Source organism: Mytilus galloprovincialis, chromosome 1, assembly GCF_965363235.1.
Source record: "Mytilus galloprovincialis chromosome 1, xbMytGall1.hap1.1, whole genome shotgun sequence".
Classification (NCBI taxonomy): Eukaryota; Metazoa; Mollusca; class Bivalvia; order Mytilida; family Mytilidae; genus Mytilus; species Mytilus galloprovincialis.
Genome location: NC_134838.1, coordinates 115,162,174 through 115,295,255, shown reverse-complemented (window position 1 = coordinate 115,295,255; position 133,082 = coordinate 115,162,174). Strand labels below are relative to the sequence as shown.

Below are 133,082 nucleotides of genomic sequence, written 5' to 3'. Positions count from 1 at the left end.
ATTTTGAGTATATATCACCATAGATAAAACTGATAGCATGGATTGTGATATATATTTTAATTATAATATAGCCAATGTAACACCAGAAACTTAATGACAACACCGCTGCGCAAAATAGGTGTGACTTTAACCCCTTAGTTGCTAGATGGGATATTTCATAGTTGGTGGTATCAGGGGCGGATGCAGGAATTTTCGAAAGGGGGGGGGGGTGCTAACCCAGGGCAAAGGGGGGTGCAGGGGGTGCAAAACATATGTCCCGATACAAATGCATTGATCGGCAAAAATAAAGGAGGGGTGCGCACCCCCGGAACCCCCCCCCCCCCCCCTGGATCCGCCACTGGGTATTTAGTTTTTTGACACTTTATAAGATACAATAGTTAAGGGATCTTTTGTTATTTTCATACTTACGGTGAACAATAGGTAAATGTGTCTGTATTCGATAACTAAGATACATCAGTTTATTGCAACTTTAGCATAGATCTATTTTAAAGAACATTGTCAAGTGAGAGCAATATCACATGGGATTTCAAATAAGAGAATTAAAACACACCGTGTAGAACGCCACATGCGGGGTGTCGGCTATGTTTGACACGGGGTGGCAATTTCGAAGCGGAGAAAAACTAACAGAGTAAGTTCAAGTATCAAAATTTCTTTTTTTAGAATTCTTAGTACCATGTAATGAATTGCACGGAATGACCTGAAACATAATCTATTTCCTGCAAGCATTAGCAGTCGTTTTCGGCTCTCTGTTTCCTCATAAACCTCTCCCTAGTTTTCCGTGTTGCAGATTTTGAGGCTTCATATGCAAATTTCTGGATAAACAACTACTTTAGACGACTCCTTCCCGTATCATTGATTTAATAATTGAATGCTTCTTTTCATGCCAAGAATTGCCTCCGTTGAAATTCTGCAAACAACCCATAGAGCAAATTACATGGATGATTAATATTGACCATTTGGTATTTGTGCGTGTTCTAAGCGACACGTACATGAAGGTCATAAATTAATTTCTTGAATGAAATCAAATCTTTAGCTACTAATAACTGCCGTAGGAGGTCGACCGGAATTTTTAGCGAGGATTTCTTGGCATGTTTCAGAAGAGATGTAAGAACAATAATATAAGTCAATTGCTTTTAAAAATCAATTGTAAACGGTCTTTCTCCCTTTAAAACATGATTGATTGATAGATATGTGTGTGTGTTTGTTTGTTTGTTTGTTTGTTTCTGTAAGGGGTCTATAGTATTGTTTTATGAACTTTAAGTACATGTATGCCCTGATGAATGCAAATTTTGAGGTCAATTGGACTTGTAGTTTCAGAGTATAGCTGATAACAAAGATGTGGATTTTTTTCGGAGTAACAGATAGAAAACTCAGGGTTAGAATTCATATAACAGAAAAGGGGCATTGGCAAATATTTCATGTATATTTTGAACAGAGAGAATTTACCGGCACCCTTTGCCAAAAAAAAACCCTTTCTTTTTCTTATTTGTGCCTTTGGACTTTATGTTTTGAATTTTAGTTTCACTTTCCATATTCGGTATTTATTCAAATGTAAGTTCCAAGTGGTAAAAATCACGTGATGCAGGAATATAGTATCTTGGAGTTTGGGCTATTTCTTTCTTTTCGGACGGGGACTGCAAGCAAACAACATGCATGTCATGAAGTTGTGTATAACGGCACTGTAGATTTTCGTATTAAATAAATAAAGTTGCCGGTCTGGTTCGGTCCGGTACATGAATAGATTGGTTAGAAAGCAAGGTTTTAATTTTAATTAGATTCGAAAGCTTAATTCGAGGAAATAAATGGGGGGGGGGGGGGTCCACAGGGAATATTTGTGTCTTATGAACTCTATATTTCACAAGGTTTATTTTTTTTAATTTAATTAAAAAAGAGAAAAAACAAATGTAAGACAAATTGTGAACGGTCTTTCTTCCTTTCTCACGGTAACTTCATTGGGGGTGTAAAAGCGTTGACCGAAGTACATTTTGGAAGCGCTTCATACTAAAAATGTGCACACGGTCAACTTTTTTACACCCCTATGAAGTTACAAAAAGAAGCATTCAATACTTATAATTACATTTTTTTTAGCAATGATCATGAAAACACGAATTTTATTATTGTTTTATTTAATTCACCTGTGCACTTTATTGTGGGACAACGTGTTACCATGAATGAAAAGTTTTCTTGAGCAATGCAATTGCTTACGGAATAACACGCGATGAGCAGTTAGCCAATCAGAACAAAGTATCATAATGAAACATACATTTAATGTAATTATATAGAATTGAATTCCTATCATGGAATTTAACCAAATGCCAGCTTCTTACTTAAAATTAATTGGTTTTAAAACTAGTTTTTCATCAAAATATGAAGTGTCGCTAGGGGTGTCAGATTTTGTAGTTTTTATCCAGAAATTTGCATATGAAGCCTCAAAATCTGCAACACGGAAAACTAGGGAGAGGTGTTTGAGGAAACAGAGCACGGAAAACGACTGCTTATAATTGCAGGAAATAGATTATGTTTCAGGTCATTCCGTGCAATTTATTATATATGGTACTAAGAATTCTAAAAAAAGAAATTTTTATACTTGAACTTACTTTGTTAGTTTTTCTCCGCTTCGAAATTGCCACCCCGTGTCAAGCAAGCATAGCCGACACCCCGCATGTGGCGTTCTACACGGTGATTAACATTTGGTCACATGAAAATAGACAATATGACTGTTTATAGATTATCTTCTTAGTTGTCAACTTTCTCTTTTCACGCAAAAAAAGAAAAGAGAACCAAAATCACAAACATTGTTTTACAGAGTACAACGCCTACTATCCTACCTTTGTAGTTTTATTTAACGGCTATTCTCCATATTTATATTTAATACATCAAATATTAAAAAAGACAACATATTTCTATATATATCTTTCTTCCTCGAATTATATTCTGTTTTATTATTTAAATAAGTTTGTTTGAAACTCTCTACAGATGCAAGCCACAACTCTGGTGGTAGAATTTATCTTAGAAGCGTTGGATTACAATGCCAAAATGATTTTTTTCTTGATCCTGTCACATATGGGTGTGGTATTGATATTAATGATGGGGAAGTTTGTATTGTACTTTATGCTGATGCCTTTGTTATTCTGGTAAATTTATGATGAAAAAGAATTAAAATACGCATTAGATTCATAGCCTGTAGATATTAGTATGAAAAATAATAATACCGACAAAAGTAATATTGGTAAATGTGAAAATAATTATATAATATCATTAAATATTCTACTACTTATACCAAGGATTTACTATACAATTGTGTTATAGCTAATTGCAGACTGTAAGGTGGTTATTCATATGTTCATTGTGTTTTTTCAAATTGTATGAAAGTTTGGTGCTGCCAATTGCTAAATATAATGCAGGTATTTGGGGTTGCATACATTGTTCTCTAATCAATGCTATGCATTATAGAGCTTGCAGAACATTTCTTGGAGTTGATAAAAACACTCCAAATGCCGCAGTTGCACATGTGTATAAAAAATTGAAGTTTTTATAGAAGAAAAAACGTTTTCTGCGTACACTGTAGAACATTTGTGTAAAGAAAACATTGACAGTACCTCAATTGTTAATGATTTTATGTCTTAATTACTAAAAATGTAGATCAGTGATAAAAAAGGAGATTTTTAACCGCTGTCAATCACCCAAAGACCACTTCTTGATAACCTCTCATCAGATAAAATTTACTTAAAAGATAATTGTCAACACTAAGCTTATTTTATCTTTCCGAGTTATAATTTTAACCCTGTATTTTAACAACTTTTGTTTCCTAGTAACATTCATAGGTATATGTCAAAGATCGCCAACAGGATTATTTATGGATTCTTTTAAAATAAGTTTAAAAAAATTATTAAGTACCGACTTCATTTCCTTGGCGTGATGAAAACCTGTTACTGTGCACGAGTAGTTAAAACAGAAGGCCAGCTTTTCTAATAATGCATATTCGGTTCTGGTGAGATATAAGTGGATTTTAAAACATATCAGGACATGCGTCTTATCATACTATTCTGTTGGTAAAAATAAACCGTTATTAAACTCCAAGGTACACATAAAATATATTTACTGTTAAATATGTGTTGTCATGGTACCTACCATACTGTATTATTTGCCATCTTTTACGGAAACTAAAACTTGCAACTATTCTTGTTTATTCAAATTCTCCCCATCTTGTATAGTATAGTGTCTTTCTTTGTTTTGATGTTAGACTATTGTTTCGGGTAAAGGTGAAGGTTGGTACCTATTAAAATGTTTGAACCCGCTGCATTCGTTTGTACCTGTCCTTAGTTAGGATACTGATGTTCAGTAGTTGTCGATTGTTGATGTTTATAAATGTTTCTCGTTTCTCGTTTTCTATATAGATTAGACCGTTGTTTTTTCCGTTTGAATGGTTAAACACTAGTCATTTTTGGGGCCTTTTATGGCTTGCTGTACGGTGTGAGCCAAGGCTCTTTGTTGAAGACCGTACTTTGACCTATAATGATTTTTCTTTTACAAATTGTGAATGATGGAGAGTTGTCTCATTGACACTCATATATCGTATCTTCTTATATTTACAAGCAAGAAGTTTATCTAATATATTCTGAAGAGCATCGGGCATCTTACAATCATCACTGAATTACCTGCGAATAGCATGAAGCATATATAAAATAGATTTATTATTCATTTCAATTTATTGACTGACTATATAATCATGCACACATAGGTTTTCAGCAACGGTTATGAAAATATGTGAAAAGCAGAGTAGATATTCGCCTGGTTAAACACCAAACAAATATAAACTGTTGCATATTATGATTGCACCAAGGAAACAACTTGCTACTATTTCCTCTAATTTTAAACTTCAACCTGAGAATACTCCGATCAGTACTGTTACATGCCTTACCACGAAAGTCCCCCAATGTTGAATGTAGTTTTTGAGTAAAGATAGCATGACATGCAACTAAAACCCTATGGTGCTGACTTCTTGATATCTAAATCTTCCGAGGTTTATCACCGTTTTTGAGATACAGAAAATATAATGCAATTATCATAACAATCTAAAATCCTATCCATGAAACGGAAATTTATCAATGAATTATATACTCAGATATTCAAGTTACAAAATTATGTTGTACTTGTCAAAAAATTACATAACTTGTGCAAAGTGCAGGAATCCAAGAATTGTTCTAAAATCTCAATGAATTCACTACTTTAAAACTGTAGTTATCTTCCTTTGTCCATAATTGTATTTTAATTAACTACCACCAATGCTGTACGATGTAATGTCGGTGTTGACATGCATATCAATGATGTGGTCATCTTTATAAATTTCCTGTTTATAAAACTTTGAATTTTTCGAAAAACTAAGGATTTTCTTATCCCAGGCATAGATTACCTTAGCCGTATTTGGCACAACTTTTTGGAATTTTGGATCCTCAATGCTCTTCAACTTTGTACTTGTTTGGCTTTATAGATATTTTGATATGAGCGTCACGGATGAGTCTTATGAAGACGAAACGCGCGTCTGACGTACTAAATTATAATCCTGGTACCTTTGATAACTACTATGATGAATGATGACAGAATTCAAACTAGTCAGCTAACCTAACCTTATTATCTTCCGACTAATTTAATAACTTATAATTTAGATCTACAGTTATTAGTGGTTCATTGGTACAGGTATAACAATTATTTGTTTCCAGTTCCCGTAATATATTTTATATTCAAAAAGTTAATAAGTATTATACAAATTTAAAAACATGTCGTAATATCACTCTATTCCTTTCTTTCCCACACACTTCAGGTTTTGAATTGCAGATTCAATTTTTCATTCAGTAGAATCGATGTCCAATTCGTCTTTGTGAACATTTTCAATTTAAATTGTTAAATATACTTTACTGAAGTTTAAATGAAGAGTGAAAAACACTGGCAACTCTGAGTTCATGCGAATATAGTGCGACCCATATGTCAAAACTGGAATTCAGAATGTTAAATATCTGTCAACCTTGGCGACAAAGTTGCTCACCAGATAATCTTAAACTTCAATTCTATAGAAATGTTGACTATCCAGAAGGCAACACGAACTTGATATGTACGCATATGTTATCTTTATAGATACACATACCAAAAATATCTCCAGATATTCCAAAAATGTCTTGGCAAGTGCAATTTCAAGTAATGATTTTTTTTTTCAATTGCAAGAGATGTAAATTTCACAACAGTCGTTGTTATACGTTCTTCACGGGGACGGTTCATTTTACTTGAGAATTGCTGGTAACGCTGATTACTTGTATTTGTCAATGCTGCATTTGTTTAAACTATCAAAAAGTTGTAAGACCGAGGACATTTAAAATTGGTGTTGCGTTGTTAAATTAATTTCACTTGCTGAAGATTAATTAATGGCCTGGACGATCAGATGGGAAGGATGATCAGCCCGCTCAACATGTAGATCAAACAGGTAGAATGAGTCGACGACTACAAGAAACTTGAAAAAAATTGTACAAAATTTCGGATACTTAATTTGGTCGTTTTTACTTTTTAATTCGAGCGTCACGTATGTGTCTTTTGTGAACATAACGCGCAACTGGCGTTCAGAAGTTATAATCCTGGTTTTTATTATGATTTACTTAAACCAAAATAGCTACAAAGGGTTACATGTGCATGCTGAGGCGGATAAACAAATTTGGCAATAGAGATCTAGAACCAAATTCGGAGCGACTGTTGAGCGTTGAATTCTAGCCGTAGTAATGCTTACCACAAGTACGTCAAACACTACTAGCGAACCAACTAATCAAGTTTTATCTTATGACCTTCAGATAAACATGAACGGAAATTGCACAAACGTTCATGTATAATGATTAAATAGTGGAGGAGTGACTGGTATAAATAATGGTCTTAACGAAAAAGAAATTGCATCTGACGACCAGGTCACACCATTCTCGAAGAAGATGTAATATTTCCATATCTATTGTGCAACGTTATAAATATTTTGTTTGTCATTTTGAATTGGTTTTATATTCATACATATTTTATTTCTACTACTAGTTAATACTGAAGTTACCTGTACTATGTTCTTCTAAGTCATTTAAAAGAAATGTATTAATATGACCATCCTCAAATGATATGATAAATGTAAACTAATTTATATTTACTAAAATATATATAATCGACAACATGATACACGTTACACGGATGTGTGCAAGATAATCTGCATAATGGGATCGTCAACAATACATCCTTACCATCATGATAATTAGTATTATTATTCAATGTTAATAATAACAACAATACTGATAATTATAAAACCTACACACGTAGACCCCATCTGTCGTTAGCTAGCAGAAAGAGTTATTCTTCAGACTCAAGTCACAATTTTTGAAAAAGGTCGGGATTTGGAGAGTTTTGAATAAAGGCAACAGTAGTATACCGCTGTTCTAAGGTCAGAAATCAATCGAGAGAAAACTATGTCCGTTATGTTCGCGGAAATTAAAGAAACGCGAAAATTCGACAACGCGTTTGTAGTACTCGTATTTATCTGTAATCTGTCAGCAAAAAAGTGAATGTTGTTTACATCTTCAACATTACAATACAGTATTGTTTTCCATGTATTTTTCCATCCAACGAAAATATTACACAGTAAAAATTTGACTTGCACATTATGTAAAATAAATCGCGAAAAAAGGCGAAGCGTAAACACCAGATGTATGGTTTCACGAACAATAGACCAAACAGCCCATATTTTTGCAACCAGCCATGTTGCTACAGAACTTATATGAAGATAATCTCACCTTGGCATTTAGATGAAAATCACTTATACATAAGATTCAGCCTTATTGAACTACAAGTTGTTCATCAAAACCCTGCCCCTAGAACCCAAAAGTATCCATACTCATTGCAGGCTATATAATTAATCTGTAAGATGAAATAAACGGGCTGTTGCATTGTAAATGATAAAGCATGGTATCATGCAAGTTTATGAAGAAGAACACGCGGATAAACCCTGCACCAACAAAAACAGAAGCATCATGCATATGTTATTCATGCGATTTACTCAATTTTATTTTTAATTTTTATCTTAGCTCAACGAATCTCCAAAGAAACGGTTTGACTAGCTATCAGACAATTTTTCATCAAAGAGCAAAACACCACCACAGCCAGTGAACAACTCTTATAGCAGTATTTTAAAAGTAATTAAGTGCTAGAAACTTCCAGGGTATACAAGTCACAAAAGACGTGTTCTGGGATCTTTTTGAGACCTGAAACCATACAATATGGAAAAATTTGAATCAGGTCAAATATCACATCATTAGAGGTTATGACAAGTGGTTCATAACATACGAAAAAAGAGTAATACTATGCTTCATTTCTACAATAGATGTCTCTTCAGTGATGCTCGGGGCAGACATATTTGAAAATTAAAAGCCTATTATAAACGTTGAAGAGCTGACAAAACTGTCAAAAAAGACTTAAGTTGGGCGAAATCCGGACTAATATTCAGAATATTGAACTAGGGAGATTCATTCTTTATATATCTGTCTTGCAATTTGGCTAGCCAGGGTCCCTTCTTGCTTACTATACAGTATGTGTTTGACGCAACGTTGAAGGTCGTACAATAATCTTTTGGCTAGTTGTTTACATTCTTGTGTTCTTGTGTGCAAAGTTGTCTCATTATCAATAATACCACATCTTCTTATCTATATTACAAAGTTGATCTGCAGACAAATTCCTTATATATCAACCTCTATCCATTTTATATTGTCTCTATGAAATTGAATATAACAAGATTTAATTTTGATGAATGCGAAGCTCTTTTCTGGATTTACAATCACATGGAAGACTGAAAAATCTAAGAGCTTAGGAATGTAACAAGTGTCAAAAACTAAAGGATCTATATAACCAAACAGACCAAAAAATACCAACAAATGCCAGTACCGATGCATATATAGAGCTAGTGATACTCTCGAGCACTAACAGTCCATTCCTTTGGTAGATACTCATTAATATTTTGAACAATGAAGTTTGTGTAAACAGATTATTTATAATTTTGACAATATTAATTAAAATTTATGTGAAGACAGAAAGATGACCTTCTTGGTTTACAGAGAAATCTGTGTGATTAACACAACTTTGATTGTGTCCCTTGATATATTTTCAACATTCCTTTTTAACTTCACTCATTTTAAAACAATTTAAGGTGGTTTGGGAGTCCAAAATAAAAATGATAGAATTTGTGCATACTTTGCTAAAATGTAGTATTTTTCAAAATTACTATATGTTCAAAAATATGATAAAATGATAGGTCACACCGCATTTCCTCAAGCTACAGGTTGTGACCAAATGACACATTTTGTATGGATTAGTAAGTAAAAAAAAGCATAATGTGATTAGAAACTAAACGAAATGATAGAATTGTAAGATGATAAGAAAAGATAGCTGTTCGAAAATACTTTGAGAATATAAAAAAAAAGATTGGGTACCCGTACATTTGTCCCGCCTAAATTACACTGATGAGTCTTATGTAAAAGAAACGCGCGTCTGGCGTACTAAACTATAATCCTGGTACCTTTGATAACTATTTACATATAGGAAAATTTCATGTAGATTCCGTCAGAAAATGCACTGTTACTGAGTTACCTCCCCTTAAAATGCCATTAGCATTAGAAATCAACCAAATGTAATCTACACTTGTAAAAATATTAAAAAATATATTAAAAATAGTCATAATCTTATAATAAGCTATCAAAGATACCAGTATTATAATGCAGCACGCCAGACACACGTTTCATCTCTATAAAGCCTCGGTCACACCTTACAGGATAGGACGAACGGACGCCTAACGGATGAAAATAAAAGTTGTCCGTTGACAAAATGTTTATCCGTTGGGAATCCGTTGATGTACTGACCTAATAAAACGGACGCTTAACGAATGCATAACGGACATGCAACGTACGAGAAACGGAAACGTATCGGACGGAACGGATGTCGAACGTTCATCCAACGTACGAGTACCGCATAAAACGGACACCTAACGGAAGTGTACCAGACAAAACGGATGAACAAGATATATGGAAAAATTTAACGCGACAATAATAATACCTGTAAATCGCATAAATATTCAAAATGTTTCTGTTTAACTCGTTTCAGTTTGTTCTTCAAAATTCCAGTGTCTGACCTGAATAAAAGATGCTTGGTTATGAGGACGTGCCCTTACTCTAAGATTGATTATGAATAATAAGAATGCATGAACCTTAAGAAATTTATTTGGCATTTCTGACGCGAAATTTTCAATTGACATATATCCGTTACAGATCCTTTCATCACCTATTTATCCGTTATACGTCCGGTAGAAGTCCGTTTCTCATTCGTTCAACATCCATTTTATCCGTTAGACGTCCGTTAAAAGTCCTTTGGTGAATTTATCTGCCAGACCTCCAACGGATGTATAACGGACACGTAACGGACACAGAACGGAAACGAAACGGACGAGTACCGTACAAAACGGACGCCGTTCATCCGTTCGACGACCGTTCAAAGTTTTGAACATGCTCAAAATTTGTCACCGGACAAAACGGACGTCGAAGGATAAAACGTACGCTTAACGGACATGCAATGGATATGGACGGACGTCTAACGGATAAGAACGGACGTCTAACGGACATGAACAGATTGAAAAAAAGTTATCCGCTAGGCATCCGTTCGAGCTATCCGTTAAAGTATGACCGAGGCTTAAGAATCATCAGTGACGCTCATATCAAAATAGTTGTAAAGCCAAACAAGTAAAATGTTAAAGAGCATTGAGGATCAAACATTCCAAAACGTTCTGCCAAATACGGCTAAGATAATCTATGCCTGGGATAATAAAATCCTTAGTTTTTAAAAAATTCAAAGTTTTGTAAAAGGAACTTCTTAGGAAGAAAGATAAAAAGTAAGCAATATCCTTTAACTCTGCTTTCCGCTATATAATTTCACTTAATAATTCAAAATTTGGTGACTATGTGGAACGCATCTATTCGATCGAACTAGAGATAAAGGATACTACAGATACAGTTAAGTCGACCTTATATCTTGACTTACATCTAGAAATTGACAATGAGGGTCGGTTGAAAACAAAACTTTATGACAAAAGGGATGATTTGAGCTTTCCAATTGTGAACTTTCCATTTCTAAGTAACAACATTCCAGCATCACCTGCATACGGGGCATATATCTCCCAATTGATACGATATTTCCGTGCTTGCATTTCCTATCATGATTTGCTTGATAGAGGGTTTCTACTCACAAGGAAGCTATTAAACCAAGAGTTTCAAATGGTGAAGTTGAAATCATCCCTTCGTAAATTTTACGGACGCCATCACGAGTTTGTTGACCGTTATGGAATAACCGTTTCACAAAGGATATCGGATATGTTCCTTACGTCGTAACTACAATCCCCTCCCCTTTCATGAATTTGACCTACCGAATTAAACTATTTACCGAATTTGTTATCACATAAGCAACACGATGGGTGCCACTTGTGGAGCAGGATCTGCTTACCCTTCCAGAACACCTGAGATCACCCCTAGTTTTTGGTGGGGTTCGTGTTGTTTATTCTTTAGTTTTCTATGTTGTGTTATGTGTACTATTGTTTGTCTGTTTGTCTTTTTCATTTTTAGCCATGGCGTTGTAAGTTTATTTTGGATTTATGAGTTTGACTGTTCCTTTGGTATCTTTCGTCCCTCTTTTATAAAAAATGACCACATAATTGATATTCATATCAACACCAAACAGCTGACTACTAGGCTGGTAATACTCTCGGGGACGATACTTCTACTAGCAGTGACATCAAACTAGTAGTGTAAATAGTTATCAAAGGTACCAGGATTACAATGTAGTACGCCAGACGCGCGTTTCATCTACACCAGATTCATTAGTAACGCTCATATCAAAAAAGATGTAAAGCCAAACAAGTACAAAGTTGAAGAGCATTGAGGTTACATTGGGTGCCTTTTAACAATCCAAGATGTCGAAAGACATCCATACCCCCTAAAGTGTTCTTTTTCAAAACACATGATAAAATGAACATATTTGTATAAAACGTGCAAAATTTCGATATAAAAGAAGTTGAAAGTTGACAGAACAGATTTTGTTGTTATAATATTAATCATTCCTCTTATATAAGCAAAAAGTAAATTCACAAAAATAGTGAAAAAAAAATTTCAAGGAAAATAAAAAAAAAAGGAAATTTGCTAATCATGTAGCAAAATCAAAAGTTCAAACACATCAAGTGTCATTTTCTGTCCCGGTACAGACATTTTCTAAAATGTGGAATAAACCGGGTTTCAAAGCCAGATAAAGCTCTCAATTGTTTTACAGATGTATCAAATTCCATTATATTGACAACGACTTGTGAACAAAACAAACAGAATTTGCCTAAATATCAGAAACAGAGGTACAGTAGTCAATCTTGTATTGTAGTATGAATCTATATAAAAACATACAAATATACAACAGACAAAGCACAACATGGCATATATATCAAAATTATAAGCAACAATTAAGACAAGAATACACAAATCTACATAGTACAATAACACATTGACGGGATGTATAAGTACAGAGCCACGTTTTATATGTATCAAAGAAACATAAAAAGGTAATTGACAAAGAACATTTGCAAAAATGAAAAACAATAATACAAAATTGTTTTACAAAAGCACAATAACGGGATGTATAAGTACCTAGCCAATTCATATGTATCAAAGAAACAGCAAAAGGCATATCGACAAAGCACATTATCAAAAATTAAAGACAAAAATACGTGAATTATCATGGAATAATAACACAATGACGGGATGTAGGGACTTAACAATAAAAGTAATATGCATAAAGACAAATAAAAGAATAGTATAACCCGTTATTAAGACGACAGACAATGTCAGTAACCAGAATATCTGCTTCAAGAACATGTATTTACCATCATGTATTATTTGTAAAGTTGATACGGAATATTTATCAACAAGGTCTTGATACCTTCCGATGAACTTTGAAGAAAAATGACGAGAGGTTTTTTAACATATCACTGGTTCGTCAACTATCTGCTCAGACACTTTTGATGCAGCTATTAAAGATTTTGAAACTCTACCAAACTTATTATATTCATAGACTGACTAAGTAAATCCAAAATTATGAAAACCAAACTTGACAAAGACTGCTGGCGAATTTCATGACAACTAGCATAAAGTAACTTGTATCAATAATTATTATACATTTATAATAATTTTCTTGAACACGCTATATTAGATTATATGAAAATAACAATATACGAAATTCTTCTGTCATAACTTAATGACGGTGCAGGGTTGTGTTAAAGTTTGAAATGTTCTCAACTTTGCGGAAACATCACTATTCGGCTGTTCACTAATCTTTATATACATTAATGCCAGTACAATTTGGCGAATATTACCCGTATGCTGCACCAGCATTATATCTGACAACTTAAGACCCTGTCTGTTGATTTTCGCGGCTATTAAATCTTGTTGCTAACCCAAAATTCAGCGATCCATTCGGAATCTCCTTGGCTGACTTTTTAGATTGGCCTGAGTAGAAAGTCCAATTTTCAAAATTCCTGACTCGAATTATTCCTTCTGTCTTGTCATTAGATCTGGCAATATATGTTAACATTTAAACATAATTCATATTTATTAAAACGATCCTTCGTCATAGCAAGACAGTAAACACATTTACGCTTATATTTCAAAGTATCATGGTGAAAAGATCAATCAATTATCGTTAAAAAAGCAACGTTTATTCAGAATGATTTATCGATGCAAACGCAATATTGTAATTCACATATCTATGAATATCAATAATTTGGTCATTTTTATAAATTTCCTGTTTACAAAACTTTGAATTTTTCGAAAAAACTAAGGATTCTCTTAACCCAGGCATAGATTACCTTAGCCTTATTTGGCACAACTTTTTGGAATTTTGAATCCTCAATGCTCTTCAACTTTGTACTTGTTTAGAATTATAAATATTTCGATATGAGCGTCACTGATGAGTCTTATGTAGACGAAACGCGCGAGTCAGGCGTACTTAATTATAATCCTGGTACCTTTGATAGCTATATGACGAGAAGAACGACTTTTACTTGTTATGTATTAATCAGTTCTACTACTAAAACTTAAAATTACCTTGCTTTTGAAAGTGTTATCTTGCAACAGAGCAACACAATACCAATCAGGATGAGGAAGGCAGCAATGGAACTGCCTACTATTCCTCCATAGTATTTTATTTTGTCGTTTTCTGTAAAAAATATAAAATTGTGTTTGCCTAGTTTGACAATGTCATGTATGATCTTGTGGAATAGTAGTAATAATATTTCTGCATTGAAACATGCATCCTAAAACCTATATATGTCTTGTTTCAAACAAAACGTTTTTATTAGAATGACAGAGCAAAACTTGAACTCCGAGTCTATCGATCAAAACTGTCACATAGCAGCAATTATAATTGCCAAATCATAAAACAATCGGGAAATCGTTGATAGATCAATTTTAGCTTATGAATCTGTTCTAATAAATAGTCTCACACATTTGAAAGTTTAATGGTCATCGAATCTGTAGAAAAATTAATAATTCATTAACTTAACGTGGGAAAATTTGATTGACTACACAATCGTTTGCACAATTACTCCACATTCACATAAAAAGAGACAGTTGACATTAATCTTTCAGAGAAAGTGTATTCTTTTTTAAAAATAGGACAGTCTACTCTGATTACTCGGAGCTTTACCATTCTAATGAAAAGCAACAAGCCATGTACGGAATTATCAATGAACGTTTCTAGGTGTGTTTCATTTCTTTATTGTCTGTATTCTATTCACTTTTGGCCATAGTTTTTTCGTAATGAATTTAAGAAATTAGCAAGTTTGACAATACAATGATATTTTTATTTGAACTACTGAAAAAAAATTCAACGTGGCCAACCTGCATCATTTGTTCATTTGTTAAAATGCCTTGCTTGCCAAATTTGTTTGGTTGTTTGCTAAGACATTGTAATTAAGATTGACACCTAAATTCAATTGGTAGGTGAAGTATAACAGTCTGTTTAAAGCACTTTTTGATATGTGACTTGACATGTTAAACAAATTTGACAAGTGTAAAAGAAAAAACGACACTTCAAAGAGCATCGTATCCTCTCCTGGTGTTGATAAAGGGGATATACTTTGTTTATCTTCCATTGTCGTCGCTTCAGGAACGGTAGTTGTTTCGTCTCCTGTTGTCGTTTGTATAGGGACAGTGGTTGTTTTCTTTTCAGTTGTAGTTTTCTCTTCAGTTGTAGTTTTCTCTTCAGTTGTAGTTTTCTCTTCAGTTGTAGTTTTCCCTACATTTGAAGTTTTCTCTGTAGTTTTCTCACCATTTGCCGTAATAGGGACTGTGATTGTTTTCTCTCCATTAGTTGTTGAAGTTACTGTGGATGTTTTCTCTTCGTCTGATATAAGGACAGTGGTTATTTTTTCATCAGTAGTTGTTATTTGTTTAGTACTTGTCTTTTCTTCAGTTGTTGTTATTTGTTCTGTGCTTGTTTTTTTTTCAGTTGTCATAAAGGCTGTGGTTATTCTCTCGTTATTTGTTGTTGTTATAGGAACTGTAGTTGTTTTCTCTACAGTTGTTGTTACAGGTGTTGTAGTTGTTTCATCTTCAGTTGTTGTAGTTGTTTCATCTTCAGTTGTTGTAGTTATTTGGGTTGTGGTTGTTTTCTCTTCAGTTGTTGTTATAGGGGCTGTAGATGTTCTCTTTTCCGTTGTCGTCGCTTCGGGAACTGTAGATGTTCTCTCTTCCGTTGTCGTCGCTGCAGGAGTTGTAGTTATTTTCTCTTCAGTTGTTGTAGTTATTGGAACTGTCGTCTCTTCAGTTGTTGTTATAGGGACTGTTGTTGTTCCGTCTTCAATCGTTGTTGGTTCAGACACTGTAGTAGTTTTGTCGGCTGTAGATATTTGTTCAGTTGTTGTTTCCTGTTCTGTAGTAGTTTTGTCGGCTGTAGATATTTGTTCAGTTGTTGTTTCCTGTTCTGTTGAAGATCGGTCAGTAGTAGCAACGGTAACTTGTGTTGTCATATCTGGACATGATTCCTTAATGTATAAAATGTTGTCATAGAAAGTTATTCATCGTATTAATGAAAGTAGTTATACATACATCCAAAATTGTTATAATATCGAGACTAACAGTGTATTATCAAATGAAATCTATTATTATACCTTACATATATGATAAGCAATTATATTGTGTAACACGATAATAACTTACATCGACCGAAGAGTAACCCTATTTTTCACCGTTGAATAAATTTTTGCGCTTTTTGATTTAGATATGAGCTATCTGCAATCAACATGACGTTACAGACAAATTTATGCAAAAATGTCAACAGTCATGTTAGAAGCCAATTTAGTGACGTGGAAACATGACTTATAAATTCATCCAGTGCATATATCTCTCATCAACAGTCCTTTTCAGTACCATCATTTGTTTACAGAAAGAGTCTACCTTTGTTATACATACGAGATATTCTTCGACACATACTAATTACCTAACGTAAGTGTTTGACAATCTGAAACTACATTAAGGTAAATGAGTCTTCAAGGCCCTTCAACAAGTATAATTAAACAATTGTGACCCATTAAAAGCGATAAATATCCAGCCCTAAAATATTTACGGAGATGTTATTTACCGAGCCCGGAAATTCAGAAACAATCCGGATAAATAAAGGCAACAGTTGTATACCGGTGTTCAAAGGTCATTAATCGATTGAGATAAAACAAATCCAGGTTACAAACTAAAGCCGGGGAAAACCAATCAACTGTAAGATGAAAACAAATGAACAACAGGGACACTGAAGTGCAACAAAAACAAACGCCCACATACATAAACACGAACTATTCAATAACAGCTGCTATATTGATGACTTGGTTCAGGACATGGAGGTAAACTTATCGATCCTTTAAATAAGCTTTTTCTAAAAGTTAACACTTCAATACTGTAATAAGAACTTAAATATTGTTTTTATTGTTATTGATATTGATTTTGTTATCAGTAATTTAAAATCAAACTAAATACTGTTTTATACACATATACAGATTCATGGTTCAAAATTTGTCGATATCTGTATCTGTATCTTGGCATTGCACAAGGTCATGTTTTCTTTGACATCTTTACACTAAATCCATTAAATGTTGGATATGTACTGATTGATAATTTAGTCTTTGATGCATGATTTTTATTATTTGTTATTAGTTTGCTTTAGACTAGTTGTCAGTAACTGCATGTACTAACAAATCTGCACTTTTAAAACCTTTTTCAACTGCTTTTATAGTTTGTTTTTAGTTTGTACTGTAACATTACTCTCCAATGTTAGAGGAACGGTTGGTACCGTCAACGGGTTGAACCCCATCCTATTATGTATGTGCCTGTCCCAAGTCAACAGCCTGTTATGTAGTTATCGTTTGTTGCTGTGTGACATATCTGTTTTGCAATTTTTGGGCATTTGATAGCTGGTTATGCGGTAAAGCCTTTGTTCTGTGTTAAAGCTGTTCTGTGACCTATAGTTGTTGATTTCTATGTCATTTGGTCTCTTATGAAGAGTTATTTCAATGCAAGTTGTACCACATCTTATTTTTATATTTGTACTAAAAGTTTATTTCACTAAGGGCACCCCCAAGTTTTATGGGAAATTATCTTTTCGGGTTGACGATTTTGGATATTCATCTTTTGTACGGGGCATCATTGTATATTGAATGTCAGTTGTTCAAAATTAATACTTGTTTTAATCTGAATTTTATATTCATGATACTATTGTCATTTTACCCATTGTTTAAATACATAGCTAAACCAAGAATCAATTGATAGTTTGAAGTTATATTCTATTGGTCAAACTTGCAGTTACTTGGTAGACTTTAGTAAGATTTTTCGCATTTATCTGTAGAGTGTAAAACATTTCAATATCACAAAAATAAAAGCACTGTAGATATGAATTATCTAAAAAAAACGATTATCAGGTGAAACATTTCTAAAAGTCGACTTCATGTAAAATAATGAAACCGTATTTTTATCAAATATTTTTAAACCATCAATTTCGTTTATTCGAGATGACATTTTTTACTAGGCGATTTTCAATTGTGGAATTTGACAGTGTTATAACAGGAATTGTAACCTTGGAGATTCAAGTTCAATTTATTTATATATTTTGGTAACCACTAGGAACTTTCCATCAATTGCTAGGTTATTCTAGAGAAATATTCTTCTGCAAAAGATATTCAACTGCAAAATATATGCTACTGTAAAACGCGGAAAACTGTATTGCACCAATGACACGCATATAACCGGAAAGTTACGAATGTAATGAATTGAATGATCCTGCACAGAATCAGATGTCTGATTTACAATGGGAAACGTTGAGGTTAATGTGACGGTCAAGATTATACAGTGCAATCACATTTAAAAGTAGGAAAGAAGTGTCTTTCTGGAAACAATTTTGGTTCAGCGAAGTTAAAACGTCATCTCAAATGAACGTGATTGATAGATTGATATTATTTGTTTATTAAAAGACCGGGTCCAATTAGTTAACATGCTGTCGATTATAGTACATATTTATCTTATAGCATTATAATCCATATAAGTATATTTACCAAAACTACACAAATCATAGTTGTTGTATTACAAGAACTACATTCCTCATCATATATTATGATATTGACAGATTCTCCAAAATGAATGCCATCATTGGAAAGACTTAGTTCATATCCTTCCGCCGCCAAAACATCTGGTAATGACCGTTTTCTTCTGGATGATTGTAAATTGACGGATACCATGAAAGCATTTCTATATTCAGCCTTTATAACATCTGCGCTAGATGTATAAACCATCGAGTCGTTCATTATCTATAAACAAAAAATAGAGAGGTTGTTAATTCCGATTTGGACAACAAAAGTAAAAGTAAATATTGGGATTTTCTTTGTGATCAAATTGATAATTAGTTGAGTCTCATTTGTACAATTTCTTAAATCTCCCTGAGGAAAACTTGATCGCTAGTATTGGTTAATATTTTTGTCCCTTTTTGATTATGTAACTCTTCACATGTTTCGGTACTTAAAATATTCTTGCTCTGCAATTGTTGGCTTTGTGATCGTTCCTGATGAAGATGACTCTAGAAAACCGTTATTGAAGATTAAGTTTTTATAACAATAAAACTAAGTAGATATTGTATAACAAGAATACTATTAAAAGATTATTTGTTTCTAGATACTAGACAATGCTGCTAGAGGATTGTTTGCCCTGATGGAATCTTCACACCAGAAGTAAGTGATTCATGCACTGATCTGCTCTACAACGTTTGTGTATATAAAACATCGTCGATAAGTTTAAATATTCTTAAAAAACAAAGGCTCAAGACTGTCCCTTTGGTATCTTTCGTCCCTCTTTTTTTCTTTCAAGCAATTCTATTAAGATCCCTTTTGTCATATATCTCTTTAAATATATTTACATTCTCGGCTTTTAAGCTTTCCCGATGAAGGCAAATATAGAAAGGCAATTCGGACGTCTGAAGCAGCTAGTTTGAAAAGAACATCATTTAGAATCTTTAAACAACTCAGTTTTGACAGGTATAACGCATCATTGTAAATATAAAGGAATTTGCAGAGACTGTCATCAAAGTGAGAGGGTTAGCGCTATAAAACCAGGTTTAATCCACCATTTTCTACATTTGAAAATGCCTGTAACAAGTCAGGAATATGACAGTTCTTGTCCATTCGTTTTTGATGTGTTTTGTCATTTAATTTTGCCATGTAATTATGGACTTTCCGAAAGGATTTTCCTCTGAGTTCAGTATTTTTGTGATTTTACTTTTTATAATACATGATCATAGTTTTTCGTCATACATTTTGGTTCTTATAAGAATGAATGCAATTTATATTTTTAACTGCGTTTATTGTTTACTTATAAAAAAGGAAATGTTTTATTTTATCAAGGATAGGACGAAAAAATAGATGTAAAATAATCTGCTAGCCGGATATTCTACTTAAAAAAATCAGATATATATATTGATGTACAACCTGAAAATGTCTTCGCTTGCACCATACATCTGAAGAAGGAAACGTGCCAATTATGTTTGTCTTAGCACAAGCTCTAGTACGTGTTCCACATAAACCATTTAAGGGTAAACTGATATTGGAAGGAGCTACTGAAGTTGATATTGAACAGTCATCTCCAATGTAACCGTCGTAACACGAACATACGCCTACACGTAGAAAAAAACATAAACAGTAATTTTACTTTATTTTTATAAATAAAATATTTTAAAAGACAACATAAAGATGACTTTTAAAAAAATGAAATGAACAGAACACGAAAAGAAAGATTAAATATACTCAGTATAATCAAATACAATTACGATCGATAACGAAATCACATGGATTTCATTATGAAATTAGAGTAACCATTAGAATTAAATCTTTTACTTAAAAAAAAAATGTTTATAACGTCAAGAAGTATAGTTTTTTACTGTAGTCGAGGTCAGCAGGTATTTTGATTAACACAAGGAATGAACTGTTGCCCGGAACAATCGTCTGGAACTAACGATAATAAACTAACAGAACAAATGTTTACAAGTATAAAAATGTGTGCACCGATACTGATAAAAGACATAAATGAATAAAATGAAAAGAAAAATAGTTCTATTAAATCAAAGAACAATACTTGATGTGCAATTTCCATTTTCACTGCAGTTGTTAGCACATAGTAAACTGGTTACATATTCCAAAATGCTTTGAGACCCATTGTTTATATCTGTTAAAGCCAATGTTTCATTTCTTGAAACTTCCATTAAAGTGTAAGTCTGCATTGCTCCGACTGTGTCCTGTACAAATGTGGTGTCTGCAGTAAGCTAAAATCAGCAAAATGAAACACTGTATTTTATGAATCACAAATCTTTTTAATTTTTCTTCTGCTTTTTTAACAAAATAAAATTACATAGAAAATGTATTGCCTGTGTGTACTCATAGGTCACTACGGTCGTATGCTCTGCAATATTAACAATAAGTATTGAACATAATTGCTATGTACTCGGAGATTGTGAAGTATCTTGTCATAAACAAAATCAATGTTCAATATATTTTTACAACATGTATGTCCACTAAAAACTGTTTCTTACTTTAATATCCTCAATACAGGACTTAATATAGTCCTCATTACTCAGCCCATTTACATTGTCAAGTAATTCAGTTGGTATTGCATTCTGAATTTTTGCAGTACAGGTTTTATTTGCTTCCTCCTGAGTCCAACCATTCTGGAATTCTCGTTCCTTTCGAAATATGAAGGATAGGCATGATAAAATAGTAATTAAAGCTTGAATTATAATATCTTTATAGTAATTATCTTATTTATAATTACATACGGAACAACCAAGTACTGTGTGTTTTTCTGGCATTCAAATTAAAGCTTGATATTTTTGATGAGTTTTCTTTAAAGCTTGCGTCGGTATTCTACCTATATTATTAAACTGCATTTTTATTTTACATATCTTGCACTTAGCAGAAATAATTTAATTACAGCTCAATTGCATTCGATATTGATTTTTAGAAAAAAAAACATCTACTTTTTTGACAACCTGAACGATCGATGTAACAGTGTAGTTGTTGTAGATCTAATATAGAAAACCAAGAGATTACGGATTTCTCACAGAAGGACTCCTATTTGGTAACTGGAAATCATGGCATCGAAAAAGATAAAAGATCCTTGAACTGTTTCTGTCAAACAATGTCGGAGTCAGGCTAATAATTGTGTCAAGTTCTGAGACTAGAAAGATTACATATTGTCACAGTGTATGTTGCATAAAACAAGGACGAACATTTTTTAGTGTTCTTGTTTGAATAAATTTTATATTTACCGTAGAATTCAATGAAATATTCAGTGCATCTTCATCGTATTCAAGAGACGGAACGTCGATGACATCATCAGAATCGGTCACGCTTCGTCGATGTATACTATGAGTTAAAGACCGCTTCTTCCTTGAAGTAGTATAACAAGATGTGACAAATGATGGTATAGAATTGTCTTTATTGCTTGTAGATTGTTCATCCGATGAACAATATTGTGTACTGTCCGTCAAATTACACTGAACTGTATAAAACTGATCCAAATCATCAGTTGGTTTGGCCTCTTGGTCGCAGACACAATATTGCACAGTGCCATTGATTTGAGATATATTCTCCTCAGTATCGACGATGACAATAACTTGTTTTTTGAAAGAAGGTTCATTTACAAAAAGCTGTTCGTCTTGCATCACTTTAGGATCAATTCTGCAATAATAAACAAAATTAGACACCGACAGTTCATATTTGAAGAAAGCATTTTTAGAAAGTAGAAAGAGAAGGGTATTTTAATTGTAGAGGCATTAAGGCCCGGTTTTGGCCAAAGAATATAAAATGCTGGAAACTCTTTCAAATTTGCACATTATGTTTTGAGATGAATAGAAATATAAATGACAATCATTAAGATTTTTTATCTGATGACGTCACAATTACGTCATTGTATGTACCGTTTTCACAAAAAACCGATGAAAAATACAGAATTTATGCAGTTTTTCATCGTTATTTTCACAGTTGAAACATCGTATCAATGACAAAAATAATATAATAACAGCTTTTTTAAAATTGTAGAAATATCCTCGCTTAATATAAAGTCGATTTCGGGTGCGCACATACTTTTCCAATCTAGATTATACTTAAAATTTGATGAAAAACAATAAAATCAAGAATTTTGACAAAATATGCAAACTTTGTCATGTTTCTTGTTCAAAGTGAACTTGTTTTGATTTTCTGATTACCTTGTACCCTTGTCTAGTTAGGACAAATTTGAGAATATGTATGATAACCTTATTGCCCTATTTCTTTCTTATGTATCAGAGGATATTGAAAACAAAATTATTTCTTTCGAAAATTAGTAAAATGAAAGCAACATAAATTAAAAAAAGTTGTTCCTGTATGTTACTGAAAACCATTTTTTTTTTTAATTTGCAATTAATGTTTGTCCCAAGTAAGAGAAAAAATGTCCACCATAAAAGATGCACAGCCAATGCCTTAAGCCTTAATTACATGTTTTTTGTTTTAAACCTCTTTTACATTTGGAACGCGATGATTGTAGCGCGAATCTAGAAATAAAATTGGGAATGGAAATAGTGAATGTGTCATAGAGACAACAACCCGACCAAAGAGAAGAAAAAGCACAATTCCACCAATGGGTTTTTAACACAGTGAAAATTTCCCACACCCACAGACAGACTTCAGCTGAGTCCTTAACAAACAAGTGCACTAGTTAAGGTAGCACAATACAAAGATTTTTTTACTTCCAATCTCCAACCTTTAAAATCCTGTTACTTTCTTAAGACTGCATATAAATTTATAAAAGTGGTATATATAGATAGATAAAAGACTAATCTTTTAAATGAATGCAGTATTTTTGTTATACAATCATTATGTAATCAATTATTATGCAATTAATGGCAAAATATTGGTCAGTTCACTTGAATAAATTTAGCTCTATCATCTCTATAACTATACAGGAAATTTTAACGAAATCGTGATCAACACAGCAGGAGCTACAAAAGGGTGTATCCAATTATCGCTATTGTATTCCATTCTTTCATAAATCTGTAATTTGTGTAAACATCCTTACCACATGAAAGTAGATAATGTTTGATAGGGTGTCAAATTTGATATATACATTCTATCAAAAATCTGAGACAACCTTTTCTAGATAATGGCTCTAGAAACAACATAAAATAAGATCAACCCACTCGGGGAATCCATGAAGAAGATAATTTCAATTGAAAGTGGAAATTTCTTGTAAAATTTTGTAGACACAGTTTACATTATAATTGATTACATAATTGTTGTATAATACTAAAATTGCATTAATTTGAAAGAGTAATCTGTTAGCTATCCATAAATACCACTTTAATGAATTTTCAAGCATTATAAAGAAAGTAACAGCATTTTAAAACTGGGGAATATGAGGTATAAAACCTTTGTATTGTCCTACCTTAAGGGAAAATTGATGTCACACTTAACACCGAAACATTTAAATGAATTAGAATTAAAAAAATATTATAGGACTAATGTCCATGTTAATGTTGTGAAATGTAAGGTTAGCGTGTTTTCCTTTTTGTTTGTACATGCATATAATTTTGATCTCAAATTTAATATTTATCTGAAATTAATTTATTTTCCTTCCTTCTATACTTCTGCTTTACATCTTATTTTTCCACAATATACGGAACATGTCCATTATTTATTAAAAAAAACCCAGAACATTGATAGTTCAATTAATTGTAGCTTTTACCATAGATTGAAATTTTCTTATTTAAAAAGAACACGAGACAGAAAGACTACCTGCTACTTTATACAAAATTAAAAATTGTAAAAATTATTCAACAGTGTTCTATCGTAATAAAATCTCTATTAAGATTTTTAAATGAAACATACCGCCAAGAATCTCCAAAACTTTTAATGTTGTTGACTGGTCCCAATTCACGATGTGTTAGATCGTCGGAGTTATCTTTCGTTACACTTAGAACTCCACATAGTCCTCTTGATTCATTGATGTCGTAAATTGAAGGTTTTATGGAAATTCGAGTTATGAATTTGTAGCTGGAAACGGTAAATTGTATTTCAGTTCCAATTGGCAATGTAATCTATAACATACAAGAGAAAAACGTTTTGTACGAATTTATTATTGAAAATGTATCATACCATTTTCCGAGCTATATACACTTAATATGGTATAATTGACATAATTCATCATAAGATACGCTCGTCATTAAAAGATAACCAAAATAATTTTAAGCATTGGAAGTTACATGACAAAAAGCCATGCTTAACACATCGAAATCATCTAGACCAGCTTAAGTCGGAGTACAAATAATATCAATTTTAAATTGTAAATTTGCAGACTTATTGATTCATTAATCGGCTGATTGTAGTTACAAATATGAGACCTATTTCCGTAAAATTTAAATGCGTTTTTAAATACCTTCATCAGATACAATACATACAAATAGGTTGCAAAACTAGAGGCTCTAAAGAGCCCGTATCCCTCTCTTGTATCTTCCACAATGCCAACGTTTTAGAAAATCACAATTACAAAGAGTTAACTCACAATTTCAGTTATGTTCATGTGTTTGTAAATCTTATCTTGCTGTTAAATTTTTTCCTTTTTTTAAAATATATATTTATTTATTTTAGTTTTCAAGATACTGTTCAACAGATGCATACAATTTATCAGAGTCTAATAAATAATTGTCTGGCGATATTTGCCATGTTTACTTATTCGATGATATCATTTTTGCCTTTTAAAGTTAACCATCATTTACAAAAGAAATCTATATTTCTTTGCAAAACAATTCATAAGCTTTCAATGTTTTAACCTAGCATGTAAAGTATTTATGGAAATACTTCATATATAAAAAAAGTGGCGTGATTGCCAATGTGATTTGTTTTTTTACATTTGTCTCTTCAGGGCCTTTTATATCTGACTATGCGGTATATGCTCTACGCACTGTTGAAGGTTGTATGGTGACTTGTAGTAGTTAATTACCCTGACATTTGGTCTATTGTGGAGAGTTGTCTCATTGGCAATCATACTACATTTTCTTTTCATATCAGTAGTCGAAAAAACACTGACAACGTTATTGCTAAAAAAGAAAAAAAAAGAAAAAGTACACAAAACACAACATAGAAAACCGAGCAACAAGAACCACACCAAATAAAAGAAAAGGATTTCAAGAATATATATCTTATATATCATATAATGACGTTTTATTTCTAATATCAACTTACCTTGTACATATGTTTAATTACTCTAATCACTATATATAACAACACATTAACGAGGATAAGCATGGTCATACTTGAAAAAAAAAACACTTTAGGAAAAGGTGACACTATATCTACTGTAGTGTTCTAAAAATGTATGGCTCACCTTGTAATTACTACCCTTATGATCTATTGACAGATCATTCTCATCACATGTTTGGATTTCAATGTGAGGCTGCTGAAGTAAATACACATTGTCTCGAGATATTCTTGCACATGTCCTTAGAACAAACAATGAATTCCTGCTTCTAACTGCTACACCACAATGACAGGAAGCACCGGGCCAACCAGAGACACAATTCGTAAATAAAGCATGAACCTTTAAGAAATGAAATTAAAGATTATTATAATCATAGATTTACTTCATTATTAAATTGGGTCACATAAACTTCAAATAATATAAACATAGTGAATGATTTTGTATCGAAAACTCCAAAAACCACTTACACCCAAAATATATATCTTTTTTAATTAATGCAGAAGAATCAATTCTTCAATTTCTTTAAATTCTAGTCATCCATTGTTCAGGGAGTTATAGCTTTGTACTACAATCAAACTATGAGGGTGTTGAATAAGGGCCGAAGTTTTGCCTTGTATCAGGTAATCTACTGACGGACAGATACTTGTTTCGTGGGATCTTAAGAATGCAGATAATTACACGACCGTTCGTTTCTCTGTATTTATAAATACCGCAACGCCAAACAGACGACAACATTAGGAAAGGTTTTACAGACGGATTGGAGGTCCCATTACCTTATTTCTTTGCTTCTCTCCTATATAGTGGGGCTGTGGTTTAGATGCCAACATATTTAAATCACGTTAGTTGAAAACATAATTGATATTTAATCATTACTATTATTATTTATAAATCAAAATCAATGACATATGTTTTAGTTATTGTATTTTTGCTATTTTATCTTTTCGATTTATTATTGTATTAAAGAATCGTCAGAAAAACAGTTGAATTCTTCAAGTTGTTCTGATAAATCATGCAGTCCTCCGCAAATTTTATGCAATATAGGATTTAAGTGACAAAAACACCTTTATCAAAACAAAAATGTTGAGACAAAACAAATCAAGGTTAATCTTCTTATATTCGATAAGAGTGCTAATATTTCGGTAGCATATGATTATATATAAATACTGTAAATGACAGCACAACAATGTTAATAAGACCACTCGAACACATAGCCTGAACAAAACATATAATCTAAGGTGGTCTAGTGTAACCTTTCCTCGTCAGCATGGTCAGTATAATCTAAAATTGTAGCACTACATACATATATAAGTTTCAAACTCAGCTAGCTAGTTAAAGGAGAATGATACCTGCTGTTGTTTACTTTCCGAATTGATTTTCCTCTAAGTTCAATATTTTTTTGTGATTTTACTTTTTACCAAATCAAAACTTCTTAAACATACCCAATATGGTCCTCTACTGTTTCTGTACATAACGTATTCCCCAACATCCATGTAGTCATAATATTTTCCATCAAATGTTGTTATGTGTGGATCGTTGTATGATTGGCACAACCTACTAGTAAGGGTTGAATCTTTATCTACAACAGTTACCTATAGAAAAAATGACAATTTTAAGACATGAAAATTTATGTTTTACGAGTGTTATAACATAAAATTTAAGTTACCACTCGATTAAATCATGAGGTAAACAGGGACCTCAGTGTAAATTGAATGAGGTAAGCAGATGCTATTTCATTTAGTGTTTAATGCTAAAATTTACAAAACTTCATTTCTTCCACCGTTCGTTTAAATCTTTTATATACACCTAGCTAAAATATGTCATAACGTAAATATTAGATACGGATTTCATGATGAATAAAACAAGGTTTTTTAATAGCCTTTCTCTGTTCAACTTTCAACCAAAAGGTAGGATTCCAAATATTGAAATAACGTAATACCATTCGAAAAACAGAACAGTAGAATTCAACTTTCATTAAAAAATTTGCAACCTTATTTCTTGTGTTGCAAAATTCCAGATTGATTACATTCATTATTTGTTAAATACAACTATTTTGTTATACATATATTCTTTGTTAATTCAAAAATGTGTCCTCTAGTTTTCTGCTTTTTTACACAATTGAGTTATTTTACTCAGGCCTTTGTTTGTATAGTATGATTTCTTTAGGGCAGCTGTAGCACGCCTCCGGGTGCGGGAATTTCTCACTGCATTGAATACCCATTGATGCTTCGGCTTTTATCTGATTTTTAGCCGGGTTGTTGTCTCTTTGACATATCCCCCATTTCTATTCTCAATTTTATTTATAAAAACTCATCAAAGATTTAGACTTATGATTTAGTACGCCAGGCGGCGCTCGTTTCACCATTGACCCTTTAAAATATTAATATTCTATCTATTTTTATTAATAACCACATTCCGAGGCAAAATGGAAGAATAAAGATAAATAATTGCTTTTCTAATTACCTTTATATCTGGTATCTTAATGTTGTTCCAGAATTCATTAAAAACGGATACGGATTTTGTTGAGACTCTTATATATGTTGACCTGTCTTCGAAGTTATATAGACTGTCACTGAATCCGAAGACTTTAAGGTACTTTGTCTGATTCCAATCAAGATTTCCTATTTTGATTCCACAAAACTGTGCTTCAAATACTAGATCCCTTCTGGCAATATTATTCATACATACTGCTGTATTATGTTGATACTTAGGTTGAAAAATGTAGAAATTCTGGTTGCAATTTTTTTGAATATCTGGATGAGAAGCAATGCATGCAACAGGAACAGCAGAGGTAAATGGTATTTCAATGTGTTCACCCTCAATCACAGTATATTCATATTTTTCTGGCTATAAAGCAAAACGAAAAATATATAAAAACAATAATCAAACAAACAAAGCATAAATTCAAAGTGTTTCTACAAACAGAGTATAAGCGAAGAATGCAGTTGGTGCCTCATTCCATTATAACCCAATTCCCTTTTCAATGATACAATTAATGAATAATACAAGATTTGTATTGTGCAGCAAACTGTAATGTTATTTGCTGTGAGGTATCAATGTTGTTGATCACTAAACATTTTTTTATTCACGCGAACCTTGAATGCAGTCCAACGTTATAAACATAATTTTCTTAGTCATAATTTTCATCATGTTGTGTTTGAATATCAGAATGTCACTTATCCAGTGATTGCAGTTATACTCAACCAATTAACTGTTTCGATTCGAGCGCCTAAAATGAGTGTTAAACATTATCAACGAATAAATTTAATCAAATCAATGTTAGATTTCAGAAATTTTACCTATACATTTTAATATTTGATTGAGTCAAACATACATAAAAACCTGCATTGAACACGTTGCTTTTATAAAATGGACTGGGCACTGCACCAACAGTATTTCGAACCCGTATTGAGCATGTCACCTGCAAAAAATATAAAGATCGTATTCCTTGAATTATATTACCTGTTACATACAATAATGCCCAGAATAATACCAAAATTCAAAGAAAATTCTTTGAATAATGGATCAGTTCATGAAGATTAATGTTTTGATAATTCTACTACATACAATAACATTAACGGAACAAATTTTCAAAATTTTGTACCTACAAATTACAACAACGCACTACATGTATCTTTATTTTCATGCGCAGATGATGCCCTCGGGAACTTGTAGTTCAAATTGTATTTTGTGTGTTTTTTTACGCAATAGCGATGGCTGACTCTATCTATTCTTGCGATATTTTTTAACCATCTATGAATAAATATGCATTCACAATAGACATATCAATACAACAGTTTTTTTTTCCCAAGACATACAAATTTATATTTGAAAACTAGTTTATTCAAATATGAAATGTGTCTTATCTTCTATTTCTTAATAGTTACGTATCATTATATTAATTATAAATTTTATCTTTTCACATTTCACTTGTTAATTTTTTTTTAAAATCAATGGGATGTACCAATCTTATTTGATAAAGAATTCTGCATAAGTATTTTAAATTAAAATACATTGTAGCAACAATATATAACTTTTGAGCTAAAGCGAAGTGACGTACTCAATCATCAGCCAATTACTTAAACTAGATTCGTTGGCTAGTGTTGAACAATAACAATAAATGACTGTTGTATTCCCACGACTCTCGAAAGTATAAACTAATCTTACGACAACAGTAATATATAACGAACTGGCATACCGTCCAAGTATTTAAGGCACATGATAGTTTGATACTGTCCATAAGGCAATTGAAAATTAATGAAGTGAAATGAATTATGTAAAGTATCAAACACTAACGGAAAATGAACGAAAGCACAATAAATGTTACCTGCATATTCATTTGATATTTCCCACGCCAATCTGAACTCGTTAAGTAAGTACTGGTTATGTTATCAAATTCTATATTTTTGTACATCGTTACATTGTGTCCATTTATATACCAATTCACATCGTAAACATAAGTTTTATTAGAAATATCTCCGAATTTACATCTGAAAACTGGTATAAGGCTTGGTGTAGGAGGGTAATTTGGTATGTTGAACGTTGGTCCATCTATCAGTATGGATTCCACTTCAGGTAAAATGGTCTCATTTGGAAATGATGCTATGCAAAGAAAGCAGCATACAAAATATATAACAATTGCATACGACTATTCTGTAAGATATAATACCTTGGAAAAATATAATAACTCCTATGAGTTGAGGCTCAATCACATCTTATCGGTTAACATATCTGGTAAAGGTCAAATTCATTTTGTTCACGCATAACGATGCTACAGTATAGTTTCTTCGTTACGAAACAAACTTTCGTGCAAGCTTTTCAATTCAGATATGAAAACACAATACCATGGAATAGTGGGTATTTACTTGCAACTGAGTAAAGGTAAGTTGAAAATAGGAAAACTAAAATCGTTAACTATTAAAGTCTTTTATAATTGTCTATATCTTAAAATCAGAGTTTAAGTCATGGTAGAATCTACTGCTAAAAATTCAATCTAAGAAAATAGAAAAAGAAAACCAACATAATTGCAGGAATAATGTTGAATAATGCTGATTAATAAATCAAGACACAATTTATAATATACCTTCACAAAAAGACTATCGTTTTAATTTTAGAAAAGAAATAATTCAACAAACCCTGCGACTAAATAGACAAAACTGCATGCATAGGAGAGTTTATTGAGGTTTGTTGCATAAACACATTTGACGAAAGAGGAAAGTACATAGAACAAATGAAAAACTTGACTGCAAGTAAATATGGCTAGGGTTGAACCATAACAGTTCAGGTCTCGGAGGTAATCATTAATGTATAAACCTTTGCGATAACATTATCTGATTTTGACCTTACCAAATGAAGATGAACAATTCAAAAACGATATGGATGCATAAATTTTTGTACATGTATTAAACAACCCATTCATAATTACGTTAAATAATTTTTGTACTAAATTTTATGTTGATGTGAAAAAAAAATGGAACTACAATTCATTCTAAATCAAAAATGTAATATACACATGAAATTGAACTAAAAAGTTAACCTTACACAGATTGAATAGACTGACAAACGTACAGACCGGAAATCATAACACCCCTCTACTAATCTAGGTGGGGTATAGTATATTATACATCAATTAAACAGAGAATATGATGGGTTTTTCACATCAGATAAGCAAGCATTTTTAAAAGAAATAAAGGATCTGCAAAACCTGTGAAACTTAACCTAATGTATTAAAGACAAACGATAGGATCATGGCGGAATCTTGATACACGTTAGCGTATAAGGGCAATAGTAGTGTACCGATATTCAAGTCTCTGTAATCCACTAAATATAAAAAAAGCATCCTATGATTTTCAAACGAAAAAAAAGGGTTATTTTTGTTACCATGTTTTTGTTAAGTAAATAATAATGAATGTGAAACTCAATAGCTAGAATATAGAATAAAACACGTTATTCTGATGTAATAAAAATAAAGGATTGAAACTGACAATGTCATCGTAAACATCATAAAACACAAAAAGAAATATATTTTTTCTTACTAATTTGGCATGATCATTTCTTTAATAAATCTTAATGTCCATATGCTTCACTGTTGTCATGCAATCCTATTTCATATTCGGGGACAAACATATGGACCAATACTTTCTGTTGGTTGTCAAATTATTAAATTGCGCGCAGTTTATTTATGGAAAACCCCAAACATTTATACATACATGTACATCCTGGGTAATATCCAGATTCAGATGACAGACCATTGTCACAGAGAACTGGACCATCTCCTACAAAAAAAATGCAAGTCCTTTTTTAGTCAATTGGTGCGCAATATAAGATATAATGGTTAACATTTTTTTTTATAATTTATTACCATTCTTATATAATATTAGTTCTAAAATCTGAGGATTGAATTAACTATAATTTCAGTGTTCTAACTTTAGCAGTCCGGTGCTAGTTTTAGAATTTGACGACAAATATCCTCTAAGTTTCATATTTAGGTTTATCTCTGATAATTCAATTAACCAAGTAATAATAACTAAGAATACAAGTAATGTTTCCTCTAATATTTTCTGTAATCACACGTTTACCTGTTATTATCATTGCTTGTGTACTATATGTATATTTATTTTGTAGGATGACCACAAACGTGACTTTAAAGTAGAATTCGATAACCAAGATAAGAAAAAAATAACTTCATAGTGGAAACAAAATAAAATCGTTAAATAGATTCATTTTTTTATAAAGATTTATTTGTTAAGACTTTTCTGAGACGTCTTATGATCATCTTTTCTCAATGGCACCAGAACTACCCTCAAAAGATTCAATTGTTGCAGTACTTTGAGATCAAATGATTTTCGAACAAATCATTTAAAATTCTGTAGGATTGTAAGGTGTTTTATTTTTTTTAAAGGAACTTACAACATGGGAGATTGGAATTTCTGACAATATTATCATACACATGCGTTACAGTAGTCCCTCTTAGTATATATTAAATACGATTAATGATGGCGTGTTTGTTCATATGATATTTTGTATATAGATTTGGAATGTAAGCTATATAATGATATACAGTTAATTTAATAGAAAAGTCTAAGGAACGGAAGAAAACAACTAGTAACAATAGTTATCAAAAGTACCAGGATTATAATCTAATACGCCAAAAATCGTCTGAAACTGTTGTATTAAAGAACAGTGATATTTATGTCGGATTTGTTCCCATATGCATTATTGTACACCAAAGGAATTAATCTGCCATCGACACTAACTGCCATCGACACTAACTGAACATATTTGATGCCTTTGATGAACATTTCTGAACTTACTCTTATTAAAAACACTGAATGGAGTAACTTGAAAGAGTCAAATATATGATATATATGAATCAATAGAAATTTTCGTTTGTAAATTTACAAACATTTTTGTTAAATTTCACGGTCTAGTAGTAATTAATGGATAATAGCTACGAATTCGACTAAAAAATAAAGTATGTTTTTTTTTGTTGAAAAAAATTTAAAAAAGCCAAAAAACGAAATAAATATTTCTCTTCTATAGTTTGGTTCAAAATATATCGTCATAATAAGCTTAAACCCCATTGCTAGGTATTTTAGACTTGTACTCATACAACCTTTTGATTTGACCTTTTGAGAAGATGGTTACGCATGAGTTTTACTAATCTTGCATACGAAAAATTCCATCCTATACAGGTAAAAAAACCAACCTGCTTAAATCCATATACTGAACTAAAACAGATCTTGAATCGTGTTCACTAATTTGTTTTTGTGCTTATGTCGGATTATATGACCGTCTGCAGTCTTCGAATTTCATCTCGATGGATAATTAGATTACGACTGGTACAAAAAAGTACAAAAAACTTATTTATTACATCGAGCCCATGCACTGTTATGTTTTTCTTTTATACTTTTTGTCATTTAGATATTCGATTTAGTATTTTCTATCTAAAATATGAGTATTTGGGTCAAATCGGTGAACATGAATAACAAATTACAGCCTTTCACTTAGACTACATCAAATACTTCCATTGGGTCTTACATTGTTTGCCTTTCTTTGAGTAACACTTTTTGATCTGAAGTATAATACGCTACCATATAGATATACATTTGAAACTAAAGTCATTACATTAACGGATCGACATCAAACAATTAAAGAAGATTTTTTAAATGTTGGTGTAGAAGCTCCATGCATGTAATCTTCTTCTGTATTTTTCAAAAAGATTTAAAGATTGTATTGACCTTTATATATAAAAATATAGAATGCAACCCGATATGTTTCTGTTTCTATTATTCTTGCAAAATAAATTCTTCATTCAAAATGTCAAAATAGGAAGGATATACATAGCATTATATCTTCGTGGGGTTTGATCATTTCTTTATAAAATAGAATTCATTAAACCTAAGTTCGTTTAAACTTTTAATTCGAATATTTGAAACAAGGTATATATTTATATTACCAGTTATTATCTGTTGTTTGTTGGATTTAAAGAAATTATTTTCCACAAGGAATAAGTCATAATTTCGTATTAATTACCAAAGCAGTAAGCCGAGTTTGTCGTCGTATTAGGTAAATAGTAAACATAAAATCCCCCAGAGCAGTTCATTATTTTCATGTCGATTTCTTCCTCACAAACGTCGTTTTGTGTCTGCCTACAAGCTACTAGTGTCACGTTTTCTTCACCTACATTTGGCAACGAGTCTGAAAAGGTCATAATATTGCATGTGTTTAAGAAAAAGTGTGTTAAATGTGGAAAAATGTTCAGACATACGTCATAACTTATCACAAGCTCAAAAATTCTTTCATGGATTTGAAAATACTAATATTAGTAAAGATTTGAAGCCATTTATGTAAAAAACAATTTAATTATAAACATCATCTTTTTTAACATCTTTCAATATGTGAAAGTCCCATATACAATCAAAATCAACAGAAAGAGAACAAAATAATGCCAGTTTTACAATTGAAGGTATATCTCAACACCAACTTAAAAACAAAATCCTTTTGCATTGAAGCGTCTTACTCAAGAGCATTTAATTCAGTGGTTGGCGTTTGTTGAAGCGTAACATATTTGTTTTTTGTTCATTATCATGTACATAATTTAGGCCGATAATTTTTCTCATTTAAATTGTTTTACATTTGACATTACGGGACTTTTTGAGCTGACTATGTGGCGAAGGCTTTGTTCATTGTCGAAAGCCGCACGGTGACCTATAGTTGTTAAATTCTATGTCATTATAGAGAGCTGTGTCATTGGCAATCATAACACATTTTTATATTTATTATATTAAGGGCTCAAACATGTTATAAAGTGCCATTTTTTTCATTAAACAACAATTTCAATTCTGAAAAAGTGAGCAAATATCCTGTGCATTCACAAGCGTTTGTGCTATATGGAGTGTTGTCTTTCGAAAGCAGCTATGTTGGATAATTCCAGAGAAACTGAGTTGATCCAAGTTTTTTTGGTTGATTATTTTCCCGTCTTTTCCCCCAGAAACAAGATAAAGCTTTTTCTTTCGCATTTCTAGTACCATTAGACTACGGAACAACACAACACTCACCATTTAGCCAGATTGGATTAATTGTACCACAATGTAATATACCAGGAGGATACGTAGGCATTTTTTCTCCATTGTCACTTATTACTCTGTACCATGTTTCATTTAACATTTCATCACTGATGGGCATATCATTTGAAATATGTGTAATATATCCCGCAGACCTCTTTTCTTCGTTTTCAATTAGGCTGTACTGGTTACACGGTCCTGTAAAATTGAGGAAAAAAACCTACTAAAATCCAGAATTGTTAAAACAAAACTATCTCAATGGAACTTCTTTGTTTAATATATTCACACCGAGACCGAATAATGATATCTTACTATGAAACAATCAATTTTATAACTTGAGGTGTCACATAATCAACCTTGGGAATAATAGAAAATATTGAGCGAGCCGGGTTACATTATTTTCTCTATTTGACCTGCATTGAGATTGGTAAAACAAATAGTTAGGAACAAAATATATGTACATGTATATGTGTGTGCATGTTATCAGTTTCGGTTATCCTTCAAATATTTTTCTTGTAGTAAAAAGGAGACAAAAAAATTTTAGTCGACAGTGAAAAAAATAAATGAAAAGAACAAGTCAGAGCATTGTCGTATTATGATGTTTTTTTAAATTTTTTTTTATTAAGAAATGTGTGCAGTAAAGTTATTTTCAAGCAACTAAGTTTGTTAAACGACATTGATGTATTTCAAGTTGGCTAAAAAACTTGTTGGTAGATGTTATGCTGTGGATTAATTCGTTGATACCAATTTCTGTGGATTAAGAAAAACTTTTCTTGATATTCAATTCGTAGTTTTGTCGAAATCTGTATTTAAGCCTTTATAAAATTAATTATTGCGTCTGGTGTCTATTTTGTTTTGGTAGTTTAGAGTTTATCTGCTTTTAGCTTTGTACAACTAAATAAGGCTCGTGTAAAAACTACTTCAGACTCATGTATAGAAAAAGATAGAAACTCACAAATAGTTCATCTGGTTAAGAGAGTTCTCTACAGTTACCATGTATTGAATAGATTGACTAAATAGTTATCAAAGGTACCAGGATTATAATTTAGTACGCCAGACGCGCGTTTCGTCTACATAAGACTCATCAGTGACGCTCATATCAAAATATTTATAAAGCCAAACAAGTAAAAAGTTGAAGAGCATTGATGATCCAAAAGTCCAAAAAGTTGTGCCAAATACGGTTAAGGTAATCTATGCCTTGGATAAGAAAATCCTTAGTTTTTTGTAAAATTCAAAGTTTTGTAAACAGGAAGTTTGTTTATTCACAATATAGAATCACAAAGATGAAGTAGAAATAACAATCTTCACAAAAGGATACTTTGATGTTAAATATGACATGATTAGCATATAAATAGCAATTTGTGTTCATGTAATACAATATTTATTTTATTATGTTTTTCAAATTCAGCAGAAGGAACGATTTAGACATGTAAAATATAATGTTTAATAATTTGTAATTATCAAAATCTTTGCTTTGTCCGTTTTTGCCTTTCGTGTCTCCATAAAGGACGTCTAAGTTGTCTTCATATACAGTCAGAGTTGTCTTATAAGTCGGTTCGATTGAGCTCGGTCCGAATTGTCTTCAGGCCGAGTCTTCTAACATTCGTGCACTCAAAAGCCGACTAACGATTGAGTTCAGTTAAATAAGATTAATTCCTTAAATTCGCCAAACATGTGTTAATCCATGCTTTATTTAAATGTATAGATGATACATTAAATTTACCAAATATATAAGAAACATGTGATATGTTTGTTGCTTCTTTATGTTGAACATTGCTTACCTGCCTGACAAGTACTTATGTAATCAGGACAACAGTCTCCAAACCCGACACAGGCTTCATCACAACAACATGAATCAAAATCTGGAGGACAACAATTGTTACCAGGACAACATTGAGGTTCTTGTCTTGTTGCACAGAAGGCTTGTTGTGATCTTTTATACCTGTGGATATTTGAGGTGACATTTCTAAAAAACCCTGAAAAGATATTTATTGTAAAGAGTGGTAATGAATTACAACATTAATATGATATGACTGCAGAACAAGTGTATCAATTGAAGTTTCTGCGTTAAAAATCACTTATTAAAACGAAAATATAGAAACAAGGCATATCGAGGTCACACAAATGGTTGTATATTAGTAAAAAAAAAATTCACACTCAACGTCTTTAACAGAAGAGCCACTTTGTTATTCAAAAAATGTAATTATATAGACCGTGCGATCTCCGTAACGAATCATTCCTGATCGTCTGTTCTTAAAAAACAAAGGATTTAGTCTGTGGTGGATATTTGTCTTATTTGAAATCAATGAAGATTTCCTAATTTTTATAAAAAGCGAGATTACGTAAACAAATAGGATGAGTCTAATTTTAACGCCATCATTTTGCAGATTGGGTAGGATATGATATCATTTTAAGAAAATCACGTAAAGACATTTATTTAAGAACTTTTTAATACAAGTTTTTACATAGAATGATTGTAACAAAAACTGCCTTGTATAAAATTAAACTTAAACAGTTAAAGATTCAAATCTTTCTACTTTTCCTGAAGGTTTCTGATAAAAAAAACATGGAGCAATAATTCTATGAATGTCCAATGAAACATGTTATATGGCAATCTTTTTCTCAAAAAAATGAAAAGATATTTTCTCAAATGAATAGCGGTACTCATCCAAAGCACTTTACACAAACGAAATATGGAAGTCGGTCTAAAAATAGAACATATCAGGCTTTTCCAAAATGATCCCGTGGTTTTACCTCGTAGTAATAATGGGATAACCACATCAACGAATGACATGACCACATCACATACTGATAAAACACATCATGTAGTGTAAAATCCTCAAATTTTGAAACATCATTACGTAATGTTAAAGCCATATAAAGAATTGGCAAATCATCATTACGAAATAACAAAACCGCATCATGTAATAAAACACCTTACGTTATGTCACATACACACCAAGTAATGTTAAAACCACATTGTCTAATGACATAACCACATTAAATAATGGTGAAGAAACCACATCGAGTAATTACAGAACCATATTAAGTAATGAAAAAACTATATCAAGTCAATACGAAACTATATCATGTAATATCGAAATATTATTATGTAATGACTATTCCATATTGAGTTATATTAAAACATCATTACGTAATGTCAAAACCATATTATGTAAAGACAAACTATCATCAAGTAATAATAGAACAACATAACGTAGTATCAGAGTTCCACATACGACAGCTGTGGCGTTCCATACCATAGTCAGTCGGTAATGTTAAGTGATTGTAAAAGCCTACTACTAAAAAAATGATAATAAAAGAAATGTGTCTTAAATGAACTTAAATGCATTGTCTCTTTGACACATTCTCCATTTCCATTCTCAATTTTATTTATTAAAGGACAAGGAAGTTGCAGGACATAATTCGCTATATAACATTTTCAATGCTTTTTCAAAATTAGTTCAAATTACAATTATGAATACCACTTAAATTTTTCAATGGGTGTTTTTTTTTTTTTTATTATAGATCACATTTGGTAATCTAAGTATGCTCTTGATATTTCTATTACATATATTTGTGAAAGATTTCGACGAAAATGTAAATTGATTTCTAAAATAAGTTGAATAGTTTAGACCATGAATAGCTTTTAAATTTTTTAATGGGTGGTTTTATTATAGATCACATTTGGTAATCTAAGTATGCTCTTGATATATCTGTAACAAATATTTGTGAAAGATTTCGAAGAAAATGTACATTGGGAAACATGCCAATACCAGTAATGTTCTAATGAATTTATTTCTCCGGCCCTCCTTAAGATCATTTGAATGGTAAAGGACCACTGGAGGGTATGTCTGACGGATAAACGTAAAACGTTAAATGTAATTAAAAAAATCTGTCATATTGCCTATCTAGAAAGCTTCTGATAAAACACAACAGGTCATATCACTTGAGTTGTATCTATTTCTGTAAGAACAACAATTCGGGAATCAGTCAGAAAAATCATACACGAATTCACTATATTTCAAGTAAGAAATTGTATCTATGCATGCTGGAATTTTCAAAATATAACACTCAAAGCTTTAAAACCATCGGCATGTGTTTTTGTCATATTGCAAGGCCCCGCTGTCCGCTGACACCAGATATATTCATGGTAAAGGAAATGTTCATATACGGGTGTGATTACCGTTGCAGAACCTTTTATAAGGAGAGGGAACTGACTGCCATAATAGAAGGCCTACTACGGTCATGCTTTAGTGATTTCCTATACAATCATCTAAATTTATTAAATTTGAAAATAAAGCTTTATTTAAAAAAAAAATGGATTAAAAGCGATCTTATTTATGTAAATGATATCATAGATGAAAAAGGCTGTACTTCAAGACATAATTTTAAATAAACTAAAAAATAAATCAAACTGGATAGCTGAAATTAATTTAGTGAAGAGATCAATACCAAAAGATTAGACAGCAATTTGAATAATTTTGTTTAAAATTTAAGTATACGTTTTAATGGTTTTGTGGTTGATGATATATTTGTCTATAAGAAAATCATAAATTGTAAACGAACAAACCTGCATGTGTAATGCTGAATTGTAAGCAATGCAAAACCATCAGAAATACTGGCAATGAATTAAGCGCGACCATTTCACAATTATTTCAAATGTATTTAAACCAGGAAGGTACTTCAATTTGTGATTGTGCATATAAATACCTAAGATATATTCACTGTATGTACGTAATTGTCAAAAGAAGAAGTCAGGTGATTAATTTTTCAAATACAATGTAGTATAATTCAACCATGTTACAAATAAGGATCGCTTTTCAATCAAAATGTAACGAGAAAAATAAATTGTTATTAAGATGTTAAGCTATGTTTTTCAGTATCATGACATCTTTTACTCAATAAATCATTCTGTACATTTTACAGATTTTGCAATACTAACAAGAACACAAGTGTGGATTAACAATTAATTTTCATTTTATTCAACATCATAATTGCACATGCCGTAAACTGATGTATTCACTGGTAAATCTATTGGAATCTAAAGACCAGGCTATCTTTATGTATATATTTATAATTTGTAATATAAACTTCATTTATCATTAATACATCTTTATTATCTTACTAGTATAACCATTTATAGGAACTATATATCAAACAGTAGCTCTTGATATATCAAAGTTGATAGTTAATTACTTTCACTAAGTTTTTCTATGCCAAACATACATGTATTATCCACAGAAGGTATGCACATGTATAATTTAAGTACCAGACAGTAAAATTGATTTGTATTTCCTCAATATAGTTTTGAATTGAAGTATGTTAATATGTGAGACAAAAAAAAACCAGAACTACTTTCAAAACTCATTGAAATTGTAAAATGAATTCATCATCGATCAAACAAGAAAAATACATAGAGCTCTGTAAAATATATGTATCATAACAATTTAAAAAAGATATTATAATTTTTGTAGTTCAAAAAAAAAGAATATATCTTTTCCTTCAAAACTAATATATTCTATTCTGTGATGATAATACATTTTTTTTAATTCTGATTTAAATCAGTAGCAACTATCAGACTACAACGCCTCTTATTAACATTTCACCAAAAATAGGAACTTGTATACGGACACTTATATCTATAATGATATGGAGATAACAACTTGTGTTACTTGCAATATTAAGTTCTCAACAGTTCTTTTTTACCATAAAGTTTAAAAAAGAAGATGTAGTATGATTGCCAATGAGACAACTATCCACAAAAGATCAAAATGACACAGACATAAACAACTATAGGTCACCGTATGGCCTTCAACAATGAGCAAAGCCCATAACCACATAGTCAGCTATAAAAGGCCCCTATCGTAGAGTGGTTGTTTCGGACACAAATTAAGGCTTAGTAAATAAGAACGTCTGCTTGCAATGATACTTGTATTGAACTCTGAAAAGCTAACGTCACCACAACGGTGACGTCGTGTACATAGAGAGCGGTAGCGGGAACACCTCATGTGCAATTCTTAACAGCCCCGATAAGACAATGTAGAACAATTCAAACGAGAAAACTAACGGCCTTATTGAAAAATTAAAAAAAAAAAAAAAAAAAAAATTAAAGAAAAAAACAAATATGTAACACATAAACAAACGACAACCACTGAAATACTGGCTCCTGACTTGGGACAGGCACATACATAAATAATGTTCGACTACTATCTTGGAAGCAGTAACGAATGCAGTTCTAAGTTTTCCTCTCATATTTGATGTTTTCCCTCGGTTTTAGTTTGTCCTGGTACTTTTGATAACTATTTACACCACTGGGTCGATGCCACTGCTGGTGAACGATTCGTCCCCGAGGGTATCACCAGCCCAGTAGTCAGCACTTCGGTTTTGACATAAATATCAATTATGTGGTCATTTTTATAAATTTCCTGTTTACAAAACTTTGAATTTTTCAAAAAAACTAAGGATTTTCTTGTCCCAGGAATAGACTACCTTAACCGTATTTGGCACAACTTTTTGGAATTTTGGATCCTCAATGATCTTCAATTTTGTACTTGTTTGGCTCTATAACTATTTTGATATGAGCGTCACTGATGAGTCTTCTGTAGACGAAACGCGCGTCTGGCGTACTAAATTATAATCCTGGTACTTTTGATAACTATTAGTTTGTACCCAGATTTCTTTTCTTTTAATCAATGTATGGTTTTTGATCAGCGGTATAATACTGTTGCCTTTACTCATACATCGTATAACTTTTGCTCATTATTTCTAAATTCACTTTCAAATTACTTTTGTATTAAACCAGATGCCCAATTGATAAGATTTGTAAACTTTCATAATTTGTGTTTAAAACTTTAAATCTGTAAGTCATTGAATATAGACGGAAAATTATCTGATTTTAGCTAACATACCTAGATTCCAAGATTGCCTTAAAGTAATTCGTTTTTGTTTGTGATCCGGATTCATTTCAGCATTAGTGATTCATGATCAAATGAACAGCGGTATACTACATTTGCCTTCATGTTTGTATATGTGTCTGTTTAGGGGATCAAAAAGGTTAAGATATATATATAAAGAAAGCTAGTGTAAAAAAATAATATTTCAATGGTTTTAAATATGAGAGCAGTAAATGATACAGACCCGGGTTGTTAGTAAGTAAAAAAGTCAATAAGAATCTCGATCTTTGTTTAAGATAAGTTTATTGATTGTTGATCGTGCTGTTTTATCATACTATATTGCTCCTTATATATGTGCTGCTGGTATCCTGCTCGAAAAAAATAGAAATTTCACCATTGGGAAGCTAAAATCATTTATTTTTTCAGTAAATTTCATTTTTTTACCCGAACAGTGTTGTCCATTTATATACATAAGTAAAATATTAGTCCGACTTAATAAATGATTGTATACTTTATCTATCATTGTCTCCGAATAGAGAGAGACCGTTACAAACGAAAAATTGATGAACATGGAAAAAATACTACACTGCCAAGATCAGAGAAAACACGTCAGTTTTGTTCAATGAACTCGCGATCGGTTGAAGACGAAGATTTTTTTTTATTTAAATGTACCCTTTATAATAAGGAAAGATTTTTTTTTCTGGATGAACTCTTTACAAAATACCCATATTTATCCCAAATATTCGATATTAATCTGCTTATTTGGTTTATGTCAAACGATAGCCTTCATTTTAACTCTAAATTATGTGAATTGCTATCCTCATTTTACATTAAGAAACTAAATATTTGCTTAACAGAAACTTATAAAACTTATTTATAGTCTTCACCAGTTCATTGTCACATTATACTTGAATTGTTCTTTTCTGGGCAGTAAGAGTTATCCTTCGTTCCATATATACAATGTAGGTAACTGACTCTCCTCATAAAAAAATTAAAAAAACATTTGTATCTGTATTTAATTTTTTCAATTACATGTTGTACTGTTAAATCAATCATCCTTAATCAGAACGATAGCTGTATGTGTGAGTGTATGCGACTGGGAGAGAAAGGCTTTTTATTTTATTTTTACTTTATGTGATTACATGCTTGTTATGAGCCCTATGATTAGGAAATAAAATATCTTATCTTCTTATACTTTATCTCAAGTTCAATGGGATATTTTAGTTCAACATAGTCACTAAACTTTGATTTTTGTTTAGTGAAAGGACATCAAGTTTTTAGCGGAAAGTGACGTTGAAGCGTAAGACAAGCTTCTTTTCCTGTATGGAGTCTGCATCATATGAATATAGGAACAATGTGGCAAGAACAGGAACACAGTTGGTTCCCATTGGAATGCTGATTCACATATGCTAACACATATGTTATCAATATAGCAATTGAGAATCTATAAATATGTCAGTTTCAGTATCGTCCCAACAGATGAAAAGTAAAATCAGAGAAATACTGAACTCCGAGGAAAATTCAAAACGGAAAGTTCCTAATCAAATGACAAAACACATCAAACAAATGGATCACAACTGTCATATTCTTGACTTGGTACAGGCATTTTCAAATGTAGAAAATAGTGGATATAACCTGGTTTAGTAGCGCTTAACCTCTCACTTGTTTGACAGTCGCATCAAACTCCACCACATTTACAACGATGCTTGAACAATACAGAAATAACAGGTAAAATTTTCAAAACAGCACAAAAAGCATCTATCCACATTCATTGCAAAGAGTCGCGTGTTCGGCGTCAGAATGTAAATGTCAATATAAAATAATTTGGCGTTCAAAGTATTTGCAAAATTATAATTTCACATGAGGAATGGTGGTACACTGGGTTTATAGACCTCATGTTTTCAGTAAATCACATTACTTAAACCCCTACAAAATGTTCTCTTACTATATAATTCTAAAGTTTGGTGACTTTGTTGAACCCATCTATCACAACTAACAGGCACTTCAACATATACCGTTAATCTGCCTCATATCTTGACACTGAAGGTATGTTGAGAACAAAACTTTACGACAGCAGAGATGATTTCATCTTCCAACTAATAATTTTCATTTCTATGAGCAAATTTCAGTCGCACCGTCATATTGAGTTTATATCGCCCAGTTGATTAACTATTCCAGGGTTTACGGTTCCTATCATGAGTTCCTTGATAGTGGGTTGCTGCTCACAAAAAAGCTTCTAAACATTGTGTTTTCAGAGGTGAAATTGGAATCATTTTTAAAGCAAAGTCGATAAATATTTGATATATAACTTGAGCGATAGGCTTATATTACGTGAAAACAAACGTTTCTGAATTTCTATTGACATAGCTACTGTAAAGTTGATTAAACATCGACAATGAATTATCAAAATCAGGCAGGTGTTTCCTCATTTTATTATATGTAACTTAACAAATAATAAAGACATTAGACATTTATTCAACAAGAAAATGAAAAGCACGTAAATTTGTAAGAACTTAGGTAAACAAAATAATGAATGATACAAAGTATACTTATAAGTAATATTATACAATACCGGTAATTAGTTTTTTTGAAAGTCTTTTCCATTACAATTATATGCAGATAAAGAAAACTGAACGAGTGCAATACATAGAAATCTACTCAATATTAGTACAAAATATTTTTTTTTTAAAATTATTCATGTGCAGTTTTTCTTGTTTCCCTCTCCCTTTGTATACATTCCACATTTCAACTTTAGGTGTCGATGCAAACTTTTCTATGCCTTTCTTGTTCCTGAAATTTATACAGTTATCTAATTTTATTATATACTTAGTAGTAAATACAGATAAATTGTATGTGTAATACAATCATTGGAAAGCGTGCTGTATCAGCAATCCGTGATGATATCGATATCAGCACGGTTGCAAAAGCTTTATCACACCTTTAATCTGTATGACGTCACGTCATCGATTGCAGTCACTGTTGCAAAGGCTTTCAAATCCCTAATCTGTATGACGTCATGTCAAACCTATAATCTGTATGACGTCATCTTACATAAAAACATCTACTTGAGATATATGTATATAATAAAGTGTATATGATATGGCTTTTTCAATATCACACACCATATCAACACTCATATTGGTGTCTCGGGTTGATACGGATGCGATATTGAAAAAGCCATATGATATTCTTTATGTACAACTAATGTATCAAAACACTTTATATAACAGAAATATCGCTGAGACGTCCAATATGCAAGAATACAAACCTTGTCGTGCATCTAGTTTACCCTAATTCATAATGCAAAGCAATCGGTTTAGCAGTTTTTGAGAAAGATATGACACAATTTTTGAAGTAAAATCAATAAATGAAAAAGTTTCGAAAAACAGAAAGTAGGTACATGTATCTGAAAAAAGTCCAAGACGTTACAGTGCATCATTGTCAAACTGCTGACAAAATACTCAGTCATGTTGTTCAGAAGAATCTGACTAAAGTCTGAGAAGACATGACAGACGAGGTGATTTCAATATTGTAACCCTCCAAAGTCGAGTATGATACCACAGTGTACAAATACAACTGTTGTCTAAATTCTCCGTTGTTTCAATTTCCTCTCCAATTACAAAAAAACTGTTGCTCACGACAATTGAAAATTTTTGAAATACTTTCTATTATTAATTGCTATTTATTGTTGTTGACATAGTTGTTTGTTTTTATAGTCATTGTGAAGGAGTAGGTCCGGTAAGGACCGATTTTGGCCTCAAATTTCATGTTCATCTGACGAAAGATTTTGACCACTTTTTAAACACTTAAGTGTCTATTTCATTTGAATCAATTAATTTATGTGAAATATTTTAACGTATTTAGTCATTTAAAACGATCCAATTCTAACATTTCAATATTAAGGATGAACACGAATGCGGCCACTTTCGTTTTACACGAAAACCGTCTATTTTTAACTAAAATGCTAGAAAAGTAGATATTTCAGTAATTTAGCATGACTAAATGGTGCTAGTACACGATATATGTGCATTGTATTGTCAAAAACTGGCCATATTTATGTAGCAGAAGCATTCTACTGTCCACAAAATAACCAAAAGTTTATATTTTAGCAATTTTGTAAAACTGCTATATTTTGGGGCCAAAAAAGGTCTTACTGGACCTACTCCTTCTAAAAAAAATGACTGCTGTAACCCTTTTTTTTATATTTTTAAGATCGCGAACAAATATTTGTAATTTCTGAATACAGACCCACAGTAAACGATACCCAAAATATTGGCTGGGCATTGGGCACAGACGGACACACAAAGCTAAGTATAACTCTCTGTAGGCGGGGTATAATAAGAAATTATCTTATAGGATTTTAATATCAGCTATTGTAGTAAAGACTGTAAAACTTTAATTATTGGTTTGCTGCATGATAGAATAAACTGTATACCGCTCTTTTAATCACAGATTTTGACAATAATGAACTAAAATAGCTATATTGATGGAGTTTGATGATAAGTTTTATGAATCAGTGGTGCCAAATTTGGTCGAGCTATATTCTGGAATTTTGTCTGACATATTGGCATAAAACCTTTATATTGTGGTACAAAATGCATTTTACAAAGATTTTTAGTGTTAACTATCCTTTTTGGTAGAGATGTTGCTCATATATTTCGTGTAGCCATTCAGCTAAAATGCATAATGTTAACAGGTTTAGGAAGTCATAGTGAATTTACAAGTAACATTTCTGCATTAATGCCAATATTGTACAATATTGAAAATAAACATAATTTTGAAATGTTTTAATAAACTATTTTTGTAATTTCAATTATCATGAAAATAAAAATAATTTTGTAACGTTTAAATAAACTATTTTTGTAATTTAAGCTGCCATATAATGGTTCTGATCATACCTCCTGATTTAAACAAAAAATTGACGATCAATGATATTACATGGTTATATAGAAATACTGAGCGCGTTACACGTGAAGAAGAAATTCGTAATACCACCAACAAAGGGACTGCTAAAAGTCATCAAATATTTTAGGATTATAATTAGGTACGATAGACACGAGTCTATTTGATACTCATCAGTGGTGCTCGAATCAGAACATTTGTTGTGCCCAATCATATACGAAGTTTTATAGCATTTCAATATTACAAAAGTTTTGTAAAAACAGCTTAGTTTATCCATTCAATGGGTATTATAAAGCTGTTTTAAATAATGAAACATTAAAATAAACAGTAAATTTACAGAAAAATGAACGATTAATGAGATTTCATGGCAGTACTGACTACTACTATTGCACAAACAAAATACGATTTTTAAGAACACTGAAAACTAAGATCAGGGAAAGATTTGCCAATTAGGGTTTAGGTCATCTGAACATGGTAGAACAGAACTACTTTGGTGCTTCATATTAAATCAATGTTAAAAAAATGATTAAAATTTAGAAAATGAACATATTTATTCGTTTATTGACTTTTGACTTTATTTAACAGTTATAGATTGTTGGTACCCAGGCAATAAATAAAGACAACAGTAGTTTACCGCTGTTCGAAATAAAAAAAAAACCAACTTTTTCTTCATACAAATGAATTTTCATTTGATCGGCAGATGATAAGAGACAAGATTTTAAAATAAAAGATAGTGGGATACATGCTAAAAGACAGTTACCAGCAACATAAAGAAAGACAACGACAGATCAGTACAAAGAATTACCACAAAGACAAGTGTCTATACCACTAGTTAAGATTAAACATCAACCAATTTCTGTCAGTTCCAAAAAGATTTCAGACAGACGGTAAAAAATTTGCCGTCAGCGCCTATCTCAATTCACTGAAAGCACAAACACATTTTCAAACAAAACCGAAGATGAGGTACATTTATATGTTCAGGCAGAAGCATATGGAGAGGGTATGTGAGTACCAAACTCACCTCATTTTATTTGTTTTATATATTGTTAATTAGTGATGTAACAAATAATAAAAGTCATTATGGGTCAAATACTGATCTCATTCCCTCACTTGATCACGTATTTTGGTTTCAATTGTCTGTTTGTTCTTGTGTACCTTTTTTGTAGGGAGAGGAGGCTCAACTTTTATTCATTTTCTTTCATTTTTTTTAGTGAAATTTTTATTCCAGTGATTATTTTTTGCAATCTGCTTATAATGATGTTTTGTTTGCATTTCCAATTTTTCTTATATCATCTACATTTAATGTTTACCAATACTAACCTTGAATTGAATTTCCTTACTTTCAAAAACAAAAGTATGCATATGACTGTGATGATTAATATTACTCCAGATATTCCAATAATGAGGTACTTAGTATATGGAGAGTGTTTCACACTTTCTGAAACATTTGAAAAAGTCTTTACTATAAGTTGATATGAACGAAACGTAACTGTTAAAAGAATAAGGATTGGTAGAGTATATAAACTTTTTCTTGTTGGTCTTTTTGACGTTTGTTTGCCTTGTCATTGTCGTCTGATTGTTTCCAACTTATTAGTTTGAATGTCCCTATGATATCTTTCGCCTATCCTTAACTACTAGATATGACTTTGGAATGGTGTCACCGTGACTTATTGTATCAGGGGATATCCCCTTTCTACGCATTCAGTCTATCTCCACTTGGATTTCTAGCGTTCCCAATGAACTTTACTGCACTGTTCGTATTTTTCATTTATTTACTTAGGACACATTTTTTTGAACGCAAGTATAGTACCAAAGTCCTAACATCATATTATTAAAACGTACGATTTATTGTATTCACTTTATGATCCAGAGAAGCAAATTACATAAATTCTGATAAAAGTTGAATTATTCATGTAAATATGTGGTTATTTTTTAAAGAATAAAACATACAAAACTTAAGTTTCACCTTACCAGTGACAGTTTCTGGAGGGTCAGTACTTGTAACAGGACATGATTCCTGTAAGTAAGAACATGTATATGTTTATTTCACCAATTAACTATCTAATACTAAAATAAACTATGTTTTCAATAAAATGGCATAAACAGAAATCTTTTTAATGTGTTTTAGAGAAGAATATTTTGTTTTGAGAAAACAAACAGATATATAGGACACGTTTCTGAAATTAAAATTGAAAACTCCGCTATATGATGCTTTTTTGGCAATTCTGTTTCCGTTACTTTATTGATATAACGCTTTGATTGGATATAAGAATAATAAGACAATTCTCCATCCAAGTCACTATCTTTAAGAAGTATTTATACATTTCTGGCATTGAAAACTATTATTACTATTCGCATAAAAACGTGAATGTAGTTTTTAATTATTTGACTATGAAGATAAAGAATATGTTTTCTTATTGAGTAGGCATATTTAAGTCACCACAAAACGTTTAAAATAATCCACATCATTACAAATAATCTTTTTTGCATTATATCGTATTGCAAAGTGAACGTTGTATTACATTGGGAGTATGTATTACAAATAATTGGTACAAATTGTTCACGCGAGAAGAATTTATACCTTCATGTGTCTATAAATGATTGGTGTGGATTATTATTTTTTAATACGTCTCTGTTTAATTCGTAAACATTTTATAGGCATTCTTCTCTTGATTAAGACTGTGTTATGAATTCCAGAAATTTTGTTTTTATGTGCATTGTTATTCTGCAGTTTCATCGACAAATACCCTGCGCTAGTATGATTAGTAAACTATAAATATGTGCATGGTGTGCAAAAAACTTAATCAAAATATGTCTTTTAAATCACGTCATTTGCTCAACTGTATCATCACAAAAGGCCGTTTTAGAAGTTTTTATGTTCGTACATTTTTATATGAACTTACCAATAAATAACATTTCTTAGTGTTTGACTCGCATGTAAAGCATTGTTCATCAAACATAATAATGTTGACGATATTTCCGAACTGTTTTCCATCATTAGACAAACTCAATTCAAACCCATCTGCCATCACCTCATCATCTGTAGACCGTTTACGTCTTGATGACTCTAGATTGACAGATATCATGAAAAGATTCCTGTAATCTGCCTGTATTATCTCGTAGCCTGATGTGTATTCGTGTGATCCATTCAGTATCTAAACATATAAATAAATTTCTATTGCTTATTCTGTATCATATTTTTATCTCAAAGAACAGTGTCTAATTAGCAGAAAGGGTCCAAATCAATATTTATATACATATACAAAAATCACAATTATATATAAAATTATCAAATAAAAAAAATATTATATTTCTGAGTCTTTTTCTCAATCATATATACCCTAAAACAACAAAACTTGAATGAAAATCATTGCTTTATTGCCAACATAATGTTCTGATTGAATACCATGTTCTTCAACAGACAATTCGCATCAAATACAATCTTTTTGTGCTCCTCTTTTTGCTTAATTTAATTCTAAAAAATATTTCATTAAAATGATGTCACTACGGTGAATATGATATATTGCACTTGAATGTATTTATAGCTCAAAAATGATTTATTTATCAATTCTATCACAATGTCACAGTCAATAATTAGATAACAGATCAGTCCATTCTAATATCTACAAATCTAAGACTGAGGAAAATATTGTTATTGAGTTGATGCAAAGACACATTGTATCGAACAACTTACTGGTGACAGTAAAACTTATGTATACACGATTTGAGTCATTCTTCTTTAGAGCAGCTTTTAGGTATAGTGAGCATATCCCTGTTACTTAAGTCTGACTTGACAATTGGAAGTTAAAGTCATCACGTTTCTCATATATTCGTCTAACTGTGTCAATATTTATAAATAATCTGTTTATAGATCTTTGCACTTTTTGAATTACAAAGGATGTTTTCCCGCAGGAAAAGAGTACTTTATCTGCATTTGGAAAAAAAAACTTTTTGGAATTTTGGGTGTCACTGTAAGACAGTCTTCATCTGCATGGAGTGCATCATATAATCTTTGATATTTTTATATTAAAATATTGTACAAAAATGTAGTTACCTACCATTAAAAGAATGATTATCCGACTTTGAGAAATTGACTGAAGTAATTACCTGAAAGTGCCTACGTCTGCACCAAACGATTTTGGATTTAAACGTTCCATATACATTAGTCCTTTTACAAGCCCTTGATCTTGTTCCACACAAACCCATTGATGGAAGTGTTATATTAAATGGTGGCTTTGAAATTGCTTCTGAACAATCATCACTAATGTAACCATCATAACACGAGCAAACACCTAAAATAAAGATGTGAGTTGAACCCGCTTTATATCTGTATATCACATGACATCAAAGTTATATAAGATGAATAAAGTTGTGGTTCATATTATTACAGAACACTAGAAACCGTTATTGTAACAAATCACTAATTTACAATAGATTAACTAAAAGTCCATGTTAGTTCTAAAGTGTTGACTGCGAAAGCGATTTCTTCAAGTTATCATCACTATCAAATTAACAATATGTACCAGTCACACCTTAAAACTATTTGGAATTGACGGGAAACAGTGCACAAAACAATTCTACTAAAGCAATACAGGGTTTTTTTATATACTGAGTAAATAACAATTATATTTGGGAAAAAAATAACACAGACATAATATAATAAAAATCTGGTTGTCAGTACCATTTTGCAGAAACGAAATAATGAAAAATGAAGATTTACAGCCTTATTTATAGTTTTAATGCTACTTCTATTGAGAGCTCGAAAACTTTGAACAGTAGTATTTACTTTCAAGAACAATGTTCCTTCATACAAGCAGTAATCAAGCCAATGATACAAAAATACAGCATCGTATGAACATCCGAAAGATGATGGATGATTCAGGTGTAACGAAATATAAAATGGTGAACTGTAGCATATTGTGAATTATTGAGCATTTCTAATATGCATTTTGTATGTAAAAAAAACCCAAAAGCACTATTGACCACGACTTTTATAAAACAAGCGATATAGAATAACGAGGAGCTCCACAATCTTTTCAAATACAAGGTTCAGAGGCGTTACTTGCAACTTTAAACCAAGTTCTTGTCAGAACATTGTTAATGTACAAACTATAGTTAAATTCTCAATCCAAGGATTTTCCTATGGACAAAAAAAAAACGACAAACGTCTGGTGACATATCCGATAGTACGTTTATTACAACAGTGCAGCAACATTGTCAAAATACATTCGTACATGAACCACGACCTCCTGTTACGATATTGTATGCAACCTCTACAAACTAACTTCAATGTAAATTTTCAACACATGTTTACCTGATGTGCAATTTCCGTTTTCAGTACAATTATTAGGACAAAGTAAACTTGTGACATAGTCTAAAATAGATTGTGATCCATCATCTGTTTCTGTAAGTGACAATGTTTCATTTCTAGATAATTCCATAATAGTTTTTGTCTGCGCAGCTCCAACTGTATCTTGTACAAAGGTGGTACCTGCAGTATACTGAAATACAGGAGCTAAATGTTTAGTCATATACTTAAATTTTAAACGTTTCCAAATATGATTATTTTCTTCATTTAAGAACAACAAAACTGAGACATTACACTTTTTATTTTTATACCTTTATACAGATTTATCTAAAACTGAGTTCACCACAGATTCAAAATGTTTTTTTTTTCCACTTTTCAGAAAACACGAACTTAAAAACGGCAGTTGAATAATGATAGTCACCATTGGATGAAAAAAGACAAAAGGAAGATAATTATGAGGTACAATGATTACCAGCTAATTATCTTCTTTAATAAGGTTATAAGTTTATATTTTGATAAAAAAAAAAGAACACATAAAATCTTGTCATGATAAAGAAAACCTGAAGATGTAATTTTTCATATTTTCGTGAGTGTATGAGCTAATTTACTTAGTTTTAAAACATTATTTTAATACATGAACGTCTTATATTTAGAATTTCAAGCAAACGTAGTTTATGTGTCTTAATGTCATTAATTGAAGTTTATGTGTTTATTTCCTTGCAAATGCCATTTGTTTACTTTTATCACTTCATCTTGACTTATTTTTGGAAGTCTTGGAATTGTCTGACCGCACTGTTAATTGTCTATCTTGTTTGATACAAGGCATGTCAATCTTAAGTAACTCCCTCATTATTTTGTCTAGAGTAAATCAGAAATCTTGTTAAGTTCCAGTTGTAATTTTATATATGAATTAGATACACATGTTTATTCTATGTAATAATTTTATTTGTATTTATTGGCCCTCATTCCGCCCCTACCACCTCCGAGCTTTGGCAACACATGGATTTGGCTATTCTCTTTTGTCCCTTTATGGTAAAAATCCTTAGCGAATTCAAGTGTTTATGCATGATGGGTTTCGATTTTTTCTATGGAAACTTTCCTGATGATGGAAATCCAGAGCATCCCTTCGAATGAACACAATTTATGACATGTTATTTTCATTCGGATTACTATTTTCGTTACTTTGAATCATACTTTATTAAATATAGAATTGTATGATAAAAAAAGACCACTAGTATATTTACGACGAAAGCAGAAGAAAGGAGTAAAAATTAATAAACAGATAATAAAATGAAAAATCAAAGCAAAAAAAAAAAAAACATAATTTGTATTTTTGGCAACAATAATTAATGTCATTCAAAACATCAAAATCATAAAATAAAACAATCATGCCTTTTCAGTACATGAAAAGTTCAAAAGATTTAAAAACACCATTAATGACACCCTTTTCTCAGCAAATGAAAACATGTTGAATTGGTAGTTTTCGTGTACGTGAAAAGTAACATACAATCAGCTTTCGTCGATTTTAAGTTAAGACTAATATAGATTTGACCTTTATATCCAAGATGCAAGACTGAATATATTCATAATCTGATAATCCTGGTATGTCTGGTAGTTCAGAAGGAAGGGATTTCTTAATGCGTTCGGTGCATGTCAGATTGGCCTTTTCTTCTGTCCATCCATCTCTAAATTGCAATTCCTATCAAAGAAGAAAAAATACATACAGCCTGTAATATGGGAACTTTAGAATTGTAATTTTCTCGTCATAATTGATCTAAATGCAAGTGTACATACTAGTATTTTAATTCGAATATTTAGTTAGATGATTTGCCTTCAAACTTGGTGTGCTAAATTTGTAATTGTTATGAAGATGTATAATTTTATAACAACCCCTAAACTCCAAATGAAAGGGAATCACTAAGGATCATGTGAAAAAATTAAAAAGACTCCAATCAATTTTCCATAATATTGATATTTTGCAAGATTTTGTAAATAAGTTAAGATTGTTGAAAAATCACATAATAAAACAAAGTTTGGATAAATTAATAAATACATAATTTTATTTCAAGATCATAAGGTTATCAAAACAATCTATATACACAAGATATGCAACATAATATATAATTTTTAGGTCGTCATCATTATCACAGTCGCAATTATTTCCCTTACATACATCAACCCCCACCTTAACTTTTAGTCTTACGATCTAATTGTCTTACAGTGACAGTATCGTTAAGGTCATCATCGTAATCTAAAGAGTCATTGTCCAAAACAACATCATCCGTATTCGTAACGCTACGTCGAATTCTATGCGACAACGATCTTCTCTGCTTGCTTGATGTACAAACTGTTACAACAGGATTATTTGGTTTTTCATTTCCAGGTATCAACTGTTCATCAGAAGGACAATACTGTGTGCTGTCTGACAGACTGCACTGAGCAGTATAAAACTCTTCGCCTACTGCTCCCGCTTGTTTCTCACAAATACAATATGTTCCTGCGGTCACGTTTACATTTGAGTTGTCGTTTTCAATTTCAATTTCAATACTTGGTTCTTCTGATAAAAAATGGGGGTTTCGTATAAAGAGCTGTTCTTTCGGAGTAGAAGTATGATGAATCCTGCAAACAATCGCACTCTACATAATACATGTATACATTTATATCATAAGAAGAATATGTAGCATTTTTTTTTAAAGTTATATTTTCTATAGTAGTAACTTTCACATTTTAACTATAATATCAGCCTCAATTGTTTTAGTTTTTTTGGTCAGTCACCGAAAGCAATATAAGCCGTGACGTCAGTATGCATGTTTTTTTACGATACAGTTAGGAGGGGTGGTAATGATATAGCTAACAAAAATTAAAACATTTTGTTTTTAAGGTAGCACAATACAAAGATTTTTTCACTCCCAATCAGACAACTTTAAACTGATGTAATTCATTTCATCCTTCTTTATAATTTATAAATGAGGTACCAAAAGAAAGAAGAAAGATTAATCTTTCAAATTGTGATAATTTCATTATGACATAATTATTACATAATCAATTGTAATGTAATTAGTTGCTATACTGTGATGTCCACACTTGAATGAATTTAGCGTCTTTGTTCTTCATAGCATCCCAAAATATTGTATAGATTCTTGTACAACACAGCTTGACCTCTAAAACTGTGTCTCAGATTTCCAAAAACATCAATAGAACAAATGTTATACCCAATTGAATTTAGTGATCTCTTATGAATTGATGTTGCAAACTTCATTGAAGATTTATGAGAGAATGAAATACAATAGGAAAAATCTGAGACACGGTTTTGGAGGTCAAACTGTGCTGTGCAAGAATCTATAAAATATTTTGGAATGCTATGAATAACAAAGAAGCTAAATTCGTTCAAGTCTGGACATCACAATATAGCAACTAATTACATAACAATTAATTATGTAATAATTATGTCATAATGAAATTATCACAATTTGAAAGATTAATCATTCTTCTTTCTTTTGGTACCTCATTTATAAAATTTAAAGAAGGATGAGTGGAATTACATCAGTTTAAAGATGTCTGATTGGGGATGAAAAATCTTTGTATTGTGCTACCTTAACTCGTGGCAATGGTATAAAAAAAATTAATAATTTCATAGAGTTGTATTATATTAAGAAGATGTTCAAATGTGTTTGACAAAAAATAGCTTCTGTATATATCTTCTGTCACAAAATAGTATGATCTGTTTTTCATTGAATAGAAATATAAAAAATTAACGAGTAAGTATCTAAAATTCCGATGAAAATTATCTTTTAAAGTAGCCCATGAAGGTATATTTTCATAACGTAATTGAGGTGCAAAAAGGATTTTGTACGTCAAGAAATAACCTTGGGATCAAAACTGTCCGCATAAGAAAACAATTTGAATATACAATCGATTTTCAACAGAAAAAGACAAATTTAATAATGTAATGCTATTTTATGAATGCTTTTTGAAAGGCTTTTCATTCTGCGATTTGAAATAAATCATTTTTCATAGAAATTGAAATTTATTTCTATAATTATCGAAATGTTAAACAAGAGTGTACATACTGAACTGTCTCGCCTGCATTACTGTCCATTAATTTTATGTTTTATATATAAAGCTTTAACACAGATGTCACATACACCGGGAAAACTTAACATTGACCGATAAACCACGAAAATGAGGTCAATGTCAGATGATACCTGCCAGACAGACTTATGCACCTTACAATCATTTCATACTCAAGAACTATTTACCTATTGTAAATAGTATTAGAAAAAAATACAAAAAACTCAACTAAAATCAACGAGCCATGAAACTTAGGTCACGGACAGATAACAGCTGCAAGTATGACATGCGCACCTTACAATCATTCTATACACCAAATTCAGTTGACATATTGCTTATAGTATCTTATTTATGGACTTGGCCACGAAACTTAACCTTGTTTACTGATCAATTAAATGAGGTCGAGGTCAGATGAAAACTGTCTGTAGTTACGAATACCTTGCAAGGTACGCATACCCCGGTATACTAAATATAACTATCATATTACTTATTATAAGAGAGAAATTAACATTACACTAAATCTGAACTTTTTTTCCAAAGTAGTCATGTAACCATGAAAATGAGGCTAAGGACCATGGACAAATGACAGACAGAAACTTCTTAACATAAGACATCAAATACAAAAAAAAAAGCATTCAGGTATTCCACCTTCTAGAATATAAAGCTTTAAAGAAGTGCGGATACGCCGCAGCCGCCGCAACCAGGTCACTGTCCATATGTCAGGCGTTCCTGTAATCACTTTTAGTTATTCCGAATTGTATAACAACATGTCCCATCAACTCGACGTGCAATTCAAATTTGGGTAACAACTTTTTCATAGAAATACAGTTCAACATGTGTTTTGTAATGTGACTTTTAATTGCATGCTTATTTGTAGGATGTTTTATCTTAATTTTTGTTCCATAGATTGGATTCAGTCAGAACAGCCCCCCAACTGAGGTTGACATCGAACATGGACCGTTCATCATCGTGTCAATAGTTATTTTCATTGAAAATATCTGGACTCCCTGACTTTTTACAGAACAAATTTGGTTGAAGACATATGTTTTACATACTAGTAGATCAATATCTGACTTGTCATTAAAACACCTACTTCCACGAACGGGCAAACTCCTGATCGTTGTTTAAAGATCCTTGTTCACGATGATAAAAATCATCAGATGGGTCTTTAATGGCACTTGGAACTCCACATAGACCTCTTGCTTCATTTATGTCATAAATGGAGGGCTTTACAGATACCATTGTGATGAAACGTGAATAAGTAGACACGGTAAATTTGATTTCCGTTCCTATGGGTAACGTGACCTAAATTAAATACAATTTAAGAAATAAAACATTTATACTATTGAATTTAATTGAAAGTATTGAAAATTGCATTCTTGGAACCATCTTTTGTTACACAACTTCCTTCTCTATTGGCTGAATAAATGTCGTATTACTCTATGCGCCAAGGTTGACGTTTTTCGGAGGTTCAACAGTTGTGTCTGTTCTCTTTAAATTATTTTGGTTTTAATTGGTTCAAAATATTTTGTATATTTGACATTACAAGATATATCAGACTAAATAAACTGTAAGAATAGTTCATTTCTGAAAATACGACAGTCGTTTTTAGAGTTTATATAGCATTATTGTATATCACAAGTCTTATCTTGAGTTCACTCTAGTATCATTTATTACATACATGGTGTTATCATATAAGGTCATTCACCCACTAAACACAAGAAGTTTAGCAAATATACAAAGAGACTTCTGAACATATCAAATGAATGAGACAATTTATCCATCTATAAAAATGTGTAAAGAGTTAAAAATGTTTCCCAATGTCACTTCAATACAAAATTTAATCCTGGTATCTATGATTAGTTTATTTTTGTCTTTTTTTCTCTGCGATAATCTATATATCTTAAAAAAGAAATGGAAAATTACCGTGTAACTATTACCGCTACTGACAACTGACAAATCACTATCAACACATGTTCGGATCTCAGTTATAGGCTGGTCTAGTAGGTATTTTTCTGCTCGTGAAATCTTTTTGCAAGTCCTCAGTACAAATAAAGATTGTCTGCTCCTGATTGCTATTCCACAGTGGCATGCAGATCCAGCCCAACCAAATCCACAGTTTGTGAACAAAGCATGTACCTACATATATTACAATTATTTAATTCTTGAAAAATGTAGGATCTTCGTCATTAATAAATGGTTTAAACATAGATATAAGAAGATGTGGTATGAGTGCCATAATACATGTACGTTTTATGCATATGAATTTTATGAATGTCAGTTAAGGCGGAAATGGAAAATATCAATTGATTACAACTTAATTTGTTTCTTACTGGAAATGAATTACAACAAGACAAAGGAAGATTTAAAACAAAGTGCAACAGTATATTGTTTTAAATTCAGGGAGAGCGAATAAAGCATTAAATTTTTAGTACTATACCATGGTTCTAATTAAAATATTTAAACACACGAATCCAAAATGAGTAAAACATGTGGTATAAATTCTCATTCTTAATCCGTCTCTGACAATGATATAAAGCATTATTCAAATGATTGTAACTTTTGTTTTATTGTTAATTTTCAAGATATTCTACAATCACTTTTATTCCACAGTTAGTTTATTTTATTAAATAAAAGTGCTTTTAATTACCATTTAGCTTTTCGTATTTACTGCTTTTTTAGGGTTTATTAATGTTTCTTATTCAAAATCATATGTATATGTTCCAGACCGTATGAGTACTTGGACTGTACGCTTAAGGTCTGGACCGTATGCGCACTTTTTCAAAATACTCATACGGTCGGACCGTACGCGTACGGTCTGACTGATATTTAGAAGTTGATCAAGTTTATTAGATACAAATGCATATTACAGATCAACATAACTTTACTCTCTGAAGTAAACATAATATGGGAGGACAGTTGTTTTTGAATGTTTAGCAACTTTACAAAAAAATGAAAATGCAAAGGAACATGCATGAACTGCAGACATGTACATTTTTAAATGTAAAAAATATTCCGTTACTTGTTGTAGCAAGTGTCACATTGGGCGAGTGTACCAAAATAGGATTCAGATATACAATTAAAAAAAATTTTAATTTCAATTGTTCCTTTGTTCAGTTTATCCATCTAATTGTAAAAATAACAATTTGTAAAACTAAAAATAAAAATTGTGACCGTACGCGTACGGTCAAATACTCACTCATATAGTCTGGAACATATACAAATCCTCGAAAAGCGGCAAAACACACTGATACGGAAGATTTAAAAGTAAAGACAAGAAATATATTACAAAAGTTGTTTTCTCTCTATAGATAGTTCCTTGATAGTTGAGAAGCGCATATATTTTAGAAAATGGGGTGGAGCTTCAGCCATAGAATAACATCTAAATGAACATGTTATACCACAACTATAAACTCCGTCTTTTCCCTCTTAGATTCTGGTTACGTTTTATGTTTAGTTATTAAATTATGGTACAACATCAAATTACGGTTATTAGACCATGGTTTTCCCTAAACACACTTTTTAAGCAAATTTATATTTCATTTAAACATCAAAAGAAAAAGTGCAATTTATATCACAACGCGTAGTCTATACAATTTTTTTCTTTCAAAGCATATCTGAAAATCTTGGAAAATAATATGACGTCAAACAAACGTAAGCGTGAATTTGATAGTATATGTTAAAGCCTCGGTCACACCTTAACGGATAGCTCGAACGGATGACTAACGGATAACTTGTTTTCAATCCGTTAATGTCCGTAAGACGTTCGTTCCTATCCGATAGACGTCAGTATTTATCCGTTGCATGTCCATTTAGCGTACGTTTTATCCGTCGACGTCCGTTCAAAATATTGAACGGACGTCCAACGGATGAAATGTCCGTTGAAAGTCCGGTAGGCGTCCGTTTTGTACGGTACTCGTTGGTTTCGTTTCCGTTTTGTATCCGTTACGTGTCCGGTATACATCCGTTGGAGGTCTGGAAGATAAATTCACCAACGGACTTCTACCGGACGTTTAACGGATACAACGGATATTGAACGAATGAGAAACGGAATTCTGCCAAATGTATAACGGATAAAACGGATGATGAACGGATCTGGAACGGATTCATACCAATTGAAAATTTCGCGTCAGAAATTGGTATGTCAGATTTCTTAAGGTTCGTGAATTCTTAATCGATCACTGAGTCAGGGCACGTCTTCACAGTCAAGTAGCTGTTATCCAGGCCAGACACTACCCTTTGGTGGCATTTTGAAGAACAAACCAAAACCAGTTACACAATAACATTTTGAATATTTATGCGATTTACATGTATTATTATTGTCGCCTTTAATTTTTCCATATATCTTGTTCATCCGTTTAATCCGGTACGCTTCCGTAAGTTGTCCGTTTTATGCGGTACTCGTCCGTTGGATGTATGTTCGACATCCGTTCTGTCAGGTACGTTGCATATCCGGTGTGTGTCCGTTATGCGTTCGCTACACGTTCGTTTTATTCGGTCAGTACATCAACGAACTCCAAACGGATAACAATTTTGTCAACGGACAACTTTTATTTTTATCCGTTAGGCGTCCGTTCGTGCTATCCGGTAAGGTGTGACCGATGCTTAAGGAAATCGGTCATTCTTTTTACGACATCCTATAAAACGCACTGTTGGATACAAGACTGGTTACCTTTGTATTACTTAAAACATGGAAAGTTTCTGGGCGTAATGTACATTGGGAATACCAGCACCACAACTTTACGTCATTATTTTTCACAAAAAGAACGTTTTTACTCTTAGTTACAATATCATATGTAGTACATAAAAATCCCTTTTCTCGAAGAAAAACAAACGTAGGATCTATTTGTTGTCGTATGTTAATATTTTGGCGAAATTTTCCCTTTTTCGTTTACAATAATAAAACCATTTCAATGATTTCAATAATGTGGTCATTTTTATAAATTTCCTGTATACAAAACTTTTTTAAAAACTAAGGATTTTCTTATCCCAGGCATAGATTACCTTAGCCGTATTTGGCACAACTTTTTGGAATTTTGGATCCTCAAATGCTCTTCAACCTTGTACTTGTTTGGGTTTATTAATATCTTTGATTTGAGCGTCACTGATGAGTCTTGTGTAGACGAAACGCGCGTCTGGCGTACTGAATTATAATCCTGGTACCTTTGATAACTATCATAATTAACAGTTGATCAATTCAATTCTTCACAAAAACAATAAAGGTTGTAGAGAAATAAACTTTTATAATAAAACGAAAAAGATCTTTCGTAAAGCGAATAAAAAGTCTTACCCAATAAGGTCCTCTATCATTTCTATAGATTACATGCTCTCCAACATCCATGTAATGGTATGCTCTACCATCAAATGTTGTAATATGAGGATCATTGTAAGACTGGCACAGTCTGCTCGTTAAAGCAGAATCCTTATCTACAACAGTTAACTGTGAGAAAGAAGAAACACATAAGTCAGACACTAAAAGAACTACATCCTTCAAATTGGCAGTATTGCTCACTTACTACAAGAAACTCTGACAGAAATTGATTAGTTAAAGGCACTTATTTTTACTATATAATGAAGGTAACTCGATAAAAAAGTACGAAAGTTAGGAATTTTAGTTCAAATTATCGTTTCATCTGCTATTGGACTCCTTCGTTAGTTCACAGATTTCGATGAGTAACAATGTTTCAGCCTATATTCTGTCGTTGAAAAGCAATTCATTTGGCCCAGAAATACATAAATTGTTTAGTCGACGATACGTGTGTCTGGCGTAAATACAAAATATAATCCTGGTATCATACATGAACCACATCTTCTTTTTTATATTTGAAAGAATATGTTTTGATTAGTATTTGTTCTTCTAAATATGCAAATATACTCATTTATCATTAGAATGAATAATACATTAATACCGGTTTATATAATTTATTATTTTACATTTGATTTCAATTATATATATATTGTTTTTTTATGTTTATTCTTACAAACCAAATAACAAAGGTAATTATACATATTTCAATACAATTACCTCAATAATTTGTGTACAAAAGTGAAAGAGCCATTCACCCAGAAAAGTTCACTTTGTTATTGATCTCCTTGATAAGTTTACATAGCTAATTAAGTTCTTTGGATTTTATTTTTTTTCATTAAGTCATAAAACTTTAACTTGTTTATTTCTATAATGAAATGCAATGCAGTTTTTTACAGTTATCAAAAGCTGAACAATTAAAAATGTAATGATATTCATCACCAATGGCATTTAGATTACACAATATAACCTTTCTGTTTTCTCTTTCTATGTTTTGCCATCTTCCAGTTTCTATTGGAAATTTCATGTTTACATTTCAAAAATTTGGAAATAACAATATCTGCCTGTCATCCAAAATACTTAGATAATTCTAAAACTCCAAATTAAATAAGCGATAATTTAACGCTTTTGGTGATTCCTGTAGGCTTGCTAGCCAATTTTATTTGAACTGATCAATTGAGTTCTGTTTAATGGTTATATCAGTCATGTTTTTTTTTAACAAAAAAGATTAACACATACATATGACCAGCCATACGTGTCTTAAATTGATGTGACATTTTTTAAAGGCTAAATTACATAAAAAATAAAAGGCAATTTGTTAGGTTTTCCAGTTAAAAAATTGAACCAATAATTTATCATTCGTAACTTGATTGAAATCTCTAATGGATATCTTCCCAATTCACCATATATCATAAACAATTTGTTTTTGTATCGCAAGTAATAATTTACAAAATTTACTTACTATGAACCCTTTCAATTATTGAATTATTTCTAAAACCCCAAACTTCACACCTATACAGAAGTATTGACAATATTTTCAAATAGATCAAGGTGGCATTCAATTGATAGAATGTGTACTCTTCCTTTTCGGAAAATATCGTACATAGCATGTGTTGCTGGTTTTTTTTAAATTTACATTTCACATGTTAGCACAAATCCTGTAAATAGTCTAATTCGGTAGGTCACAAAAAAAAGTCATTCTGGGAAAAGGGAATGGTATTGTAATTACGAAATTTGAAACGTATCCGCTATATAACGGATATTCCATAACGGTCAACCATCTAATGATTGCGTCCGTAAAATTAAGGAAGGGATGATTTCAACTTTACCACTTTCAACACTTGATTTAATAGCTTGTAAGTAGCAACTCTCTATCAAGGAAATCATGAAAGAAAATTCAAACCCTGAGGTAACTTAAAGATATATTCTCCGATTGCAGAAGCTGCTGGAATGATGAAAGTTAGTTTACAAATTAAAACTCCATAGATATATCCTCTTCTATATTTCGAATTCCGTATTCAGGGGATATGTCGACTTTGATGAGAAAGAAAATATTGTTGTAATGTTTATTGACATGCATATTCTAAATTTCGTCTGTTTCTGTGCATTACTAAAAATTGCTCTTTTCGGCTTATATCATATATTTATTACAGCCAAATCATTTAGATGTTTACAGTTATAACTAAAATAGATATAATACTTTATCATATACGTATAGAAAACATTTCGATGTCATTAGGCAAATTCTAGAAATAAACCTCAATAGTACGTTTTTTTTTTATGTAAAACATAACAAAGTTGGATAAAAAAAAATAGGAATCAGGAAAATATATAATTATTCTAAAACAAAATCCAATATAACAAATATGACAACAAACGCATTGTTTTAAAGTTTAAAAGAAATTTTTAGTCTGTATGTCTTCTGCCGAAGTATATGATAAAAAGAACATAGCAAATCATGACCAAGGGACTGGTAAGAGGTCTGATATGAAAACTGCCATGTTATAATCTATATTTATCAAATATTTAGTTCATGTATATTGAATAATTGATATATAGCCTGCTGTTTAATCCGTGTCGCTCAACTTTGTTCAGATCCTTTATCACACCCCTTTATCACATGTCTACCCTTTATCACACCCTACTCGGAAATATGAAACAAATCAGAAAAAACTACGGGCAGCAAAAGGGTTAAACTTGTTAAAACAAGACAGAAATAAACATGAAGATAACACAGGTGCTTTTGAGCAGTAGGCATTTTCTATATATACTTTCCTATTTAAACATATGATAAATCGTTTAAAACATGGCAAAATCCGTATCACATTCCGTATCACCCTCGACCAATATCATCCCTCGGGCATAAAGTACGCACCTCGGGCTGATATTGGTATCTCCGGTTGATACTGCATGTGATACGAATTTTGCCATAATTATTCTGTTTATACTGTAAATAGTAATGACATTGCATACCTTGATATCGGGAATCTTGATATTTTGCCAAATATAATTAACATCTGATACAGCTGTAGCAGAGAATCTGATGACAGTTGATCGGTCTTGGTGATTGTAGAGACCATCGCTGAAACCATAGACTTGTAAATGTTTTTTCTCCTTCCAATCAAGATTTCCTACTTTGATTCCGCAGAATTTTGTTCTGAAGACAACATCTCTATTGACGATATTATTTTTACAATGAACAGGTTCCTCGTTGTCATACTGGGGTTGGTATATATAAAAATTCTGATAACAAGTAGGTAGTATGTCCGGATGTGATGCTATACATCCAATAGGTACTGTTGATGTGAAAGCTATGTTGACGTGTTCACCTTCTATTACAGTATACTCATATTTCTCAGGCTAAAAAGGGAGAAAAATGCAAAACGAAAACAAATTATATTCAGTACTACGATATTTTTTCCCTCCTTTTGTAATTTATAAATACAATTGTTTTACGCATGAAACAACTGGTTCATAAATTCTGCAGCATTATTTGAAATGTATCAGATCAACAGATTAGGTTCGCGCTGAGAGTTAGTTCCATCTGATGTTTTTTGATTGGTAATGCTCTCCGTCTTTCAATTAATTTTTCATTCTTTTTCTTTTGATTCTAGTGCAACTGCCGAAAATTTTTCCGACGAAACGCTTTTCTTGAGTTCTAATTTTCTATTGCTTTTATCTATGAGAAACCTTTACACCTACTGTTTCGATACCATTGGTGTTTCGAGATTTTGCACAACTTTTTGAATACTTGGATTGTATAGCTCATTAAGTTTGTTGATGATTTGTCCTTTCTGTAGTTGTAATTCGAGAGCCACTGTTTGATGAGTATTAGGAAGACGAAATATGCTTAAGATGCACTAATTTATATGACTTGTATATTTATGCTTTTAAAAACAATAGCTCGATACAACGGCAGATGGGTGTTTCGTCCATCCGCAAATATTTCATCAAAGCTCGTGTGGGAAAATGAAATGTCAATGATCGAAGGCATTTCCTATTAATGGATTTAGCAATCCTACTGTTTTGATTCGTACATCTTTCAGAGTCTTGAGTAGACAGAACACAAGTTTGACATACAAAATCATAACCGATCATAACCCTGGTATAATTGATGAATGTTGTTAAAAATCGTCAGGTCCTGAAAATTTTACATATTTTTTATGTTTTCATTTTAACTGAAAAAAAATACAATAAGAAGCGTAAATCGTCTTTATAATTCAACTTACATAAAACCCTGCCTTGTATACTGTACTTTTGTGAAATGGACTTGGTAAAGATCCTACACTGTATCTTATTCGCACAGAGCATGTTACCTACAAGAAACAGGCAATTATGATTGTCCATTCAATGCAATTACAAAATTTACCAGTATTTCCTGCTAAGAGTTTAATAAATTTTATAAACCTTTTTTTTCTCTCTCTCAGAATGACTATTAGTCTTAATGCTAGAAAGTGCAGTGTAGATTGACCGTTATGAAATAACCTTTACACAGATGCTATCTGATATGTCCCTTATGTCATAGCTACAATCCCGTTCCCGTTTCACGAATGTGGCCTACCGAATTAGACTATTTACTAGGTTTGTAATAACATGAGCAACACGATGGGTCCCACATGTGGAGCAGGATCTACTTGTCCTTCCGGAGCACATGAGATCATCCCCAGTGATTCGTGTTGTTTAGTCTTTATTTTTCTATGTGCTATTATTTTTCTGTTTTTCTGTTTGTCTTTTTCTTTTTTACCCATGGCGTTATCAATTTTATTTTTCTCTCTCAGATTGACTCTTAGTCTTAGTGCTAGAAAGTGCAGTGTAGATTGACCGGTATGAAATAACCGTTAAACAGATGCTATTGGATATGTCCCTTATGTCATAACTACAATTGTTATTATCAAAACTGAATAAAACCAGATTGTGTCCATAGTACACGGATGCCCCACTCGCACTTAAGTCGACCGAGAAATTGGAGTCAAAACTCTTAATTTGGCATTAAAATTAGGAAGGTCATAAAAAAATAGTATAGGGAAAATGTGTACTAAGCTGATTGGACTTCAACTTCATCAAAAACTACCTTGACCAAAAACTTTAACATGAAGCGCGACAGACAAACGGACAAGCGAACAAACAGACGAACGAATTGACGGACGAACAGACGCATATACCAGAAAACATAATGCCCATAAATAGGGCATTAAAATTTAACTGCTGGAAATTGAATTTTTACAATTTACACAATGTATATATGAGAGAGATTCGTAATATCTTCAACATAGTGTTTAATTTTTATGGTGATAACGTACATCCATATTCATCTGATATTTTTCTTTCCAGTCATCGTTCTTCAAGATTGTACCACTTATGTCACTATTTGGAATATTTTTATAGACCGTCACACTATTCCCATTAATATACCAGTAAATGTCATAGATGAAAGAGTCTAGAGGTTCAACCTCGAAGCTACATTGAAACGCTGACGACAAACTCGGTGCCGATTCGTAATTTGGAACATTGTAAACGGGTCCCTCTACCAGTATGGCTTCTACGACAGGATAGACTGTTGTATTTGGAAACGAAGCTGAAAAATATATGATAAAAAATGTATACATAAAAGGCTAGATACTCAAAAAAATGTTGGACTTTCTATGTTGTGCCCATCACATGTTTCTGTAAATTAGATGTAACGCATATTAAACACTTGAGATGTATGATATCATATATTGTAATAAAGATAAATTATTAAAATCTGGAAAAGTTTGATTTATTTTTAGTACAAATTTGGTCTCTCAGTTACTGCGCGCAACTTAAAGTTTGTTTGTTTTGTTTGTTATTTTTCATTTTTGGACTTTCATTTATAAAGTTTTTTAATATTTTTACTTTCAGTTATTTTTGCAGTTTGTTCTTATGTTGTGTTGTTACACTACAGTCCCAGGATTTAGGAGGAAAAGACACTTATTTTTTTTTAAACCTTGCCACTTTCTTTATGTATAGTATCTGTTCAATGCTACGAGTACGTGTTTGTCACTATTTGTCAATTGACGTTAAACACCAATCAATCATCGATGATATCCGGTGCAAAATATAATCCCTCTGAACTTCTTAAATCAAAGATCTTTTTTAAAATTATAATTATTTATATTATACGTTTATAGAATGATTCAAGATATCAACTTTATGTACTTGTCTCGATTTTGCTGATGTACTATGGACTTACTTAATATATGTAGTTTTTTTGCCAATAAACACATAACAAAAAAAAAAAAAAAAAAAAGAAAGATTGACCACTGCACAATCTCAATGATTGCTTATCCGAAACAAAACAATTAACCAATATTACAGATTATGTCCTAAATTTGTAATTTGAGGAAAGGTGAAGACAGTAATAGCGTATAATTTTATATGGATATGTGCATCTTTATCAATATTTGTTACCTATCATATAATTTTATATGGATATGTGTATCTTTATCAATATTTGTTACCTATCATATAATTTTATATGGATATGTGCATCTTTATCAATACTTGTTACCTATCATATAATTTTATATGGATATGTGCACCTTTATCAATATTTGTTACCTATCATATAATTATATATGGATATGTGCATCTTTATCAATATTTGTTACCTATCATATAATTTTATATGGATATATGTATCTTTATCAATATTTGTTACCTAGCATATAATCTAAATCAGTATATGTTAATTATTTGAAAACAATAGAAAATGGAAATGGGGAATGTGCCAAAGAGACAACAGCCAACCCAAAGAGCACCGATGGGTCTTAAACACATCGAGAAAATCCCGCAACCGGAGTCGTGCTTTAAATTAGCTTGTCCCCTTTTTTAGGAATACATGATTGTTTAAACTAAGTGTTGTCAAAACATCGATACTCAACTTATCTGTAACAACTATATACTTACAAGAACATCCGGGATAATAGCCGGATTCTGAAGACAAACCATCAGTACAAAGCACAGGTCCACTTCCTTGAATATTATTATTAATATAAAAAGTAGAATATATTCACGAATTTAAACTATATAATCAGTAAATTTAAAAAAAAACCAATCATATTTATAATTTTACATTCCAACAGTGTCCGCAACTGAATACCGAAAACGGTAAATGGTTGAAAATGAGACATTTCAAAGGATGTGGTGTAATTGTTATGCCCCATTTATGGACATTATGTTTTCTAGTCTGTGCGTCCGTCCGTTCGTTCGTTCGACTGTTCACCCGTCGGTCTGTCCTGCTTCGGTTAAAGTTTTTGGTCGAGGTAGTTTTTGATGAAGTTAAGGTCCAATCAACTTAATGAACATGTTCCCTATGATATGATCTTTTTAATTTTAATGCTAAATTAGAGATTTTACCCATTTTCACGGTTCAATCAACTTAATTAACATGTTCCCTATGATATGATCTTTTTTTATTTTAATGCCAAATTAGAGATTTTACCCCATTTTCACGGTCCACTGAACATAGAAAATGATAGAAAATGATAGTGCGGATGGGGCATCCGTGTACTGGAGACACATTCTTGTTAGTCATTTTTTCTAAAAGACAAAAGAAAATGCACCTTGCGAAATTCTCAAATTTTTGACTTTCAGATATTTTGATGATGTCCTATCACTGAATAACCCATATTTCAGCCAATACTTGCAACTCATATATCCCAGTGAACTTGAAATTAAGGATAGTTACTACTGATACAAGGAGAACTGCTTCATACCTTCATTTTTTTCTCAACATGGACTCAGAAGAACGACTTCACACTTCAATTTATGACAAACGGAACGATTTCAACTTCCTAATTATCAATTTCCCATTTCTCAGCAGTAGCATACCCTCTGCCCCAACGTATGGTGTTTACGTAATGCTCGAGCATGTTCACGCTATACGGACTTCATATACAAGTGTACTTCTTACGTAGAAACTGCTCCAACAAAGTTATAAGGAGGAAAGATTAAAAATGATACTCCGTATTTTATGGACACCATCACGAATTGGTTGATGCATACGATGTGTCTTCGTCTAAACTGACTAAGGACACTTCTACCACGTCTTAGATTTATGGTTTACCATTTACTTCGTCTTGTCTTTTAAGTACCGAACATGAACCTATTCCCGAATATGACTGTTCTATTGAGTGTAAATTCGCATTACTATAAGACGTGTCATTGTATTTGATTATTCCACATTCTTATATTTAGTTATGATGTGGTATTTGCAATTCTGATCAGATATTGTTAAATGTCTTATCGTTTGTAGTTGTAATTCTTTCTTTTTTTATTTGTATTCGTATGTACATTTGTAAGATTTATTTATTTTACAGTTTGTTTCAGAAGAAATACCGACATAGCTAGATAATGCATCTAATTGTCTAATTACTAACACAATTCTATATCAATAGTCTTGCAATTGTTATAAAATACATCAAATACCATTATTTCGAAACTTGGTATAAGCACATACATACAGAATGTGGTGGGGTTAAACATGTTAGCGGCATTAGCATGTCAAAATATAGTATTGTCCTGTACCAAGTCAGGAAAATTGCAGTTGTTATTTATAGTTCGTTTCTGTGTATGTTACACTGTTGTTTTATTTTTTGTTTTACTTTAGTGTTTCTGTTGTTTCGTTGTTTGCCTCTTAGATGTGATATATTTCCCTCAGCTATAGTTTGTAACCCGGATTTGTTTTCTTTCAATCGATTTATGCCTTTTCAACAATGGTATACTCCTGTTGCCTTTATCTAGACTTAGATGTGATTTGAAATACAGGTAATTTCAACAAACTGAAATTATCGGATGTTTTCCCGAGGTATGGCATACAATTCTTTATTTTGTTCTTTTAATTTTCTGTTTTGTCAGGAATATTAAAATAGATAAAGAATAACAATTCTGTTCATTAAGTTACCGAAGCAGTAAGCAGAATTTGCTATGGTATTTGGTAAGCGATAAACATAAAATCCTTCTGAGCAGTTCACAATTTCTATAGCAATCTTCTCCTCACAGATACCATCGACAGTTTGTAGACATGCCTCTCGGGTCATATTTACTTCATCTATGTCAGGTAAAGAACCTATAAAGATAAACAGGGAAATAATTGCTCTTCTCTATTTTATTTTGTATTAAAGTACGGCTACCTCCGAAAGACCACAGTCATATTGACATTGATTTTTTGAAAGTAAATAACTTACGCTTAGGCCGCACCAAATTAATTTCTTGTGAATCGGACTTTTTCCTTAGATTATAAATCACTATAGGATAAATTAAAAATGTCAATATAATCGTTAAAGTATTCCCTTTGAAATCCAGCCTTTAACATAACAATAAACATTTATAAAAACGAATAAAAGAAACCATAAAAGTGCATTGCAATATGTTGAACCTTATTAAAAGATAATACTATATTTAGACTTTTCTTAAGATACATATTCACACAAACTTGACAGACTTTCAAACTTTCATACAAATAAATTAATTTAGACATAAACTTGCAAAAACTCATTAAGAGCTTGAATGACTGATGTCTGATAATTTTTGCCCATTTCATTAACTTTTTTTTACGAAATCATCGAACCAAAACAATTATGTCGCCGATAATAAATTGTCGTGCTAGTGTCACATAAAATGAACGGTAATCACCGAGGGTTCGCTTTTCTAGGACTTCGGACTTCAGCTTATTACAAGCATCTATACAAAAAACGTATTAAATGTTTTTATATTAACGTTTCCATGTATAAAATGGTGTAGTCCAGTGGATTGGAATATGCCGTTGATATGATTTAATAATTCATTTTCGCTTACTTAAGTTCGATAAAAATCATTTTGCAATTTCTTGTACCATATAAAGAATCTAACCTTTCAAAATATGTGATCCTTTGACAGTCCATATAATTTGTTAAATATTCCAACTATTCTAATTCCGATAACACAGAGCCTTTCGGAAACATCGTTTTAGATAGATATAAGATAGGCATGAGTGCCAATGAGACAACTATCCATCCAAGTCTCAATTTGTAAAAGTAATTCATTATAGGTCAAAGTTCGCGGTCTTCATCACGGAGAATTGGATCACACCGAACAGCAAACTATAAAGGGCTCCACAAATGGCAAGTGTAAAACCATTCCAACGGGAAACCAACGATATAATCTATATCATCAAACGACAACTCCTGACTTAGGACAAGTGCAAAACACATGCAGCAGGTTTAAACTAACCCATTTACTAAAACTTTGACCGTTAGCATATCAGGCCATTTGTCTTTTCTTTAAGTAATATAGGGTATTTACCTACCATTTAGCCAGATTGGATTCAGTGTACCACAGTGTAGGGCTCCAGGAGGATATGTCACCAGTTCGTTACCATTTTTACTGATAACTTGGTACCATGTATTATTTAATATTTCATCGCTTATGATGTCATCCGTTGATTGGTCAGTAGTGTACCCTGTAGATCTTTTCTCTTGGTCTTGAATTGTAGAATACTGATTACAAGGACCTAGGATTGTTAAAATCCACATGGTAAAATAACATACTTATTAATGTAACTAACAACTTTGATATATATTCTCAAGTAATTATACATTATGAAAGTTCCTTGTCTTTATTTTGTGCAACACCTGTACAATAAGCCACATCGAAGAGGTTTTTTTTGGGGAAAAATCCGTTTTCGCCAAAAATGCACCCTTTTACGCAACAACTTTTTTTCTCTCCGATGCTACGTTTGCACCACATGTTTTAAAATTACATGGTATAATTTGCGCTAAAAATAAAATAAACGATTGCGTCAATTAAAAGAAAAATGACTTGCCTCCTCCTTTATCCGGGCCTGGGACCTCGGAGTTAAAGTCATTTTTAAGTCAAACTTATAGAATACTTTAAAACATACAACTATGTGAGTTGGACATGATAAATAATATATAAAGGCTGGAATTTGTAACTCATAACACACACACAGTCTCTGCGACTGAGTTCTCCTTCTGTATATTTCGCATGTACTCTTTAACGACAAATGTTTTCTTTTCTGAAACATGTCTACTTATTACTGCTGCTGCATAGGTATTTCGCAATTTAATGTATATAGTCGTTTGTAGCTTTACTATGATATTGTCAAAAACACAAACTTTTAAGGATGTGATTCATAAAATACTTTATTGTAGTTCTTGTGGAATGCTTTGTTTTATTATTGGAATGTCTTGCAATAGATGGGATTTAGCCCATACGGATGAAGTGACCAAATCACTATCATCAAATATATATATTAATCATTTTTTTTAAAATATATATGATAAAAATGTGTACAGGAAAGTTGGCAGAAATGGACTGCTATTTCATTGACATATACACACATAGAACACATTTCCTTTCATTTATCCCAAAGCACTGACTGATGTACATTAATATGGTTATCTAGATTCATTCTATTCAGCAGTTGTCGAAGACATAAAGATAATGTTTGTTTCTTATATTTTTTAAATTATATTTAACTTACCTGCCTGACAAGTTCTTATATAATCAGGACAGCAATCATTTTCAATTAAACAATGCTCGTCACAGCAGCATGACACATCTTTTTTTTTTACACTACAACACGGATTTCCAAGACAACATTTTTCTCCTGGTCTCGTTGCACAAAAAGATCGGTCAGATCTTTTATATCTGTACACATAGTGATTGCTATACGTCTCCCGGTCTGTAAACATTATGAATTATAGGTTATTGCAATACAACTACAGTACAATTATAAAATTTATGGAAACTACATCCTGTCAATTTTTCAGACGACCACTTTTTATAACAGCAAAGTTTTTAAATGTGTAATGGACATTATTATTGAGTGTCTTATTTATGCAAAAATATACCAATAATCTTCGTTTTAGGCTTATTTGTGGAGCTCTATTGCGGTACATGTAAAAAGCGTTGACTAAAGCACATTTCATTTTTAAGTGACTCTTTTAATACTACAAATGTGAGCCGATCAACGCTTTAACTACTCTTTGGTACCCGTATTGTTGGCCATGGCACAAATGTTAATAGCCATATTTTTGAAATATAACAACGTCTGTTTATTTGTGTGGGAAGAACACATACGTCCGTTTGATTGGGGCATTAAATTCAATCCCGCGTATTGTGTGAGCCTACACATAAAATACTCTTTGCAACAACTCTCTGCGGACTCCGTAGGTTGCGGCCGGTTTGCAAGAATTTCAATTTTGATTGACTATACCCAATTTATAGGTACAGTTCAAATTAATCGTAACAGTAGTTACCGATGTTTAAATCTTGCTAATCCACTTTGAAAATACAAACCATGATCAATATTATCATCTACATAGAAGATGGACGCGTCGACAGGGAGGACGCTTTCTGATGTTTTTGCATTATCGGCAATCCGAACAGACATATTTGTTTCTTCGTTTGAATTGTTTTATTTGTCATTATGGAGCCTTTTATAGCTGACTAAGCGGTATTGACTTTGCTCATTGTTGAAGACCGTACGGTGACCTATAATTGTTAATTCTGTGTCATTTGGTCTCTTTGTGAAGAGTTGTCTCATTGGCAATCATACCACATCTTCTTTTTTTTTTATATTTCATTAAAATGCCACAATAAGGAATATGTCATGTTTTATTCTTGTATTAAAATTATGAATGTAATGTTGTTTTAATTTTTCAATAATGCATGTAGTAGCTCCGAACTTATTTTGAAAAACAGGCTAATTGAAACTAAATCCATGACATAATGGACAAAATTTATCATTGCAATGCTAAGTTGACGTTTCAAATTTTGAACTCCAGATGCTACATTCGCTGTCTTGTATCATTGAAATACAAATGATTGATAGGCTCTGTTAATTTTGGGTACGGAATAAACATTATGAATTATGTTGACATAATAGAAATTTGACAAATAAAATGCGTTATACCATAAATGATACTCAGTACGTAGGAGAAAATGGACGCTATTTATCGAAACGCACGCAGGCACATCTTTATTGTATTCAAAGGCCCTATATTTTCAAAAGTATTATTCATCAACATCTTTTAAGAAGCAAAATATTACTATTAAAAAATGTACAGTTCAACCTTAAGATGTAGTTAATAAGCAGCCTGGTAAATCTCATTCAAAGTTTGCACGATCATGGAAAATATTTGAATTAAATTGATTTAAAAAAGTACAGACAGTCTATCCTATCGGTCTTAATGACACTATCATAGGACTTGGTAATACACCAAGAACTGATTCTGTTAACATTTTGGATTAAGTTTCTAAAAATTTTCGTAAAAAACGTTCTCATTGGTGTAGAATTAATCGCAGTTAAAGAAAATTTCGTACCAACAGTTCAAATATTTCGGACCTAATTTCTATTCCATATTGCAGTCTTAAGTATAAAATCGTTCAAATTATAATTGCATATTGTTATTCTAAACTGTATTCCAAAATTGATCGCCCTTAAGATCATAAAAAAAAATTGACTTTCTTTTAAATACTGCCGGTATTTTTAATGATCATTTTGTAAAAGAACAAATTCATGGCTCTTTTGATAAAAAACTGAACTCCCTCTTATTTGTTATGTTTAAAAAAAATCAACCCGGAAATATGTGTTTAATTATAGACAAGCATGTAAAGATGTAAATAACCGAATTTATGTAAGGTTCCAGTTCCAATGTTATTACAGGATACCTTAACATTGTTAGTGGCCGAGAGTTGAAATCATTCCTCAGTAAAGGACCTAAATATCGGCCCTCGTCAATTGAGAATTGGAATGGGTGTCGTAACATCATTAACGACTTACTCCGTATTTACTGCTCGACATGGATGAAACAAGACAAAACTGACAAGAAGTCCTTTGATTCTTATTTTAATTCAGTAATGAACATATCTGATAAACGTACACAACATTTTGAAAAACATTTTACCCATAAAAACAACCATAATAACCCTATTTCTCGTATCAAACATAAGCTAAAAGAACTCTCCTAGGAATTTGTTTTTGTCTCGGCTGATAAAGTCATTATTGTTTGACGTAAATTTTACATTAAGGTTCTTCAAACGTGAATCACGAATTCACCAACATTCCAACTGATTCCATTTTCGGAAAATGACAACTGTAACAAACTGTTAGCTACTTCTTTACGAGCAGAACCAAATACAATGAAAGTTTCAACTATGCATTGGCTTCCGAAGCTGCACAAAACACCTTACAAGTATAGATTTATTCGTCTTCAAACAATTGTTCCACTACTAAACTGTCTATTCTACTTACTAGTACACTTGGTACAATCTGGTAATAAATTGTTCAAATAAGGCCTTTGAAAATAGGGAATTAATTATTTTTTGAGTGTCAAAACTTCGTTGGAAGTATTTGATAAATTATATGCTTGTATTGGGGATTTCGAATATGTTCAAAGTTTTGATTTTTCTGTCCTATATACTACTTTGCCTCACGATAATTCAGAAATGAACTTTTCCCCGTTGATCAATTGCAACCTATCAGAAACTAAATAGTTCTACAGTTCGATAATTAAATAGCCCCGTAAGATAGTTTCTAAAAGGGAAAACAAATATCTGTTGAAAAGAAAAGACAGAAAAGCCTACTTACAGCAATATTACATTACCAATATAAAATATAACACGTTTTTAAGTTACGGGTATGTTAAACTGGGAGCAACTTCACATATAAAACTGGAAAATGAACTGGTTCTTATAATTTATCTACAAACACACTATATAAATAACACATAGCTGAGAGGGCGATAGAGCAGATTGTTACGCCGGTAAAACATTGTCAACCGGGGGAAGCCTAGGTTGACAACGTTTTTTCGAGGGGTACCAATCTGCTCTATCACCATTTCAGCTATGTCTTATTTAATCTATTATACTAAATGTCCTTTCATTCTTGTCTTTATCAGTTGAATTTTAAATTCAAAGTACTTTATTTTGACGTCTCGTACATAACAACGTTACGGGTGTTGGAAAATCAACAGAATTGAAGCAATATGTTTTTTTTTATTTAACAGTCAACGAAAGAGTTCTTTGCAAAATAGTAGAACTTAATCATTGATTTTAATAACTCGCTGTAAATTAAATTCATTGTCATTTAGTTTATCATTTTTTTTGTTGGTTTTCACCAGAGGGTGACATTAAAAGAAACTGTCTCGCGCTCAGCCATTGGATAAATTAAATTGTCTCCCTCGAATTAGTCAATCAAAATCTGGCATTTTAACGCGAAGAATAATAATATAAATTAGTATCATTGTTGACTTTTTAACTAATGGTCATGTAAAACAATCCAAACCATAAAGTCAGAGCTGTATTGTAAATTGCAATAAAGTACATGTAACTAAATAATTGCAACCGTAGTATACCGCTGGTCAAAAGTCATAAATCGATTGAGAGAAAACAAATCCACGAACAAACTTAAACCGAGGAAAAACATCAAACAAAACAACAGCAACACTGAAGTGCAACAAAAACAAATGACAATGAAACATACATAGAAACGAACTCTTAGATAACAACTGCCATTTTCCTGACTAAAAACTTAGGTAAGTTTCAAAGTTTTGATTTTCTACCCTATATATCACTTTGCCTCATAATATCATTACGAAAAATACCAAATTAAAAGGGCATTTAGAAAGTCAAAATGAGAATATATATGTTCAAACTCTTTTAGGTCTTTTTTAGTAATGTAACAAGAAACAAAAGAACTATGTCAATTATACCTGCTTTGATACGATACAGCACTTGAAATTTTAATAGATGAAAGTTTTTACGCTATATCGTCAAATTATCGGAATTTCAATGGGAACTAACTGTGCACCACCTATTGCGGACATGTTTCTGTGTTGTTATGAGTTTCAATTTATGACGTAAATCAACAATGATCCATCAATAGATGATATAAAAAATAAACAACACGTTTAGATATTTCGATAAGGTATTGGCTCTCAATATAGGTTCACTAACGAGATTTATCCTGCTGAACAGACGTTAGATAAAGCTAAAGATAACAATGAATACTACCCTTTCCTGAATCCTGATGTCTATTTCTTAAACGGGAAGCTTAATACCAAAATTTACAATAAAAGAGAAGATTCTGTATTTCCTAGGCCTATTATTAAAATATCCATTTTTAGATTTTAGCCTTTTTCCGTTTTCTGCTCTATGGTCGGACTGTTGTCTCTTGACACGTTCCCTATTTTCATTTTCAATTTCAATTTTATAAATATCACATAAACTTAACATCATCAATGACTGATCTATATAATATAAAAGAGGGCAAGGTTCGAGAAACCAAGCCTGACACACACACACACATGTTCACCTTACAATCATGCAATTCACCAAATATAGTGAGCCTATTACTTGTAGCATACATGTAAGCTACATAAACCTAATTAAGACAACTACACCTTACCAATGTACCATAGAAACGAGGTCCAAATCAGATGAACTCTACCAGCCAACATTCACAGCATTCAATCATTCCTTACATTCAATATAGTGTACCTATAATTGCTGATAGTTTTTAATAAACTACGGAAAAAATGAAAACTTAACATTGACCAAATACAATTTACCTATCTTAAAGTGTCTAAGATACCGACTTAACCACAAAAAAAAATACCTTGATCATCGATCAATGGAATAAGATCTTAAGAACGGTGTCTGACAAACATGTAGACATTCAAAGGATCCCATACCTATACTAAATAAAGTTATCATATTACTAGTAGTAAGTGAGTATTTCACATCTGACAAAAAAAAACTCCGAAAACATTTTGCAGCAGTAAATGAACAGTGAAAATGAGGTCAAGAACATGTACATATATCAGACGGAAGCATTGTTACTTTATGTATCTGCATAGAATGTAAAATGCATCCAGGTTTTTAAAATCTATAAAAAAAAGAAGCTTCATATGGCAGTTATTATCTTATAGTTCGTTTCTGTGTGTGTTGCATTGTTTTTTGTTTTTGTTACACCTCAGTGTTTCTGTTGTTTCGTTGTTTTCCTCTTATAGTTGATGTGTTTCCCTTGGTATAGTTTGTAAACACAATTGATTTATGAATTTCGAACAGCGGTATAGCACTGTTACCTTTATTTATATAATTCATGCCCCCTGATTGTAATCCCTATTTCTGTCATTATGTGGGACTAAACAGCCTGTGACACACACCTAGATATTGCACATTCAACAATGGCAAATAAATGGCCACTCTCCAATATTGTAGTCTAAAATATAATTCATGACTGAAAACAAAATCTTCAATTGTATGGCTGATAATTTTGCTGTTTGTATTTTTGTCTATTCATCAAATTTGTCCCCAAAATGCAAAACTGGGAAAAATCTCCATTAAACTACATGAAAATAACTCCTATAAAGAGTTGACTGCTAATATTGGAATCTTTATTTTTTTTAATCTTTAGCTGCGCATCATTTTTCTTTATTTAAGTTTCTATCTATCTACATGTATGATAAATATCATGATAATAGGCAACAATAGTCAAATTGACTGCAGTTTCTGAATCTTGAAACGCGTTTTCAGGCTTTTTGGCCTGCAACATTCCGTGCCTATTTTAAAATCTATCAGAGACTATAACTCCCGAAACGGCAAAAATAAAAATGCAGCACCATTATGTAAGCAATGATCATGGTAACAGCAAATAAAAAGTTAAAGAGCATTGGATTAACAGTTCATTAGTAATTGCTTGGAAACAACATATTGTACAAATTTCCAATATATCAGGGACCAATTGTCAATCTATCAATATCCATCACTCCTAAATTGGCAAAAGTTTAAATCATTAAGATCATACTTTATAGCAGTTTTGTTCATCACTATTAACACATTATAATTTTAAGAGCATGGGTCAAATGGTTCATAAGTAATTGCACAAAACATCACGAAGTACAATTTTCCAATAAATCAAGGACCAAGTAGCAATGAGATCCATCGTTTAACATGTTCAATATGTGTAATGCTTAATTATTACATTTTTAACTTTGCTATTGTTTATTTCTAGGAGTGAAAGCACCAAGTTTTATCCTGTCCAGTACTACAGACATAATTTCTCATAACATTTCATCGAATATAGATAATAACCATCAATGGAAGTAAGGCAACCAAATTTCAACCCTTTTTTCATGTTTACAATCATGAATAACCATGATACCTCAAGCTTCATAAAACATTTTATATAAAAACTTTTTAAAAAAAATGGTGCTTAACAAAACTAGCTCCCAATATATATGTTTATGACACAAAACCTTCTGCAATGAAATGTAGGGTTATCTTCCTCCAACTGGCAAAATTAATTCTTTATTATGAAACGTTATGTCACGTACTATGCTTTGGTAGTATCACACATAACAATTGTTTTGTAGTAAACTGAATGTGATTATTTTTCTGTGAAATACTGATTTCAACCATTAGTGTCAAGTTTTATTATTTAACCAGTTTAAAAGTTTTATAAAAATATAGTCCAATGTATGACGAATATCTACAGCTATTTGATCAAAATTTCTTCGAAAAATTCAAATCACACCGCATCATGATAAAATATATAGTGTGGACAAATAAATTCACCAATATATAATCAAATATTCATTTCAGCTGCATAAAAAGTTGAAAACGATACAACAGTTGACTCTAAGATGATAAACACCAACGATGTTTCTCTTTGTTTTCATTATAAGTTTCCTTTTTGTAAAAACAAAATGTGATTATGAATGAGTAATTGAAGTGTTCAAGCTAAATGAATTATCCATAGGCAGTTTACTTACGTTAAACTTAAATTTAAGCCGCGCTCCAGAAAGGGACATGCAATTATTTTCTTTTAGTGAATAATTTGTTGTTTTTGCTTCAAAAATAATATCCTTTAATTATAACTGTATATTTGATAAAGGATTACTTATCAAACAGTTTTCCATTATATACAGTAAAATATCAGAAATAGGGAGAAAAAGTAAGAAATAGCTAAAAAAAAAAACCCACTGAGTATGGCTTGCTTTGTCTTCTTATTATGAGAGTACATGTATGGTCAACGGTGCATGTGCAGCTTCCTATAATAGGACTTATGCCATCATTGTTCCCTCTATAAGTTTTTGTAAAGTTGAAACCTTAAAAAAATGTGCAGAATTTCTCATGTTTATCTTTAATTTAAAAAGAGAAATACTTGGCACAAGCCATGTTTTATTCGGTCCATGGTCATAACTGAACATTCTATAAACATTTATCGAAGGTTAACTTAAATTAAATATTCTGTCAAATGAAATGCAAGAAATAATTGATTACAGATTAAAAATAAATTTCCACGTGACAAGGCGAACTTTTATATTAAGCCTTATAGATACTAGCAAAAAAATAAAGAAAAAGAAAAGCAATATATTGTCCCTTTGAATTCCCCCTGCAACACCCCATACATTCACATGATTCTCTTAGGTATCTCTTTCACTTTGTATTTTAAATTAAGTCTAATTTTTAATCTATTTTTTTATTTTCTTTATACAAGTTTTTATAAATTTGAGTACAAAAATATCTATATTAACTAGGTGAACAGGGAATATGTCTCACATTTTTATAAGTTAGTACACGGACACTTGAATGGATCTGAGACGAGGAATATTTTGGGGAAAAACTTAAAAGGACTCCTCTTTTAAGAAAACTCACAGTCGACAAGAGACATGATCACCCATGTAATAAAATTTGATTAATTTTGGTTGGTATTTGCTGTTTGGGACTTTAAAAAAAATGGAACATAACATATAGTTCCAATTAAAATGAATCATAATCCTTCCCTAGCGAAGCTCCATTCAACGTTGGTGATTTAAATTTGGATTTCGACCTAATGTATCAGCCCTTGTCTCCGAAAATATTATATCCACATAAGCTGTCATCATCCGTTTTCAACGGGTCACATTGTTCTTCATAATTTCGCTGGAAATCATTGACTGCTATAAGAGGGGACTGTATCGTTAGCCAAGATGCATTGGGTGAAAATATTGAATGTAATATATGAATAGGAAATGGTGATACATAAGATTTCATATTTTAAAAATGTTACACTTCATTTTTGCCTTTCAAATCATTTCTTAAAAGCACACTTATTTGAAATTTATAAGCTGAATATAAGCGTGTACCTTTTATGTTTTGTAGCAAATAGTTAAAGCATCAAAGAATGTCATAACATACTAATGCAACATTACAGCATGGATTGCCAAAGACACCTTCGAATTGTACTTACTCCCCATTTTGAAATCTTCATGATTTATATATGTTTTCCCATTACATTGCCATGTTTCGTAATGATGGTACTTGGGTCAATTAAGGACATTTATTTTCTGTAGATTTTTTTTTTTTTTGTTTTTGTTCAAGCTTATTACTCATAATTGTTTCTCAATTGCTAAATTATGTACGATGATGAAACAAACTGAAGCAACTGGATCAAATTGTTTACCTTTAAGTTCTATTGGCAACAAAACACGTGAATTAAAGTTCATATTTTTAAATTTTGACTACTTCATTTATATACAAGTGAGTCTTCTGGTCAAGACTTGTTCCTTTTTGTCTAAATGTACGATACGATAAAGTAGATTTCAATGACTAATCCATGCTTATTGCGATCACCGAATTTTTACGAAAAAGGTCACGCTGAGTTCTTTGCATACGGAAAACATATCGGCGAATTATTTACTGGAAGCAGACAATTAAAGAAAAAAGATCTTCTAAATTTTGACAATTTATAGAATTTTCTTGAGAAAAAGTATATGTCCATAAGTTTTATAATAAACACTAGCGATTAAGTTATAAAGATCATATGCAATTTTTTTTAATTGAAGTTTCATATGACTTTTTGACAAGAGGAGTTATATGGGTTTTTCCAGGAATTAAAGTTTAGAGATTCGAAATTGCATTACCAGAATCACGCTAAATAAGACTTCCGGTCAATTTTGTCGAAATAATGAGTATCAAAATTCAAATTGTTTATACTATAGAATAATATTTTTAAGCTTTCAAGATATAAGAAGATGTGCTATAAGGGTCAATAAAATAACTGTCTATCCAAGTCACAATTTGTAAAAGTTAATCATTATAGGTCAAAGTACGGTCTTCGACACGAAGACTTGGCTCACACCGAACAACAAGCTATAAAGTGTTCAAAACGACTAGTGTAAAACCTTTCAAAAGGAAAACCAACCGTCTAATCTATAAAAAAAAAATAATAAACGAAAAACAGTTATAAACCACATCAACAAACGACATCAGGTTAACTCAAGCAGTTCAAGAGAAATCACTCATTAAAAATTTCAATTTTACCCTTCTGTGTTTTTCCCACTTCCGCGATGTAGACCTTCCCTCACATTGGTTCGTTATAGACGAATCAAATCGCTCTAGGGTCAATTAGTGGATTTTTGGCAAGTATATTCTTTGTTTGTATGATATAGCTTTGAAATTGTGTGCAATTAATTGAGGTTTTATTTAACCAGACACCTCTTTATTTAACCTGAAATTTGACATAATATTGACTTATTGTCAGAATATTATTTTTTTCATAATGAATACATTTTTTTTTATTTAATAGATAAATTAATGAGATTGGAAAGCATGCTGATATACCAGTATAGAACAAACTTCATCACCATAAATATATATATTACAGATATTAATAATAGAAACAAACACATTAATATTTAACAGTTTTGTGCTTGTTTCCACCTCCTCACACATACTACATGTACCATGGAACTCTTTAGAAGAAAGTAGGTATTTCTAAAACATGTTTCTCAAATGTACCTAATGCTATCACACAGTGCCCACTTTGTGAAGATCGAAGTCACACTGATATATGTCTATTTTGGCGTAAACGACCTACATACACATCATTTCACATATTATTTCTCAATATTGAGTCCTCAGTGTTGCAATTATTGTTTCTGGACATCAACTTTAAAAAATTCTTTCTCTTAAAGTTTTTGTTGTTTTCCTGTTAATATAGTCTCTAACTTTTTTTCTTTAATTGTCTGGTAGGCATATTTCGCCCCCTTAACAAAAAAGTATAACTACGGGTTAAGGCGTTGTTTATATCGACCTTTGTTTATATAAATTTAAATTCTTATTCTTCTGTCTTGCTATCTTTTCGATATCTTTCACTAGTTGTTCTGAGTAGAAAAAGTTCTTCTTATCTCTGATATCTAACTTATGGTCGTGGCTTCTCTTGAAATCTTTAAAGAAGGCTTCTTGTCTAGTTTCATTATCTGTTCATGTTGTAAATTGTCACTATTTGGTAGTAGTATCATTGTTTCTCCTTCCACTTCAAGTAAGTTAGTCTTTTGTAGAACTTTTTATATGTTTATCTCCCCCTTTTTGCGTTTGCGGTGTTCCTTTCCTTCTCTACTGGTTGTCGATTGACTATCGGGAAACGGCAGAGCAACCGGGATTTTTCAGCAAATGATGTGGCTGATGGTGGTGGCGGTGCTTTATATTTCTTAGAGTCGACCTTAGCCGGTGCGTTCGTTGCCGACGCTGTCTCTGTGGATTTAGCGGTAATGCCTATCTCTTCAGTTTTTGTAATAACGTTGTCAATGTACAGATCGGGAGTTCCAATCTGCATTCGAATCGGACTTTTTAGCCAAAAATGCCCTCAGCTTGCGGTTATTCCTTTCAGAATGGGACTTCTTGCTAGGTGGTAATATACACTTCTCTCTTTCTGCTATCTTCCTAGGTGTCCATTTTATTATTAGCTTGTAGTTTTGAGTCCGAGCAGATAAAACCCAGTCGGCGGTGTGGTGTTCTAATATATGTAACTTGGAAAATACATCACCAGTAAACACAACCATCACACAATATGAGAGTGTCACCATACTAAGAGACACCATGTGAACACGTCTGTCCAGGTGAACATTTGGTCTTTAACTTAATTAACTTAGATTTTTTTTTAATCTGATTTCATAAATAACAACATTTCTAATACTAACACTAAATGAGTAGGTCCGGTAAGACCCCTTTTTGGCCCCAAAATATAGCAGTTTTACAAAATTGTTAAAATGTAAACTTTTATTTATTAATTGAACAGTAGAATGCTTCTGTTACATAAATATGGGCTGTTTTTGACAATACAATGCACATATATCGGGTACAAGCACCATCAAGTCATGCTAAATCACTGAAATCTTCACAGTTCTAGCATTTTAGTTTAGACGGTTATCAACTTGGTATTTTAAATTAAATTTACATAAAAAAGAAAACAGTAAATATATTGATAAACAGAAAATTATTTTTGAAAATACTCTTTACTTTCTGTACAAAACATGTGCACTGTAGATTATTTCCACAAGGTGATTATCTAATTTTCATTTATTTTGGATGCTTTTTCGCAGGAAAAATCGCTTAAAGAAGTAAGGTGCTTGTCATTTTGAAATTCTTTAAAATACGATTTGCCTAACCTGTTTTGTCTACCATTAAGTATGATGACGCTAAATGGAATGTGAACAAAGTAATTGAGACTAGAGACATCTATATACATGTATAGATATGTCTCTAGTTTACAAAACAGATATCAGAATTAATTTAATTTTTTCTTTGCACATTTTGTTATTTGGCAGTAAAACATTCTTGCATTTAAAATTAACATGATTAAATTTCCCATTATATTCTTTAATAGTACATTAAATGAAGAAAGAATAATACACTCGTGTATTTCAAGTAGGTTACAAGTGATCGCTGTCTCATGAATGACAAGTAAGTACCAATTGTTCAATCTATACAGTGATGCACAATTATCATTATTTAGTCAATATATGTAGTGAATGAAATATAAGAAAAGCTCATTATAAGAAAAGCTTATTTACCGATTACATATTTACCTTTTTATATTAAACTGTTTTGTTACAATAGCTGATCAAATGATCTAAATAATAATTTTCTGGAATATTACATTTTTTTTAAATTTTAAATTGATAGTCAAATTTTGATTCTAAATTGTACACGTGGTACGTTAAATAAAAAAATGCACAGGAACAATTTACTATAATAGGTATAAGAAGATGTGGCATGAATGCCAATGAGACAACTCTCCATCCGAGTGACAATTTGTAAAAGTAAACATTGTAGGTCTTCAACACGGAGCCTTTGCTCACATCGAACTATAAAGGGCCCCAAAAGTGACTAGTCTATAAAAAACGAGAAACACTTATGAACCACACCAACAAACGACAACTACTGAATGTCAGATTCCAGACTTAGAGGAGGTGCAAACAAACGGGTTTAAACGTTATAATAGTTACCAACCTTCACTAAATCCAAAGACATTTAGTTTGTAACCCGGATTTGTTTTTTTTCTCAATCGATTTATGAGTTTCAAACAGCGGTATACAGTATACTACTGTTACCTTTATTAACATATGTGAACATACACTTAACGAATGAATTTGATGAATGACACTATGTAAATACAAAATCAATAGAATAAGGGGTTAATAGATAATGGCAACAGTAGTATACCGCTGTGAGATGTTATACAATTTTTGTACAACAACAGTAATCTTGAACAAAAAGCCGCCAAATAAAATAAGGTACGCATATAAATGAAAATAATTTTGTTGTAAGGTTTACTTTTTGAATGAAGAACGGAAATATTTTTCCATAGTACGAGAAAAGAAGTGAAAAATTAGCCATACCAAACACTTATCAAAGCTGGAATATATAAGAAATAGAGACCAGATATTACCCTAAACAAGTAAACATTTAATAACTAAAAACCATTACAAATAGTATCAAAAGCTCAAATTTACAAGAAAGTACGATAAGAGAGTACTCGCAGTTACTGACAGCTAGTTAAAAGCCAAAGAACAGTTAGTAATAAAAAGTAATGCATCAAAAACCTGCTTGAATTTTTTAACACCTAAACATCCTATGAAACTTTGCATAAAATACTTCTATTATAAATGTTACTTTGAAATATAGTTGTAACTGTTTTTGAATTACTGTTATTTTAATAAACCTACCGTTGTTTCCAATTGCCAAAACTGTCAATACATTTACATGAAAGAGCAATAACCACATGATGGTACCTGCCATTTAGAAATCTGGAAGAAAAGTGAACCAGGATGCGACAATTTTAGACTAAAAGAAGGAAATGTAGACGTACATACAAATTATATTACTATTTATAAAAAAATATAATACTTAATTTGTAGATAAGATGTATTGATAAGTGCACATGGTCAAGTATCAAAGTTGCACTTGCATTTGTATTTGGTAACGGAATAATATTTTGAGAGGGGGAAGTAATTAAAACCAAAGTATCTACTTTAAAAACTTGAAACTTTACGATTTAAAATAGAATACTTTTTAGTGTTCAAAATAGAATTAAAAAGTTTTCCAAGACATGACAAAAGAGTAATAGAACGGTAATTCTGTGGTTTGGTTGTGCTATTTTTGCTCTTATAGGGGAAAATATATACATTGAAAGAGGGGCAAAAAATACCAGAGGGACAGTCAAACTCATAGATCGAAAATAAACAACGACATGGCTAAAAATGAAAAAGACAAACAGACAATAATAGCACACAAGACACAACTTAGTTGACCGTTATGGAATAACCGTTTCACAAATGATATCGGATATGTTCCTTACGTCGTAACTACAATCCCCTTCCCTTTCATGAATGTGACCTACCGAATTAGACTATTTACCGGATTTGTAATCACATAAGCGACACGACGGGTGCCACATGTGGAGCAGGATCTGCTTATCCTTCCGGAGCACCTGAGATCACCCCTAGTTTTTGGTGGGGTTCGTGTTGTTTATTCCTTAGGTTTCTATGTTGTGTCATGTGTACTATTGTTTTTCTGTTTGTCTTTTTCATTTTTAGCCATGGCGTTGCCAGTTTGTTTTAGATTTATGAGTTTGACTGTCCCTTTGGTATCTTTCGTCCCTCTTTTAGAAAACTAAAGACTAAGCAACACGAACCCCACCACAAACTGGGGTGATCTCAGGTGCTCCGAAAGGGTAAGCACATCCTGCGCCAAAGATGGCACCCGTCGTGTTACTAATGTTATTACAAACCCTGTAAATAGTATAATTCGGTAAGTCACATTTGTGAAAAGGGAACGGTATCGAGTTACGTCTTAAAGAACTGATTTCCATAACGGTCCGTAAAATTACGAAGGGATGATTTCAACTTTACCATTTGGAACTCTTGGTTTAATTACGTACAATTGTATCCAAATACACCTGTTAATTATATTTAACAGCCATACTGTTGAAGATATAGATAGATTGTCTGCATTTTGTCCTACCGTTGAAACTGGTAGACTTTATAATATTGATAGAGAACACACAGATTTGTTAGTATTTGTGATAAAATTCTGATTGATGATAAGTGCCTTTATAATTTGTATGTGAAAAATATTTTGATAACAAAACAACATTTTATTGGTAAAAGAAACATCTGGTTTTAGATTTATGTAATTATTGTTTGTTCATTACATAAAAGAGTTTAACCATCTAGTTCAATACCTTTAAATAGCTTATCAGATTTTTTTCATTCTCAGCTAATAATTCAATGACTCAAAATTGTTTGTTATTATATTACAGTGAGTTGCTTATAGGTGTTACTGTAAAACTTTACCTATAGCTCAACCTGTTTTTAAAATTGACAATACAATAGGGACATTTAAATTGACCAGTTGGTATTGTTAGATTTAAATCTACCTTGATGCTACCTGTAAAAAAATTTATTCACCTGACCCAAAGTTTCAGCATGCTTTTTTCCCTGAACTTTTTCTTACCTAGGATTATTCTATTGAGAGATTTTTATTTTACTGTCATTCAAAATATTAGGAGTTATCAAGCCAAACAAGACTGACTATATCATATATGTTATTTTCTTGCAGTTTATTTAAAATTGCATGGCCTAAAATGCACTACATTTCATCTTAATGTTTGCATAGCCACTACTAGCAGTGTTTAATACCCTAAATAATCCAGTCGTAATAGTTCACTCACTTTATGAAACATCAAAATCATATTTGAATAAACAATTTCATTTATTTTTTTTATACTGATATTTGACATCTCATCCACAATTCCAAAGTTTTTAAATAATTCCCAATTTTATTCATTTTTCACTACTTCACTAGATTTTTTTCTAAATCCATAGTATAAATTCTGATTAACTTCCCATGATATACATCCTAATTTAACAGGTGCAGAATCTATACATAATTCAGAATCTTGTAAATTTTTTTTATCATTTCCATTACTATATTCCAAATAGTTATCCTCACTTTACAAATATTTTGTAATATTTTATTTATATTTTTACTATATATCACTTGATTTTTCTATATCCACAGTAAACATTTAATTTCATTTCCTATTATAAATTTCCAAATCAAACAATATTTGATCCAGAATTTTATAATGACTATTTCCAATTTCACATTCACTTAAAACATTTCCCCACGTTAGGAATATTTTAGAATATTTTACTTTCATTTTTCACTTTATCACTAGATTAGACTATATCCACTGCATTAATTCAACATTTTATTTCATTTCCAAGATCCCATTTAAATGGTAAATCATCTTAAGTTTGTAATAGATCCCAAATTAATAAGGAATGTTTTTAAAATCACATTTAAAGCCACAGAAACATGTTGGATGAACTCACACTATATCTCCTACTTGAATTCCAGTTTTGAAATTTTTTAATCTTTAACATAACTAAATCCCATCGTATGAAAATTTGAATTTCCTTGAGCAAACACAGCATTTTATGCACAAAAGTCCCACTAATATTATAATAGATTTCAAAGAAAAAACACAGCAAGGTATACTCCAAACTTATTTTCGAATTTTACATGTACAACATCATATGTAAGCCCCACAAAACAGTTTGAATAAATTATTTCCTCCTTGATGTCCTTCATGACAATAAAATCTTGAAAAAAACACATCACATTTTAAGAAGCAAAATTGCTATAAAAAATCTAAGAAGTGAATTCAAATAAGATAAATCCAATATTGTATACACAATGACACCAAAAGATTTCAAACATTGCAAATAATAATCCAAAATGAGAATCTTGAAGGGACATGTGAAGAAATGAACAACATATCCATCTGAAAATTTAAACTGTAAACACCTGAACAGATATTTCTTGTTTCACTGGCAGCTGGACAATACTATATATAAGGGTTAAAATATAAAGGAGCATTTAGTGTGTAAAAACAGTTTAATTTTCAAACATAGTAATACATATCTAATTTAATCTTTTACTGATTTAGAATTTTAGGTAAAAAATAGATAAATTATATATATCAGGGATTTAAAACAATGAAAACCAAAACTATATTCTTCCCTATCAATTTTTTAATAGAATAATCCTAGGTAAGAAAAAGTTCGGGAAAAAAGCATGCTGAAACTTTGGGTTAGGTGTATAAAAATCTTTACAGGTAGCATCAAGGTAGATTTAAATCTAACAATACCAACTGGTCAATTTAAATGTCCCTATTGTGTTGTCAATTTTAAAAACAGGTTGAGCTATAGGTAAAGTTTTACAGTAACACCTATAAGCAACTCACTGTAACTGATACTATTATATTTGTATAGGCAAGCTGTACTGTCTTTCAATCAAAGACTATCATAACATATTTATTGATTGATACACATTAATATATATTTATGATTATGTGAATGTTGCTTAACGTTATTAATATAATGCAATCTACAGTTTTCGCAATCTATTGAATCAAATATTTGTAATATACTGATTATTTTGATTTTTGAGTCTGTTATTAATTATGGTATTTTTATTTTATTACAGTTATAAATAATTGATGATTAAGCAAAAGTATCATTAGAAAAACCTGACAATTAAACCAAATTATTGGTAAAACATTTATCTAATTTCAATTAATATTTAATGCTCTTATTGAATTTTTTCAATTTCTTCCACTTTCTTGGATATATTCCAAAATCAAGTTTCAAGAGAGTTGTCTTCCTTCATCGTCCTGATCTTCAACCTAAATAAAAATATATATATAATTTAGATTTATATAAATAAACCAATTTTTTAACAAATAACCATCTTAAAGATTGGTGAAGTTAAAATGCATTTAAATTTCGTATATTTGGCTCCAGCCATGCTGTAAAACTTTTCCAGATGCACAGGTTTGTCTGTACTCAGAGTAAAATTTGTAGTATTATTATTGCCATTATTGTGAAAACGTCACTAGTATCATGAACCTTAACGTATATTTGTTCCACTGGAAAGTTTCTGATAAACAATACCATATATCTGTTCCTGTTGGAACAAATATTCAAATATCTTTATTCTTTTAGGAAGAAATATTGTAATGTTTCGAGCCTCGGTGGTCAAGTGGTCAAAGAAGCAGAACTACTGTATCAATAGCCTATCAATACTGCTGTTGTGAGTTTGCATGAGGCAGGTCTGCTGGAATCCAATTAACTCGAATTGTAAGTTTTTCTACAGAGGGTCGCTTGTTCCGGATACTCTGGCTTCCGCCATCAATATTATCTGACTGCCACGAAATATCAAAAAATAGTGTTGAAAGTGACAATAACACTAATAAAATCAATCAATCGATGTAATATATTAGTATTACAGAATGTTTGGTGTATTTGGAATTTGTGTTATGAAACACAAATTATCATTTTAAAATTGTGGGTTTTTCAAAGTCAACCGAGTGTTTCGGTCAAAATCCATCCTGGCCATAGACATCAGAAACATGCTTAATTGTAACAGTTTTAGGAATACAACTGTAATTGTATTTTATTAATTTTATGTCAACTGTGTCACTTTGATGAGGTCATGTAAAGCAAGTCATTAATAAACATTGGTTATTGTGATATTTTTGTGCTATTGTTTAAATCGTTTTTTCTGTATTAAATGGTTTACAAGAATAAATGTTTTTAATATAGGCGTATCTTACATTGACATAATTGATTTTTATTTATTTGTCTTTAAGTTTCTTACCTGGACTTAGCGTTTCTAACTTTCAAGGAAATAAGTAAGGCAATAATTGCAAAAATTAAGACAACACACAAAGTTCCAATTATAACGTACAAGAAATTCGAGGAATTCTTCACAATATCTGAAAAAAGATAGGATTAAATCTGAAAAAAACAAAATAGTTACAGCTGATGTTTGTTTGTGTGTTTCATGCAAGAACGTTCCGTTTTCATGTTTTGTTTTTGGTGTTAAATTAACTTCACTTGTGACTTAGAGTAACATTCTAGACAAATATTTGTGTTAATTCATTTGCCTATATTATTGGCTTTCAAATATTCGGCTTTGGGCGTTCCTGATGAAGGAAATTCCGGAAAAGCACCTCGGACGCATGCAAATTATAACGTGGTTTTTTCCATATTTTACTTTTTTTTTCTATTTGTGTTTCGGCGCCTTTGATTTAGAAATAGTTCATGCAAGCCATAGATATTTTGTCGTAATTTTCACATGGTCCAGGACATGTGGAAATGTTTTAAAGTGATTTATTTCGATATTCCAATACGGTAATTTAGAGAGAGAAAAATAAGCAAAGCTAAACGTTACGCGTGTGTTGCTGTTCTATTGGTTCTATTGAATTTCAACTGCGACTTAAAGTAACATACTTGACAAACATTAGTTTTAGTTTATATTTTTTTTAAGACATTCGTTTTAGTTGTGCTTGGTCGCCTTTCATTGAAGAAACTATTATGCCAGCCATATATAAATTTGTTGTCCAGGACAGCCATGTGAAAATAATAGCAAAGCATTAGCATGGGTAAAATATATGGATTTACAGTAATTTAAAAACCTAATTCAAAATCTACAAAGATAAATGTTTCGTGTGTACGACTGTTCTAGTTTACCCACTATAAGATGGAGCTAAATATTTCCAATAATTCAATGGCTTGCACGAATTTAAAGTGTTTTATCCTTGTTATTCTCAATCCAAACATTTGTTTTTCATTGTCAACCATTTACGTAAAATCAAAAGTTGACGTGTCGTAACTTATATGTGAACCGCTTTTTTTACTTTCATAAATCCATAAATGTGCGAATAATGCAATAAAACAGAAAATCAAACAACTGCTTTACCTTAAAATTGTAGTTAAATGCAATATCTGAATTTGGAGCGTACACGTAATGGAATAAACTTCAACATTACAGATTTCTTTCATATAATTTTATATTTTGAAATGAAGTTTATGCTCCAAATGGATTCAAGAAATTTAACTTCATCCTTTTTTTCAAAGATTTAATGTATTGATTAATTTTTTATACATAAGAATAAGATTATTCAATTTTAAGAAATCAAATCGACATAGTGTTTGCACATATAGGTCAAAAGACCTGTGAATTGAAGAGGGATTTTTATTGTCAGTCTTTAATATATACGTATATGAGTCTGTGCTTGGTATAGAGATCTTGAGAATTTGATTACGAAATGACAAACAGAACGTAGTTTTGATGATACAGATCTTTTTATTTTTTAAACTCCTCACCTATAACTGTTTCTTGAGACTTCGTTGTTGTCACATCACTTGTAATCTACAAGCAAGCACACTTAATATTAAATGGATTGTCAATTGTTAATAATTATTAAATGACATAATAATTTGCTTTAAAGTAAAAATAGAACAGGACATTTCCGTTCTACCGCGACCTTTAAATAACCAACAATGAGGTTAAATGTCACTCTGGTATCTTGCGTCCTTCTTTTAAAAGATCAAATAAGAATTTGAAACATAAATATGATTGGATTTATTTATAAATCATAGTTTCTTAAAGTAAAAACTGTCCTGTGTGGAGTGACACTTTCATTGCAAATGATGAAGCTTTACTACTTGTTTTTTGTTTTGTTTTGATTTTCTAAAGGAAGTAAACTAATTCAATAAAAAAAATAATCATTTAAGAATTTTAAAAAAGACGTCTTCATAAAAATTGTTTACACGATGTGTTGAACATGATACATGTTAATAATGTTCATGTTGCAATACGAAGTGTTGGTATTAGTGTTCTATTTACGAGCAATGTTTAGGATTGATGATATTATTGATTTTATATTATCATCATCTTTCTATCAAAATAATAACGTTTTCTAGATTTTTTGGAAATTAGAATTCCTGGATGTTTTTATACAGTTAATGATTTTTGTTTCCTATGTTGTTTTTAAATGAAAAGAAAAAAAGTAACACAAAAATACCGAACTCAAAGGCAAGTTCACATTGTCAAAGTCCATAAATAAATTACAAAATTAAACGTTATCAACCAACGGAGCGAATGGAAAAAAAACCAGTTGAATTAACTAGTTGTTTTCCTTTTTTACATCACTGGGCCGATACCTCTGCTGGTGGACTATCAGTCTCCGGGGGTATCATCAGCTCAGTGGTCAGTGCTTCGGTACTGACATGACTTAACAAACTTTAATAAAATTGTCTGTTTATAAATTTTGAAATTATTATGAAACTAAGGTTTATACTCCCTCAGGCAAAGTTGGCTTTAGATGAATTTGGCTATTTATTTTAGGTATTTTGACATATAGCTCTTCAACGATTTCCGGTACTTATACATTTTCGGATTTCAAATGTTTGGCTTTGAGCGTTCCTGATGAAGGTAAATCCAGAAAAGCGCTTCGGACGCAATAAATTATTTAACGTGTTGTTTTCCATTTTTTGTCATATATCTAAACAACAGGCATTTTCAGCAGATTTAAAAAAAATATTATTACATGTTATATCATTACCATTATACCACACAAAAAGATACAAAAACGAACATTTTTAATCAATACTCTGATTCTCATTGTTGTGCAAGAAAACATATTTCAGATGTTACACTTCTGTCATCCTTCTAACTAATGTTATGAAGGAATTCCAAGTCAAATTTTGGACACTGACCTTTTACAAAATTTCCAAAGGATATACTAAAAATGTTTTGTTGTAAATATTTCCATTAATGAATACTCAGTACGAAAATTGTGTTATTAATCTGTTAATAATTGTTGTTATTCCATATTGATAAAATGTTAGTAGGTTTTTCTATATGAATGGTACTTTGAATAAATAAGACTATATCTTTATTACCAAAGTCTTTAAAAACTATAGGTATACAATTATATCAACATCAATAATACATATAATACATACATATGACTATGTGACAGCAGAAGGTGTTGTAGTAATAAACAAACATTACTTTAACATTTCGGAACTAACCTTAAAAGATCTAAATATAAATTTACCTAAATTACACAATTCTTTTACATTGTGAGTACTCATCAGTTTAATAAATTTGTACATCGACGGTTTTTTCCAATAAAACTGTTCTAAAACCTTGAAAACGTGGACATTTGAGGATGAAATGAAACTCATCCTCTATATAATTTTTACAAAAATTACATGTTTTATTATTTCTTGTTATACCATAAAATCTTCCATTTTCTATAGCTAAGTTGTGGCTACTTAATCTTATTTTTGTTATACATGTTTTGTAAACACTTGGAATTGGTTTGCATAAATAAAATTGCAGTCAAAAATTATCTAACATATATTTATAATTAGAACATATTGGAGACATATGCAGCTAAGCATCAAGTTCTTGTTTTAGACAATCGTAAAAACGTTGCTTTATGACAGCAAAATATGCATCAGGCAAGTCACAAATAAGGTTTTGGCTATACCATACATCACCTAAATCAATAAGAAAAAGTTCATTCTTTATAAAATACAGCCAGTTACACTTATTATTTGGACATCTCTCTAAATCACAATATAAGTAGTTATACCAATTGTTCAATGTACAGTTTAAAGCTTACCCTTCCGGAGCACCTAAGATCACCCCTAGTTTTTGGTGGGGATCGTGTTGTTTATTCTTTAGTTTTCTATGTTGTGTCATATGTACTATTGTTTTTCTGTTTGTCTTTTTCATTTTTAGCCATGGCGTTGTCAGTTTGTTTTAGATTTATGAGTTTGACTGTCCCTTTGGTATCTTTCGTCCCTCTTTTAAAGTATTCAACAATTTAAACCAATATTTGAAAATCTTACATTTTCTTGCGAAAATAAGAGGCAATCTACCTAGCTCTTGATATATCATAACATTGTTAGTAGACAACTTAACACCAAATATATTTTTACAATAGTTCATGTGGACTCTCTCTATTGCCGGTCTTTATGTGCACCCTATATTTCGCTTGCATAACTCAATAAAGAATTTATATAAGTATCAAACAGTGATAACAAAGTGACATAGTTTAAAAACATACTTTTCACATTTCTTCTTAAAGCAAGCATTGCTTTTCCACCTTGTTCTTACAATTTCTGTTGTGACATATTATATTTGCCATTAAAATTTAAAAGTACACCAAGGTAAGTAAAATTATCAACACCTTCAATTTCCTTATTATCATAATACCATTTCTCATCAACATGAACTCTTCCACCTTTCCTAAATACTACAAACTTAGTTTTATCAATATTAACCTTCAATGACCATTTTGATGTATACTCATATAATGTATCAAGCATATTTTGTAACCCAAAACCAGTTTCTGAGAAAATAACCATATCATCAGCATACATAAGTAGAAATAAATTGAAAATGGTATGGCATTACTATTAATGAAAGCCATTTCACAATCGTTAACATATAATGAAAAAAGTATGGGGGATAACACCTCTCCCTGCATCAAGCCCAATTCATTGGTAAAGTATTCAGAATAAAAACCATCAACACATACACAAGTAGACACACTAGTATATATAGATTTAATAACAGTTAAAAGTTTACATTGAATACCAATTTGTGATAATTTATACCATAGCATTAGCATTTGAACAGTATCGAATGCTTTTGTGTGATAAACAAAACAACAATACAGACGTTTGTTTGCTGATAGGGTCTTCAAAATTACAGAAATTAGGGGGAAATTTGCCTTTACAGTTCTAAAACCTGGGCGAAAGCCGAACTGGGCGTCAGTAATGACATCAAAAGAATCGGACCAGTCCATTAAACGTTGATTTAATACGGAAGTAAATAATTTTGCGAATATTACTTACAAGACTTATACCTCTATAGTTATTTGGATCGCCTTCGTTTCCTTTCTTGAAAATAGGCACAAGTATAGCAATGGCCCAGCTAGTAGGAAATATACCGGACAGTAAAATACCATTGGAAACCTTGACTAATGTGGGCATAAACACATCTTTATACTCTATAAAATATTCATTCAATATACCGTCTACTCCATGACTTATATTGCGCTTTAGATTGCGAAGCCACTGCTGGTGGACGTTGCGTCCCCGAGGGTATCACCAGCCCAGTAGTCAACACTTCGGTGTTGACATGAATATCAATAATGTGGTCATTTTTATAAATTTCCCGTATAAAAAACTTTGAACTTTTTGAAAAACTAAGGATTTTTTTATCCCAGGCATAGATTACCTTAGCCGTATTTGGCACAACTTTTTGGAATTTTGGATACTCAATGCTCTTCAACTTTGTACTAGTTTGGGTTTATAAATATTTTTGATTTGAGCGTCACTGATGAGTATTATGTAGACGAAACGCGCGTCTGGCGTACTAAGTTATAATCCTGGTACCTTTGATAACTATTTAAAATCTCCTCCTCTGTAATCACTTCGTCCAGTTCAGGATATACACAATCGCCATCTGTGTTATTGAATAAATCTTCGGCACATGTATTGTCTATATTAACAGAATACAATTTTTTAAAGTGTTAAAAGAAAGATTGTAATGGTCCATTATTTTTTTTTTCGGTCCTTTTTCTAAATTTAGAATAAAACAGTTTTTGTTTACTATATTTCAAAAAGTCCATTGCATTACCCTCTATACGTTGGTATTCTCGCTTAAGACGACGTTCCATAACTTTATATTCCCTCTTTGCACAAGTTAAGTTTGTATGGTTTACAATTGATTTTGAACGATTGAAAACATGTAGATAATCGATATAACATCGATAAAGTTCCTTGCATCGGGTGTTGAACCAAGGTTTGTCAAAATAATTATATGGTTTATACTGCTTGTTGTTAACATAAGGCATCGTTTTAAAGAAAGGCGACATAATGTCCTCTATCATACATGTAAAATTGCTCAACGATTTATGAAAAGAATTTTGATTTTCAAAGTTTATACGATTCTGTAAACGAATTATATTGATACGAATACACTCAGTACACTGTTCTTCAAATTGATCTTTCCATTTGTATTTAACACGACTTTCTGTATCTTCCATGGCATCTGAGCATTTGCCTGGGTTTCGCATAGTGTTTAATAGATTCAGTTCTAAATTTAAAAATGCATGGTCCGAATAAGTTGTAAAGATTGGCACAATTAGCTGGTTTATATTCGGGAAATAAAACGAAGGTACAATGAAGTAATCCAAAACGCTCATACCAATAGAGCCACAATATGTAAGTCATTCGAAAATCCTTTTTTTGTGCCTACCATTCACTATCCTTAAGTTTGAGGATTTACACATACTAATTATTTTAGATCCATAACTGTTTGTATTTAAATCAGGATTGACTCTTTTTGGGAAAACATGATCGGCTAAATATTCAAAAGAGCCACAAATTCGGTTCTTTGCAGTAAAATGAAAATCATCATTTTCCACAAAATCGACTAACGTCCCAGTTCGACCATTCAAATCCCCAAGAATAAGAACGTGACCAAGTTCAGATTATAACTCAATGCTATTTTCTAACTCATTGTATAAATCACAATCATATAACCTATAGTATTTAGATTTGACTGGGGGAATATAAATTCATGCAATATATACAGATTTGTCTTTGGTAAATATACCCTACTTAATAGTCAACCATACAATAAAGTCTAAAATACAAGTTTCAATATCAATAACAGTAGAAAAACATTTTTTAATCAAAATAACACTACCTCCTCCCTGAATAGATTTAGCTTTCAATCGAGGGAATAAATGACAATTATAATCAGGTAAACGAAATGAAAAATCGTTTTCAAGCCAACATTCCGTAAGAAAAACAAGATCATATGTACATAAAAAATTTACAAATGCTTATTATAAAGTTTTGTTTGTAAACCACCATTTATATTCCACGAGATAAATTTTAAACTATCAGTACAAATGTTAGATAAAACACTAGTTTGAAGTCCTTCAACGCTATCCTAGTCTTTCTTCTCAGCAATACTGCAATCGGGATCCGGGTCATTGTCGTTTCTACCAACTGTGTTCTTCGTCTAGTACCACTCGGAAATGCCACTATTGACTCCTTCATAAATTGCTCGTGTTTTAAAACATCATTATTAATGTAAAGCTTGTCCTTGAGCAACACCGCCTTGACATTTTAACTTCGGGCTTCCTTTAAAATTGGAATAAACCTTTTCCGTTTAACAAGAATACCTGATGGGTATACAGGTTTCAGTTGTTTTTTACTCGAATATACAAGTTCTCCATATTTTCACAAAAACTTTCCAATTTATCGATTTTTTTGTCCATATTTTCTTAACTACTCAGCCGGCTATCGATTGTTGTGATGTATTGCATAATATGACCAAGAACGTTGTTATCAGGCACTGGCGGTGGCGGCTAACTAAAATACGGATATGATCCAGAATGAGCTGGAGGGGGGCAGGAAAAGGGAGCGGGTACGGGTACTGAAGCGGTGTACTGGTTTGCGTATTGAAGGCATACTTCTGATTATCAGGTGTCTTATCGGACGACAAGCCCTCGTGAATAGAATGAACGCTGGAGTTGTTTTTCGAAAGTTTTTTCGATCCCTTTTTATAAGGTTGTTGTGATGGAGAATCAAATGATGAGTCTGTATTATTTGACAAATCTTTCAATTTACGCTTTGCATTTGCCTTTAAATTGTTTCTGGTCATGTTGATAGATAAAGTTCGGAAACAATAAGTTTAATAGAAATACTGATATTGATAACAAGTTGACAACATTGTTGACACTGGTATAACAATAATGTAAACAAACGATTGTTGACTTCCGGGTTTGGGTGTACTCGAATATTTCGAACGGTGTGATCTATTACAAACTAACCATTGCTCGGTAAACGTGATGTAACGATTGTTTTTATTCAAATTTTCAATATACAGTATCGTCCTTATAGAATAAACATCTTCTATGAGTCTCGTCGTGTAAATATAATTATAAGCAACAATAAATACACACGACCTTCTCTAACCCTGTCACGTGACCCTGCCTATTAATAAGCATATTCACCTGCGGAAAAAAGTATATTCACCGCACAAAACGTCCCGTGCTTTTACGTGCACAATTTTGTTTAAAAACGTTTGATGTGCAATTGGTTTTGGTAAATAAATGCCATAACATACAGTTCTCTCGGAATATGAAATAAAATAATTACTGTATTTTGTTTTGGTAAATATGTGGTTGAATGGACTTTTTAAAAACAATAAAACTACTTATCATATACTTAGAATAAATAACATATGATTTTCAATGTATGGTAATAACATTAAATTTACGTAAACTCCATATTTTTTTCGAATTGGTGCTTAGCGGGCTGATACGAAAGTTTATCACATGCTTCGATTGTTATCACATGCCTTTCCGTAGCGTTAGCGCATGGCATTCCGGGGATACTCGGCCAATTCCGGAAAATACATCTCAATGCTTTGTTTTCAGTGAAAAACATTACAAAGTAGTATACAAAACAATTATTTGGATACTGGAAAGTATATTGTGTAAAATAATAATAATAAAAAAAAAAAAACAAAACCAAAAATTAATTATTAACTAAATGCATTTTTTAAAGTTTCAAACAAAATTTAGAAGGTTACTTTAAAAAAAACCTTGACCTTTCAGTGTCCATTATGCATATTGTTGAATTATTTTTTTTGTCGATACGTCCATATTAAAATATTTTTCTTCTCTTTTTAGGCATATGATAGAAAGATTTCATATCGAATGTACTAAATCTGGGTTCTGACGTCCGTGAACTTTTCAATCTTTGAACTTCTATTTTTGGAACCAAGTAAAAGATCAATATATGAATCTGTTATTTTTCTACATTGTTGAAGCATATGATAAAAAGATCATAAAATATCATTTTTCATATCTCATGTATTAGCAGCCCTCGGTCAATATCAGTCCTCGAGCAATGCGGCTCTTGGGCTGATATTGAACCTAGGGCTGATAATACATGCGATATGAAAAATGTCATGTAATAATCTGATAATATTCACCTCTTCAAAAGACAGTAATTGTATAGTATTTAATATTTGTACAACCAGATAACACTCCTTAGACGTTGAATTGCAGGTAAAACGTTGTTCGTCGTAAAAAACAACATTGACAATGTTTCCGAACTCCAGTCCATCGTTAGAAAAACACAATTCAAATCCTTCTGCCACTATATTGCCAACCGCAGTTCTTTTTCGTCTTACTGACGGTAAACCAACAGATACCATAAATAGGTTCCTATAATCGGCATGAACTATGTCGTAAACTGTGGTGAACCCATACGATCCTTTTAGTATCTAAAATAGAGGTTTATCAAACTTAAAACATTCATGTGACAGGAGAAGCCTTCTTTTTATCAGGAACCCTTGCTGTTTATTAAAGTATCATTGATTTGCAATGACGGTATATATATATATATATATATATATATATATATATATATATATATATATATATATATATATATATATATATATATATATATATATATATATATAGCAAACTTAAAACAGGGATCGAATAATCACAGTTTTAATAACAACATACTTTATGACCTCCCCCTCCTTGTATGTAATGTGATTCAACTTATTTTCAAAACGTATGATTATCAAATTCGTATGCTCATTTCTAAGTATTTCAATTCATTTAAAAAATAATTAATATTTTCCACTGCCGAGTTTACCTGAAAGTGTCTCCGCTTACACCAAACAGTTTTCGAATTGAACGTTCCGTATACATTCGTTGTCTTACATGCTCTTGTTCGTGTCCCACATAAACCATCACCGGGTATTTCAATGTTTAATGGAGGTTTTGACATTTCTTCTAAACAATCATCGCCAGTATATCCATCGTTACATGAGCAAACACCTACAATTATAATAATATTTGTATCAAATACAAGCTTTCACGTTAAGATTAGTACTTATAGCCTAAATTCTTTTCAAAAATTATAGTATAATGGTAATAACCATTTAATGCCAATGTGATTGTATTCGGAACGAAAAGGGGTAGGGGAGAAAATTAAATGCTTGACCAAGTCTTGCATGCTCATGTTATTCTCAGCTTCGTACAATTACATGTTTTATTTGTTCTACACAAGTCATGAGGCATAAGTCTTTGATATGCAATTATGTATATTCCAAACAAATCCAGATGTTCAAACAATATACTTTAAATATGATATTGTTTTAACATAGTTCAGTATTACTTGAATAAAAGAAAGGCGAAAGATACCAATGAGCCATTGAAACTCATAAGTTAATTTTTTTACTGGGAACGTAATGGCTAAACAAACCGGAGACCAACAACAGTACACAAAACACAGTATTGAAAACTAGAGACTGATCAACGCAAACCCCACCAAAAACTGGGGGTAATATCAGGTTCATCATAATATGTGCATACCTGGACCAACACATCATTATATTTTGATAAGCATAGTGATTAGGGTTGAATAGGTTGGACATCTGTTATGCAAAGTTCAAATTTCAAACTTTTTTGGGATTTAAAAAAAGTGGACCTTGTAAACATTAAAATCAGAAAATTGGAAAGAGCTTATAATTGCTAGCAATATTCTGTTCCCATACATCCTTAAACATCCTTAACATTTAAACAGATTCTATGTCCATGTGGATTTTTATTAGATAAAATATTTTTATCGAGTTAATTTGCATTGCTATACAACGTGTTTCTGTATTTTGTTTCTGTTATGGTTTCGGTAGAACAGTGTGTTATATCTTGTTGTTTGTTGTTCAAATAATTCTAAATGGCCTTTCCATAACATCATCATCATAAAAATACTTTGGACGAATATTGTGAACATTAATGTATAAAATTCGAAATTAAATGTAAGTAACGTAAGCGCGTCACTGTTTGTGATATCATGTGGTGTCTGTCGGTATACTACTGTTGCCTTTATTTACATCGGCACTCAGCAAAGCATGCGTACTTTGAAGAATTTTTTTTATGTAATTTGTACCACATATAATGTTGTGACAATATGTAATATGCGTCCATTATCAAAATTGTTTCGATCCTAATTCGCACAATCTTTGATCTGTTATCTCGTTTTGTCTACTATGTACTGTGCTAAAGGAAAATTCATTTTGAATACGTAAATAAGGCTTTCCGGCAGGGTCACTTTTTTTTGAACTTATTTCGCATTTAAGATGCAATCATTGAAATAACTGTAGCCGGGTAGAACAAATACCTGATACACAAGTGCCATTTCCACTACAATTGTTTGGACAAAGAAGACTTTTAACATAATCTAAAATGGTCTGAGACCCATTATTGTCAGTTTTGGTAATCAACAAAGTTTGATTTCGAGATAGTTCCATTATGGCTTTTGTTTGTACAGCTCCAACTGTATCTCCTATGAAGGTTGTGCCAGCAGTTATCTGAAATATTAAAGAACCACTGATAATATAAATCTTTTATGTATAAATTTCCGTAAACAAGAATGAAAACAAAAATTTATACATTGTATGCGTCTGAAGCTCTTTCCTGATTCAAACTTAATCAGGAACGTTCATAGCCAAATGTTTGAAAGCAGATGATGTACTAGTATTAGAAATAGTTGAATAGCTAAATGACTTCAAATGTTCTAAAATGATAGCAAAATATATGTGAAAGGTAAATATTGATGGAGTTGAACACTATTTTGTTTGTTTGTTATGCTGTAACATGTAACACTAAACTAGCTATGATGTCTTTTCGTAAATCAAGATCCAAACAGATAAAATAAGGGAGGTAGATGACAATGAGATTAACGACATCGAGTGATTTTTTACTTCAAAGAACTTACTTCAAAATACAAAAAAAAAAAAGAAAAAAGAAAAGAGAAACATAATTTTTTACTTAATGTAGTCAAATAATAATTAAAAATCTAGGTTTTACGCATTCGCGACTATTGATATTGGTGTTATGTTTCTACTCGCGAATGTCACAGTAAAATGATCAGATGCGACCTGAATATCTAACATTCAAGACTGAATGTATTCATAATCTGACAACCCTGGTACATCTGGTATATCTGAAGGGATTGACTTCTTAATGCGTTCAGTGCAAGTTTTGTTGGCTTTTTCTTTAGTCCACCCATCTCTGAAGTCAAGTTTCTGTATTCGTAAATAAATGAAATTTAGTCATACATCAGAATGACATGCATAACAAAAATAGCTGATGTAATAAATGTTTGCATCATTTTTCAGCCGAGAAAAACATTGTATTAGATAAGGTATGCATCATGTATATAGATATTGCAGTATTACAAACAAAGTTAAACGATAGAATCAAGCGACTGGATACATATACGTTGAATGACAAGAAATGTTTGTTTTTCTAGTCCGTACTAAGACCTTTGATCGTTAACTTTTTACACTTTGTGCCTTGGTTTGGGAGTTTTCTCATTGGCACTCATACCGATGTCATGTAAATTGCGAGAATAGATTTCCTGGGTGAAGATGTCTTAAACGAATACAGAGGAAAGACGAATAAGACACCTTTATTTGAAAGAATACGATAAAGTCATGATTTATAGATTTACCTCTTAATAAAACACAAAGTCAACCATGAAATGTCTTTTTTTAAATAAATAAAAAAAAAATTACCTTCGTGCCATCCTTTTTCAGACTCGACTTTTATCAGGAGAGATACCGTTTATATTCTTAATATTTTGCAATTTTCAAGGAAATAGTGTTTATGTAATATCAAGACATTGATTTCAAGTATTCTACAAAATTTTGTAAATTAAATTAATTTAATCTATTCTAAAGTTTGCAGTAAATTGCTCAGAAAACAGTTTGACAAACCACTAAATATGAAAAAATAACATTTCAGAAATTTTGTTTTAATAATGATATGTACTCATTTCATTATGTAAGAAAGAATCTTTGTGTAAATATTTTTAGCTAGGCGTAAAATATTTATTGCTATAATGTCTTCACATACTTAAAAGATGGACGAAAGATACCAGAGGGACAGTCAAACTCATAAATCGACAATAAATTGACATGGCTAAAACTGAAAAGGACAAACAGACAAACAATACTACACATAACACAACATAGAAAACTAAAGAATAAACAACACGAACCCCACCAAAAACTAGGGGTGATCTCAGCATAGAGCATGATAATATCAGTATTTAGTTCTATTATAATCTTAAATCAATCCTAATTCTATCTTACTTTTGAGATATAGTGTTTCATATGTGACGTCATTTTTGGGCTGTTTCAGAAATTTCATAAATTCAAATGTGACGTAATTTTTGTGCCTTTTCACCGTCGTATGTGACGTCATTTTTATGATTTATTGCGTTGAGGCCTGGACTGAGTTGGGTGTGTCTATTCTGTGTTGGTCTTGCATTATGTATTCCGGTTTTGTTTTCTGTAATTAGTTAATACTTCAGTTTCATTATGTATATCTTTTATATTCATTTGATAAAATTTACTGTTTGCAATAGCATTAATTGTTCTAAATAATAAGGATGTTCTTATCCCAAGCATAAAAACAAAGCCGTATTTGACACAACCTTTTTCAACTTTTTATCTTCAGTGCTGTACAATTTTGTACTTTTTTTCACTTTCGATCTTTTATATCTGGGCGTCACTGATGAGTCTTGTGTGGACGAGGCGCGTTTTTGGCGTATTGAATTTAAACCTGATGCTTTTTGTTATCTATTAATCATGTGTTTCTTTGTCTAATACGTTCTCCTACTTATTTATATTGTAGTCCTGTAATATTATGTTGTCATTTCAATGTTATATTTAACATTGCCATTAAAGTGCGAGGTTTGGCATGCCACAAAACCAGGTTCAACCCACCATGTTTTCCTTTAAAAATGTCCTGTACCAAGTCAGGAATATGGCCATTGTTATATTATTGTTCGTATCTGTGTAAGTTACATTTTAACGTTGTATCATTTGTTTTCTCTTATTTTTGAGTGTTATTTCACATTGCGATAAGATGTGTCACGGTACTTGTCTATCCCAAATTCATGTATTTGGTTTTGATGTTATATTTGTTATTCTCGTGGGATTTTGTTTGATGCTTTGTCCGTTTCTGTGTGTGTTACATTTTAGTGTTGTGTCGTTGTTCTCCTCTTATATTTAATGCGTTTCCCTCGGTTTTAGTTTGTTATCCCGATTTTGTTTTTTGTCCATGGATTTATGAGTTTTGAACAGCGGTATACTACTGTTGCCTTTATGATAACTATTTCAGATATAATTTGACGTTTAACGGCGGTTCTTTTGAATTGACGCTGCGATATGTTATGACACAATATAAAGTGTTTCATTGTTTGAAAATATACAAAGAAACACAGCCACATTTCTAAGAATAATCGATTTTAAACATAAGATAAGAAATGGGGTATTATATTGACAAGCAAACATAGGCGTGGACTATTACTGTCGCTTGATCTATCTCAAAACGAACGACTGAATTTGAGATAAAAGTGTTATACATCTGGTCAAACATTTGGCTACTTTTATTACTCTTGATGAGTCATCAGTATACTCATTAAAGATACCAGGCTTTTTTTTTAAACCGGACTCGCTTTTTTTTCTCTTATCAAAACAATTCTTCGTAGACATAAACAAAATGGTGTTGTAGAGTTTATAACACTAAAAAGTTCGGTCTTAATGATACTATCATAGGACTTATTCATCAACACCTTAAGGTAGCACAATACAAAGATTTTTTTCACTCCCAATCAGACAACTTTAAACTGATGTAATTCATTTCATCCTTTCTCTATATTTTATAAATGAGGTACCAAAAGAAAGAAGAAAGATTAATCTTTCAAATTGTGATAATTTCATTATGACATAATTATTACATAATTAATTATTATGTAATTAGTTGCTATATTGTGATGTCCACACTTGAATGAATTTAGCATCTTCGTTCTTCATAGCATCCAAAAATATTTTATAAATAAGATAATTTTTGTACTAAATTTTATGTTGATGTGAAAACAAACTTCCTTCATCAAAACCAGAACTATAACCAATTCTAAATCAAAACTTTAATATACCTTGAACCAAAACATTAACCTTACACATATTGAACAGACTAACAAACGAACATACAGAACTGAAATCATAACGCCCCTCTACTATTCTAGGATGTGTATAACATATTATACACCAATGAAACAGAGAACATGATGGGCGCTTTATCATCAGATTAGCAATAAAATTGAGAATGGAAATGGGGAATGTGTCAAAGAGACAACAACCCGACCATAGAGAAGAAAACAGCAGAAAGTCACCAACAGGTCTTCAATGCAGCGAGAAATTCCCGCACCCGGAGGCGTCCTTCATCTGGCCCCTAAACAAATATATATATACTAGTTCAGTGATAATGAACGCCATACTAAACTCCAAATTGTACACAAGAAATAAAAATTAAAAATAATACAAGACTATTAAAGGCCAGAGGCTTCTGACTTGGGACATGCGCAAAAAGGCGGCGGGGTTAAACATGTTTATGAGATCTCAACTCTCCCCCTATACCTCTAACCAATGCAGAAAAGTAAACGCATAACAATACGCACATTACAATTCAGTTCAAGAGAAGTCCGAGTCTGATGTCAGAAGATGTAACCAAAGAAAATAAACAAAATGACAATAATACATAAATAACATCAGACTACTAGCAGTTAACTGACATGCCAGCTGCAGACTTCAATTAAACTGATTGAAAGATTATGTCTTCATCATATGAATATCAGGCATAATCCTTCCCGTGAGGGGTTTACTATAATACCATCATAACATATGCAATAAGGACTCATACAACCTTTTGATTCGACCTTTAGAGAAGATGGTTACGCATGAGTTAATCATATAGCTCATTAATTTAAAGATGAAGAATGTTTAAATGGAAAGTAGATCAATGGAATCACCAGAAAAAACTATTTAGCTTACTGATCCGGCATACGAAAAATTCCATCTTATAGAGGTAAAAAACCCATATACTGAACTCAAACAGATCTTGAAACGTTTTCGTTAAAAAAACATTATGCTCACGGTGTATTATATGACCGTCTGCAGTCTTAATTTCATCTCGATGGATAATTATATTTCGTCTAGTACCAAAAAGAACAAAAAATTGATTCATTACAGCGAGCCCATGCACTGTTATGTTTTTCTTTTATACTTTCTTCCATTCGGATATTCGTTTTAGTATTTTCTATCTAAAATATGAGTATTTGGGTCAAATCGGGGAACATGAATAACAATACGGCCTTTCACTTAAACTACATCAAATACCTCAAATGGGTCTAACATTGTTTGCCTTTCTTTGAGTATCACTTTTTGATCTGAAGTATAAGACGCTACCATATACATTTCAAACTTAAGTCATTACATTACGGATCGACGTCAAACAAGTAAAAAAGATTTTTTAAATGTCGGTGTACAAGCTCCATGCATGTAATCGTATTCTGTATTTTTCAAAAAGATTTCAAGATTGCATTGACCTTTTTATATAAAATATAGAATCCAACCCGATATGTTTCTGTTTCTTTTATTCTTGCAAAATAAATTCTCCATTCAAAATGCCGAAATAGGAAAAATATACATTGCATTATATCTTCGTAAGTCATAATTTCGTATTAATTACCAAAGCAATAGGCGGAGTTTGTCGTCGTATTAGGTAAATAGTAAACATAAAATCCCCCAGCACAGTTCATAATTTTTATGTCGATTTCTTCCTCACAAAGGAAAGAGGGACGAAAGATACCAAAGGGACAGTCAAACTCATAAATCTAAAACAAACTGACAACGCCATGGCTAAAAATGAAAAAGACAAACAGAAAAACAATAGTACACATGACACAACATAGAAAACTAAAGAATAAACAACACGAACCCCACCAAAAACTAGGGGTGATCTCAGGTGCTCCGGAAGGGTAAGCAGATCCTGCTCCACATGCGGCACCCGTCGTGTTGCTTATGTGATTACAAATCCGGTAAATAGTCTAATTCGGTAGGTCAAATTCATGAAAGGGAAGGGGATTGTAGTTACGACGTGTGGAACATATCGTCCTTTTGTGTCTGCCTACAAGCTACTAGTGTCACGTTTTCTTCCCCTCCATTTGGCAACGAGACTGAAAAGATCATAATATTGCATGTATTTAAGAAAAAGTATGTTAAATGTGGAAAAATGCTCAGACATCCGTCATAACTTATTACAAGCTCAAAAATTCTTTCATGGATTTGAAAATACAAATTTTTGTAAAGATTTGATTTGAAGCCATTTATATAAAAAAAAAACAATTAAATAATAAGTATCCTCTCTTTAACATCTTTCAATATGTGAAAGTACCATATAAAAACAAAATAAAAATAAAAAGAACAAAATAATGTCAGTTTTACAATTGAAGGTATATCTCAACACCAACTTTCCTTTTGCATTGAAGCGTCTCACTCAAGAGCATCTAATTCAGTGGTTGGCGTTTGTTGAAGTGTAACATATTGGTTTTTCGTTTATCATCATGTACATAATTTAGGTTGTTAGTTTTCTCATTTGAATTGTATTACATTGGAAATATCGAGACTTTTTTAGCTGACTATGCGGCGAAGACTTTGTGCATTGTCGAAAGCCGCCCGGTGACCTATAGTTGTTTAATTCTATGTCATTATAGAAGCTGTCTCATTGCCAATCATAACACATTTTATAAAGTGCCATTTTTATCCTTTAACAACAATTTCAATTCTAAAAAAGTGAGAAAATAACCTTTGCATTCACGAGTGTTTGTGTCATATGAAATGTTGTCTTTCCAAAGCAGCTATGTCAGACCACTCCAGAGAAACTGAGTTGATCCAAGTTTTTTTGGGCTGATTATTTTTTCGTCTTTTTTTCCCGAGAAATAAGATAAAGTTTTTTTCTTTCGCATTTCTAGTACTATTAGACTACGGAACAACACTACACTCACCATTTAGCAAGATTGGATTAATTGTACCACAATGCAATATACCAGGAGAATACGTAGGCAATTTTCTCCATTGTCACTTATTACTATGTACCATGTTTCATTCAACATTTTATCACTGATGGGTATATCATTTGAAATATGCGTAATATATCCCACAGACCTCTTTTCTTAATTTTGAATTAGGCTGTACTGGTTACGCGGCCCTGTACAATTGAGAAAAAACCTACTAAAAGCCAGATTTTTTAAAACAAAAATTATTACAATGGAACTTCTTTGTATAAGATATTCTTACCGAGACCGGTTAATGATATCTTACTATGGGACAATCAATTCATAACTTTAGGTATCAAGTAATCAACCTTGGAAATAAAAGGAAATTTTGAGGGTTTTTTCATTATTTGAACTGCAATGAGATTGGTAAAACAAATAATTAGAAACAAAATATATGTATATGGGTTTGCAATTTATGTGTTTCGATTATCCTTCGAGGCAAAACAATTATTAGTCGACAGTGAAATAATATATAAAAGAACATGCCAGTGCATTGTCGTATTATGATGTTTTTATGTGTGCAGTAAAGTAATTTTAAAACTACCAAGTTTGTTAAATGACGTTGGTGTATTTCCAGTTGGCTTAAAGACTAGTTGGTATATGTGATACTGTGGATTCGTTCGTGAGGTTCAATTTTCGTGGATTAAGGAAAACTTACATTTTCGCGGATATTCAATTTCGTAGTTTTGACTCATGTATAAATAAAGATAGAAACTCACAAATAGTTCATCTGGTTAAGAGAGTTCTTTACAGTTACCATGTATTTGAATAGATTGATTAAATTTGTTTATTCACAATATAGAATCACAAAGATGAAGTAAAAATAACAATTTTCACAAAAAGGATACTTTGATGTTAAATATAACATAATTAACATATAAATAGCAATTTGCATTCATGTAATACAATACTTATTGTATTATGTTTTGCAATTTCAACAGAAGAAACGATTTAGCCATGTTAAGTATAATGTGTAATAATTTGTAATTATTTCTATAGTTAAATGTTTTTGATTTGTCTGTTTGGGCGGTTCAAGTTCCCATAAGGACGTCTGAGTTGTCTTCATAGACAGTAAGAGTTGTCTTATAAGTCGGTCCGATTGGACTCGGTCTGACTTCTCTTCGGGCCGAGTCTTCTCACATTCGTGCACTCAAAGGTCGACCTACGATGGATTTCAATTAAATTAGATTAATTCGTTATATATTTGTCAAACATCTGATTATCCATGCTTGACTTAAATGTATAAAATGATCAACCTAATTTACTAAAATATATAAGAATCATGTGATATGTATGTTGCTTAGTCATGTTGAACATTGCTTACCTTCCTGACAAGTACCAATATAGTCAAGACAACAGTCTCCTAACTCGACACATGCTTCATCACAACAACACCCGCTACCATGTGGAGGACAACAGTTTGTTCCAAGACAACACTGTGGTTCTTGTCTGGTTGCACAGAAGGCTTGCGCAGATCTTTTATACCTGTGTATATTTGAGGTGACATTTCTAAAAGACCCTGAAAAGATTTTTTTTTACAGAATGTGTAAAATTTACTTTTTTGGTACAATTTGTCAATTTCCATTGTTTATGATATCATGGTATTATTACTTTATACAGTCATGTGACACATTTACACATAAGTGACCATTGCACATATTCATTAGATAAGCATTATTTTGAAAGGCTTGAGGTTGACCTTGCTATAAAACCAGGTTGAATCCACCATTTTCCTCGGAGTTCAGTGGTTTTGTGACTTTACTTTTTAGTATTTTTCAGAGGCCAGAAAAAGGCTCTTATCGTAATTCCTCATTTCAATAATAACAATAACAGTTAAACTGATAGTGTTTTAAAAGGATCATTACATAAATACAAATATATTTGATAGGTTCCGAAAAAGTTGTCATATTTATTCTTCATCAAGTTTCATAGAAATAAAAATTCGAAGTTAAGAAAACAAATCTATTTGCTATATAATGAATGCCATGTTTCAAAGATTTTTTCTGGGGTTTTAATTCCGAAGTTATTACGTGAATGAACTGTACGTTTAGGAATGAAAGGATGGTTATATATTTTGTATTCAATATCAAATAGTAGGATTTGCCTTGTTATAACATGGTTTTAGCGCTTAAAAATAAAAATGTTATGTTTTTGCAAAGTGATAAGCCGTGACAAAATATTGATATGAAATAGTAAAATTCAGAACATGCATATCACTGATGTTTTTCATAAACTACTGAGTCGTTTGCAATATCTGCAGACTTGGCCATTCGTATGAACTAGTGAGTAGTGACCTATAATTGCTTAAATCTATTCTATTTAGTCTGTAGTGGATATTTGTCATATTGGAAATCATTCAAAATCTCCTGAGTTAAAGCGAGATTTGAAACATAAACATGATTCATCTAATTTTAACGCAATACTTTTATGCTAATTAAAGAAATGGGTCAAATGAACTAAAATGTTTAAGACAAGGAAGTTGCAGGACAGAATTAGGTACAATGTATTTCAATACTATTTAAAATCAGTTGAAAAGTTTTAACGACCAATACCTTTAAAATTGTTGAATAGGTGCTTTTATTATAGATCACATTTGGTAATTTGAGTATATTCTTGATATACCTGATAAAGATGTATGAATGCTTTCATCGAAAATGTACATTAGGAAAAATGCCAATAGCAGTAATGTTCCAATAAATGTATTTCTTCGCACTAGACCACTTTATGATCATTTGAATGGTAAAAAGTAAAATCACAAAAATACTGAACTCCGAGGAAAATTCAAAACGGACTGCCAGAGCGATAATATGAACGAAGGGATATACCTGATGTAAAATTCAGAATAGGACAAGATGCTAAATGTACTAGTAATAGAACATGTCCTATTGCATAAATAGAAAGTTATTAATAAAACAAAACAAGTCATATAACTTCAGTTGTATCTACTGCCGTGAGACCAATAATTTTGGGACCAATCAGAAAAAGCATACACGAAATTAATTATACTTCAAGTAAGAAAATGTTATCTATGCATGCTTGAATTTTCAGGATATAACTCTCAAAGCTATAAAACCATTTATATGTTTTTTTCCTATTGCAGGTGTCACGCTGTCCGAATTTGACACCAGATGCAGACATGGCAAAGGAAATATTCAGATGCGGGTGTGATTACAGTGGCGGATACATAACGTTTTATAAGGGAGAGGAAAACTGACTGCAATTAGAGGGGGCCTGCTACAGTCGTGCTTTATTGTTCCCTATATAATCAATCAAATGTTTGCTACGATAGAAGGCATCCACTCATTGTTTCACAACCGGTTGGGTCTTCAGGCGCTGGTAGAAAATTCGTGAGCGGTTGCAAAATCTTTGTTCAAAAGACCATGCGAAGGTTCATTTTCGTGTCGAATTCGTAATGCAATCAATAGCGTTTTCTGTCAAATCGCGTTATTTTCGTCATTACTTCGTGTGATCATCGATGCTTTCGGGATTAAACGACTCACAAAGACAATACAAAGGAAAAAAGAAGATGCCCGATTGTCTCAAAGAGATGACTACATGAGGCCATCGCAACGCCGTCGTTTAGCCTTAGTATAACAGTACATTGACATCGTGATAAGGCCACGGTGTCGGCGAAGACAGCCAAATTTAAGAAGCTCAATCGTTTCACATGTGTCGTGATCAAAGGCTAGCCTGCAAGCATCTTCATCAAGTTGGCATTTGCAACCCTATGTTACAGAGAGGTGTGAAACTCCCGAATCTTCAATATCAATAAATCACAATCACAAGTCAGTTCCTACAAAATGGGATACTTTAATGATGACACAATCAGGAAAAAGAAGGCAGCAGCATTATTTTTATTGATTGATCTCAGATAAATGATGCAAAACTCTTAATTGCCTACCAACTCTTCTGACAGGTAAAAAATATCTCATTTTTCTAAGTCATTTCTTGATATTTGTCTTTTTAAATTCGAAACTATTTAAACTATTGTTTTGCTTTTCTTTTCTATACAAGGAAAAACTCTGGCAAAGAGGAAATCAAGGTTTATGTGGGACACAAAAATGTCGGACAATAGAAGAGAACGCTATGGCCTCTAAAGCACTTTACTACAGTAACATAAGACGAAAATGAGAATGACTACTACAAATACACAAGACTTCCAAGAGGCGTCTATGAAGAGGTCCTACTAAGGGCAGTAGTCTTAATAAAAGTATAAAAGGACACATAAGTTTCTACCTACTCGTCTAAAGTAGTCAATCACTCTAAAATAGCTAGCGTGCGAAGCCACCTTCCAAACATGTCCTTCAAGTTAGATATGCTCCAAACACAATCCAAATTATAACCAATGATGTATACAATGACATCAAAATCAAAGGGAGTGTGCTGTGGATGGCAGGTATGTGGTGGTCACCTGTTTTGCTCAGGTCAATGAACCAGAGGCAAAATACATGCAGGAAAATTATCACAACTCGTGTGTACTTTTGAAATCTCGTATGACTGTAATATTCAGCCACTCACAACAACCTGATTTTCATGAACGTCTAGAACAAGAATGTCATTCCAGGGACATAGAGAAATGAACAAAAGTGGAACGGAGGCAAATTTTAATATTCCTGTGTCACACAAAAATACTAAACGTAGAGAAGAATTCAAAAAAGGAAAATCCCTAATCAAATGGCAAAATAAAAAGCCCAAACGCATCAAAAGAGATAACAACTGTCATATTCCTGACTTAGTACATGCATTATCTTATGTAGAAAATGGTGGATTAAAACTAGTTTTAAAGCTAGCTAAATTTCTCAATTGTATGGCAGTTGCATCAAATTCCATTATATTGACAACGATGTGTGAACAAAACAAAACAGACATAATAGGTAAAATTGTCAAAAAGGGGACATCAGTCAACATTGCGTTATAATCTTAATCAATATAAAAAAAAAAAAAAAAAAAAATCAAAATGGCATATAGACCAAACATTTTAGCAAAAAAATGAATACATTTAATGAATATTTACTATAGTACGTATACAATAACACAATGATGGGATGTATAAGTACAGAGCAATGTCATTTATGTATCAAGGAAACATAAAATTGCATATTGACAAAGCAAATTACCAAAAATGAAGAACAAGTGCAAAAATGCAAAAACAAAATGTTTTGCAATAGCACAATAACGAAATGTACAGAGCCACGTCATATGTACACATCAAAGGAATGCTCGGTGACTAGATGATTCAGTAACTATTCCCTCTAAGCAGTTATAGTTAAATCAATACAGATATTTTCACATATTGCAATATTACTTTAAGCTGAATTTTATTTCTGAAGTTTGGATTGAAAATTTAATTAAGCATAAAAAAATTGAAAAAAAATGTTAGTGACCAAGTTATCGTTCTCTCAAATTGTATAGGTGTAACACCTATAATTCAGGTCCATCCGAAAGCGGTACATATTTAAACCAAAATAGTTCGATGCATGTGTGTAACTTTCAAAATATGTAGAATATTAAGTAATTTTGGTATCAAATGAAAGTGAAATGACTGGTGATAGTTGTAGAACATTTTTTAAATCTATATTTCAGTTATAAAAAAATTGCACGAAATTAAAAAAAAGAAGGGTACATATTGCCTATTTGTCTGATCTGAAGTTCTTGGTTTGGTACATTCTAAGTTCAGACACAACATAAAGTGTTGTTTTGACATGCAATGATTGTCAGTCCCCTTATTTGAACTTAAAACAAAAGAGATGTGCTTGAAAATTTGAAATTCAACTGTCCAATATCAAAACTACCAAAGGTTGCTATGAAATTTAAGAGAATTTTTGAATAACTGTAGATAATAAATACATTTGAAATTTCCACGCAATGAATACCTTAGAAATTGGTCCTACCTCTTTTTGATTTTTATATATTTGGTCATATTGTTATTTCTGTTTAGTTTTCATTTTTGATATTTGTAAGGAGGTTCAATCATAATTTGAATATGTTTTTTATATTTTATAAGGTTTCATGGTTTTGCGGTTAATACATGTGTATTTGTCTATAAAAAAAATCATAACTTGTAAACGAACCTGCATGTGTACTGCTGTATTGTAAGCAATAAAAAAAAATCAGAAATACTGGCAATGAATTAAGCGCGACCATTTCACAATTAGTTCAAATGTATTTAAACCAGGAAGGTACTACAATTTGTGATTGTGCATATAAATACCTAAGATATATTAACTGTACGTATGTAATTGTCAAAAGAATAAGTCATGTAATTAATTTTTCAAATACAATGTAGTATATTTCAACCATGTTACAAAAAGTGATCGCTTTTCAATCAAATTGTATCGAGAAAAATGAATTATTGTTAAGATGTTAAGCTATTTTTTTTCAGTATCATGACATCTTTTACTCAATAAATCATTCTGTACATTTTACAGATTTTGTAATACTTACAAGAACACAAGTGTGGAGTAACAATTAATTTTCATTTTATTCAACAACATAATTGCACATGCTGTAAAAGAAGAGAAAAGAGGGACGAAAGATACCAAAGGGACAGTCAAACTCATAAATCCAAAACAAACTGACAACGCCATGGCTAAAAATGAAAAAGACAAACAGAAAAACAATAGTACACATGACACAACATAGAAAACTAAAGAATAAACAACACGAACACTGTAAACTGATGTATTCACTGGTAAATTTTTTGGAACCTAAAGACCAGGATATTTTCATGTATATATGTAGGACTCAAATCTATGGCGGGTTCCAAATCTATGACAGACTCCTAATCCATGGTAAATGTGACGTTACAAACGTCAAACAAATCAAATCTATGGCAGATTTTTGTTTTCTCCAAATCTATGGCAGATCTAACATATAACGTCACAATTGAATAACGCCATATTACATCGTCGCCGCCGCAAACCATGGCGGAACCCATAGATTTGAATACTATTCTAGATGAAGGTATTTCCCTCGACAACCATTTTAGGATGGTTTACATAAAGATGTGACTCATTATCCAGAAGAGGGACACAATGTGCTGTACCGGACGATGCCCGCGATGATCAAGGACACCGCTTTTTCAGTAACGAATATTTCAGAAAAGGAGTTATTGTAGTAAACGTTTTACTGTCTACAGTTGGCAAAGCCTATTAAGTGAAACATGAAATTAACGGATACCAATTTTATTTAGATCGTCAACAAATAAAAAAGATGTCATAACGATGAATTACATATTATTTGAATACTCAAACTGTTCATTTATATTTATACCTTTCTTTTTTAATTAAAAATCTACCTTCTTGTTTTTTAATGGACTTAACGTTAGTTACTAGTTGGTTAAATGAATGCACAAATTAGAAAATATTTATTTTTACGGGGCACATCATTTCAATCTTGAAGTCTGTATTTATGTTATGAAATCATTATTTACGTGGTTTTTTTCAGTTATGATTTTGTTGACCAGTATTGACTGATTATTGCACAAATGTTTATAGACATGCTTCCGTTGTCGTACATGTTCACTTGTTTAAATAATGCAAGTCAATGGTCGTATTTGTACTGGACACAAAATAAATCCGCCAAATATTAGGAAATTACAAAACTTGCCATAGATTAGGATTGTAAAAAATCTGCTATAGATTTGGGATGGCATGACGTCACATTTGCCATAGATTAGGAATCTGCCATAGATTTGGAACCCACCATATATTTGAGTCCTACATATATTTAATGCGTTCTCAACTAAAATTTCAAATTCTCATGTACAGTTTTTTTCATACATTCCGTGAAATAACTAGGAAATAGCATATGTCAATGAAAAGATGCTAATTTTGAATAATTTGTCAAAGTATTTCTCAATTTTTTAATTGCTTTCATATTCTGTATAAGGTAGCATCTTTTTATAGTACATATGCTGTCTGTTTGATTTTATATGCTTCCAGCATTAAAATTTGATAGAGATGCTGTTGATAAAATAATAATGTGCTGGAGCATCTTATTTTCACTAGGATGCTAGTTTTGCATATTTTTTTATTAAATATTTTTTTATTTTTTGGGGATGCTGGATTTCCAATATATTGGAATGCTGGCATCCCGTTTTACTGAGATGCTGGCATCCCGTTTTATTGGAATGCCGGCATCCAGTCATATTGGGATGCTGGCATCTCGTTATTTTGGGATGCTGGCATCCCGTTTTGTTGAAATGCTGTCATCCCGTTTTATTGAGATGCTGGCATCCCGTTTTATTTGGATGCTGGCATCCCGTTATATTGAGATGCTGGCATCCCGTTATATTGGGATGCTGGCATCCCGTTTAATTGGGATGCTGGCATCCCGAAAAAGCTAAATGCTGGCATCCAAAACTGTAGGAGTGCAGACATCGCAAAATATTCGAATGCAGTAATCCTACAAGTTCTGTTTGATATACTGTTGTCCGAATTTCTATAGATGTTCTCCAATGCATAATTTTGTGTAATGCAAAAAATAAAACAACAACAAAAATCCGTTTGTTGTTTTCCTTCCAACACTTTATCTAATGACGTCAGGGATATTATGACGTAAGAGGTGTTACCATCATGCGTAGAGATTCATGCAGAGACAGTAAACATGATAAGAAATCAAATCGCAAGAATCACTTATACCGATATAAATATTTTTTGAAAAGTAATTAAAACTGGTAACCCTTTTAATATTCTCTTATTTATTAGTTTTTCTTATGTTTAATACTGAAAGCGCTTGCACTATTTTTCTACGCTAATTGCGGCAAATCCCACCCGCATGACGTCATGTAAAAAGAATGTTTAAAATCGGCGAAGTGGACATGGTTGCAAGGGGAAGGACGAAAACACTTCTTTGGCCAGTATGCCCCAATTTATTATTATTTTGATATAACAGAAACATATACGCAATAGAACGCTACTCATACAGGTAAGACAAAGTAGATTTGCTTATTATTTACATGCACTTCGTAGTCCGAGATTTCTCAGATTTAGCCATTCCTAAGGAATATTCTGCTCAACTCGACAACTGTATGTCTGTAATGGTTTCATTTATACATTATCAGATGTCGAATTTTTCTATAGGAGACGATTTGACTTGTGCCCGTCCGAGATTACTCTATTAACATCCTACGCTAATGGGCCTAACTTGTCTTGCAAAACAGCTGTTTGAAGTCCGAGCAATCTCGGACGCATTTTAGTGACTTGATACGCCAGCCGGATAATATAATTCTGATTACTTCCAGAGGGAAAATTACAGGCTAAAATGGTTAGGAAACAATGATTAATGTCAGTCGCCAGATTCTCCCATGTCGTCGGGGAGGGTAGTCCAAATAATTATGACATCTTGAAAGGCTATTATAATTTTTTTCTTTGACGCCTACTTCGTCGAATAGCCTTTCAAGATGTCATGTAATTATTTGGACTACAATGAGGGATGCATTTCGATCCGTTTGTGGTAGCCAATGGTGATTCCAGAACTTTCTATAAATGGGGGGGGGGGGGCACTGACTGCCATAACATAGGGACCCGCTAAAGTCATCTTTTAGTGTTTACCTGTATAATTAACCAATTTTTTTCACACGAGTCTGAGTCTTGACTTCCTTCGCTCATGGGCCTAGCTTGTCTTGCAAAACAGCCGTTTGAAGTCCGAGTAATATCTGAGTAATGGTATGATTGCTAATGAGACAACTCTCCATCGGACTGAGACCAAATAATATGACTAAGCAGTTTACAATTAAATGTCAGCATATTATGGCCTCCAACAATGAACAAAACTCATACTGAATAGTCATATATGAACCAAATTGAATGTAAAATTTGAAATACTATGTTTTAAAAGAAAGAAACGCTTATCATACATAACAGATTTACCGATTTCAAAATAAATTTACTCTAATATATATACATTTTGTACTTAGCTTACTGGCAGGAATTAATATTAATAGGTTACATGTATAGTTTTATGGGTCAAGCTAGTCTTACAAATATGCCTCGGAGTCATCTTTTCATAAATGATTTTAAGCTGATATTTTCGTGATTTATTTCATTTTTTTTTTAAACGAAGCTCGGTGGAAGCTTGATAATAAAAGCAATGCATGCATATATATAGCAAATTTGCAAACTGAATGAAAAGAACATACGAAATTAAGGAAAATGTAAATATCGCTACAAGAGTTTTGTGTTCCAGGACTAGGCTAAAATAAAAATAAAAACACACACAAATTAAGGTGTTAACCGATTACACCCTTAGATGGGAATTAAATTTCACGAAAGTCGCTAAATACATGTAGGATGTATTTCTAAAAAAAAACACTTTTCTCCCTTTCATAATGTACAGTATAGACCTGGATGTTGTTCCATCAAAAAATCAATTGAACTAGTGGTTCATATGTCAAATGTATGTGTTTTGAATAGTTTTTAACCACTACACAGAAACAACAGGCATATCTTGGTATGGAAAACTGATTTAAAAGAAGTTTAAATGAAGGTTTTCTTCGAATAATAATGCGTTTTCTCGTTCCCTAGTGTTGTGATGTTACAACGAAAATTTATTGTTGATAATCTTTTATATAATTATTATTTCTCTTTTCAGCATTTGTAAAGAAGTGGCTTCACCTTTCTGGTTACTATTCATGTGTTGTGTACTAATGTATCGCAACACTTTATAGTTATTGGACAGGTTAAACTCAGACGACGAGTCATCCAAACAGCACCAGATCAAATTGTGATTCCAGCTTATTTCAGATTACTGGCAATACATGATAAAAGAAAGTTTGAAAGTTCCAGTTCGTGTAACTGATTTGATTAAATGATTAACAAATATTGAAATATTAAAATACAGAAAAAAAGATACAAGTTTAATAATGATTGTAATAAAGAAAATGTAAGTTTTGTTAATAAAATGAAAGGCTCAAGTACTAGAAGATCCTGACATGATGTACTGACTCATTGGAAGATGTATACAGCAAGTCCAGAGATACTGACAATATCCAGTACGTACAGATCATAGACACTGTGTACCAGTATCGATAATAGATTTTTTTTAAATATTGCATTGTGGTACATGTTTTATTGTATACAGGCAATTGCGGGAAACAAATCTCCTTAATTTATACATTGAATGCCAATGGGGTTTCTCATAGACACAAAAAAAAATATTATGCAGGTTTACATATAACGCACCTCATATTTAGAATTTTAATAAAGGTACAGTCACCAATCCGTTTTGTAGACTTAGTTAATCAGACATTCCCAAGGTTCATTGTCATTGAGCAAATTCATCTGATTGATAATAAGCAATGCAAAATGAGCAGCATTTTTTTTAAATTTTGTCCAAATCATATGTGTGATTGTCCTGTAAAACTGTGAAAAGAATCTAGTCCAGTAAAATAGAATTTCTAGTTGATTTCTAAAAGCCTTGGGAACTACTAAACTTGAGATGATTTTAGCCGGCAATTGCATTAAGCTTATTTCAAAAAAAATATTCTATGAACATTCGAAACATGAGCATATCAGATTTGAAAATTGTAGTCCTGATGTCATCATATATAAATGTATTGTCTCGAGACCACAATAGTCAATAAGATGTTTACATCATGTCTTACATAATGGTTATCAAAGTCAGAAAAATAACATTAAAATTGGCTAATTATTGGAAACTTACCGGTAGTACATCGACATAGTTTTATAAATATGAAATTGTTAACATCAACATTCACATGGTAAACTAGCACTTTACAATTCAGACTCAGTTTGTTGGTCTAGTATACATTTCACACTCTGACCTATGATGTCACATTCTCAATATGCATTAAACTGGCCACTGGACATGAACAAAGACAAAAAAATAATCTTTCCGGCATTCATCAGTAGCTTTTTTTTATGTTTACTTGATTGTTTTCATATGCATTCAACACACATCAAAGCCTTAGGAAATGTACTGGGTGTTATATTGGCGGCTTAATACTAAAATCCAGTTGATTAGGAAGCAGCATTTAAATTCGTATGTCATAATGAAAAATGGTACATGTCTGCATGGTTGTGATGCCAGAATCCCTATATTTTGGGATGCCAGCATCCGGATATTTTGGGATGTCAGCATACAGATATGTTGTGATGCCAGCATCCCGATATGTTGAGATGCCAGCATCCCGATATTTGGGGATGCCAGCATCCAGATATATTTGGATACCAGCATGCGGATATATTGGGATGCCAGCATCCGAATATTTTGGGATACCAGCATCCGGATATTTTGGGATGCCAGCATCCAAATATATTGGGATGCCAGAATCCGGATATTTTGGGATGCCAGCATCCGGATATTTTGGGATGCCAGCATCCAAATATATTGGGATGCCAGCATCCGGATATTTTGTGAAGCCAGCATCCAAATATATTGGGATGCCAGCATCCGGATATTTTGTGAAGCCAGCATCCAGATATATTAGGATGCCAGCATCCGGATATTTTGGGATGCCAGCATCCAAATATATAATCTTAAAGACCCAATAAAATTCATTATGTAGCATCTACTATTCATAGAAATAAATGAATAAGTATGATTTTTGGTAAAATGAGCATATGTTGATACTTGAACAAATGCAATATAGTAGAAATATTCCGAATATGGAACACGACCGTAACATTTTCTCTGGACATTGAAAAATTTAGTAGAATACAACATAATTTTACCTTAAAAATTCAAAAATTGTCAAAAAATTCTCTTTAAGCATATGAGAATTACAAATTTTAGTTGAGAACACATTATTTATAATTTGTTATATAAACTTCATTTATCATTAATACATCTTTATTATCTTACTAGTATAACCATAAATAGGAACTATATATCAAAGATTAGCTCTTGATATATCAAAGTTGAAAGTTAATTACTTTCACTAAGTTTTTCTATGCCAAACATAAATGTATTATCCACAGAAGGTATGCATATGTATAATTTCAGTATCAGACAGTAAAACTGATTTGTATATCTTTAATATAGTTTTGAATTGACGTATGTTAATATGTGAGACAAAAAAAAACAGAACTACTTTCAAAACTCATTGAAATTGTAAAATGAATTCATCATCGATCAAACAAGAAAAATACATAGAGCTCTGTAAAATATATGTATCATAACAATTTAAAAAAGATATTATAATTTTTGTAGTTAAAAAAAAAAAAAAACTTTTTCGTCAAAACTAATATATTCTATTTTGTGATGATAATACATTTTTTTAATTCTGATTCAAATCAGTAGCAACTATCAGACTACAACGCCTATTATTAACATTTCTCCAAAAATAAGAACTTGTTTACGGACACTTATATCTATAATGGTATGGAGGTAACAACATGCGTTACTTGCAATATTAAGTTCTCAACAGTTCTTCTATACCATAAAGTTGTTCGACTACTATCTTGGAAGCAGTAATGAATGTAGTTCTAAGTTTTCCTTTCATAGTTGATGTTTTTCCCTCGGTTTTAGTTTGTCCTGGTACTTTTGATAACTATTTACACCACTTGGTCGATGCCACTGCTGGTGGACGTTTCGTCCCCGAGGATATCACTAACCCAGGAGTCAGCACTTCGGTTTTGACATAAATATCAATTATGTGGTAAATTCTTTTTTTAATTTCCTGTTTACAAAACTTTGAATTTTTCGAAAAACTAACGATTTTCTTGTCCCAGGAATAGACTACCTTAGCCGTATTTGGCACAACTTTTTGGAATTTTGGATCCTCAATGCTCTTCAACTTTGAACTTGTTTGGCATTATAACTATTTTGATATGAGCGTCACTGATGAGTCTTATGTAGACGAAACGCGCGTCTGGCGTACTAAATTATAATCCTGGTACTTTTGATAACTATTAGTTTGTAACCCAGATTTCTTTTCTTTTAATCAATGTATTGTTTTTGATCAGCGGTATAATACTGTTGCCTTTATTCATACATCGTAACTTTTGCTCATTATTTCTAAATTCACTTTCAAATTACTTTTTCATTTAAACCAGATACCCAATTGATAAGATTTGTAGACTTTCATAATTCTGGTTTAAAACTTTAAATCTATAAGTCATTGAATATAGACGGAAAATTATCTGATTTTAGCTAACATAACTAGATTCCAAGATTGCCTTAAAGTATTTCGTTTGTTTGTGATCCGGATTTATTTCCGCATTAGTGATTCATGATCAAATGAACAGCGGTATACTACATTTGCCTTTTTGTTTGTATATGTGTCTGTTTAGGGGATCAAAAAGGTTAAGATATATATAAAAAGAAAGCTAGTGTAAAAATAATGATATTTCAATGGTTTTAAATATGAGAGCAGTAAATGATACAGACCCGGATTTTTAGTTAGTAAAAAAGTCAACAGGAATCTCGATCTTTGTTTAAGATAAGTTTATTGATTGTTGATCGTGCTGCTTATATCATACTAGGAGGTATTGCTCCTTATACATGTGCTGCTGGTATCCTGCTCGAAAAAGATAGAAATTTTACCATTGAGAACCTAAAGCCTTTATTTATTCACCATTGAGAAGCTAAAATCATTTATTTAGTTCAGTAAATTTCATTTTTTAACCGAACAGTGTTGTCCATTTCTATACATAAGTAAAATATTAGTCCAACTTAACTGTATTGATTGTATACTGTATCTCAAGTTCAATGGGAAATTTTAGTTCAACATAGTCACTAAACTTTGATTTTTGTTTAGTGAAAGGACATCAAGTTTTTAGCGGAAAGTGAAGTTGAAGCTTAAGGCAAGCTTCTTTTCCTGTATGGAGTCTGCATCATATGAATACAGGAACAATGTGGCAAGAACAGGAACACAGTTGGTTCCCATTGGAATGCTGATTGGTTGATTATATACACGTCCTCACAATGTAACACATATGTTATCAATATAGCAATCGAGAATCTATAAATATGTAAGTTTTAGTATCGTCCCAACAGATGAAAAGTAAAATCAGAAAAATACTGAACTCCGAGGAAAATTCAAAACGGAAAGTCCCTAATCAAATGGAAAATCAAATGACAAAAAACATCAACCAAATGGATCACAACTGTCATATTCTTGACTTGGTACAGGCATTTTCAAATGTAGAAAATAGTGGATAGAACCTGGTTTAGTAGCGCTTAACCTCTCACTGTATGACAGCCGCATCAAACTCCACCACATTTACAACGATGCTTTAACAATACAGACATACCAGGTAAAATTGTCAAAACAGCACAAAAAGCATCTATCCACATTCATTGCTAAGAGTCGCGTGTTTGGCGTCAAAATGTAAATGTCAATATAAAATAATTTTGTCGTTCAAAGTATTTGCAAAATTATAATTTCACATGAGGAATGATGGTACACAGGGTTTATAAAACTCATGTTTTCAGTAAATCACACTACTTAAACTCCTACAAAATGTTCTCTTACTATATATAATTCAAAAGTTCGGTGACTTTGTTGAACGCATCTATCACAACGAACTGGAACTTCAACAGATACCGTTAATCTGCCTCATATCTTGACACTGAAGGTCTGTTGAAAACAAAACTTTACGACAGCAGCATTTTTAAAGCAAAGTCGATAAATATTTGATATATAACTTGAGCGATAGGCTTATATTACGTGAAAACAAACGTTTTCTGAATTTCTATTGACATAGCTACTGTAAAGTTGATTAAACATCGACAATGAATTATCAAAATCAGGCAGGTGTTTCCTCATTTTATTATATGTAACTTAACAAATAATAAAGACATTCAACATTTATTCAACAAGAAAATGAAAAGCACCTAAATTTGTAAGAACATAGGTAAAAAACATAATGAATCATACAAAGTATACTTATAAGTAATATTATACAACACCGGTAATTAGTTATTTTGAAAGTCTTTTCTATTACAATAATATTCAGATAAAGTGCAATACATCAATATTGGTACAAAATATCTTTTTTTTAATTATTCATGTCCATGTGCAGTTTTTCTTGTTTCCCTCTCCCTTTGTATACATTCCACATTTCAACTTTAGGTGTCGATGTAAACTTTTCTATGCCTTTCTTGTTCCTAAAATTAATTCAATTATCTGATTGTACGATCAATGTATCAAAACACTTTATGAAACAGAAATATCGTTGAGACGTCCAATAAGCAACAATACAAACATTGCCGTGCATCTAGTTTACCCCTAATCCATCATGCAAAGCATTCGGTTAAACAGGTTTTGATAAAGATATGACACAAGTTTTGAAGTTTATTCAATAAATGAAAAAGTTTCGAAAAACAGAAAGTAGGTATATGTATCTGACAAAATGAAAAAATAGTCCCAGACGTCACAGTGCATCATTGTCAAACTGCTGACGAAATATGCAGTAATTTTGTTCAGACTAAAGAGTGACAAGACATGACAGACGAGGCGATTTCAATACTGTAACCTCCAAAGTCGGGTATGATACCAGAGTGTACAAAGAAAACTAAACTGTTGTCTAAATTCTCCGTTTCAATTGCCTCTTCGTTAGATAAAAACTTTCTCGTGACAATTGTCATTTGATTAGGACTTATATCGAGAAATTGTCTTTGAGGGTCGGTTGAAAACAAAAATCATGGCAAATGAGATGATTTCATCTTCCCAATTGAGATCTTTTATTTTTAAACCAAGGGATTCAAATGGTGAAGTTATAATAATCTCTTACGGACGCCATCAAGCGTTAGCTGACCGTTATTGAATATTCGTTATACAAATCATATCGGATATGTTCCTTATGTCGTAACTACAATACCCTTCCCTTTTCACGAATGTGACCTTCCAAATTAGACTATTTAATCGGCTTTCTAACAACATGACTTGTGCCACATGCCGAGCAGCATCTGTTTCTCCTTCCGGAGCACCTGAAATCACCCTTAGCTTTTGGTAGGGTATGTGTTGTTTTGTACCCTTATTTGTGACATTTTGTTAACGCAGCATTGTCAATAAAATGAAAATTGATGCAACTGTTGTACAAGTGTGAGGTTAAGCAAAATAAAATCAGGTTCAATCCATCATTTTCTATTTTTAAAAATGGCTGTACCAAGTCAGGAATATGACATTTGTTGTCCATTCGTTTGATGTGTTTTATCATTTGATTTTGCCATTTGATTTGAGACTTTCCGTCACAGAGTTCAGTATTTTTGTGATTTTACTTTCTGTTGTACATCTCTGAAAATCTTTCCTTTTTTGAATGGCTATTTATGTTGCTAAGGTTTTTGTTTGTTTTTGATTATAAAAAAAATGTTGACTGCTGTACCCTTTATTTATATTTTTAAGTTTTCGAGCAAATATGTAATCACTTCTGAAGAGAGACACACAGTGAATGAGACCTAAATATTGGCACAGACGAACGCACAAAGCTAAGTATACCTCTCTCTTAAACAACATAAAGATAGACAATGCCAGGTCAGAAAAAAGAATTCCCACAAAGACAAGTGTGTATACCACTAGTTGAAATTAAATATCAAGCAATTTCTGATTTATGTCAGTTTCAAAAAGATTTAAGACAGAAGGTAAAAAATGTGCCGTCAGCACCAATCTCAATTCACTATCAGCACTAACATATTTTCAAACAAAACCGAAGATGAGGTACATGAATGTGTGCAGGCAGTAGCATATAGAGAGGTTATGTGAGTATCAAACTCATCCCATTTTATTTGTTTTATATATTGTTATATAGTGATGTAACAAATACTAAAAATCCTAGTGGGTCGAATATTGATCTCATTCCCTTACTTGATCACGTATTTTGGTTCCAATTGTCTGTTTATTCTTGTGCGCCTTTTTTGTAGGTAGAGGAGGCTCAACTATTATTCATCTTCGATAGTTTTTAGGGAAATGTTTATTCCAGTGAGTTTTTTGTACAATCTGCTTATAATTATGTTTTGATTGCATTTTTAATTTTTTCTTATATCATCTACATTTGATTTTTACCAATACTCACCTCGAATTGAATTTCCTTACTTTCAAAAACAAAAGTATGAATATGACTGTGATGATTAACAGTACTCCAGATGTTCCAATAATGACGTACTTAGTATATTGGGAGTGATTCACACTTTCTGAAACATTTAAAAAAGTCCTTAAGCATATAACATTGTAGTTATGCACTTTGTTTTACTATAAGTTGGTATAAACGAAATATAAGTATTAAAAGAAAAAGAACCGTAGAGAAAGCTTACTTTTTCTTGTTGGTCTTTTTAATGTTTGTTTGCCTTGACATTGTCTGATTGTTTCCAAATGATTAGTTTGAATGTCCCTTTCATATCTTTTACCTATCTGTAATTAGATATGAATTTGGAATCGTGTAAACGTGAGGTATTGTATTAGGGGTTCTTCCCCTTTCTACGCATTCAGCCTCTTACCACTTGGAGTTCTAGTGTTCCCGATGATCTTTACTGTACTACTCTTATGTTAAATTTATTTACCTAGTACGCATTTCCTTTCCGAACGTACCATAGTCCTAACATCATACTATCTGAACGTACGATTTATTGTATTTGCTTTATGATCCAGAGAAGCAAATTACATAAATTCTGATAAAAGTTTAATTATTCATGTCGATAAAGATGTGATAATTTATAAAGAACAACACATGCAAAACTATATTCTCTACTAACCAGTTACAGCTTCTGGAGGATCCGTAGTTGTTACAGGACACGAATCCTGTAAGTTAGAACACGTATTTGTGTATATCACCATTTAACTATCTAATACTAAAATATACTATTTTTTTTAATAAAAGGACATACACAGACATCTCAGTAATTTATTTATAGAGAAATATATTTTGTTTAGAGAAATAAAAATAAAAATTTGTAGACACGTTTGTCAAATCAAAAACTTAAAAGACTTAAAATTGAGAATGGAAATGGGGAATGTGTCAAAGAGACAACAACCCGCCCAAATAAAAAACAACAGCAGAGGGTCACCAACAGGTCTTCAATGTAGCGAGAAATTCCCGCACCCGGAGGCGTCCTTCAGCTGGCCCCTAAACAAATATATACTAGTCCAGTGATAATGAACGCCATACTAATTTCCAAATTGTACACAAGAAACTAAAATTAAAATAATACAAGACTAACAAAGGCCAGAGGCTCCTGACTTGGGACAGGCGCAAAAATGCGGCGGGGTTAAACATGTTTGTGAGATCTCAACCCTCCCTCTATACCTCTAACCAATGTAGTAAAGTAAACGCATAACAATACGCACATTAAAATTCAGTTCAAGAGAAATCCGAGTCTGATGTCAGAAGATGTAACCAAAGAAAATAAACAAAATGACAATAATACATAAATAACAACAGACTACTAGCAGTTAACTGACATGCCAGCTCCAGACTTCAACTAAACTGACTGAAAGATTATGATTTCATCATATGAACATTTTTTAGTCTGGCTACGTGTGACACATTGTATACACACTTCCTATTGATAAAGGACGTGGTATGACTTCCAGCTATCTTTTGTTTTTATGTGCATTGTTAGTCATCAGTTTCATTTACAGATACCTTATATTTATTTTTTACATATAAATAATAAATAGAATAAATATATAAAGTACATTACGCGAAAAAAAGACATCAAAAAGATGTCTTTTAAATTACTTCAATTGCCCATACTGCATCACCACCAAAGCCCGTCTTAAAATTTCTTATGTTCTTAAGTTTTTAGATGAACGTACCAATAAATAACATTTCTTAGACTTTGTATCACATTTAAAGCATTGCTCATCAAAAATAAATATGTTGACGCTATTTCCAAACTGTTTTCCATCATTTGACAAGCTAAGTTCAAACCCATCAGCCATCACTGCATCATCTGTAGATCGTTTACGTCTTGGTGACTCTAGATTGACAGATATCATGAAAAGATTCCTGTAATCTGCCTTTATCATCTCGTAATCTGATGTATATTCATGTAATCCGTCCAGTATCTAAAAAAAATAAACATTTTTAGGGTGCAAAGATCCTGATGTCACATCAGTTTTTCAGTTTCCATCAATCAGACGAATGAAATACATCTGCCATATTCCTGACTTGGAACAGGCATTTCATTATGTAGAAATAGTAGATTAAACCTGGTTTTATAGCAAACTAATATCAGATATGATTACAAATAAGACAAGAGATAAATGTCTAGAGATAAATAAGTGTCTAGAAATATGGAGAAGGAAGCTGTATATGTAGTTTCTTTAATCGATAGTTCATTAAGATATTTATCAATTGGACCAAAACAGAACAATTAAAATATGGAGATTGGAAATGGGGAATGTGTCAAAGGGACAATATCAATATACCTGTATATATGTTAAACCTAATGTTCTAGCTTCTTTTATCGTCCGTTTATATAGTGGTACCCAACACCTTGACTAAAATTATTTTAGGTCGTTTAATTTTCTTAAATTTTGACAAAATATTTAATTTGACCCTTTGGAAAAAATATAAAAATTTCAGAAAACTTGAACCAATCACTTTCTCGGAAAAATTGGTTGGATAGATAGCAGTTTGAAAAACACTTCTTTTGATCATTGAGAAGCTTAATATAGTTAATTTGGATCAATTTTATAGAATAAAAATTATAAAACTCATCGTTGGTTTGTCTGACAAGTTCTTCCTCATTTGAATTCATTTTTATGTAACCTTCAATCAAAAACTGAGCTGGAGATGGGAAACGCATGAGCTGAATGTATTCAGATTTACAAAATAAAAGAATGTCAACATTGAAATGTGAATAAAGGCGTCAACGGGAAAAAACATCTAGATGACTGATTCGACCCACAAAAAAAATCATTCTCTTGCAGGGAAAACCAACTAGGGGATTGAGGATATTTTTTTATCAATGATATTAAACCAAACTAAAATCAGACTCAAAAATCGTCATAATACTTTTGCACGTGCTTTTTGTGAAATTATAGTTTATAATAATGTCTTTATCGTGACGTAGATCTTCGGCATTCTTATGAGTTTTATCGATGATTGATTAAATAACGTTTAGTCTTAAACATACCCGAAATGCGCATACATAACAACCATCTATGTGATTTGTTAATTTGTTTTAAATTGCATGTAAGTTTTAAATCAATTAAAAGATATCTGAGTCGAATCAGTGAAACTGAATGTCAAATGAGAAAGAGTCAACATTTAGATTGCACTTTGTAAATACAGCTGATTCTCAAACCACGCGTCTTTAGGAGAGAAATAGAATATTCATAGATAATTAATTTTGTTTACATACTGGTTACCAGTTCTGATCTGTAGGTTGCACCTCATAGACACATAACTTGGGAATGTTACCAGAAAATATACATGTGAATACTGTTTACTGTTTATATAGAAATCTGTGGTAACCCTACAGTAGTTAAGAAATTTAGTGTTAGTTTAAACTCTTAGAAGTTCGGGCATAAAAACGTTGAAAATATGCCGCACAGCCCTATATTTTGACTTTTGAAAAAAAATACTATTGCATATGAACTTTCCATTCTAGGATATGATTTTTTTTTTCGAAACTTCAAAGTAAAAGTTTTAGCCGTAAAGGGAGTTCCATGAGAAAATGCATTGTCAATATTTACAGAAATGCAACCTTCAATATTTCGGTTTATCAGTAATGGCACCTAAAATAATTATCTTACAGTAAAAAGTAACATGCATTGCCTTGAGTTACTAATAATAAACTCATCATAGATACCAGGACTAAATTTTGTATATACGCCAGACGCGCGTTTCGTCTACAATAGACTCATCAGTGACGCTCGAATCCAAAAAAGTTAAAAAGGCCAACTAAAGTACGAAGTTGAAGAGCATTAAGGACCAAAATTTCTAAAAGTTATGCCAAATACAGCTAAGGAAATTCAACCTATAAGTATCAGCAGACTTATAGTTTGAATTTCCAACTTTGCCAAAGCCGACTATCTACTCTATTAAGTACCCGATAGTGTCTACGTCTACACCATACGGTTTTTGATTTGAACGTTCCATATATATTAGTCCTTTTACAAGCCCTTGTTCTTGTTCCACACAAACCATTTGCTGGTAGAGAAATGTTTTGTGGCGGCTTTGACATTTCTTCTGAACAATCATCACCAATGTATCCATCATTACACGAGCAAACACCTAGAATAATAAAAATGTGATTTGAACACGCGTTATATTCATTTATCAAATTTATTTATAAAAATAAATCATTGTATAATATGATGAATTAACATGTGGTTTATTTGTATACACTACAATACAAAATCGTTATGTAAACAAATCCCTGATTCAAACAGATTAGCGGAACTCTACTGACCTTAAGTAAAAAAAAGTAAAATCACAAAAATACTGAACTTAGAGGAAAATCAATTCGGAAAGTCCATAATCACATGGCAAAATCAATAACAAAACGCATCAAAAACGAATGGACAAGAACTGTCATATTCTTGACTTGGTACAGGCATTTTCAAATGTAGAAAATGGTGGATTGAACCTGGTTTTATAGCGCTAACCCTCTCACTTTGATGACAGTTTCATCAAATTCCGTTATATTTACAATGATGCGTTAACTAAACAAACACAATAAATAAAATAGTCAAAATATCCCGTGTAGTTCTTAATTGTTGACTTCTATGAAAAAATGCAAGCATTTGTTTTAAAACTGAGAAAATAACCATTCTATTTGAATTTAAAAAAAATAGTTTCTGTTTTACAAAGAAAGTACTTTTTGCAGAAACGAAACAATGAAAAATAGGGAATTGTAGTCATATTTATCATTTTTGATGAAACTTCTATTAAACACTCTGCAAGTTTGAATCGTTAAATTTTTCTTTCCGGGGAAAACAGTTTCTCATTTACAAACCGTAGTCCAGTCATTAATATATCCAATC

The 133,082-nt window shown here is 31.8% G+C and overlaps 4 protein-coding genes across 5 annotated transcripts in view; all 4 read right to left on the bottom strand.

Moving 5' to 3' along the window:
- Window positions 1–12,448: 12,448 nt before the first annotated feature.
- Window positions 12,449–40,134, bottom strand: LOC143052707 (von Willebrand factor D and EGF domain-containing protein-like). The gene is made up of 19 exons (XM_076225798.1): window positions 40,035–40,134; window positions 37,243–37,437; window positions 35,456–35,659; window positions 34,431–34,595; window positions 32,105–32,170; window positions 30,223–30,497; window positions 29,230–29,316; window positions 28,359–28,742; window positions 27,338–27,487; window positions 26,025–26,237; window positions 24,530–24,738; window positions 21,934–22,345; window positions 21,199–21,348; window positions 20,745–20,931; window positions 20,102–20,286; window positions 18,680–18,931; window positions 15,223–16,129; window positions 14,190–14,301; window positions 12,449–13,657 (listed from the first exon to the last, which is right to left on the bottom strand). The coding sequence occupies exons 1-19, from the start codon at window positions 40,105–40,107 to the stop codon at window positions 13,492–13,494; spliced, it is 4,392 nt and encodes a 1,463-aa protein (XP_076081913.1). The 5' UTR covers window positions 40,108–40,134; the 3' UTR covers window positions 12,449–13,491.
- A 4,678-nt stretch (window positions 40,135–44,812) lies between these two features.
- On the bottom strand, window positions 44,813–87,044 carry LOC143052694 (von Willebrand factor D and EGF domain-containing protein-like). Of its 2 annotated transcripts, none has more exons than XM_076225781.1 (19): window positions 86,963–87,044; window positions 73,447–73,647; window positions 72,250–72,453; window positions 70,867–71,031; window positions 68,871–68,936; window positions 67,244–67,518; window positions 66,173–66,259; window positions 64,917–65,303; window positions 61,929–62,078; window positions 58,565–58,777; window positions 57,732–57,943; window positions 54,787–55,186; window positions 54,120–54,266; window positions 52,574–52,760; window positions 51,367–51,551; window positions 50,163–50,414; window positions 49,231–49,276; window positions 48,580–48,697; window positions 44,813–45,147 (listed from the first exon to the last, which is right to left on the bottom strand). In XM_076225781.1, the coding sequence occupies exons 1-19, from the start codon at window positions 87,033–87,035 to the stop codon at window positions 45,012–45,014; spliced, it is 3,504 nt and encodes a 1,167-aa protein (XP_076081896.1). In that variant the 5' UTR covers window positions 87,036–87,044; the 3' UTR covers window positions 44,813–45,011. The 2 variants fall into 2 exon arrangements, with proteins under 2 accessions (XP_076081896.1, XP_076081902.1); XM_076225787.1 differs by having other exon boundaries at window positions 45,117–45,147; window positions 49,226–49,276.
- Window positions 87,045–96,280: 9,236 nt separating this feature from the next.
- On the bottom strand, window positions 96,281–104,290 carry LOC143065418 (uncharacterized). Its single transcript, XM_076239016.1, has 5 exons — window positions 104,214–104,290; window positions 103,400–103,608; window positions 101,873–102,057; window positions 101,295–101,486; window positions 96,281–96,451 (listed from the first exon to the last, which is right to left on the bottom strand). Exons 1-5 carry the CDS (start codon window positions 104,288–104,290, stop codon window positions 96,281–96,283), a joined length of 834 nt encoding a protein of 277 aa, XP_076095131.1.
- Window positions 104,291–126,123: 21,833 nt separating this feature from the next.
- Window positions 126,124–133,082, bottom strand: part of LOC143055970 (uncharacterized) — an 18,996-nt gene continuing 12,037 nt past the window's right edge. Inside the window, exons 9-13 of the mRNA XM_076229073.1 lie at window positions 132,146–132,330; window positions 129,903–130,154; window positions 128,840–128,885; window positions 128,164–128,281; window positions 126,124–126,259 (exon numbers count right to left, since the gene is read on the bottom strand). Of these exons, the coding sequence (XP_076085188.1) occupies window positions 126,151–126,259; window positions 128,164–128,281; window positions 128,840–128,885; window positions 129,903–130,154; window positions 132,146–132,330 (710 nt within the window). The 3' untranslated portion in view covers window positions 126,124–126,150. The remainder of the gene's footprint in view (window positions 126,260–128,163; window positions 128,282–128,839; window positions 128,886–129,902; window positions 130,155–132,145; window positions 132,331–133,082) is intronic.

What these genes read in the sequence shown, in the direction of transcription:
- LOC143052707 (XM_076225798.1), bottom strand. Translation starts at nt 40,107, where the DNA reads ATGGTCGCGCTTAATTCATTGCCAGTATTTCTGATGGTTTTGCATTGC. An exon ending in TTAAGATACCAGATATAAAG is followed by an intron (nt 27,488 to 28,358) that starts GTAATTAGAAAA and finishes TTTTTTCTATAG; the next exon opens with GTAACTGTTGTAGATAAAGA. An exon ending in AAATGGAAATTGCACATCAA is followed by an intron (nt 20,287 to 20,744) that starts GTATTGTTCTTT and finishes TTCTACGTGTAG; the next exon opens with GCGTATGTTCGTGTTACGAC.
- LOC143052694 (XM_076225781.1), bottom strand. Translation starts at nt 87,035, where the DNA reads ATGGCAGGTACCATCATGTGGTTATTGCTCTTTCATGTAAATGTATTG. An exon ending in AAATTCTGCTTACTGCTTCG is followed by an intron (nt 68,937 to 70,866) that starts GTAACTTAATGA and finishes ATAATATTCAAG; the next exon opens with GAAGTGGACCTGTGCTTTGT. An exon ending in GTAGCGGTAATAGTTACACG is followed by an intron (nt 57,944 to 58,564) that starts GTAATTTTCCAT and finishes TATTTAATTTAG; the next exon opens with GTCACGTTACCCATAGGAAC.
- LOC143065418 (XM_076239016.1), bottom strand. Translation starts at nt 104,290, where the DNA reads ATGGGTGGACTAAAGAAAAAGCCAACAAAACTTGCACTGAACGCATTA. An exon ending in GTAAGCGGAGACACTTTCAG is followed by an intron (nt 101,487 to 101,872) that starts GTAAACTCGGCA and finishes CCTCTATTTTAG; the next exon opens with ATACTAAAAGGATCGTATGG. An exon ending in TCGGAAACATTGTCAATGTT is followed by an intron (nt 96,452 to 101,294) that starts GTTTTTTACGAC and finishes TGGTCATTGAAG; the next exon opens with GTTAATATTGATAAAACTAA.